The sequence below is a fragment of the Hyaena hyaena genome, unplaced genomic scaffold, assembly GCF_003009895.1.
Source record: "Hyaena hyaena isolate Hyena2069 unplaced genomic scaffold, ASM300989v1 scaffold_348, whole genome shotgun sequence".
NCBI classification, from domain to species: Eukaryota; Metazoa; Chordata; class Mammalia; order Carnivora; family Hyaenidae; genus Hyaena; species Hyaena hyaena.
In genome coordinates this window covers 1,568,237-1,712,415 of record NW_024080981.1, presented here as the reverse complement: position 1 = coordinate 1,712,415, position 144,179 = coordinate 1,568,237, and positions in this window count along the sequence as shown.

The following is a 144,179-nucleotide window of genomic DNA, read 5'->3' as shown; positions in this document are numbered from 1 at the left end:
TCCTTTTTGTCACTATAGATAAGTCTTGCCTTTTGTAGAATTTCATATAAATGGAATATGTACTCTTTTGTTCCAGGCTTCTTTTTTTTTTCTTACTACAATTTTTTGAGCCCATTCATGTTGTTGCATGAATCAGCAGGGTTTTTTGCTGTGTAGTATTCCATATCATGAAACACTTGTTTATCCATTTGCCTATTGATGACATTTGGGTTATTTCCAGTTTTTGACTATTACAAATGAAGCTGCTGTGAACATTTGTGTACAAATATCTGTGTGAACATACATTTTCATTTTCTTGGGTAATATTTAGTAATGGAATTGCTGGGCTCTATGGTTAGAATATGTTAAATTTTAAAAAATTTAAAAATCTTTATTTATTTTTGAGAAAGACAAAGTGTGAGCAGGGGAGGAACAGAAAGAGAGGGAGACACAGAATCTGAAGCAGGCTCCAGGCTCCAAGCTGTCAGCACAGAGTCCAATGCAGGGCTCATACTCACAAACTGTGAGATCATGACCTGAGCTGAAGTTGGATGCTTAACCAACTGAGCCACTCAGGTGTCCCAGATATATGTTAAACTTTTAAGGAAACTGCCAGAGTTTTCCATTTGATCATGCCATTTTGCATTCCCACAATGCAAAGTTTAAGAGATCCAATTATTCCACATCCTTCCTAACATTTTTTATTGTCTAGCTGTTCAATTTTGCCATTCAAGTAGGTGTGAAGTGTTATCTCTTTGTGCTTTAATTTGCATTTCTCTGATGATAAATGATGGTGACTATATTTTTATATGCTTGTTTGGCATTCATGTGTCTTCTTTTGTGCAGTGTCTATTTAAATTGTTTGCCCACTTTCGAATTGGGTTGCTTTTCTTTTATTAACCTGTAAGTCTCATTCATATATTCTGAATATAAGTCCTTTTTCAAATAAATGGTTTGCAAATTTATCATTTAATTCTCTTAGTGGTTCTCTCACAGAGCAAAATTTGATGAAATCCAATGTATCATGTTTTCTTATATGGTTCATCTCTTTTGTGTCCTATAGAGAAAATGTTTGCCTGTTCCAAACTTGCAAATATTTTTCCTGTTTTTCCCTTAAAATTTTTATAGTTTTAGCTTTTATGTTTAGGTTTATGGTCCATTTCAAGTAAATTTTTGTAGATAGTGTATGATGAAGGTTGAGGTTCATTTTTTCCTATATGTATATTCAGTTGCAATCACACCATTTTTAAAAGTCTGTGCCATCATCTATTGAATTACCTTGGCTCCCTTGTTTAAAATCAGTTGGCCAATACGTGCGAGGCTATTTCTGGATTTTCTATTCTTTTCCATTGATCTGTTTATCTATCCTTACAACAATATTACACTTTTCTGGGGCGCCTGGGTGGCTTAGTCGGTTAAGCGTCCGACTTTCGCTTAGGTCATGATCTCGCGGTTTGTGGGTTCAAGCCCTGCGTCGGGCTTTGTGCTGACTGTCAGCTCGGAGCCTGGAGCCTGTTTCAGTCTGTGACTCCCTCTCTCTCTGACCCTCCCCTGCTCACGCTGTCTCTCTCTCTCTCCTAGAAATAAATAAAACATTAAAAAAATTAAAAAAAATATTACACTTTCCTGATTATTCAAACTTCACTATAGTCTTTAAGTCTGTCAGCATAAGTCCTTTACTTTTACTCTTCATTTTTAAACATTTTATTTGTAAATTAACATTTTTGTATCTAGTTCTGTGAATTTTAACACAAGTATAAATTGGTATAACTGCCCCCAGAATCAAAATACAGAATAATCCAGTCCAGGGGCAGCCCAGCAAGACAGAAAACTTTAAGCAATGACTTTTCTACTCTAGCCAAATATCACAGGAAAAAAACATGACCCCACCCATACCCACACCATCATAGATAGATTGAATGGGGAGCCTAGATTTCCACCCTTGACAGGCTCTAATGGGGCTCAGAGAAGGCCGAGTGTGGAGCTAGGACTTACATTCACTTCAGCTAGTAGCGAGCTACTTCCTCCCACTGTAGTGTCAGTGGAGACCACCTGGAGAGCCTGAACTTCCAGCCCCTTGAGGAAGTAATGAGGGCCCCCATAGGCTCCCTGCTGTGGCCTAGGAGGTCTAGTGGAGATTCAGGACATTCATCACCACCCAGAAGTAACAAGGCCACCACTCCACTCTGTGGAGCGAGTGGAAACCACATGGAGAGCAGTAACAAAGAAACTTCCAGCCATGGAGGTATTGGTGGAAGCCTGGTAGGGAGCTGGAACTCCCACCCCTGGTCAGCAATAACACGGAGCCCCCAAACTTGGACACCAATAGAGATTGAACAGGGAGCCTAAACTTTTCCCTTCTGGCAATAAAAAGATGGCATAAATTCCCTCTTCCCCTGCTGAATTGGTGTCAGAATAAGCCAGATAAAACATGAGGTGTAAATCAGACCTAGAGTCTCATAACATAGTACCCAAAATATCTAGGTTTCAGTTCAAAACCACTCATCATACCAAGAACCGGAAGGATCTTAAACTGAATGAAGAAGACAGTCAAATGATGCCAACACCTTTTAAAAGATATCAAGAAGAACCATGAGGCACCTGGATGGCTCAGTCAGTTAAGTGTCCAACTTTGGCTCAGGTCATGATCTTGCAGTTCACGACTTTGAGCCCCACGTTAGGCTCTGTGCTGACAGCTCAGAGCCTGGAGCCTGCTTCAGATTCTGTGTCTCCCTTGGTCTCTGCCTCTCCCCTGTTCACGTTCTCTCTCTCTCTCAAAAATGAACAAACATTAAAAAAAAATTTTAATATAAAGAAGAACCAAATGGAGCAGTGCCTGCATGGCTTAGTCAGTTAAACGTCCAACTTTGGCTCAGGTCATGATGTCATGGTTCATGGTTCTAGCTCCACATTGGGCTCTGTGCTGACAGCTCAGATTCTGCTTCAGATTCTGTGTCTTCCTCTCTCTCTCCGCCTACCCTGCTTATGCTCTGTCTCTCTCTCTCAAAAATAAATAAACATTTTTTAAAAAGAACCAAATAGATATTTTAGAACTGAAAAATACAATAACTAAAATAAAGAACTCAATGGATGGATCCAACAGGAGAATGGAGGGGACAGAGGAAAGAGTCGGTGAACTTGAAGATACAGTAGGTATTCAATCTGAGCAATAGATTTTTAAAAAATAGACTTTAAAAAAGGTAGCAGAGCCTCAAAGACCTGTGGGACTATAACAAAAGATATAATATTTGTGTCTTAGGAATGTTGGAAGGACAGAGAAAGGGGGTGGACTGAAAAAAGTACTCAAAGAAATAATGGCTGAAAACTCACCAAATTTGCCAAAAGGCACAAACCTACCAAGAAGGTACACAAAACCCAAACAGTATAAACTCAAAGAAATACATGCCAACACATATCATAATTAAACTTCTTTGTAGACAAAAAAAAAACACCTTGAAAGCAGCAAGAGAGAAATGACATTTTGACTATAAGGAAAAGACAATTTGAATCAGAACAGATTTCTCACAAGCCATAGAGGCCGAAGGAAGTTACTCAACAGCCAACCCCAAATCCTCTATCTAGCAAAATTATCTTTCAGGAATGAAGGGAAATATCAAGACATTCTCACATGAAGGAAAACTGAGAGATTTTGTCACCAACAGACTTATCCTAAGTGAGTGGCTAAAGGAAGTTTTCCAAACAGAAAGGAAATGATAAAAGAAGGAATTGTAGACATCACCAAGGAAGAAAGAACAATGGAAAGAGCAAAAGTATGGATACATATGTTTTCCTTTTTTTGAGTTTTCTAAATTATATTTGATAGCTAAAGCAACCATTATAACAGTCTGGTAGGGTTCTAAATGTATGTGGAAGAAATATTCAAGACATTATAAATAGGAGAAGGTAAAGGGTTGTAGAGGGAAGTAAGATTTCTACATGTCTACACTCAAACTGGTAAATATTGACACCTGCAGACTCTGATAAATTTTATACATATATGTATATATAATTTTCATATTTAAATTAAATTGCATAATATATAATGACACCTAGAGAGACCACTGAAAAAGCTATATACAAAAGATACACTCAGGTAGTACAGGTGAATCAAAACGGATGTTCAATATCATTAGCCATCAAGGAAACACAAATTAAAACCACAATGAGATATTGCTACAAACCTGTCCAAATAGCTAAAATAAAAAATGAGGACAACACCAATGCCGAGGAGGATGCAGAGAAACTGAATCACTCATACATTGTTGGTGGGAACATAAAATGGTACAAGCATTCTGGAAAATAGTTTGGCAGTTTCCTAAAACATGCAACTACCATACAACCTAGCAATTGGCATCTATCCCAGAGAAATAAAAATGTATGCCCATATAAAACCTGTACATGAATGTTATAGCAGCTTTATTCATAATAGCCCCAAATTGGAAATGATCTAGATGTCCTTCCACAAGTGAATGGTTAAATAAACTGTGATACATCCATACCATGAAATACTAATTAGCAATATAAGGAAAGAATTATCAATGCATGCAACAATAAGAATAAATTATCCCAAGTGAAGCTGCCAATCTCATTTGTGATTGGCTTTTTAAAATGTGTATGATTCAATGTGTATAAAATTCTAGAAATGACAAAATTATAGAAATGGAGAACAGATTGGTGGTTACCAGGGTGAAGGAACAGTAGGGGAAGAAGGGAAGTGGAAGTAACTATAAAAGGGCAACATGAGAGATCCATGTAGTAATTGAGGGGGGGGGGGCTATGGATATCCAATTGCTCCAGCACTATTTGTATCATGGTTCCCATGTATGTAATGTATATCTTTCCTTCTGACTTCTTTTGAGATTTTCTCTTATCTTTGGTTTTCAATGGTTTGACTATAATGTAGTTAGGCATGATTTTCTTTGTATTTATTCTGCTTGAGGTTCACTGAGCTCCTTGATTCTATAAGTCATAATTTTCCTCCAACTTTAGGAAAATTGTGGCCATTATTTCTTAACATATTATTTCCTCTTCATTATTACTCTCTTCTCTGTCTGAGATTACAATTGCAAGCATAGTATTGTATTTGATGTCCCACAGGTCCCTGAGGTTCTGTTCATTTTTTTCAACTTTTTTCCCTCTATATTCTTCACATTGGATAAATTCTGTTAATTTGTCTTCAAAGTTACTGGATCTCTCTTCTGATTTTTTTCAAACTACTATTAAACCCATGCAGTGAATTATTCATTTCAGTTTTTATCCTTTTCAATCCTAGAGTTTCATTTGATTATCTGGACAGTTTCCATTTCTCTGCTTAGATTATCTGTTTACTCATCAGTACCATATTTGCCTTTTATTCTTAGAATATATTTTTTCATAATTGCTTTATTTTTTTATAAAGTTTATTTACTTTGAGAGAGTGTGTGTGTGAGTGGGTGAGGGGCAGAGAGAGAGGGAGAGAGCAAATCCCAAGCAGGCTTTGCACTGTCAGCACGGGTCCTGGTGTGGGACTTGAAGTCATAAACCACAAGATCATGACCTGAGCTGAAGTCAGATCCTTCACCCACTGAGCCACTCAGGTATCCCTCATAGTTGCTTTAAAGTTTTTGCTAATCCAACATCTTGACCATCCTAGGATTGATTTCAACTGCTTGTTTCACAATTGTAAGGATCCTTGTGTGTTTAGTAACTTTTTATTATGTACTTGATATTACAGATGGTATCTTACCTTGCCTATTTATAGCCCATGCTTAGCCAAAGACTTTCAGAGAACCCCACATGGACTCTTACCCATTGAATTGTGTTTCCTATAAGTTCATAGGTTAAATCCCTAACCCCCAGTACCTCAGAGTGTGACCTTATTTACAGATAGGGTCTTTATAGAAGTAATCAAATTGAATTTTTTAAATGTTTTAATTATTTCTGAGAGAGAGAGTGAGAGAGAGAGAGCATGAGCAGGGGAGGGTCAGAGAGAGAGGGAGATACAGAATCTGAAGCAGACTCCAGGCTCTGAGCTAGCTGTCAGCACAGAGCCCGATGCGGGGCTCGAACCCACGAGCTGTGAGATAATGACCTGAGCTGAAGTTGGACACTTAACCGACTGAGCCACCCAGGCGCTTCTAGAAGTAATCAAATTAAAGTGAGGTCATTAAGGTGGGCCCTAATCCAATATGACTGGTATCCTTACGTGAAGAGGAAATTTGGACATAGAGATACTTGTAGATGGAAAATAACTTGAAAATATATAAGAAGAGAGCCATCCACAAACCAAGGAGAGAGGACTGGAATGGATCCTTCTCTTACAGCCCTCAGAAGAGACCTGCCAACACTTCAGCTTTGGACTTCTAGCCTCCATAACTAGGAAACAATAAATTTTTTTAAGCCACCCAATTTTTTGATTGTAAATTTATTATGACAACTCTAGCAAACCAATACATGGACTTTTTGTGCTTCCTCCAACTTGTAGCTGTCTCCTTTCCAGTACCCTATCCCACAGATCACAGCCATTTTATCTTCCGCCAACATTGATCTCTGCCTCCTAACCTCGGTAGGACCACCATTCTCCATTTGGATTCCAGCTTGCTTGCCTGCAGTTAGGAAATTTTCTCCACACAGAGAACCAGAGCAATTGTGGATCTCATTCCTTGCTCTCAGGGATTGAAGTCTTGTACTACCTGTTGCCTAAATGTCTAGTGTCTAATTTCTAATGCCTGAAAACAGTTGCCTCATATCTTTTGTCCAGTATTATGGTTGTTTACTATGGGAGGACTACTCTGGTACCAGTTATTCCATTACTTCTGAAAGTGGAAGCTTCTCATGTTTTTTTTTTCATCTAACCCCACCAACTTATTCCAGTATTATTGCATCATTCCAAAGTAAACCCTAAACATCATATAATTTAATTCTGGCTGTGTTGATATTTTCTCTTTCTCTCTTATTTCAGCAGTCTTACTGTGATGTACCTTAGTGTGGTTTTCTCTGAATTCATCCTTGTTGAGGTTTGTAAGTCTCTTGAATCTTCAGTTTGATGCCTTTTATCAGTTTTGGAATGTCCTTAGCAACTAGCTCTTCAAATATTTCTTCTGTCTTCATTTTTCTCTTTCCTTTTCTATGTTCTCCTAGAACTTCTCATTCTATCCTATGTGTCCCTTTATGTTCAATTGTTTCTCTATGCATATTCTATTTTATTCTAACCTATTTTCCAGTTACCTAATTCTTTCTTCAGAAAATCATCTAGAGCAAGTTTCTGTTGCTTAAAACTAAAAACTCTGAATAACAGAGGACCTATACGTTCTTGTTGAGAACCTGGAATATATTCTTCCTTATTCTCTCTAAAACCCAATCATTGTTTGAGGTCCAACACAAGTCTCCTCTCTTCTAAGAATCACAGCCTAAATACTCCACTCATTCTTTTTTTTTTTTTTTTTTTACAAATAGTTTATTGTCAAATTAGTTTCCACATAACACCCAGTGCTCATCCCCACAAGTGCCCTCCTCCATGCCCATCCCCCCTCCCCCCCACATCCATCAGTCCTCAGTTTTTGTCAGCATTCAAGAGTCTCTCATGGTTTGCCTCTCTCCCTCTCCCCCACCATTTCCCCCCTTCTTCTCCCCCTTGTTCCTCAGTTAAGGTCCTCCTAATCCTCCTATACGTGCAAACATATGATATTTGTCCTTCTCTGCCTGACTTATTTCACTCAGCATAACACCCTCAAGGTCCATCCATGTTGCTACACATGGCCAGATTTCATTGTTTCTCATTGCCATGTAGTATTCCATGGTATAGATAAACCACATCTTTTTGATCCATTAGTCCAATGATGGACATTTAGTCTCTTTCCATGTTTTAGCTATTGTGGAGAGTGCTGCTATGAACATTGGGGTACATGTGCTCCTATGCATCAGCAATACTCCACTCATTCTAACAGTATTTCCTAAGTATTTGTTGTGATCCAGGCACTGTGTTAAGTGCTGAAGATGTAGAGATAAATTAATAAATTAGACCCTATTCATTTACTCAAAAAGTTCCCATTACAATGATAAATGGACAATGAAAAAGAAATTGATAAGAACTGTAGTAGAAGCTAGATGAATCCATGGATCATGGCTGCCCATCCGTGATGGGAAAATTAGAGTCAAAAAGTTGAGGCTTCCACTTTTGATAATGGAGGATTAGCCTTCCCACTAAAGAGAAATAAAACTGCTACTTTAAAACATTAAAGAACAGTTCTTCTAAAATATTAAAGGTCTAATAATATAATTATGGGGCTAAGATCTGAAAGAACACAGAATCAAAAAGATAAATGCAACATTTGGGGCCTTTAGATAAAGGAATTTGTAGCAAGGAAGGATATTGGGCAGCTTACAGAATTGCTGGGAGGATTAGAGAATCAGGCTTGTTGACCATAGGACCAAATCCACAAACAAAATCATGGTCCATAACTAGCCCAGTGAAAACATCTCTATTGGCACCACTGAGTGGTTGACCTTGTAGTTCGTCCACTAACATCATCATTGATGGCCTCTGGCACCACAGATATATTTGCTCCAGGAAATGGAAGGCTGTGGCAGATTCTCTGCTGGCCCTGTTTGTCTTCATTAACACTGACTCAAAATCTAATTGATATACTGTGTCCCAGCTTCAATAGGAAGCTAGCCAAGTAACTGGTGCTTTCAGCTTCCTCAAACTCATAAAGGGAGTTAAGATGCAGGGCAGCCAGAAAGAAATAGATACCCACCACAGGCCCAAATCAGGATTGTGTGGCATTAAGGTTATTGGCTTATCTATGCCAATCTGGCCACTCATTCCCACTCTCTTCGAGGTCATGCACTAAGGATCCTTTCTCTTATGTGTATGGATCAGGTGTATGGACTGGCCTTTCTAGGTTCCCTTTCTCCACCGCATTTTCTACCACATCTGAAGGTATGTGCTTCCCTTGGGATTAGTAAACCAACTTGCCTCAAGATTTAATACAGAGCTCCTTGCCCTGAACATGAATCCTAGCCCACATCCTTGCTTTTGTACCTTTAGCACATGGAATGCTCTTCTAGGGCTTCTCCTCAGTATCACGGGTCAAAGCAAAGAGTTTCTCTTGCTTACAGAGCATCAAGTTCTAATCCTACAAGCAGAGCAATTGTCTGTTTTGAAACTTTGGAGGGGTGCAGAGCAGGGGACAGTCGAAGTCCTATGCCCTTTCCATAGTAAACAATTGCAGCCAACTTTGGGGCTTTGGTGTTTACTGTGATGTTTATGTCGTTATTTGATTTCTTGGCATTCAAAATCCTCATTAATATACATTTGTGCCTCCCTGTGGAAATAAAGGAGCGTGTTCTCTGTGTATGTACTCACATTTCTTTATTTAGCCTGGCACCTGCCTTATCCCTCAGCATGTTAGTTTAGCATCTGTGCTGTTCCCTTGCAAATCTCTAGAGCTTACAATTCTTAGAGAAAATTGTTTCTTTTTCTCTAGGAAGATTTTTCTCTTCACCCTTGGACTTTTCTTTAAGGCTTTATTTAAGCTCTTACATCACAGGTGGTGAGCTATGCCGCCAAATTCAGCAGGTAGGGCTCCTGAGCGCCACCTCCACCCACTCCCACCAACCCTAGTTACCAGCTCCATTAGCCCCTCTCAGCAGAGGGAGGCATCCCAAGCCAGAGTGACTTCTGCTTGTATGGACCGTTTCATGTCAAGCCCAGAAGAGTTCTAAGGATGACTCACTTGTGAGGGCTCCTGTCACCTGCACAGGGCAGTGGTTTATGCCAGCTGGGCCCAGGCCAGCTGTGGGCAAGAGGGTGGGTGTCACTGGAGCAATCCTGGGTATTTGCCATTTACCAGGTTACAAGAGAGCTGGCCCTCCGGTTTCAGGAGTTACAAAAAGAGACTGAGACTGTCTGTAAATAGCCCTCAGGAGGTGGGCCCTGAGCCAGGGGACTTCCTGCATGGATTACTGGCCTACAGGCCGGTAATGGACATTTGGGGCCATTCCTTACAAATATCTATTGCAGGGCTGGGAACAAGTCGTCAGCCTGGCCACTTGTTCAAGTCTTCATCTCTGGAGGTGACCCAGAAAGAATAGCATTGGGTGATTGTGTCCAGCCAGGCTACAGAGTGACCAGACATATAGTTGCATCATGGCTTCACCATATACTTGCCTTCTGAGTTTGGCCAGGTTGCCTCTCTATCTCAGTCTTATCTCCTCATCTGGAAGATGGAAGGGTTCAATTAGAGTGTCCACCAGGCACATTGGGCAGCACCTGGCCCATAGTAGGTGCTCAATAATCAAAATTCATTGTTATAAAAAGAACACTGAACCTGAAGACTGGAATTTTAGCCCCAATTACTTCAGTAATGATGGGAAACTCCTCCCCGCTTTCTTTGCCAAAAGTGTAAGGAGAAACAGCACGTGCCCTGCCTGCATCCTTAGAGCTCAGTGGGTTGAAAATGAGAAAAAGAACATGAAAGGGCTTTGATTCCTGTCAAGTGCTGCCCCAGTGGGAGAGAGGATTGTCCCAGGATGAAGTTAGGAAGACAGTTGGAACCAGTGGAAAGGAAGATGCAATCATAATGAGCCAAGGTGGCAAAAATAATCCAAACTGAAGTAGGCGGAATGCCATCATGCTGGCTGAGAGGACACTAAGGGAGAAGTGCTAATAAAGTCAAGTGGATTTTTCTTAAACAATGAGCCTTGCCTTCTTCCAGCCCTGCCCCCACATCAGAGCACAAAAATACTCACATGCTTGGCTGGCAGAGAGGAGACTGTACTGTGCCCTCACTTCCTGGTCACATAGCCTCCCACCTTTCTGGGTTGTCCTTTCTTCACCTGCAAACTCAAGACAGTAGTACCCACTACCCTGCGTTGACAGGGGCTTAAGCAATATTATGAATGTAAACATGCCTTTGAGTCTATAGTGCATTGTAGAAAGGTAGAGGGCTGTTTTTATTATGCATCTGCATCAATGTAAAATATAAATGGAAAGTTGATTTTTCAAATGGGAAGATGATTTCAACCCAGCTAATATTTTGCGCATGCTCAAATCCTGTTGTCCCTGCTTCTCCAGGAATGTGTCTTTTCTGTGTTTCAGACCTGGAAAAGGGAATTTGTACCTGTAGGGAGGGCATGTGGTATGTGGTGTGTGTGGTGTGTGCATGTGCCGGCACATATGTGTATTAGTCTTCAAAGGCTACCATAATATTTTTTAATATAATTTATTGTCAAATTGGCTAACATACAATGTGTAAAGTGTGCTCTTGGTTTTCAGGGTAGATTCCCATGGTTCATCACTTACATGCAACACCCAGTGCTCATCCCAACAAGTGCCCTCCTCAATGCTCATCACCCATTTTCCCCTCTTCCTACCCTCCCATCAACCCTCAGATTGTTCTCTGTATTTAAGAGTTTCTTGTTGTTTGCCTCCCTCCTTTTCTGTAACTATTTTCCCCCTTTCCTTCCCCCAAGGTCTTCTATTAAGTTTCTCAAGTTCCACATATGAGTGAAAATATATGATATCTGTCTTTCTCGGACTGACTTATTTCATTCAGCATAATACCTTCCAGTTCCATCCACCTTGCTGCAAATGGCATGATTTCACTCTTTCTCGTTGCCAAGTAGTATTCCATTGTATATACAAACCATGTATTCTTTATCCATTCATCAGTTGATGGACACTTAGGTTCTTTCCATAATTTGGCTATTGTTGAGAGTGCTGCTATGAACATTGGGGTCCATGTGCCCCTAAACATCAGCACTCCTGTATCCCTTGGGTAAATTCCTAGCAGTGGTATTGCTGGGTCCTAGGGGAGTTCTAGTGTTAGTTTCCTGAGGAACCTCCATACTGTTTTCCAGAGGGGCTGCACCAGTTTGCATTCCCACCAACAGTGCAAGAGGGTTTAAGGCTGCCATAATAAAGTAACATGAACTGGAGGTCTTCAACAACAGAAATGTACTGTCTCCCATTTCCAGTGGCCAGCGTTGATCAAAGGGTCAGCAGGTTTGGTTTCCTCTGAGGGCTATGAGGAGATTCTATTCCCTGCTTCTCCCCTGGCTTCTGGGTTACTTGCAATCTTTGGTGCTCCTTGACTTTACCTCCATCTCAACCTTTATTTTTAAATGACATTCTCACTGTGTGTGTCTCTCTCCTCTTCTTATAAGGCCGCCAGTCATATTGGATTAGGGCTCTACTCTGTTCCAGTATGACTGCATCTTAACTTAGCTAATTATATCTGCAACAACTGTATTTCCACATTCTGAGGTACTAGAGTTCAGAACTTCACCATCTGAGTTTGGGGAGGGATATGATTCAACTCAGAACAGCATGTGTGTGTTTTGATGAAGCACTGCTTTTAAAGGGCACCTGAGTCTCTGCTTTCCAAGCCATTGGGGTCCCTCTACTCCCCTAGCTCTTCGGTGTCTTCTCATCCCCAGCAATGGCATAGTCAAAATGGTCATCCAGGGGCCAGGTGGCTGAGGAAAGAGGCATGTGGCGGGGCAGAGAACTGCCGAGGCTTGTAGCCCTGCACACCTTCCTGCTCAGATCAGGACAGAGCTCCTGACACTCTCTGAACAAACTCCATTCTGTTCCCTGCTGGTGCCAACTGCCCCCTTCTCTGGGCTGCTCTGGCCTGACCATCTCCTGAAGGAGCACTTCCTAGCTCCTTGACCTCTGCAACCCTGCTGGGCCTGACCTTTCACATGCCTACCTTAAAAAATATTTCTGCTACGGACAGCTGGTGTAACCCAGTTGCCTCTGAGGTCTCTGGCACAGGTGTCCCTAGGGCATGCCTGGGTCTGCATGGCCTTGGCATCCCTAGGGTGGAAACTTTGGCATGTATGTGCTTCCCTTTCCTCTGCCTGTGCAGCTCAGTCATGTGTCAGGCTTTGGAATGACAGCACTGTCTTGCCACCTCTGCCATTCCTGGTCAGTTCTTGATCTAGAAACTTTCCTACTGAGAGTGCTGGTCAGAATCTGGCCCCATTGTTCCTATGCTCTCGCTGCCAGGAAGCTCAGAGCCAAGCATATTTTGGTGCCAGTGGTCTCACTCGGAGCTCAGTTAAATGACCTCTCCCTTATCTACATGTTTCTGACTTGTCACTCAAAAGTTCTACTGCTGTCTTTAATCTGTGTTTGCATTGGAAGCCACCTGAGATCTTTAGAATAGTATATTAATGGTGTTTTTCTTACTGTGAATGGGCTGAGAAAAGAGAGGTGTTTCCTTGACTTTATTTATAATGAAGTGGTAAGCAAGCAAGAGGGGTCTTCACAGGATGTGGCCAGTCTAGCAGAAAGGTCTCTAGGCATAGTGTAAAGATCTGGGGTCAATTCCCAGCTCTACCATTGACAAACTATAAAATCAAGTGAACCACTGTATCTCTGAAAGCTTCAATGTTCTGATCTGTCAAATGGGCTCATGATCTTTTTCTTCCCACTTCAAGAGGCTCTTGTGGGTACTAATAAGATCAAATAAATAATAACCAACACTGTTTTAGTCCATATCTTGTGCCAGATACTGTTCTAAACATGTTATATGTATTATTTCATTGAATGCTCACAACCACCAGAAGAGATAGGTTCTGTTATTGTCCCCATTTTGCAGAAGAGGAAACTGAGGCTCAGAGAGATTAAGAACTTGCCCAAGTTCATCCAATGAGTGACTTTCTAACTCATGGTGTCTGGCTCCTGATTACCTGCTCTTATCTACTGCATATCCTGCCTCTCATAGCACAAATGAAAGTTCAATAAATGGTATGAAGGCTTTGTCAATGATAAGGTACTATCCAAATTCAAAGGAAGCACCTGTATTTTCATTTATTCTAGGAGTTGGCTTCCCCTTCCCAAAAGTGTAGAGGTTGGCCCTAAAGTATCTTAAGTCTCCTCCCTCTCTGACAAGCTCTCAGTATGTGTGTGTATCTTGTGGAATATGCGAAAAACAGGTACACAAATGTGTTATTTATTGTGCTGCTTACATGATCATATTAGTTACCAAGGTAAAGTGATACTCATGTTAGAAGTTGGCACACCATTTGTATTTTTGGCTGCATGATTTGATTATGAGACAAAAATATCACAGAATAGCTTGGCACCAACCTGAACATTCTAGATGTGTGTGAGGCCCATTCCGCATTGACCTATCAAGAGTCTTGGCCCTCCCAGACCATAAAAGCACGTGTTGCTACCAGAGAATAAGAGTGTATGCCATCTCAGCACCATGCCAAGCCTATTGAGGATGCCGGCTTTTTCAGGCTTGCCTGCAAAGCCCCTGCACACAGAGAGGATGTGCACAGAAAGACAATTCCCCAGAAGTGCCTGTCTTTAGCTGCCCAATGGGAGTGTCTGGGAGGAGTGCTAATTTCTAAAATCTTGGCCTTTTTAGGAAAGGGATAAGGCTAAAGTCCCTTTGGTTTTATCCTCAGTATCTTCTAGGGGCTCTAGCACTGCTAGGTTTCCTGGCCCCCAACACTTCCTGCCACATAAACTGAAGTCTTTTCAGCCCCTCCCACAGGCTGCTCCCTTGTCCAGACCCTCAAAGCATCCTAAGTCACTTGCACACAGGATTCGGCATGCTGTCAGGTGGGGCTCCCAGTCATGAGGCCTTGAGGCACACTACCAGCCTGCCACTTGAGCATTTGGAACACAGTAGGCAGAAGTTTGGGTGCTAAGCAATAGCAGAGGGCCTCTAGAGGGAGATGGGGCAGGAAGGGAGGCAGACTCCAAGTCTGGGACCCAATTCTTGAGCTTGCTTGTCGCCTGCCTGACTACCTTATATGGGGCTCCTGCTGCCAGTCCATCTGTATCTCTTCTCAGTGCCAGGGCCCAGTCTTCTGGGATCCCCACCTCTGCCTCCACCTATCCTTGTGCTTCCCAAGAAACGTGGCCCTGCAGTTATCTCCTCCCATGGAGGATCTCACAATCTTGTCCCCATAAGAGATAGGACTACAGAGTGCACTCAGTTTGCCTCCAGAGTAGCTGCCCAACTCCAGTGCGGAAGCCAGATGCCTGTGGTCCCCTTGGCTTGAGGTGCTTGCAAAGACTTTACTAGGCCCTAAATTTCAAAAGAGAAAGCCTGCAGTAGAAGTGGAAGCCGCAGTGCACTTTCCTTCAGTGTTCAGGAGGTACAGGCAGTAGGGGACCAGCAGCTCACTGGTGCCACTTTTCTGCCAATGGCTGCTTGGCTGTGCCAGCATCCTCCTCGGCTGACCACACAGCCACAAAAGCGGGCTTCACTTGGCTCTTCTTCCCTGGGAGTTTTGCAGGGCTATGGATTCCCAGGGCTTCTCCCCAAGTGGCCTGGCAGAATGAGCCATTCAAACCTCTTCCTGATTTCCCACTGTCCATACTGCTTTGGCACAGTTCAGACCATGTTGATCCCTGCTCCAAGCTTTCCATGGCCCCTGTACCCTAGAGGCTCAATCCAAAGCAGATATGACTTTCGAAGGCCTCTGTGGTCTGTGTGCAGCCTGTGTGCCCAGCCTCTTCTCTCATGACCTAATCTACTCCCTCTGGCCTACTTGAGACTCCCTAGTAGCAGCCCCTACTTCTCTCTGCCCTGCCCTGTCTGGATTTCCCTTCTCTTTCCAGGTCTGAGGTAGTCTGCCCTTCTTTTATGGTTATATGAAACTCTGCTTTGTAGTAAGGTCCTCGTATATCTAGGTATGGAGTAGGTGCTTTTTATTTAACTTTTCATTTAGCGGGGTTCCCCATGTCAGCCCTACAACATAAGCACAGTTATTATACTTCTGTTTTACAGATGAGGAAACTGAGGCACATAAAGGTTAATTGCACACCCACTACTAGTACATGGTCAAGCTGGGATTTGTACTTAGATCTGTCTGATTCCTCTTTCTTCCAGTCTATTTCCTTCCCATTCCTTAAGATCTACCTCCAACCCTTTCTCTGAACCACGAATCCACCTCCATACCCATCCTCCCACCCACTGTGCTAGTTCAGAGTCCTTGGACACCAGCGTTTCTGATCTCTCTCCCTCATGCATTCCCCTAGCCTAGGTTTGCATGGTCCAGGCTAGAGCTGGACACTCTGGTAGGAGTTATAGGTCTACCTTGACTGGCCTGGGGTATGGGAAGCCATGGGATGGAAACAGGCAGGCCCTGCCTTGGTCAACCTCCCCTCCCTTCCTGAGTGAAGACAGAGGTATCTGCTTTGATGCCAGTGGTCTGGGCTGCAGACACCAGGGTCCTGTGGGTAGTCATTTCACACCTTCTGTGTGTTACATGCAGACACTCAATGAATCCTGCTAGATAAGGCACCAGCAGGAACTCCTGCAATTTCAGAGATCCAAGGGACTTCTGGGTGACCCTGTTGTCTTATATCTACATTCAGCTTGGCCCAAGGCAATTGGAGTCCTCAGCTTCCTCCTCAGGACCCAAAACTGTGTTACCAGGGGGCCTAAAGCCTCTCTTTCTTCCCACTCCCTCAAGTCTGTACACACTACCCCTTCCCTAGGTCATGAGCAAGACTCCCCCAGCCACACTGAGTGAAGTCACAGGGATTGTACCCAGGGGCCAGACTGAATATGAAAATGAGACCAGCTCCCCCCCAACCATGGGGCTAGGCCTCATTCATCTGCCATAGCCCACCATCAGTTGTGAGGGTGCACCATGCTCAGTGGGCTCCTAGTGCCCTGAAAGAGATGTTTGGCCAAGTTGGGCCTCACCTTTCACTCAGTCTATGAAAAAGAGAGCTGTGTTTAGGATTTGACCAAATTCTTGGCAAGAGAAAGCAACCTAGCAGCCTTTCAGAAAGGAAGCACCCACTACAACAGCTGGGGCAGCATGAAGTAGGGAGAGGGTGGGAAGATTTCAAGGGGTTTGCTCTTGGTTTGCATGGACTTTAGATCTGCACTCTTCTGCTATGTTAGCCACTAGCTACATGTGGCTATTTTGCCTTAAATGAAAAGTAAATATAATTAAACATCCAGTTCCTCCATTGCACCAGCCCTATTTCAAGTGTTCCTTAGTCACATATGGGTAGTACCTACCATATTAGACCACACAGGTCTAGAACATTTCAATCACCATAGAAAGTTCCATTGGACAGCACTGTCCTAGACTTTTCAGGCCAAGAGGAATGAATATGGCTGGAGTTCTCCTCTAAATACCTCTCTGCCTTCTCCCCACCTGTCCCACACAAGGACAGGCTTCTACCTTCCACCTCTCTACAGGTTACTCTTCTCTCTCAGGTACTGTCTGTGTGTGACTGATAGCACCCCATACCCACCCATTCGAGTGGTCTGGTTGCCTTGCCTTACTTATCTTGTTTTGCCCTGAAGCATAATTTCAGCTTTCACTGGAACTGGAAAGGAAAAACCTTTACCTGAGGAGCACTTAACAAAATTAGGTGAGCTAGTTGGAGCCTCTTTTGGGAGTTGGCTTCTGACAGTGATTATACAAAAGTTGGGTGAAGCAAACTGCCCATAGCTCAAGAGGGTAAATGCAGTCAAGAGGCTAGCTCCCCCCATCCACTTGAAGGAAAAGAGGACACAGTTTCTTTTGTTTCTTTGTTTGTCTTAACCAAAAATGTTTCTTTTTTTTTTTTAATGTTTTATTTATTTCTAGGAGAGAGAGAGAGAGAGAGAGAGAGAGAGAGAGCGTGAGCAGGGGAGGGTCAGAGAGAGAGGGAGTCACAGACTCTGAAACAGGCTCCAGGCTCTGAGCTGGCAGTCAGCACAGAGTCCGACGCGGGGCTCGAACCCACGAACCGCGAGATCATGACCTAAGCGAAAGTCGGACGCTTAACCGACTAAGCCACCCAGGCGCCCCACCAAAAATGTTTCTTAATGCTACCAAGATGAACTCAAGTCACTTGCTGGCACATAGGAATCTGAGAGAAAATAAAGACTAAATTTGACCATCGAGGCCTGACAGTTAAGCGCTGGTCTCCTTGATAAACAACAGACAGTAGAAATCACTGGTGTGTGTTGGGACTTGGGAGGTAGGGGGTATAGGAGAGAAGTGATGTTTCTGTGGAAAACTGGTGATTTTCAGCCAAGTGGACCTCTCTGTTTCTGAGGGGTGAACAGCTGCCCGTTTGGGGGCTGCTGGGAGGTTGTCAATGCAGAATGGATGCAGAGCTCTATAGTAGTTTCCATGTGGGGTCCCTCCCATTCTTCACGTGGAAGGAAGTGGGGACAGGAGCAGTTGGGTACATGGGAGATAGGAGAAGGCCTGGGAGGAACCAACAGGGTAAATGGGCAAAACAGCCTACTCAGAATTCCCTTACTCAATAGTCTTGGATGCTGCAAAGAGAAAGAAGGAAGATTCTTGTTGCAGTTTCAGCTTGAGATAAAGCACATTAGATCTGGCTTTGAATGAACGATAGCCTTTTCTATTTTCCCAGCTCCCTCCTGCCCTATACTAGCACCCCTCCCCCATCTCAGACTTGCAAAAATAAGGTGTGTCTTACTGGGGGGGAAGGTACACACATATCTCTGTATTATTTCTTACAACTGCGTATGACTCTACTTCAAATAAAACATGTAACTTAAAAAAGAGAGAAATGAGGGGCGCCTGGGTGGCTTAGTCGGTTAAGCGTCCGACTTTTGCTTAGGTCATGATCTCGCGGTTCGTGGGTTCGAGCCCCGCGTCGGGCTCTGTGCTGACTGCCAGCTCAGAGCCTGGAGCCTGTTTCAGAGTCTGTCTCTCCCTCTCTCTCTGACCCTCCCCTGCTCACGCTGTCTCTCTCTCTCTCTCCTAGAAATAAATAAAACATTAAAAAATTTTTTTTAAATAAAAAAAAAAGAGAAATGAAAGGAAGTAGTTTCCTGGCCAGAGGTACCTCAGGCCAATCCTTTCCTTCTCTGGGCCTCATTTTCCCTCTTTGTAAAATGGGACTGTTGGAGTAGCTGATCTCTGAGGGCCCTTCCAGGTCTGCCATGCCAGAATACTGGCCGGTGAGTACCTAGCAGGGCCCTGGGCAATAGCTCTTTTTGGCGGTGTCTGCAAGGTGGTCTGACCAAGGCCTGCATCTCTGCTCAACAAGGGGAAGAGGAGTCCAGAAGAGGCAGTGTGGCTGCCCAGGGTCACCCAGCCTGCTGGTGAGGGTCTGAGTCTAGAAGTCAGGTCCATAGCTCCGAGTTGGTGCTCTTCACCCCCAGGTGAAGTACCATCCAAACAGCAACCGTAGTTACAATGCACAGATGGGGAGTCACGCTGCAAGTGTTTTCTCCTAGAGCTTGCCCTCTGCTTCATCCGTAGTGACACAAGTCACCTCAGAAAGATGGGAAGTGAGCAGGGCAGACACATGGAAAGGTGGGATAGTGTTATCTAGCAACAAAGCCATCCTTTGGCCACACTGGGGAGAGCCAGGGCTTCACCTCAAGGACACGCCCCCTGGTCCCTCTGTGTGTGCATGCTGCCAGCAGCCCTGGGGCAGCAAGTTCACTTCCTGTCTTTCCTACAATTATTGTTTAGTCTGGTGCCTCCCTTTCATCTTGGGGGATGGCTGCCGGGGATTGATTTATCTGGGAAAATATGTTTAACTGGGCCAAGTCTATTGGAAGTGGCAAAGCATGTCCATTTTAAGCTCTTTGTTGAGGGAGGAAAATCACAACCCCTATCACAACCAAGTTTCATTTAAAGTGGAGACCTCCACAGTGAGACTATCAGTTGTGTGGTGGAGCTGGACTGGCATTTGGCAAGGCTCTCTGAGATGGTCTCCACCTGCTTCACCCTTAAGGTGGTGGATGTGGTGGCTAGGAGATACATTCTGGGAAGTTTCTCTGAGTGCCAGGCTGCTCACAGGGCCCCCAAGGTGAGCATCTTCCTTTCTGCCCTGAGAGAGTAGATGGATGGGGAGCCCCATCAGTATCAGGATGGCCATGGCAGTGGCTCCTAGGAAGCATAAGCCACCCTACTGCTCTCAGAGGCCCCATGACTGGGACAGATAGCATATGACTGTGTGCTCGTTCTTTGCTAGTGGAGCCTGCAGCCTCTGGGACCTGGAAAGGGGGCAAGATGCAAGCTCACCATTCACCAAGGACTCTTTCTTCTGCATAGTCAAAATAGCTAATAACAATGTGACTTCTCCCCAAAACTCAGCAGACTCCACAGAGGCCAGCATGATGTCATCCATCTCTAGGGGGCCTCCACACATTTGGGCTATTTTTGTAATTGGCAATAAAAAACCCCTGCATTAGTCATACCATGCATGGAAATCTGTCTCATTTCATTCCTGAAATCTCACCTATTAATGTAACCAATGAAAAGATAGACCTGGAGAAGGCTCCTTCAGTGGTCAGGGCTTAGCACTCCATTAGTCCTTGGCTCAGGAACTGGGGGGCTCAGGCTTGGGCTCTGTCTTTGAGGAGCCCACCATCTATGGCCTACCATACTGAGTGGCAGAGTGGGACAGGGGGCCCCAAGGAGAGATGGCTCACTCAGCTTGACGAAGGTGACTTAGGAGGGTGGCTGGATGGAGTGGGATTTTGCCAGATAAAGAGGCCCCAGGTACCTATGTTTGGGAAGGATGGGGTGGGGTTCAGTGAGGGCCAAATGTGACTGGGAGGGAGGGGAAGAACAGGGTTAGTGTACCTGGAGCTTTGCTTGGTGGGGTGATAGGGCCCTTTTCTGGGAGCCCCCTTCACATTCTGCAGTATCTCTAGGATGGCATAAATGATAGCACTGAACAGACATGGCAGGAGGACTGCCTTAAGCCTGTGATTTCTGAATTTGGCAGGCCTGGGAGCCCCTGATATTCAGGGGCTGTGCCAGCAAGTCTCAAGCTGTCTGAGAGGCTGATGAATGCAGACCACTTCAGTAAGGTTCCCCCAGAAGAAGATATCCCATGAGCACTCATTTCCCTTCATATAGGCTATGTCTGACACTAATTTATTTCAATACATCCCAAACCTGTTAAGGGTCTTGAAGAGTACTGTATCCTTTCCTCCATGCTCATTCAGTGTTTCTGAGATCACTCATGAAGAAAGTGCATCTTTGGGGCTTTCTCTGGAATGTTTTTGAAGGTAGTATATCATCTAATGGCTATAGCAGGCACTAGTGCCAACTGGCACTGTTTGTCCATTGAGCACCTCCAGCATGCCAAGAACTCACCTATGCTCATGAAAGTGTCCCTAAGAGTAGTGAGGAAATTTTTAAAAATAATTTAAAATTAACTCAAAGAAATAAATATGTTCAAGTTAGACATTGTTGTAGAGAAGGTACCCTAATGTTCACATCTTACATAACCTTGGTATGGTTATCAAAAGCAGATGATCAACACTGGTACAAAGACAATTAAGTAGGCTGCAGACCTCAAGCTTGTGATTTTATTTTGCCATTTGCAGATGAGGAAACTGAGACAGGGAAGTGAAGTGGCTTTACCCAAGGCTCCACTCGCAGGAAGTGGAGATGCTAGGATCAAACTCGAGGTTGCCTGCCCACTCTGTCCACTATAGCACCTCACTTTAAACAGTGACCACTGGTGGTTGTGCATGTGGTGTTTAGACACCATTAGCTACAGTATCAGTTTCCTACTGCTACTGTAACAAATTACCACACATTTAGTGGCTTAAAAGAGCACATATTTATTATCTTACAGTTTTTGGACTCTGAGGTCCAAAATGAGCTGCACTGGGCTAAAGTCAAGGTGTGGGCGGGATTGTGCTCCTGCTGGATGCCATATTGAGCATCATTTCCTTGCCCTTTCCAGCTTCTGGATGCCATCGCACTCATTGGCTTGTGGCCCCTTCCTCCATCTGCAAAGCCTGAAGGGCATCACTATGAGCTCGACTTCCGTTATCACCTCTCCCTCTCTGAGGCTTTTGACTCCACCTTCCATCTCTTGGGGACCCTGTGATTACACCAAGCCCATCCAGGTAGTCCAAGATCATCTCTATCTTTTAAGAACCGTAACTTAATCATATCTGCAGATTTACCTTTGCCATATAGGTAACATTTATGGGTTCTGGGGATTAGGATGACCACATCTCGTGGTGGGGGGCATTACCCAGCCTACCTGAGGTGTACATGAACTCAAGGCTGAGTAGGAGCATGTCAGAAAACAGGGCATCTCATACCTGGTTCTCGTTGGCTACTGAGGCACAGCTACAGCCCCTGGTAGCACAGGCCAGCAAGAGAAGAAGCAATGTGTTTTGTGGCTGCTGATGACAGAAGTTCCTTGTGAAAAAAAAGGACTGAAGTCAAAACATGTTAACTGAAAAGAAGGTGAGAAAGCAAGCAAGAAAGTGGATTTCCACCATGCAGTCAATACCCCTGGTGGGGAGAGTGACAGGAGCTGCAGCTGGAGAGGGAGAACACAGGGAATAGTGGAACACCAAGGGTGCCCACTCCCATAATTTAGCAAATACCTCCAGACCACTCTTACATCTGCAAGGCTGTGGTGTCCAGAGCTTCCCCCATGGCTGGGAACCCCCAGGCTGCCCTGGGCCTGTGAAGTCCTCTGGAGCCTATTCTGGTTCTTATTATATGTCAGAAGGTAAGCTCAGACCACCTTGCCTAGATGCCTGGGCTAGAGTCTGCCACCCTCTGCCACCTCCAGAAATACCTGGACTGGATCAGGTAGAGCTATCACCCACACAGAGAACTCTCAGAGGCCACGGGACAACCCTGGGGCAAGATGACTTGTAGAGATACATGGAAGTCCAGTCTCATACTGGGATCTGTAGAGCCAGAAAATAGCAGTTGGCCACAGGGCTGGTTCTAGTCCTGGGAGCTGAGCAACCCCAGCATCCCAGAGAAAGTGGCCCTGGAGCATCATGCCTTTAGCCTATCCTGGCTCTAACTGGCATTCCTTGACACATGGTGGTCCAATCTTTGCTTGAACCCTCCCCCCATTATGAGAAATTCTCCTCTCTGGATGTGTGATTAGTAACAGATCTTTCTGGTTCCAGTGTCCATCAACCAGCAAGGGGCCCCCAAATCACCCAGGGGAAACTTATTCTCTCTTCTACACAAGAAAGTCCTTTTGCTGTCAGAAGGCAAATTTTGTGCCTGTCCTCTGCCCCTCCTGACCCTGCTAAACATGCACACATTTTCTGAGCTAAGCAGTGAGGCAGACATGGAGAGGGCCAAGCCAGAGGAGGCCTTAGGGACTTGGGGCAGGAGGGTGGCTGGGTAAGTGAGTGGGGGCTTTTTCAGTCATACTTTGAGGTCAGTTACAGGCTCTGCCCTGACCAGCATCTACAGGAATGATGAATTTCTTTCTCTTGCTTCCTCTCTCCACCATATCCCTTTACTTTTCTAGATGTACATACGTGATTAGAATCCACTGACTATAGTAGAGCTGACAATTGAGGAAGAAGAAATCTCCAGCCCTGGCTCAAGAGCCATCTTTTCCAACAGATTGAGGCAAACAGATCACCAGGTCCTACAACGTGATTCGACCTTCATTTAGAGTGAGGACAAACAGAGTCACCAATTCTTTCCTATTCCTGCCATGCTGGTAGTATTGAGATGTACACTCTGACCTCTGCCTGCTAGGCACAGTCTCCCTGATGTGCCCAACAACCTGATGTTTGTTGGAGCCTTTGGGTGTGGCACCCCCCAGTCTTAACTTTGCCAAGTGCCTGCTTTCCCAACTGTGAGGCGGGGCCCTGGATGGTCTTTGAAATGAGTGCATGATCTGGAGACCTGGCTCCCTTCAGTTTCATGGATGCAATTATCAGGAAGGGCAGACCAAATAGAACAACTTGACCCTAGAAACAAGTCCCACATGCTTGGAGTGCTCATCTTGAGTGTACATGCAGTTACAGGGAAGCAGAAAACGCCCAGTAGGGGCCGTTACTTGATTACTCGAGAAGGTACTGAGGACCCAGTATGGTGAAGCCTTCATGTTTCTGTTGGAGAAGGAGCACTCAGTTCAGGTTATCAATCAGCCTGAATAGTCAGAAAACATGTGTCAAACTGAACTGATTCAGCCTTAGTGGGCCAATTGGTAGAATAGGGGTGGAGGGATGGTGAGGTTTGATGGTTTCCAAACCTCTGGTGATCTAGAGTCATGTTTCCAAAGGGCATGCCCTTACCTGGGAGGACCTTTTCACTGGTCAGATAAGTAACACTCCCGTTGTCAGGCCTGAAGTCCTGAGGCCCAGGCCTTGGAGTTACTATTAACAAATGAGCCAGGCCTTCTGTCCCCTTGCATTCTCTTTTCATGACCATGTAGCTAACACTTTTTATAATGACTTCCTCCATTTAGAAGGAGACTTAGAACACTGTATCCAAATATTTGAGTCACAGAGCATCCCTGTGGGTCTCATAACCCGAGCAAGAGGAATGGGCAGGTGGTTGGAAAGATCCAGATTTCTGTTCAGAGTTAGGTATTCTGCTTAAAAGTGTGTGCACAGGCTCTTTGTGCATGCATGCATACACATGCACACGCATGCACACACATGTGTCTCTGTGTGTATATGCATGTGCCCCATCCCCACAGGGCCCAGGCTCACTGAACTCATGGGATGGAGAGGCTAAAACTCTACAGAGCATGAAGTTATATGGAGAATGGATTTTCATGTGGAAATTAGACACTGGCTTGGAGAATGGCCCTCTCAAGCTCTGGAGGAAAGGAGCCCTGTTCAGCGTGGGAAATGCAGTGGCTGCTGTAGGGTCAGGGACACTTGGCAATTTGCTTCTGTTCTCCAAGCCTCAGTTTCCTCAGCCATAAAATAAGGGAGGACAAGTGATGTCTAAGGCCTCACAGCCAAGCCAATCTTGGAGTCCATATTTATGACTTGCTTATTAGTCATCTCTCCCTTGTCCCCTGGGTTGTGTGCCCCCCACGGAAGTGACCAAATGAGGCCACATAAAACTCCACCTCCAGAAATACTTTGTTAGACTCCAGGCCTTCTCTAAGGGAAAGTCTCAGCTTGGGGTCTGAGGAGTAAGAATAAAACAGGAGCCTGAGACAAAGGCATGACTTTTGACCCAGGGTTGAAAACAGGGTCTTCAAAATAGAGGACCTTATAGCCTGGTCCACCTTCCCTGCTCCAGTAAGGAGGGCCTGGTACCACCCTCTGGGATCTTACTGTGTGTCCTGTGCAGAGACCACCGAAGGGGAGGGCAGTCCCCCTGGGGAGCTGGTTGTGGGAAGGGCTCCATTTTCACTAAATACGGCAGAAGTGATGCTCTCTACAGTGACTGCCTGAAGAATGAACCTACAGAAAATAGCTGTCTTTGCTACCAGAAGTTTAAGCTAGACATTTAATGCTGATGACTCACTTTCTCAAGTACAGAATTTCTTTATTCTGTTCTAAGTAAAAGCTTTACTCCTTCTTAATGGCTTTATGACCACCAGCCAGGCTCTAGGAGAAAGAAGTCCCTCAGTAGCCACCACCTAGGGCCCAGCAGGCAGTGTGCAGTCAGCAGGCACACATTTCCGTTTTCAACTCCCCAGGATAGACAGTGACAAAGTGTCACAAACAGAAACCCCCTGCTGGGAGGGAGGGGCTTGCCTATTAGCCAAGCTGACATCCCCTAGGGAACACCTGGGGCTTGGCAAGGCATTTCTGGAAACAGAATTGTATGTGACCTCATGTGGCCCCTTTTCCTGGAGGGCATTTGCCTCTTTCTGAACCCCAGTTGGCAAGTCTATAGCCTTTTGGAATACTCTCCAAGATGCTGCCACAACATTTTGCATCCACATGTGTCTCCTGTGAGCTGGGACCAATAACCTCTGCTCCTACAACATGGCACACCCCTTCCCCTGCATTGCTTTGCTTCATCCTCACAGCACAGTGAAGGATGTAAGATAATCATCCTTGTCCTACAGATGAGAAACTGAGGCAACTATTCAGCGGCAGTGCCAGACTTTGAGTCACACAGTCTGTAGGGATCCCCACATAGGAAGCTTTCTCCCACCACCTCCGGCTAGCCTGAGAGGCTCCAAAAGCCTGATATTCTCAAGCTTGCCAAAGTCTTGGTCTTCACAGACAGCATCCCTCTGGGCTCTGCACACCAAGGGGTGGGGTGGGGCTCAGCATCCTCTGAATAGTGAGGCCCTGAAGCTCTAGTGAACCTCTAGTGCTGAAGGCAGGGTCTGGGAGCTCAGCCAACCTCCAGCAGCAGGGCTTGGGAAGCCGGGTGGATCAGGGGTGTGGTACTGAAGGGCTGGGAGGAGGAGAGTCAGGGTCAGTTTGGAGGAGGGAGCCAGGCCTGAGGAGTAGCAACAGAGAGGGAGAAGATCGAACCCGGATGAAATACTTTAAGGAAGCAGAACCAGCAGAGTTCAGAAATAATTGACTGTGGAAGCAAAGTAAATGAGAGATATCTGAGATGATTCACAGGTTTCTGACTCAGGCTGTTGGGTGGCTGGGGTTGCCATTTTGTAAGAGGGAGCCCAGAGGGAGCCATACTGGGAGGTGGGGGTGGAGATGCTGAGCTCAACTGTGGAAAGTTCATAGAGTTTGAAGAAATGCTTGTAGGACACCCAGGCGAAGGTGCCCGTTAGGCAGTTGGGTATCCAGGAATGAAGCTCAAGGCAGAGGGCAGGTCTAGGCTGGGGATTGTCACTTTGATGGTCATTGGTTTTTAGACTTGTTTTGTCCAATGTGGTGGTTGCTAGCCACATATGACCATTTAAATGTAAGCTAATTTTAAATTTTTTAATGTTTATTTGTTTTTGAGAGAGAGAGAGAGCACATACAAGTAGGGGAGGGACAGAGAGAGAGGGAGACACAGAATCCAAAGCAGGCTCCAGGCTCCGAACTGTCAGCTCAGAGCCCGACGCAAGACTTCAACCCATGAATGATGAGATCATGACTTGAGCCAAAGTCAGAGGCTTAACCCACTGGGCCACCCAGTTGCCTGTAAATGTAAACTAATTTTAATTTTCAAAGGCTGAGTCCAGAGTTTCTGTTTGTGATGATGAAAAAGTTTTGGGCATAGATAGGATGATGAATGTACAACACTGTGAATGTAATAATGTCATTGAATTGTGCACCAAAAATGGCTAAAGTGGTACATTTTATATTACATATGTTTTACCACAACTTTAAAATAGAACAAAGATTGATTACAATTAAAAATTCATGTCCTCATACTAGCCATATCGCCAGTAGCTCAACAGCTGCATATGATTCATAGCTACTGTATTGGACAGTAAAGACATGGGGCATTTTCCATGGCAGAAGTTTCTATTGGATAGTGCCACTGTAGAGAGTAACTGGACCCCTGGGGGTTGTTGGGATTAGAGGGAGAGGAAAACAGAGAAGCGCTGGGACACTTGTGAGGAGCTCCATCTTTGAAGAGGACTTTGCAGTGGGGATCAGGAGACAAATGTGGTGAAAATGCAAAGTGCCAGGGAGCCTGGGAGCAGCAACAAAGCATGTATATTCCAGAAAATGTACATGGCTTGCTGTTGCTTCAAAGTAGTCCATGCTTTCCTACCTTTGTGCCTTTCTTCATGGGGTGCTATCTTCTGGGAACACTCCTATTGCCATGCCCACTCCTGTCCAAATTTTGCCCAGGACCTATGGACCCACAGAGCCTCTCTTCACCTGGCTATGAATCCAGAATATTCCAACCAGAGAGAAACAGAATCAGGCACTGGTGGCATTTCAGATTAGGAAGTCTTTTTACAGATTAAGACCTGCAGAAGGGTTTGCACAAGGGAATCAGCTCTCTACCCTAGTGTATATGTGGTACTCTGTCCAAATCTGGGAATGCTGGCTTCTGAAACCCAGCGGAGGGGGACTGCATAGTGGCCTTGGAGACAGTCATGAAGCTCAGAGAGACAGGGCGGGGATGAAATGGGATAGGAGGGAAGAGTCCTGCAGGCAACGGTAGAGAAGAATGGAGCACAGCAAACCCCGTTACTGGGAGGTCTGCGTCTGGCCCTGGTCAGGTCTGTACACATGGGCAGTGCCCTTCAGGATGCCTATGGCTGGGGGTGGAAGGGGCTGGGATTGGAGGATAACCCAGCTGTGCTGTGTTGTTGTAGGTGCATCCCGCACTTGCACTTGGAGCTCCACCCTAGTGAGATGCAGCCAGTGGCGCCACATAGAAGCTTGTTCGGCCGCACTTATCCTGCTTGTGTTTCTTAGCAGCACCCCACACATGGACCTGTGTCCCTGGAAGAGGCCTCAATGAGCCCGCATTCATCCCTTGCTAATCAGGGCTCAGTGTGGACATGGGCTGAGCCTCCAGCTGGAACCCTGGTACAGGCAGAATCAGCTGGCAACACCTAGTGGCACTTCCTTCTGCTCTGCCAACCTGGGCTGTACTTTCTGAAGTGCTGCACTCTTTGGGTCAGGTGGATGCAGCCAGCTCTTTCTGCTTCCTCCACCTGGGATACAGGTCCTTGAGGAGCTCTATGTGCTGCGGACATAGGGCAAGTCTCCACGAAGACCCGTGGCCGAGCTCAGTGCAGCCAGTGCTCCCTTGCAGTGACAAGTTCTGAGCCCATCCAGGTGCTGGCTGGAAAGGCAGGCAATGCTGGCAGGTGGAGCCTGGGTTGGTCAGTGAACGGGTGGAGTGCACATGCGAAGTGTTGCTCCGTGGTGACCCAGTTAGAGCCACACTCCATGCAGACACAGGCTGCCTACCCACCGGCGGCCCTGGCTCACTCATATATTGGCTATCATTTGGTGCAGAGGGGCTTTCTGTGCTGATCCAGGTGGTGGTCCCTAGGGAGCTGCAAACACTGTAAATGTAGGCTGCATCTCTGCAGGACAGTTTGGTGTGTTTATACAGGCGGAGGCTTGGCCTGTCCCAGTACAGGTTTCCAGTTCCGTGAGAAGCCTCGTTGTTTTGTGGAAGCTATGTGGGTCTGCAGAGGCACTGCCTGGTTCTCTCAAGACAAAACCTCATTCTCTGCAGACACAGCTGTATTCGAGACAGATGCAACTTCATCCCAGGCAGACATGGTCTCCTCTTGAAGATACAGCCTCATCTGGGGAATGCACCACCTGGTCCTGGGCAGCCATCGTCTGATTCTGTGCAGACCCAGCCCATGTCTCCACACAGAGCTTTGGCTTCTGTAGACACAGCTCTGTCCATTTGCAGAGCACCTGTCCACACAGCCAACATCCTCTTGTGGATTCTTGCCCCGTACAGATGTAGCTTGAGTTCCTTGTAGACACAGTTTGTGCCTGGGCAGAGAGCCACCTTTATTGTGGCCATGACCTACCTCCACCTGCCAAAGCTCATCTTGTACCCGTATTGTCTGAGGGTCTCTGTTGGGCCTCTTTGCATGCTCACACCTGCATCTCCTTAGGAAGTTTCACTCAGTGCTGACCCAGCCAAGGGCCACTATGCAAAGCTATGTGCCACAGGGATCCCTGGGAGGTCCTGAGAGCCACATTTGCAGGTGATGCAGCCTCTGCCTCGTTCCCAGGTGGACCAGCCATCAGTACAGGGCCATGGTGTCTGCAATAGTAGTCTGCATCACCCAGAAGGGACGTGGTCCCTAGTGTTGGCACTGCCTGTATCTCCAGGGTGGGTGCTGTTCTGTTCGTCTTGCCTGCCTCTTCTGGCAGATCTCAGCCTGCCTTCTGGGCTGAGCTCCATGTACGCATCACCTACATCTCTTTGCAGAGTCTTGTCCTTTGGGGACATAGGCCTCTTTTCTTCGAGGAGTCTGCTCCAGTGTGGACACCACCTGCATCTCCTTAGAGGGCCCAGCTCCACATGGATGCAGCCTGCATCTCCTGTCAGAACCTCATGTTATGTTGATGCAGCCATCATCTCAGCACAGAGGCTCCATCTGTGTAGACATGGTCTTCCGGGGTGGGACCACCTGTGAATCTGAGCTGCTTTTTATCTACTGTCTGCCTACTGCCCCAGGTCTCTCACGTAACCTGGTCCCTGCAGCTCAGGCCCCCACCCTGCCAGGCTGCTCTCTTTGTTGTAACATCTTCTCAGGCAGCTGTGGGCCCAGCTCAGTGCTGGGGCCCAAGTCCCTGCTCAGGGCCTCCACCCCCTTGGGGTCTGGACTGCTGCCAGCACAGCCTGCCTGCATCACTGCTCTCTCTGTTGAGACTGGAAATGCTGGGATCTGTGGGAACTCAAAGGCTTGCCAAGAATGAGACAAAGTGCCAGGGTGGGCAGCTGAGAAGGGCTGGAGGCAGGTGAGGAGGAGCCACTGAAGGGAGAGGGAGAACTGAGAGGAGGAGCCAGCCAGCCAGGAAGGTGGTGAGTAGGTGCCTTGGCTGAAGAGTATTGTTACCAAGAGAAAACAGCTGAGAAAATTCTTCCATGACTCCCTGATTGGCTCTAGCTCTGCTCAGGATGAAGTCTGGAGAGTTCCCTGTGAGGGACTCCAATTTCCCAGCCTGCCCTGGAGGCAGCCCTGGAAAATTGTTCCTAAGGAGTAGCCTCTATCTAAGCAGAGGTCTTGTCCAAGCCAGCTGGAGGTCACTGACTCCAAAGAAATGACACCCACAGAGAGCATAACGGGCAGTAGCTGCACATGTGGAGCGCTCAGGGTTTCCAGCTGGAAGAGACCTCAGAGGAAGTGCAGCCTAGAATAAGAGTCAAGGCAGAGCCTGGAGCCCAGGTCCCACTCAACCACCTATGCCCTGAGTCACCTTGGTTGGTCTCTGAGCCTCAGTTTCCTCATCTGTCAGTGACAGGTTCCATGACCACTAAGATCCCTCTCTGCTCTCACTTTCTAGGATGGTTAAAGCTCTTTCATTTCCCCTCTTGCTTTGTAGATGGGCAGCTGAGCCCTGGGAAGGGGCAGGCTCAGACTCACCCAGGGTCCACAGTGAGTTGGTGGTACCAGGACTGGAACCCCAATGCCATGGCTCTAAGAGTGGGCCCTTTTATTCTCCTGGTCCTTTCCTAGAGCAAGCAAGGCTCTGGGAAGGTGGAGTATAGTCTTCAAGAGAAAGACCCGGGAAGCCTAACCTCTATGGACTTGTGATTCTTTCACTGCTGAATCCTCACCCTGTGATGCAAAGAAGATGCTGGTCTTCTGGCAGATCAAGTGGGTGGTGAGCTCAGAGCATCCCTGTTACAGTGACCATCCCCATCCTATGTTCAGGATCCAAAAACATGCCCTGGTGGCTCCCTGGTGCCCAGCCACATACCTTGAGAAGGAGGCAGGACCCAGGACATTGGTGGTCCCAGGTCAAAGCTGAGGAACTAAAGCCCAAATAGGGAAAGGAGTGAAGGGGTGTGGGCCTGTGGGCACCTTATATGTTGCTGCAGAATTCCTGGATGAGAGCAACCAAAACACAGCTTCCCACTGAGCTTCCCTGGCTCAGACTTCTTCAGAAGCAGTGGCACTCCCCGCCCCAAGCTCTTTTGGGAAGTAGGTCCTAGAACAGAGTCTTTCCACTACTCAGGCACAAGCACCACTGAGTAGTGGTGCTTCACACTACCTGGACCCCAGCAATCCATGGTACATCTCTGCAATTGCAATAGTGATAGAGTACCTAACTCATCCATGAACATGTACAAAAAGGGATTTATTGCCCCCTCTTTGTTCCATCAGCTAGATATTTAGTATCTCACTCTTTGTCTGAAAACATTCTCAGGAGTGCCATGCAGAGGTTTTCCTGTCAGCAGATTACCAAAGAATCAAGACAAACATCACATGCCTCTCTTATAAAAATGTCTTGACAACCTTAACCAACTCTTAGGAGAACGTGTTCATTGTAGTCCCACAATCCTCAAGTCTTTCGGAGTCCTACACCTGGTCACTGGCTTTTAAGTGAGCCTGAATGAATGGAGACCTGATTTCCAGTCTGAGCTTTGTCATACATTTGATGTGTCCCATTATACGGGTTCTTTGCACTACCTGGGCCCCACGTTCCATAGAGGTAGCATAAAGGCAGTCTACCCTAGGTAAAAGTAACTAGCCTGTACTGTGAGGACAAAGCCATTTTTGACGGCCTGAGAAGTTGTCATAAAACATGTAAATATCCAAAATGAACCCCAATATTATGCAGCTGCTAAGTGGAGAGCAAACACAGAAGTCCCATCAGAAAGGTGATATTAATTATCATCAACTTAACATTTTTGATTGATGTTTCACAAATGATTAAATTATTTTGTCATGAGTTATTGATCATAGCGAACCCTCAGTGCTGGACACTGTTCTCTGTGTCTTATATGTATTGACTCATTTCAATACATACCTTATAATACCAACCAAGGTGGGTACTGTTATTTTCATCCCCTTTTATAAATGAGACAGCTGACTCCAAGCCAAGTGCTTTGTGAGTGGTGGAGCTGAGATTCAGACAAGCCATGCTCTTTATCACTGCTCTATTCTGCCTCCTGTTCAAATACTTGCCAATTTCTCTTTTCCCCATTACTCTGAGGCATGAAAGATTAAATCATTTAACCTCTTTGAGTCTTAATTTCTTTAACCATTACACGGGAAACACAAAGGACCTACCTAATAGAGTTGTTGCAGGGATTAAATGAGAAAATGTGGGAAGACCCTGTTCCACAACACATGTTCCACACATTCTGACTGTTGTAAATGGAGTGCATGGCAGTATTTAAATCCTATCCTGGCATCTGTGATATGTGCAGGCAGATGAATGGTTTATACACATTAAAATTTGCTATTTGGGGACATTCTAGTAATGACTACAAGAGTTTCCAATACAAATACAATCAAACAAGTATTGTCAAGCACTTTCACATACATCTTCTGTGGCAATCCATAGACAGCCTTGTAAATGTTATAATTATTATTTTGCAGAAGAGAAAACTGAGGCTTGGAGAGGCTGTGTGAATTTCCCAAGGTCACCCAGCTAGAAAGTGGCAGAGCTGGGACTCTAACCCAAGTCCAGTACCTACTCTGGGCCACCCCTGCCCCTAACAACTTTTCAGGTTTTCTGATAGACTCAGATATTTTAATTGGATGATAGTCAGGCTGAGCAAAGGCAGAGGGAAAATGGCTGAAAACCCCATCCTGTTCCCCTTGTTTCTTCTACAGCCAATGGCCAAAGCTGCCTTCATCTGGACATATAGTTCACACTGTCCAATCAGTGTGAGTGTAGTGAGAGCTAGACCCATGTATTGCCAATGCATTTGCATCTCCCCTAGTGCTCAGACACTTTACCCTCACTTTTCTGAACTCATGCCAGTGAGGTCTGCCACAGGCTCCTTGTTTTTTTGTTGTTGTTTGTTTGTTTTTTTTTTACAAATAGTTTATTGTCAAGTTGGTTTCCATATAACACCCAGTGCTCATCCCCACAAGTGCCCTCCTCCATGCCCATCTCCCCCCTCCCCCCCCTATACCCATCAGTCCTCATTTTGTTCTCAGCATTCAAGAGTCTCTCATGGTTTGCCTCTCTCCCTTTCCCCCACCATTTCCCCCCTTCTTCTCCCCCATGGTCCTCCGTTAAGGTCCTCCTAATCCTTCTATACGTGCAAACATATGATATTTGTCCTTCTCTGCCTGACTTATTTCGCTCAGCATAACACCCTCAAGGTCCATCCTGGTTGCTATACATGGCCAGATTTCATTCTTTCTCATTGTCATGGAGTATTCCATGGTATAGATAAACCACATCTTGATCCATTCGTCCGTTGATGGACACTTAGGCTCTTTCCATGTTTTAGCTATTGTGGAGAGTGCTGCTATGAACATTGGGGTACATGTGCTCCTATGCATGAGCATTTCTGTATCCCTTGGGGAAATTCCTAGCAGTGCTATTGCTGGCTCATAGGGGAGTTCTATTGGTAATTTCCTGAGGAACCTCCACACTGTTTTCCAGAGGGGCTGTACCAGTTGACATTCCCACCAACAGTGTAGGAGGGTGCCCGTTTCTCCACATCCTCGCCAGCATCTAGAGTTCTTGGATTTGCTCATTTTAGCCACTCTGACCGGCGTGAGGTGGTATCTCAGTGTGGTTTTGATTTGTATTTCCCTGATGAGGAGGGACGGTGAGCATGGTTTCATGTGTCTGTTGGCCATCTGGATGTCCTCTTTGGAGAAGTGTCTGTTCATATCTTCTGCCCATTTCTCTACCGGGTTGTTTGTTTTTCGGGTGTGGAGTTTGGTGAGTACCTTATAGATTCTGGATATCAACCCTTTGTCTGATATGTCGTTTGCAACTATCTTTTCCCATTCCGTTGGTTGCCTATTAGTTTTGTGGATTGTTTCCTTTGCCGTGCAGAAGCTTTTAATCTTGATGAGGTCCCAATAGTTTATTTTTGCTCTTGGGGATGTGTCAAGTAAGAAGTTGCTGCAGTGGAGGTCAAGGAGGTTGTTTTCTGCTTTCTCCTCTAGGGTTTTGATGGTTTCCTGTCTCATGTTCAGGTCCTTTATCCATTTTGAGTTTATTGTGGTGTATGGTGTGAGAATTGATCTAGTTTCAATCTTCTGCATGTTGCTGTCCAGTTCTCCCAACACTATCTGTTAAAGAGGCATTTTTCCATTGGATATTCTTTCCTGCTTTGTCAATGATTAGTTGGCTGTATACCTTTGGGTCCAGCTCTGAGTTTTCAATTCTAGTCCATTGGTCTATGTGTCTATTGTTGTGCCAATACCATACTGTCTTGATGATGACAGCTTTGTAGTAGAGGCTAAAGTCTGGGATGGTGATACCTCCCGTTTTGGTTTTATTCTTCAATATTACTTTGGCTATTCGGGGTCTTTTGTGGTTCCATACAAATTTTAGGATAGTTTGTTTCTAGTTTTGAGAAGTATGCTGGTGCAATTTTGATTGGAATTGCATTGAATGTGTAGATTGCTTTGGGTAGTAATGACATCTTAACTATATTTATTCTTCTTATCCATGAGCATGGAATGTTTTTCCATTTCTTTGTTCTTCAATTTCTTTCATAAGTTTTCTATAGTTTTCATCATACAGATCTCTTGTTTCCTTGGTTAGGTTTATTCCTAGGTATTTTATGGTTTTTTGTGCAATTGTGAATGGGATCAGCTTCTTGATTTCTCTTTCTGTTGCTTCATTGTTGGTGTATAAGAATGCAACCAATTTATGTACGTTGATTTTGTACCCTGTAACTTTGCTGAATTCTTGGATCAGTTCTAATAGGCTTCTGGTGGAGTCTGTTGGGTTTTCGATGTAGAGTATCATGTCGTCTGCTAAAAGTGAAAGTTTGACTTCCTCTTTGCCAATTCTGATGCCTTTGATTTCCTTTTGTTGTCTGATGGCTGATGCTAGGACTTCCAGCACTATGTTAAACAGCAGTGCTGAGAGTGGACATCCCTGTCGTGTTCCTGATCTCAGGGGGAAAGCTCTCAGTTTTTCCCTGTTGAGGATGATGTTAGCTGAAGGCTTCTCGTAGATGGCTTTTATGATGTTTAAGTAGATTCCTTCTATCCTAACTTTCTCTAGAGTCTTTATTAAGAAGCGATGCTGTATTTTGTCAAATGCTTTTTCTGCATCTATCGACAGGATCATATGGTTTTTATCTTTTCTTTTGTTGATGTGATGTATCACATTGATTGATTTGCGAATGTTGAACCAGCCCTGTAACCCAGGAATGCTCAGCCTCCTTGTTTTAACAAAAGGTCTCTTTTAGAGATTAAAAATAAATAAATAAATAAATAAAATGCTGCATTTCAGTTCCATATGGTTACTGCATACAGTAAGATTGGGGTTGCACTATCCCTCTTGCCTCCCACTCCTATAGTCCAAAGAGTCTATGTGATACAAAAAAAAAAAAAAAAAGATACAAAAGGCTAAACAAAAATGGAAATAACCCATATTCCTTTCTTCATTTTTAAATAATGGCTTTAATGAGATATAATTCATATTCCCAAAATTCACCCTTTAAAAGTATACAGTAATTTTAGCACATTCACAAAGTTGTACAACCATAACCACTATCTAATTCCACAATATTTTCATTAAGCAGTCACTTTCTATTCCCTATACCTCTACTCTCTGACGACCACTAATCTACTTTCTGTCTCTATGGATATGCCTATTCTGGACATTTTATCTAAGTTGAATCATACAATATATGGTCTTCTGTGACTAGCTTCTTTCACATTGCATAATGTTTTCAGAGTTTATCTATGTTGTAGAATGTACCAGTATTTCATTCATTTTGATGGCTGAATTATATTGGAATGTATGGATATACCACATTTTGTTTATTCATTAATCACTTACTGGAAGCTTGGGATGTTTCCATCTTTTGACTAATATTTTTTAACATTTATTCATTTTTGAGAGAGTGTGAGTGGGGGAGGAGAAGAGAGAGAGTGAGACACAGAATCTGAAGCAGGTTCCAGGCTCTGAGCCGTCAGCACAGAGCCCAAAGTGAGGCTCAAACTCGCTAACAGCAAAATCATGACCTGAGCCGAAGTCGGATGCTTAACCAACTGAGCCACCTAGGCGCCCCTCCATCTTTTGACTATTATGAATAATACTGCTGTGAACATTCGTTCACAAGTTTTGTGTGAACGTGTTTTCATTTTTCTTGGGTCTACACCTAAGAGTGTAAGTGCTGGGTCATATGAGAACTCTATATTTAACCTCTTGAGGAACTGCCTGACTTTTTTCCAAAGTGGCTGCACCATTTTACATTCCCACCAGGAATGCATGAGGGTTCCAATTCCTTCACATTTTTACCATTTTGATTTTAGCCATTGTAAGGTGTATAGAGTGGTGTCTTAGTGGGGCTTTATTTGCATTTCCTTGATAGCTAATAATGTTGAGGATCTTTTCATGTGCTTATTGGCCATTTGTATATCTCCTGAAGAGATGTCTATTCAAATCTGTTGCCCTTTTAAAATTTGTGTTGTTGGCCAACATGGCAGAGAAGTATGGGGATCCATACTTCCCGTGTTTTTCAAACAAAGAAGGGCTGAAGCCAAAATATTTTGAACCCCAAGAGTCTGAGAGGAAAAGAGATGGAGTCTACCAAGGAGAAAACAGGAAAACCGGATGGCCCCATAGGGCTGCTTCAAGGAACAAATCAAAGCACACTTGGTGGAGGCTCTAAAACATGACTACGGGTAGAGAAATAAAATAGCCAAAGTCACAACAGAGAGCAAGTAACACTCTCCAAAAAATACCTCCTGAACGGCCAGGCTCTGGACAGTGTATGACTCCTCTTTAATATAGCAGTGCTTGCAGTTGCAGAGCACTTAACAATCTTTTAAAACTTATAAGGACAGAAAACTAGCCAAAATGACAAAACAGAAGAATTCTCCTCAAGAGAAATTCCAGGAAGAAGTGACAGCTAAAGAATTAATTAAAACAGATACAACCAACATAACTGACCAAGACTTAGGATAATAATCATAAAATTAATCGCTGGTCTTGGATAAAGCATAGAATACAGCAGAGATTCCATTGCTGCAGAGATGAAGGATCTTAAAAATAGTCATGATGAATTTAAAAATGCTATAAATCAGGTGCAAAATAAAGTGGAGGTGGCCACAGCACGGATTGAAGAGGCAGAGGGGAGACTAGGTGAATTAGAAGATAAAATAATGGAAAAAGAGGAATCCAAGGAAAAGAGAGATAAAATGATCCAGGATCAAGAAAAGAGAATTAGAGAACCAAGTGATGCAATCAAACAGAACAATATCTGTATCATAGAAATTCCAGAAGAGGAAGAAGAGAGTGAAAGGGGCTGAAGGGGTACTTGAACAAATCATAGCTGAGAACTTCCCCAATCTGAGGAAGGAAACAGACATTGAAATCCAAGAGGCACAGAGAACACCCCTCAGACGTAACTAGAATTGATCTTCTGCACGACATATCATAGTGAAACTGGCAAAATATAAGGATAATTGGTCCTTAACATATAAAGGTAGACAAAGAAGAGTAGTAGCAGACCTATCTACTGAAACATGGCAGGCCAGAAAGGAATGACAGGAAATCTTCAATATGATGAACAGGAAAAAGATGCAGTCAAGAATCGTTTATCCAGCAAGCTTGTCATTCAGAATAGAAGGAGAGATAAAGGTTTTCCCAAACAACCAAAAACTGAAGGAATTCATCACCATTAAACCAGCCCTACAAGAGATCCTAAGGGGGACTCTGTGAATGAAATGTTGCAAGGAACATAACCAGAGACATCACTGTAAGCATAAAACCTACAGATAACACAATGACTCTAAACCCATATTTTTCAATAATAACATTGAATGTAAATGGACTAAATGCTCCAATCAAAAGACATAAGGTATCAGAATGGATTAAACAACAACAACAACAACAACAACAACAACAACAAGACCCATCTATTTGCTGTCTACAAGAGACTCATTTTAGACCTGAGGACACCTTCAGGATAGAGAACTATCTATCATGCTACTAGAAGTCAAAACAAAGCTGGAGTAGCCATTCTTATATCAGACAAACTAGACTTTAAATTAAAGGCTGTAGCCCCTCTGGAAAACAGTGTGGAGGTTCCTCAGGAAATTACCAATAGAACTCCCCTATGACCCAACAATAGCACTGCTAGGAATTTACCCAAGGGACACAGAAATGCTCATGCATAGGAGCACATGTACCCCAATGTTCATAGCAGCACTCTCCACAATAGCCAAAACATGGAAAGAGCCCAAGTGTCCATCAACAGATGAATGAATCAAGAAGATGTGGTTTATCTATACCATGGAATACTACATGGCAATGAGAAAGAATGAAATCTGGCCATGTGTAGCAACCTGGATGGACCTTGAGGGTGTTATGCTGAGCGAAATAAGTCAGGCAGAGAAGGACAAATATCATATGTTTGCACGTATAGGAGGATTAGGAGGAACTTGACGGAGGAACAAGGGGGAGAAGAAGGGGGGAAATGGTGGGGGAAAGGGAGAGAGGCAAACCATGAGAGACTCTTGAATGCTGACAAAAACCGAGGACTGATGGATGTGGGGGGAGGGGGAGATGGGCATGGAGGAGGACACTTGTGGGGATGAGCACTGAGTGTTATGTGGAAACTAACTTGACAATAAACTATTTGTAAAAAAAAAATAAATTAAAGGCTGTAGCAAGAGGTGAAGAAGGGCATTATATAATAATTACAGGGTCTATCCACCAGGAAGAGCTAACAATTATAAATGTCTATGCACCAAATTTGGGAGCACCCAAATATATAAAACAACTAATCACAAACACAGGCAATCTTATTGATAAGAATGTGTTAATTGCAGGAGACTTTATTTTTTTGAATTTTAAAAATGTTTTTATTATTGAGAGACAGAGAGAGACAGAGCATGAGCATGGGAGGGGCAGAGACAGGGGGAGACACAGAATCTGAAGGAGGCTCCAGGCTCTGAGCTGTCAGTACAGAGTCCAACACAGGGCTCAAACTCACAAACTGTGAGATCATGACCTGAGCCAAAGTCAGACACTTAACTGACTGAGCCACTCAGGTGCCCCAACTGCAGGGGACTTTAATATTCCACTTACAGCATTTGATAGATCATCTAGTCAGAGAGTCAGTAAAGAAACAATGGCCCTGATCGATACATTGGACCAGATAGGACTTGACAGCTATATTTAGAACTCTACATCCTAAAGCAGTGGAATACACTTCCTGCTCAAGTGCACATGGTACTTTCTCCAAGATATGTCACATACTGGGTCACAAAGCAGCCCTCAATAAATAGAAAAGAACTGGGATCATACCATACACACTTTCAGATCACAATGCTATGAAACTTGAAATCAACCACAGGAAAAAGTCTGGAAAACCTCCAAAAGCATGGAGGTTAAATAACATCCTACTAAAGAATGAATGGATCAGCCAGCCAATTAGAGAAGAAATTTAAGAATATATGGAAACAAAAGAAAATACAACAATCCAAACCCTTTGGAATGCAACAAAGGCAGTCCTAAGAGGAAAATACATTGTAATCCAGGCCTATCTCAAGAAACAAGAAAAATCCCAAATACAAAATCTAACAGCACACCTAAAAGAACTAGAAGCAAAACAGCAAAGACACCCCAAACCCAGCAGAAGGAGAGAATTAATAAATATCAGAGCAGAAATAAACAATATAGAATCCTCCTCCCCCCCCCACACACACACACAAACAGTAGAACAGATCAATGGAACCCAGAGGTGGTTATTTGAAAAAATAAATAAAATTGATAAACCTCTAGCCAGGCTTCTCAAAAAGAAAAAGAGAGAGGACCCAAATAGATAAAATCATGAATGAAAATGGATTTATTATTACAGTATGGTATTGGCACAAAAACAGACACATAGACCAATGGAATAGAATAAAGAACCCAGAATTGGACCCACAAGTGTATGGCCAACTAATCTTTGACAAAGCAGGAAGGAGTATCTAAGGGAAAAAAGACAGTTTCTTTAGCAAATGGTTCTGGGAGAACTGGACAGCAACATGCAGAAGAATGAAGCTAGAACACTTTCTTACACCATATGCAAAAATAAACTCAAAAATGGATGAAGGACCTAAATATGAGACAGGAAACCATCAAAACCCTAGAGGAGAAAGCAGGAAACAACCTCCTTGACCTCAACCGCAGCAATTTCTTACTTAACACATCTCCAAAGGCAAGGGAATCAAGAGCAAAAATGAACTACTGGGACCTCATCAAGATAAAAAGCTTCTGCACTGCAAAGAAAACAATCAACAGAACTGAAAGGCAATGGACGGAATGGGAAAAGATAGTTGTAAATGACATATCAGATAAAGGGTTAGTATCCAAAATCTATAAGGAACTCACCAAACTCCACACCCGAAAAACAAATAACCCAGTGAAGAAATGGGCAGAAGACATGAATAGACACTTTTTTTTTCTTTCATAGTTTATTGTCAAGTTGGTTTCCATATAACACCCAGTGCTCATCCCCACAAGTGCCCTCCTCCATGCCCATTACCCCCCCTTCCCCTCTCCCCCATCCCTATCAGCCCTCAGTTTGTTCTCAGTATTCAAGAGTCTCTTATGGTTCACCTCCCTCCCTCTCTCCAACTATTTTTCCCTTTCTCCTCTCCCATGGTCTTCTGTTGAGTTTCTCCTGATGCACTTATAAGTGAAAACATATGGTATCTGTCTTTCTCTGCCTGACCTACTTCGCTCAGCATAACACCCTCCAGTTCATCCATGTTGCTACAAATGGCCAGATTTCATTCTTATTGCCATGTAGTATTCCATTGTATAGATAAACCACATCTTCTTGATCCATTCATCAATTGATGGATATTTAGGCTCTTTCCGTGATTTGACTATTGTTGAAAGTACTGCTATGAACATTGGGGGTACATGTGTCCTTATGCATCAGCACTCCTGTATCTCTTGGGTAAATTCCTAGCAGTGCTATTGCTGGGTCATAGGGGAGTTCTATTGTTAATTTTTTGAGGAATCTCCATACTGATTTCCAGAGGGGTTGCATTTTGGGGCATTTAGTCCATTAGTTTGGTGAGTTCTTTATAGATTTTGGATACTAGCCCTTTATCTGATATGTCATTTGCAACTATCTTTTCCCATTCCATCGGTTGCCTATTAGTTTTATTGTTTCCTTTGCTGTGCAGAAGTTTTTTTATCTTGATGAGGTCCCAGTAGTTCATTTTTGCTCTTGATTCCCTTGCCTTTGGAGATGTGTCGAGTAAGAAATTGCTGTGGTTGAGGTCAAGGAGGTTGTTTCCTGCTTTCTCCTCTAGGGTTTTGATGGTTTCCTGTCTCACATTGAGGTCCTTCATCCATTTTGAGTCTATTTTTGTGTATGGTGGAATAGACACTTTTCCAAAGAAGACATCCAGATGGCCCACAGACACGATGCTCAATGTCACTCATCATCAGGGAAATACAAATCAAAACCGCCCTGAGATACCACCTCATGCCGGTCAGAGTGGCTAAAATGAACAAATCAGGAGACTATAGATGCTGGTGAGGATGTGGAGAAACAGGCACCCTCCTACACTGTTGGTGAAAATGTAAACTGGTGCAGCCACTCTGGAAACTGTGTGGAGGTTCCTCAAAAAATTAACAATAGAACTCCCCTATGAGCCAGCAATAGCACTGCTAGGAATTTACCCAAGAGATATAGGAGTGCTGATGCATAGGGACACATGTACCCCAATGTTTATAGCAGCACTTTCAACAATAGCCAAATTATGGAAAGAACCTAAATGTCCATCAACTGACAAATGGATCAAGAAGATGTGGTTTATCTATACCATGGAATACTACATGGCAATGAGAAAGAATGAAATCTGGCCATGTGTAGCAACATGGATGGAACTGGAGGACATTATGCTAAGTGAAATAAGTCAGTCAGAGAAAACAGATACCATATGTTCTTACTCATAATGTGGAACTTGAGAAACTTAACAGAAGACCATGGAGGGGAGGGAAGATGAAAAAGTTATAGAGAGAGAGGGAGGCAAACCATAAGAGACTCTTAAATATTGAGAACAATCTGGTGGTTGATGGGGGGGAGGGAGAGAAGGGAAAGTGAAGGATGGGAATTTGAAGAGGGCACTTGTTGGGATGAACAATGGGTGTTGTATGGAAACCAATTTGACAATAAATTATATTTAAAATAATAATAATAAAGTTCCAAAGTCCCAAAAATAACACACACACACACACACTAATTAATTAAATTTTAAAAATAAAATGTGTGTTGTCTGTTTATTTGGTGAGTTATGTGAGTTCTTTATACATGCTAGTTACAAGTCTTTTTTTAAGTTTATTCATTCATTTTGAGAGAAGGAGAGAGACAGAGACAGAGAGACAGGGAGAGAGAGAATTCCAAGCAGGCTTTGCACTGACAGTACAAGGCTCAGTCTCACAACTGTAAAATCATGACCTGAACTGAAATCAAGAGTCAGATGTTTAACCGACGGAGCCACCCAAGTGCCCCTTGTTACCTATCTTTTATAGAAGGTATGATTTGCAGATGATTTATTATGGTTTTGTTTTTCCATTCTCTTAATAGTATCTTTTAAAAAACAGACATTTTAAAATTTGATGAAGTCTTATTTATCAGCTTTTCTCCTTATATATTATGTTTTTGATATCTAAGAAATCTTTACCTATTCAAGGTTGCAAAGACCTTCTCCAATGTTTTCTTCTAGTTTTATAGTTCTAGGTTTTACATTTAGGTTCATGATACAACTTAAATTAAGTTTTGTATAGATAATGTGGTCTGGATCAAAATTTATTTTTTTACACATAAATATTCTCAGTAATACACCTGGGAGCTCACAGTGTGTATGAAGTGATCAGTATGCTGTTTTACTATACACATGCCATCTTAATAAAATGAAAGAATCGAAGCCCCCTGGTTTTAAAATATATTCAATTATATATTTAATAACACTGAATTGCCTTTAATACCTTCGTAAAAAAATCAGTTTTCCATATATGTGTGGGCCTATTTCTAGATTCTCTATTCTGTTCCATTGATATATTTGTCTATCTTGACACCAACGCCACACTGTCTAAAATACAATTTTATAGTAAGTCTTGAAATCAAATAGTGTGAGTTCTCCAACTCTGTTCTTTTTCCAAGTTGTTTCGTCTACACTAGGTCCTTTGCATTTCCATATGAATTTTAGAATCACTTTGTTAATTTCTACACAAACACCTCTTAGAATTTTGATTAGTATTGTATTGAACCCATAGATCAATTTGGGGAGAATTGACATTTTAACAATATGAAATCTCTGTCCTATGAACATGGGATATCTCTCTGTTTATTTAGGTCTTTTTTGTTTTCTTTTGTTTTGTTTTCTTAGCAGTGTTTCATAGTTTACTGTAGAGAACTGTCATACCTTTTCACAGGGTCATCCCTAAGTATTTCATATTTTTGATGTCATTTGTTCATCAGTAGTAAAATAAGAAAACAACCAATTTTTTAAATGTTTATTTATTTTTGAGAAAGAGAAGCAGAGTGCAAGCTGGGGAAGGACAGAGAGAGGGAGACACAGAATCTGAAGCAGGCTCCAGGCTCTGAGCTGTCAGCACAGAGCCAGATGCGGGCTCCAACTTAGGAACTGTGAGATCATGACCTGAGCTGAAGTCAGACGCTTAACCGATTGAACCACCCAGGTGCCCCACAACCAATTTTTGTATATAGATCTTGTATCCTGATACCTTGCTAAACTCACTTACTAGCTGCTTTTGTACATTTCATCAGCCTTTCCACATAGACAATTATATTGGTTGTGAATAGGCAATCATTGGTTGTGAATAAAGCTAGTTTTACTTCTTCCTTTTGACTCTCAACTGCTTTTCCTCCCTCCCTCCTTTCCTTCCTTCCTTCCTTCCTTCCTTCCTTCCTTCCTTCCTTCCTTCCTTCCTTCCTTCCATCTTCCCTTCCCTTTTTTTTTCTTAATTTTTCTTAATGTTTATTTTTGAGAGAGAGACAGAGCATGAGCGGGGGAGGGGCAGAGAGAGACACAGAATCCGAAGCAGGCTCCAGGCCCTGAGCTGTCAGCCTAGAGCCCCACGTGAGACCTGAGCCAAAGTCGGACACTTAACCAACTGAGCCACCCAGGTGCCCCTCCTTCTTTTTTTTCTTGATTGCCCTAGCTATAACCTTCAGTACAATGTTTTATAGAAGTGGTGAGAGTGGACATTCCTACAGTGTTCCCAATTCTAGGAAGAAAATTTTTATTTTTTACCATTAAGTTTTATGTTAGTTGTAGATTTTTCATAGTTGCCCTTCTTCAGGTTGAGGAAGTTCCATTCTATTCCAAATTTGCTGAGAATTATTACCAATAGGTGTTGGATAGTGTCAAATGTTTTTTTGACCATTTTCATTGCAATAATATGATTTTCTCTATTAATTTGTTAATATGGCAAATTAAATTGATTGATTTTCAAACATTAGACCAACCTTGAATTCCTGAGATAAATTCTACTTGGTCACAATGTATTATCTATTTTATGTAATGTTGAATATGATTTGCTAAAATTTTATTCAGAATTTTTACATTTACATTCATGATGAATATTGATCTGTAGTTTACTTTCCTTATAATATTATTTGTCTGGCTTTGGAATCAGGATAATGCTGGCCTCATAAAATGAATTGGAAAGTGTTCCCTTCTTTTCCATTTTCTAGGAGAGGTTTTTATGTTTTCTTTTATTTCATCCTAAAGTGTTTGATAGAATTCACTGATGAAGCCATCTATTTCTGGAGTTTTCTGTATGGGCAAGTTTCTAACTACAGATTCAACTTCTTTAATTGATATAGAGATATTCAGATGGTCTATTTCTTCAAGAGTCAGTTTTGGTAATTTGTGTCTTTCAAAGAATGAAAATTTTCCATTTTATTTAAGTCACCAAACATATTGTTATAAAGCTGTTTATAATATTATCTTATCCTTTTAATATTTGTAGAATGTGTAGTGACATCACTTCTTAATTCCCAATATTAGTAATTTGTGTCTTATCTCTTTTTCCCTTGATCATCATGGCTAGAGGTTTATCAATTTTTTGATCTTTTGAAAGGATCAGTGTTGGTTACAGTGATTTTTCTCTATTGTTCTTGCTTTCTATTTCATTGATTTCTGCTCTAATCTTTATTTTTCCCCTGTATTCCACTTACTTTGGGTTGAATTTGCTTTCTTTTTCTTGTTTCTTTGGGTTGAATTTGCTTTCTTTTTCTTGTTTCTTTCTTTCTTTCTTTCTTTCTTTCTTTCTTTCTTTCTTTCTTTCTTTTTTAATTTCTAGGAGAGAGAGAGAGACAGCGTGAGCAGGGGAGGGTCAGAGAGAGAGGGAGTCACAGACTGAAACAGGCTCCAGGCTCTGAGCTGGCATTCAGCACAGAGCCCAACGCAGGGCTCGAACCCACGAACCGTGAGATCATGACCTAAGCGAAAGTCGGATGCTTAAGCGACTAAGCCACCCAGGCGCCCCTCTTTTTCTTGTTTCTTGAAGTAGAAGTTGAGATCGTTGATTTGAGATTTTTTCTTTTCTAGCATAGGCATTTAGTGCTATAAATTTTTCCATAAGTACTATTTTAGCAGCTTCCACAAAATTTTTAGATGTTGTGTTTTCATTTTCATCCAATTTAAAATATTTCCTAATTTTTTAAAATTTCCTCCTTTATGTGTGGATAATGGACTGTGTTTATTTTCCAAATAATTGGGGAATTTTTCAGAGATACTTCTGTTATGGGTTTTTAATTTAATTTCATTCTGGTCAGAGAACAGATTTTGTATGGCTCGATGTGTTTGCATTTTACTGACACTTGTTTTATGACCCAAAATATTGTCTATATTGGTAAATGTTCCATGTATATTTAATAAGAATGTACATTCTAATTAGGTTGGGTGGACTATTCCATAAATGTCAAATAGATCAAATTAGTTTATGATGTTGTTTAAATCTTCTATATCTTTAATGAATTTCTGTATACTTGTTCTAGCAATTATTGAGAGAAGGGTATAGAAATTTCCAGATTTATGTCCATTAATCTTTGTGTTATATAAGTTCTTTGGTATTAAGCAAAGGTATTAGGTTCAAAAATTCATATATCCTTGGTGAACCAACCCTTTTATCATTATGGAATGACATTCTTTATTCCTGTTAACATTCTTTTTTTTTTTAGTTTATTTATTTATTTATTTTGAGAGAGAGAGACAGAGAAAGAGAGAGAGAATCCCAAGCAGGCTCTGCACTGTCAGCATATAGCCCAACATGGGGCTTGAACTAACGAACCATGAGATCATGACTGAAATCAAGAGTCAGATACTTAACTGACTGAGCCACCCAGGCACCTCCCTGTTAGCATTATTTATTCTGAAACTTACTTTATTCTGAAATTTAAATTATCTGATACTAATATAGCCATTCCAGATTTCTTTTGATTAGTGTTGGCCCTGTATTTTTCATCCTTTTACTTTGAATCTGTTTATGTCTTTATATTTAAAGTGCATTTTCTGTAGGAAGTATACAGTCAGGTTTTGTATTTAAATCCAATCTGACAATTTCTGCCTTTTTATTGTGGTGTTTAGATGATTTATATTTAATATGGTTATTGATATTATTAGATTTAAGTCTATTATCTGGTCACTTTTTATTTGTGCCATATAGTCTGTATTCTCCCTTCCCTCTGTTTAAAAAAAAAAACACTTCTTTGGGATTACTGGAATATTTCCTAGATTCCATTATAACCCCTTTGTTCATTTTTAAGCTGTCATTCTTTGTTTCATTATTTTTTAGTGGTTGATTGAGGATTTATAGTGTACATCTTTAACTTCTGATCTGCCTTTAAATGATATTATTAATTAATAATATTAAGTAATACCATATATACCACTTCACATATTATAAGAATGTCATAACAGTATACCTCCATTTCTCTTCTCTCGTCTTTTGTGCTATTATCATATGATTTATTTTTACTTATGTTATAAACCCCACACTCAATTGTTATTATTTTTATTTAAACAGTCAATTATCTTTTAAAGAAATTTAAATAATAAGACAAATCTTATATATTTACCCATGTAGTTTCCATTTCTAGTGCTCTTTATTCCTATGTGTAGATCCATATTTCCATCTGGTATCATTTTCTTCTGTCTGAAGGACTTCCTTTAAAAGTTCTTATATTGCAGATATGCTGCTGATGAATTCTTTTAGTTTTTGTGTATCTGACAAAGTCTTTACTTCACCTACATTTTTGAAATATAATTTACTGGGTATAGAATATGAGATCAACAAGTTGTTATTTGTTTTTTTATCCAATGCTTTAAAGATATTGATTCACCACCTTCTTATTTGTGTTGTTTCTCACAAGAAATCTACTATAATCCTTATTTTTGTTCCTCTACATAACATAAATTTTTCCTCTCATTGCTTTTATGATTTCTTATCTTTATCACTAGTTTGGAGCAATTTGAGTATAACATGGTTTGGTATAGTTTCTTTATGTCTCTTGTGCTTAGAGTTTACTGAAATTTTTGAATCTGTGGGTTTATAGTATTCATTATATCTAGAATATTTTTAGCCTTTATTTCTTCAAATATGTTTTCTGCTCCTTATAATTTTCAAGGACTCTTATTACACATATATTAAGCCTTTGAAGTTGTCCTGAAGCTCAGTAATGCTCTATTCTTTTTTTATAGGCTGTTTTCTCTTTGTGTTTTATTTGGACAGTTTCTATTACTATGTCTTCAAGTTCACCAATCTTTTTTCTTACAACGTCTGATTTTCTATTATTATTTTCATGTAGTATATTTTTCATTTCAGACATTGTATTTTTTACCTCTAGAAGTTCAGTGTGGGTCTTTTTTAGATCTCCCATGCTCCACTTAACTTTTTGAACGTATGGAATACAGTTATAATAATTGTTTTAACATTCTAGAATGTCTACTCATTCTAACATCTGTTTCAGCTCTGGGTTGGTTTTAATTGATTGATTTATGTCCTCAATATGAGTCATATTTTCCTGCTTTTTTTTTTTTTTTTTTGCATGCTTGGGATTTTTCTATTGGATGCCAAACATTATGAATTCTACCTTATTAGGTGCTGGATATTTTTTGTATTATTATAATATTCTTGAACTTTGCTATAGGACACAGTTCAGTTACTTAGAAATAGTTTGAACTTTTCTGATTTGCTTTTATGATTTGTAGGCAGGACTGGAGCAGTTATCAGTCCATGGCTAAGTATTTCCCAGTACTGATAAATGAACCACATGTATGCTTTACCCAATGCCCTATGAATGAGGTTTTCCAGATTGACAGGTGGGAGCAAGCATAATCCCCAGAATTGTGTAAGTGCCAGACACTGTTTTTTCTAATTGTTTTTGGATGGTTCTTTCCTAGGGCTCAGGTAGCCCCTCACATGCATGCACTGATCAATACTCTACTGGGTACCCAAGGGAAAACTTTGGCAGATCTCTGAAGCACCCTGTCTGTTCAGTTCTCCAATATTCTGCCCTGTGAAACTTAGCCTCATTCATCTTCCTGAATTCCTAGTTCTGTTTCCCCATCTCAAGAAAAACATCTCTTGAGAGAACAGGCTGTGTTTGGCTCATCTTATATTCCCCAGAGCCCAGCACAGTACCTGGTCCTGAGAAAAACTTTCCAGTCCATTATTTTTCTATGCTGGAGCCAATGACCCATATCAGCTTTTACCAGGACTGTTCAGACAGCCTCTGTATGGGCCTCCTAGCCTAACTGCCTCCATTTCAGCACCATTATCTACATAGTCCTCAATGAGACCTAACACACCAAGTCTGCCATGTCACCCCTCTGCTCTGAAATATCAGTGACTCTATATCACCTATAGGGTGAAATCCAGAGCCACAACCAATTCCAACCCCACCTCCTTCTGCCTGTTCTCTTGCCATTCACTGCCTCCTATTTTTATCACAGCAGCCATCCCAAACCTCTTGCTCTTCCCTTTAACACTTCCATATCACACACAAGCTGTTCTTCTGCTTGGCAAATTCTCTGCATCCTTTATTCCTGGCCATTGTCAGCTATCCTTCATATGTTATATCCCTTGCAAAAGCCTTCCCCAACCCCTTACAGTAGAAACTGGGGGCCCCACAACCCTCATTAAAGTGTATTTCCTGACTGTACCACAAGCACTGGCTCTCTGTCTGCCCCCATATAACCATGAGCTACTGGTAGAAAAGAACCATGGCTAATTCATTTCTGCATCCCCAGAGCAGAAGCTCAGCAGATGCCCTCTGAATTGGCCAATTGCTGAATCAGTATTTGTCAAGAGGAATTACTTAGCACATATGGATCTCTGACACATTTCACCTTCACTTAGCATCAGCAAATGTATCACATTCTCTGTTTTTTCCATTGCCTCTCCAACTCCAGGCTTGAGGGGCCGGTGGATTTATCTGAGAGGATGCCCAGTCCCTGCCTGACTCTGTTTATTGATCTTAGTTAGGCTACAATCTGTTACCCAGCTCTGGATAAGTGCCTTTACTAGTTCTTCTCTTTCCTCTCTTACTTCAGACCTGTCAGCCACAGAAATGTTGTTCTTTCTTTCTCTTTGCTTAGTCAATGCCATGCTGATCATTTGTTCACCATTCTGGAAGCCCCTGAATCTCCTACCTGACTCCATGGAGGGCTTTAGAAAAAGAGCTATAATAGCAAAGGAGAGAGCATGCCCAGCAACTAGCACAGTGCCTGCCACACTGTAGGTACTTGTTACACAAATGTCTATAGCAGCAGTTCTCAAATGTAAGCATACACATCAGAATCATCCAAGAGCTTGTTAAAACACAAACCTCTGGGTGCCACCCCCAGAGATTCTGATTCAGTAAGCCTAGTGTGGGGGACAAGAATTTGCATTTCTAAAAAGTTTCCAGGTGATGGTGATACTGTTGATCTAGGTACCACATTTCAAGAACCACTTTGGGAAGTATATAAATAAATAAATGAAAGGGAACTTGTGATATTACTCAAAGGGAATTTGTGAAATTACTCACTGTACATTGGAGACTGTAGAACTATTAGCTGGCAAGGAATGCACATGGTTGCTGGAGATGGGAGGTAGTTTACATGTTAGAGAATGGAATCTTGATGAGTGCACATGGGACAGGGAGGTTGGGGGGGATACATAGAGAAATAAAGGCAGGCTAAGGAAGAATATAAAGACATGAGGTGACTGTATGTGAGTAAATTGGCATCCTATATCCAATTTCTCCAGTGATGTTTAGCCAACTCTTAGAGATTAGCTGCTTGTTTACCTGCTTCTTAATCCATATCTAGCCACAAATTAAGGAGACTACAGAGCAGAAGAGGGTCTAGGCAAGATAAAAGATACATGCTAGTAAGAAAGTGACATGCAGGGCTGCTGGATAAGGTGAGCTAGGTCTAGCATCCTAGAGATTTGTTAATTCAGACAGGAGCAAATACAAGCAGAAATTTTCATAAATTCTAATTTTTTTTTTCATATCTACTCATTCTTATTTATTTTATGCCTGGTTTGGTATATGGGGGTGGGTTTTTCGTTTCTTTAAATGGATGTTATTTCTCCATCTCTTTGAGCATCCTAAACATATCTTTTATTGAGTCATTCTCATTTTGTCATGAGCAAATTCATCTCCTTAGTGTTGACTTTTTTTTTTTTTAGTTGACACTCCGAGTATAGTTTTCCTGTGTGTTTTGAAATTTTGGCTTATCTCATGTAGTTGCACATTTTCATCTTTTCTCTGCCCATATCCTTTCCTGTTTAGCAGTCTTGCTAATGCCTCCACCTAGCACCCTAGGGCCCCCAGTCAAGAACCAAGTGTTAAGTTTGTGGCTCAAGGCCTCCATCTTTATCTCGGGAGTGCCACTAGGTTTACCGGCAGCTTGAGCCAAGTCTTGTGCTTATTTCATCCTACATCCTTAGGTTTGTAGCTTGATGTAAATCATCGCTTCAGACAGAGGATGATTGTAATATTTATAAACCCTTTTATGATGGGGAAGTCCCACACTAGGATCTGATTTCAAGCAGTAAAATCCAGTCCCTTCTCATTACCCCACAGGAGCAGAATACCTGATTGTCTCTGTCTGCTTCTAGATCCACACCTCAGCTGGCTGTGGCTTCATTCCTGCTTAGCCCATATTTTTATGTTCCATTTTTTATCCACTGAGATATTTATTTATTTTTTTAGTGCCACTGTGCCTTTTAAATAGTCTCTTTATAGTATATACTTGCCATGTTTTGGTGGGGGTATCTCAAAATGTAAACTTAAAAGTGATCTTAATTAGTAGTCCAAATTGGTTTAGCTCTCAGGAGTCCTTTACTAGTGCTGTTTAGACTCTTCACTGATTTATAAAAGACTGTATTAGTTTTCTAAGGCTACCATAACACAGTGCCACAAGCTGGGCAGCTTAAAACAACAGAACTTTCATTCTTTCATATTTCTGAAAACCAGAAGTCTAAAACCAAGGCATCAGCAGGGCCATGTTCTCTTTGAAGGCTATAGAAGAGGATCTTTCCTTGCCTATTCCTGACTTTTGGTGGTTACTGGCAATCCTTAATGTTATAATCACTGTCTCTGTCTTCACATGGCATTCTCCCTAAATCTCTGTCTCTGTTTCTCTTCTTCTAAGGGCACCATTTATTGAAGTGGGACCCACTCTAATCCAGTATGATCCCATCTTAACTAATTACATTTGCAAAGACTGTATTAGGCCACATTCACACGTTTAGAGCAGCATGAATTTTGGGAGGACACTATTCAACTCAGTACACTAGGCTATTGGCCTAGTGGTCAGCCCTGCTCCTGATTGAGGCAAGGAGGTACTTAGTTTACCTCCCTATTTCCAGCTCTAGCTGAGACCATTTGGCTTCCCCATTAAATGCTGTATTCCAATGTTGGAATGAATTAAGGAATGAGAAGCCATCACTTAACCTTGCTTCAGTCAGAACATGTCCTTCTAACAGTGGATCAGTAGCAAATCCCCATATATGAAAGATGGCAGATGGTTTCTTCCCTTTGTACCCTAATACTCCTGAGCAAAATGCTCAGGTCCAGAAGGACAGGCTCAGTTCTTTCAAGGGGTAACCTGGTAATTCACAGTTGGCAAAGGAAGTCCAGGAACACTTCATTTACCTAGCATCATTGTACCTTTTGTTCCAACAATAAACAGTCCCAAGTGGCTAAACTTTTTGCATTTGAACCTGCTTTGTACTATATTGTTGGTTCTGTCCTCACTGTCAGTGGCCATTTCTGATATCTTTCAGCCTCATTTCTAGTAGCTCTGGTCCTCTCTTTCTAATGTGCTGCTTCTATGTGCTACAGGCAGAGAGACTTGGCAGCAGAACTTGTTAGACATGTGAGTGTAAGAGAGACAGTGTGCAAATCCTGCAGGGCTCTCTGGCAAAGAAAGGACAGAAGAAACAGGATTATTTCAGCTCTTCAAAGACCCTTTCTGAGGTTTAAAACTTTATGATTCTATTAGTTAACCTTGGAATAACTGAAGCGTCACTGCAATCTGCAGGATTCACAGATTTTAAATTTGGACCCAGGCTCCCATTTGTGTCATTGGAAGCCTAGGAAGGTCAAAGTGGTGAAGCTGAGACCAGCCCACAGCTTAGGCTTTTCCTGCTATTCCATCTTCCTCCATTTTGCCTTACTCAGTGGTTTCCTCTCAGATGTCTAGAGCAGAGCAAGGCTCCAGGTACTGGATCTTGGCTATCACAGCAGGTAAGTTCTAGGGGATACTACAGGCAGTATAGCATGGTAGAAAGAAGGGCCTTCGAACCAGCCAGACCTAGGTTTGAATCTTTGCTCTGACCACTTACTAAGTTTATGACTTGGGAGAAATAACTTAAACTCTCTGGTCTTGGTTTAAATATCTAGGGGTGCCTGGGTGGCTCAGTCAGTTAAGCGTCTGACTTCGGCTCAGGTCATGATCTCACGGTTCATGGGTTCGAGCCCCAGGTCAGGCTCTGCACTGACAGCTGGCTCAGAGTCTGAAGCCTTCTTCAGATTCTGTGTCTCCCTCACTCTCTGACCCTCCCCTGATCATGCTGTCTCTATCTCTCTCTCAAAAATAAAGTAAAACATTAAAAAAAAATCTATAAAATGAGAATGATAATAATGTATACCTTGCATGGATGCTTTTTGGGCATAATTAAGACAAAGTGATAAAAGCATTTAGCATATTGAAGACACTTAATGGTAGCCTGCATTCATATTATTAAAGTTAGTCTTTTTTTTAAAGTTTATGTGTTTGTTTGTTTGTTTTAAGAGACAGAGAGAGTGAGCATGCATGCAATCAGGGGAAGGGCAGAAAGAGGGAAGGAGAGAGAATCCCAAGCAGTCTCCTCACCATCAGCGCAGAGCCCAACACAAGGCTCAAACCCATGAACCATGAAATCATGGCCTGAGCCGAAATCAAGAGTTGAATGCTTTACTAACTGAGCCACCCAGGTGCTCCAGATATTAGTCTTTTAAATAAAAAAATATTTTATTCTGATAAGAATGCTTTTATAGTGATATCTGTCTTCTCAACAAACTTTTAAGTGGACAATATATTGTTGTTGACTATGGATTCAATGTTGTACAGTAGATCTCTAGAGCTTACTCATCTTGCTTCACTGAAACTTTATGCCCCTTGATCAGTAACTCCCCATTTGTTCCTCTCCTCAGTCCTGGCAACCACTGTTCCATCCTTTGATTCCATGAATTTAACTATTTTAGATACTTCATATAAATAGAATTGTGCAGTATTTGTTTTTTTCTGTTACTGCTTTATTTCACTTAGCATAATGTTCTCAAGGTTCATCCATGTCATTGCATGTTATGGGATTTCCTTCTTTTTAAAGGCTGAATAGTAGTATTCTGTTGTATGTATATACATTTGCTTTATCCATTCATTTGTCAGTGGACATTTAGGTTGTTTCCACCTCTTGTAAACTGAATATTGTTGCAACGAACCCAACAGTGCTAATATCCCTTTGAGATCTTCATTTCAAATTTTTTGGATAAAGGCCCAGAAGTGGGATTGCTAAATCATATGATAGTTTTATTTTAAATTTCTTGAGAAACCTCCATATTGTTTTCCATAGCAGCTGTACCATTTTGTATTCCCACCAACAGCGTGCAAAGCTTCCAATTTCTCCACTTTCTCACTAACATTCACTATCATTAGCTTTGTTAATAAAAGCCATCCTAACAGGTGTGAGGTGGTATCTGTTGTGGTTTTGATTTGCTTTTTCCTGATGATTAGTGATGTTGAGCATTTTTCATATACTTGTTGGCCATTTGTAAGTATTCTTTGGAAAAATGTCCTTTCCAGTCCTAAGCCCATTTTTAAATAGAGTTATTAAGGTTTTTGTTATTGTCTCTACTGGTTTTTTTTGTTTTGTTTTGTTTTTGTTTTTGCTATTGAGTTGTGGGAGTTCCTTATACATTTTGAAGATTAGCCCCGTATTAGAGACAATTTGCAAATGCTCTCTTCCATTCTGTTGGTTGTCTTTTCACTCTGTTGATTGTTTCATTTGATGCACAGTTTATTTTTTTGTTCGATGTAGATTCATTTAATTATTTTTGGCATTGTAGCCTGTGCTTCTGGTGACATATCCATGAAATCACTGTCAAGATCAATGAAGCTTTTGCCCTATGTTATCTTCTAGTTTTACAGCTTCAAGTTAAGTTTTTAATCCATTTTGAACTGATTTTTGTGTATGTGTAAGATGGGGGTCAGTTTCATTCTTTTTAATGTGAATATCCAGTTTTTCCAACACCATTGGTTGAAACGACCATCCTTTCCCGATTGTGTATTTTTGGTAGCTACATCAAAGATCAGTTGACTGTATATATGTGGATTTGTTTCTGGGCTCTCTATTCTATTCCATTTATCTCTATATATGTCTCTATGCCAGTACAATTACCATTTTGATTACTGTATGTTTGTAATATATTTTGAAATCAGGAAATGTGATGCCTCCAGCTTTGTTCTTTCTCAGAATTGTTTTGGCTACTTGTGGTCTTTTGTGGTTCCATATGAACTGTAGAATTGTTTTTCCCATTTCTGTAAAAAATGCCACTGGGATTTTGATACAGATTACATTGAATCTGTAGACTGCTTTAGACATATGGACATGTTAACAATACTAATTTTTCTGATCCATAAATACAAGCTGTCTTTTCATTTATTTGTCTTCTTTTTTTTTTTTTTAAATATTTTTTATTTATTTCTAGGAGAGAGAGAGAGAGAGACAGCGTGAGCAGGGGAGGGTCAGAGAGAGAGGGGGAGTCACAGACTGAAACAGGCTCCAGGCTCTGAGCTGGCAGTCAGCACAGAGCCCGACGCGGGGCTCGAACCCAAGAACCGCGAGATCATGACCCAAGCGAAAGTCGGACGCTTAACCGACTACGCCACCCAGGCGCCCCTATTTGTCTTCTTTAATTTTTCTTTTTTCTTTATTAAGTTTATTTATTTATGTTGAGAGAGAGAGAATGCTCACATGCAAGCGAGAGGGGGGAGGGGCAGAGAGAGGGAGAGAGAGACCCAAGCAGGCTCCATGCTGTCAGTGCAGAGCCCTACATGGGGTTCAAACTCATGAACCATAAGATCATGACCTGAGCGGAAACCAAGAACCAGACACTTACAGAGACACCCAGGAGCCCCTAATTTATTTCTTTTTTAAAAAGTGATCTCCCTAATATACGGCTTGAACTCACAACCCCAGTATCAACAGTTGCATGCTCTACCGATTGAGCCAGCTAGGGACCACTAATTTCTTTCAGTGTTTTTTAGTTTTCAATATACAAGTCTTTTACCTCCTTAGTTAAGTTTATTCCTAAGTATTTTATTATTTGTGGTGGAAATTGAATTGTTTTTCTAATTTTCTTTTCAGATAGTTCAGAGTTAGAATATATAAATTAAACTCATTTTTGTATGTTGATTTTGTTTCCTGAAACTTTATTGAATGTGCTTATTAGTTATAACAGTTTTTTTTTTAATAGTCTTCAGGGTTTTCTATATGTAAATATGATCATGTCACCTGAGAACAAGGACACTTTTACTTCTTTCTTTCCTATTTGGATATGCCTTTTATTTCTTTTTATTGCTTAATTATTTTGGGTAAGACTTCCAGTACTATACTGAATAGAAGTGGCAAGAGTAGGCACTATTGTCCTGTTTCTGGTCTTAAAGGAAAAGCTTTACATTTTTCACCATTGAGTATGATGTTTTAGCTGTGGGCTGTTCATATATGGTCGTTATCATGTTGAGGTACTTTTCTTCTAAGTTTATTGAGAACTTTTCTCAAGAGAAAGTGTTGAATTCTGTCAAATGCTTTCTCTGCATCCATTGAAATGATCATGTGATTTTTATCCTTCTGTTACTCTGTTGTATTACATTATTTGATTTGGATATTAAAATTTTTTAAATGTTTATTTATTTTTAATTCTAACAATATAATTTATTTAATCTAGTGTAATCATAATACTGTCATTTTAACCTGTAATCAATATAAAAAAATTACTGAGATATTTCCTTCTTTTTTTTTCTGTAAAGTTCTTGAAATCAAGTGTGTATTTTACATTTCTAGCACATCTCAATGTGGATACTAAATTTTTGTTGTAGTTTTTGTTTTTCTTTTTGTTTTTTTTACAAATAGTTTATTGTCAAGTTGGTTTCCATATAACACCCAGTGCTCATCCCCACAAGTGTCCCTCTCCGTGCCCATCCTCCCCCACCCCCCACATCCATCAGTCCTCGGTTTTTGTCAGCATTCAAGAGATTCTCATGGTTTGCCTCTCCCCCTTTCCCCCACCATTTCCCCCCTTCTTCTCCCCCATTGTCCTCCGTTAAGTTCCTCCTAATCCTCCTATACGTGCAAACATATGATATTTGTCCTTCTCTGCCTGACTTATTTCGATCATCAGGGAAATACAAATCAAAACCACACTGAGATACCACCTCACGCTGGTCAGAGTGGCTAAAATGAGCAAATCCGAGAACGTGAGATGCTGGCGAGGATGTGGAGAAACGGGCACCCTCCTACACGGTTGGTGGGAATGCAAACTGGTGCAGCTCCTCTGGAAAACAGTGTGGAGGTTCCTCAGGAAATTAACAATAGTATTCCTCTATGACCTAGCAATAGCACTGCTAGGATTTTACCCATGGGATACAGAAATGCTGATGCATAGGAGCACATGGACCCCAATGTTCATAGCAGCACTCTCCACAATAGCTAAAACATGGAAAGAGCCTAAGTGTCCATCAACAGATGAATGGATCAAGAAGATGTGGTTTATCCATACAATGGAATAGTACAAGGCAATGAGAAAGAATGGAATCTGGCCTTGTGTAGGAATGTTTATTTATTTTTGAGAGAGAGAGAGAGAGTGCAAGCGGGAGAGGGGCAGAGAGGAAGGGAGACACAGAATCTGAAGTAGGCTCCACGCCTGAGCTGTCAGCACAGAGCCTGATGCCAGGCTCGAACTCACGGACCGTGAGATCATGACCTGAGCTGAAGTCGGATGCTTAGCTGACTGAGCCACCCAGCCACCCCTGGCCTGCTGTTTTCTTATGTTGTCTTTCTTTGTCTGGTTTTGGTATCAGGATAATTCTGCCCTCCAGAATTACGGGTTTGGAAATGTTCCTTCCTCTTCCATTTCCTGGAAGAGTTCAGGAAGGATTGGATTAATTCTTTATATATTTGGTATAATTCACCAGTAAAGCGCTCTGCTCCTGAGCTTGTGTTTGTTGAAAACTTTTAAATTATTTTTAAAAAATTTTTAGTGTTTATTTTTGAGAGACAGAGCATGAGTGGGGGAGGGGCAGAGAGAGAAGGAGACACAGAATCCAAAGAAGACTCCAGGCTTTGAGCTGTCAGCACAGAGCCCAACACTGGGTTCAAACTCACAAACTGAGAGATCATGACCTGAGCCAAAGTTGGACACTTAACCAACTGAGCTATCCAGACACACCATGAGAGATTTTAAATTATTGGTTCAATCTCCATACTACTTATAATCTGTTCAGACTTTTGTTTCTTCATAACTGAGTCTTGATAGGTTGTGTGTTTCTAGGAATTTATTCATTTCTTCCAGGTTTTCCAGTTTGTTGGCATTTAGTTTTTCACAGTAGTTTGTTTTTGTTTTTTTTTTCTGAGAGAGAGAGCGAGAGAGCGAGCGATCGAGCGACAGCATGAGCAGGGGAGGGTCAGAGAGAGAGGGAGACACAGAATCCGAAACAGGCTCCAGGCTCTGAGCTAACTGTCAGAGCTCGACACGGGTCTTGAACTCACCAACCGTGAGATCATGACCTGAGCTGAAGTCGGACGCTTAACCGACTGAGCCACCCAGGCGCTCCTGTTTATAGTAGTTTTTTATGATCCTTTTTATTTCTGTGACATCAGTTGTAATATCTCTTCTTACATTTCTAATTGTATTTACTTACTTTTCTCCTTTTTTCTTAGTCTATCTAAGAGTTTGCCAGTTTCATTTATCTTTTTAAAAAAAAACAGATCTTAATTTTGTTGATTTTTGCTTTTTTATATTTTCTGTTTCATTTATTTCTGCTCTAATCCTTATTATTTCATTCCTTCTGCTAATCTTAGGCTTAGTTTGTCCTTCTTTTTCTAGCTCCTTAAGGTGTAAAGTCTTTTATTTCAGATCTTTTGCTTTTTTAAATGTAGGCACTTATTGCTATGAATTCCTAATTACTGCTTTTTTTTGCATCTCATAAGTTTTGGTATATTATGTTTTTGTTCTCACTTATCTTGAGGTATTTTTTTATTTCTTCTTTGACCCAATGCTTTTTCAAGAATGTACTGTTTAACTTCCACATATTTGTGAATTTTCCAGTTTTCTTTTGCTGTTGATTTCTAGTTTCATTCCGTTGTGGTCAGAAGAGATATTTAGTATGACTTCACCTTTCTTAAATTTAATATGACTTGCTCTGTGATCTCACATATGATGTATCCTAGAGAAAGAATTGTATGTGTTTGAGAAAAATGTTTATTCTGCTGCTGTTGGGTGAAATGTTCTGTGTATACCTTTTAGGTCCATTTGGTGTATAGTGCTGCTCAAAGTCTCAATTTCCTTATTTATCTTCTGTCTGGATAGTCTGGCCGTTATTGAAGGTGGAGTACTGAAGCCTCTTACTATTATTGTATTGCTATTTACTTCTTCCTTCAGTTATATCAATGTTTGCTTTCCACATTTAGGCACTCTGATGTGGGTACATATATATTATAATTATATCTTCTTGGCAGTTCTTATCCTTCTTGATCTATTGTAACAGTTTTGACTTTAAAGTCTATTTTGTCTGATATAAGCATAGACACTCCTGCTCTCTTTTGGTTACCATTCACATGGAATATCTTTTTCCATCCTATCACTTTCAGCCTATTGTGTCTTTAAATACAAATTGAGTTTCTTGTTGACTGCATATAGTGGGTTCTTCTTTTTCTTATCCATTTTAGCCACTATGTGTCTTTTGATTCCAGAGTTTAATCCTTTTACATTTAATGAAATTATTGGTAAGGAAGATTCACTATTGCCATTTTGCTAATTGTTTTCTGTTAATTTTGTAGTTCATTTGTCTGTCTCTTCCTCTTTTGCTGCTTTCCTTTGTGCTTTATTGACTTTTTACAGTGATATGCTTTGATTCTTTTTTCTTTTGTTTAACATCTTTAGGTATTTTTGTGTGTGTGGTTACCTTGGAACTTACATAAAATATCTTATAGTTATAACAGTCTATTTTAAGTGATAACAAGTTAACTTCAGACATATACAGACACTCTATACTTTAATTTCTCCCAATATGCTTTGTTATTGCCACAATTTACATCTATTCATATTGTGTATCTTTAAACATATTCTTACCTATAGATCTTTTAAAAATACTTTTGCCTTTTAACTTTTATAGTATATAATTAAAAGTGATTTACCTACCAGTATTACAGTAATACAGTATTCTGTATTTGTCTCTACATTTAACTTTACCAATGGGTTTTGTACATTCTTATGTTATTATGTTGCTATTTAGCATCCTTTCATTTCAACTTGAGAAACTCTCTTTAGCATTTCTTGTAAGGCAGGTCCAGTGGTGATGAATTTCCTCAGCTTTTGTTTCTTTGAGAAAATCTTTATTTCTTTTTCATTTTGGAAGGACAGTTTTGCCTGGGATAGTATTTTTTGTTGGCAGTTTTTTGCTTCAGAATTTTTACTATATCATCCCACTCCTTTTTGGCCTTCAAGATTTCTTCTGAAAAATAAGTTCATAGCCTAACAGGAGTTTCCTTGTATGAGACAAGTCACTTTTCTTTTGCTGCTTTCAAAATTCTATCTTTGATTTCTGACAATTTGATTATAATGTGCCTCAGTATGGATTTCTTTGGGTTCATCTTAATTGTTGTCTTTTGGGCTCTTTGGATCTGGATATCCATTTCCTTCTGCAGAATTGGGATGTTTTCAGCCACTTTTTAAAAATGAGCTTTCTGGTCTTCTCTCTCTCTCTTCTCTTTCTGGAACTCCCATAAGATAGATAGATAGATAGATAGATAGATAGATAGATAGATATAGGTCTCCTTAATTGTTTCTCATAAGTACTTTAAGCTTTCATCATTATTTTTCATTCTTTTATCTTATTGCTCCACTGACTAAATTATTTTCAATAACTTTTTTTTCAAGTTTTTTATTTCTCTCTTCTGCTTGGTCTAGTCTGCTGTTGAACCACTCTAGCAAAATTTTCAGTGCAGTTATTTTGTTTTTAGGCCCCATTATTTCTGTTTAGTACTTTTTAAATATATATTTTCTATTTTTTTTTGAAATTCTCACTCTGTGCATTAATTTCTTGACCTCAGTGCACATCTTTATGACAATTATTTCTAATTCTGTCAGGCAAATCACATAACTCCATTTCATTAGGGTCAGCTTTATCATGTTCCTTTGTTTAGAACATCTTTGCCTAATTCTTCATTTTATTTAACTCTCTGTGTTGGTGTCTGCACATTAGATAAAGCAAGTACTTCTATAGGTCTTCACAGAGTGGCCTCTGACAGGAGAAGACTCCCACCAATTATCCTGGACAGAAAGTCTGGGGTCCTCTAAAACTTTTTCCTTCCCCAGGGAGAGAAAAGCAGCTGTGATTTTTTTTTTTTTTTTTTTTACACTCACTCTGTGCTGAGCAAGGAACTTTGGAGCTATGGCATCTACCAGTCTAAACCACTATCTCCATTTCCCCTAGATGGCTAAACTGCACTGGACCCATCAGAACTCCACAACTGGCAAGAAAGAAGCAAATCCTCTGGGTATCTACTTTAGAAAAGTTGGGATACTTGATGCAGAAACCTACCTCCTCCTTCCCCTGAGAGAATCTGGGTGCCAAGGGGTCTCTTCTTGATCATATAGCACTTTATTGGATACAGGGACTCTGGCAAGAGAGCGTCCCAAGCCTTCTTACTGGCCTCAGTGAGTGTGCTTTTATGTTCACCTGGGATACAGGAGCCTTTCAGTTCATTTCTGGATTTCTAATAGAAGGGAATTTCTTCATAAATGTTGTTGAATTGGTGCATTTGTGAGGGGAAAACAGGGCACAGGGCTTCCTACTCCATCATCTTATTTACATTTACTCTGGATGTTAATCTTCTGTTCATCCATTTACTCAGCATCAGAAAATTCTTATAGTTTCCTGTCTTTTCCTCTCTTTTCAGACACAGTAGCACAAGAGACAAACCGTCTTCTGTTCCTGCTGAGAGATTGCTAATAAGCACTAGTCCTCAGCTCCACAAGATGCAGAATGAGTCACTAATACAGCTGCAGGCTTTAGGACAGTAGGCAGATGTGACCAGCTCTCACTCTGCCTCTGGCCCCTTTTCTCCTAACACTATGACTCTCAGGGCTATAGGTAAGTAAGTCCAAATTGGCAGCTCACCCCTCCAGAGGTCCCAGGAGTCAAGAAGCCACCAAACTCAGCATGTCACAAGTACTGAAAAGAGATAGGCACAACTCTGTTCTCTACCCTTTGAAGAACTTCTTAAAGACCTTCAGAAGCAAACGGAAGGTCTTATTGCCTTCTCTTCCTCCTTTCCACATCTTCCACCTCGCCCTTTACCACCTCAGTCAGCGTCTGAGGAAACAGATGGATAAGCAGTTACTGCTACAGAATGGTCAAGATGAGGATTCCAGTACTGACTGGGGCCATGTTGCTAGTCAGAATCCATCAGCCATTTGCAATAACATTTTTTATGTTTTCAAAGTCATTTCTGGACTCTTTTTTAAACCAATACCTATTTTAGAGATGAAGAAACTAAGGCAAAGAAAGAAGAGGATCCCTGAGTGAGTCAACAGCTGCAGTGGAGCAGAGCCCTGGTTTCTTGCCTCTTTGGGCTCCTTCCATTCTATATGAGCCCCATTAGTTTGGAATGAAAGACTCAGAAGATGGTGACCAGTATGTCTACTACCCCTTAATTAATCAGCCTGAACTTTTGTGGAGGCCCTAGAAACTCAGGACTTCACTCTAAGCAAAGGACTGGCCAAGATGCTGAAGGGGAAGGCCAATCCTGGTTTTGTCACTTAAGCTCTAGACTCCTGGATAGCACACACTGGCTATGTATGAAGAGTGAGCCTGGAGAGGAGGGCACCCAGTGGGGTTAGGAGCAGAGCCTTTGTGAGAAACCAAACCCTCTCCTTTTCTGGGTCACTCACAGGGCACTTACACATTCTGCCCTGCTGTGGTTACCTTTCTGAGCTTCACTTTCTCATCTGTAAAGTAGATTTAACATTCTCATCAACTGTCTTATAGAGACTGTTAGAAAGCACAGAGGTGATAGGGATAAGTGAGTCGTTTGTAATCTCTGAAGTAGTATCTGCACCTGACTTTGTCATTTGATCCCATTCATGGAGCAGCTCCTGGGAGACAGGTGCCAAGTTAGTCATTGCATGTGAATCAGGCCTCAGAGGACAAGTGACTTATCCAATGACACTCAGCTGTTCACTGACAGAAATGAGATGAGAGCCTTTTCTGATCAGTCCCAGAGGTCTGACACTGAACTGGAGATCATATTGCTGTATGCATAAGGTTGCTAGAGTCAGCAAATTAAAAAAACACCCCAGTTAAATTTGAATTTCAGATAAATAATAAATTTTAGTGTAAGTATATACATTTGGAACATAATTATACCAAAAATTATTTATCCAAAATGCAAATTTCACTGGGCATCCTGTATTTTTCAGCAACCTTATGTGTATATGGGGTTAGTATTGCAGGAGCAACAGGTAGGCAGACTGTATATTCATTCTGAAGCAAGGGAGTCAGCAGGCAATATGCCAGGGAAAGAAATGATCTCCCCACCAAAGCAAGTCACTGCTGCTGTTCTTAGCTTGGGGGCTACCATAAACATACATAAACCTGATATATTGTCCTGATGAAAAACCCTCACCTAGGCTTAGGATCCTTCTTTTTCCTTTCCTAACTGTTCCCAAGATCCTATTTTTCCAAAAATTTGGAAAACAAATGAAGTGCTACAACTGTCCCAACTTATTGCTTAGAGAGAGATGCCAGGCTGTGGGGCAGGAAGAGAAAATCCAGAAAAGGTCTTGGTGCTTAGCATGTGGAAGGAACTTTAAGACAAGAACATGATGCAATGGCAAGTGACTTCTTTCATTTTATGTGTTGTACTAGTTTCCTATAGCTGCTGAAACAAATTACCACAAGCTTAGTGGCTTAAAATAACACAAATTTATTATCTTACAGCTCTGGAGGTCAGAAGGCAGGAATGGTTTGGCAGGGCTGCATTCCTTCTGGAGGCTCTAAGGGAGAATGTATTTCTTTGCCTTTTTGAGCTTCTAGAGGCACCCACATTCCTTTGCTCATGGCCCCACATCACTCCACTCCTGCTTCTTTCATCACATCTCCTTCCCTGACACCAACTCCTGCATCCTTCTTATAAAGACCCTGTGATTACATTTAAAGCCAATCCAAAAAACTCAGGATTATCCCTTCATCTCAAGATCCTTAAGTCAATCCCATTTACAAAATCCCTTTTGGCATACCAGGTAACATACTCCCAGGTTCTGAGGATTAGAACATGGACATCATCAAGGGGCCACTATTCAACCACAGTGAGAAGGGTTCTTATGTTTTCATGAATAAATGATGATAAGGCCATTTTCTTTTGAGTATTTACTATCTGCCATAGAGTTTATTAACTTGTGGCAGGGACTCTAAAAAGGTATATTCCATCCCTATCCTTTCAGTTGCCAAAATCAACCCAGCTAGGAAGTGGGGGACCTGGGAGAAAGCTTCTATTCTGAGGAGTATACCTTCTCCCTCCATGTCTGTTCCTAAACAGCTGACCACTTCTGTTACAAAGTTCTATGTTAATGTTTCATCTTGTGCATTTCTTTTTTTGAAAACAGTTTTAATGTTTTTGCAGGAAAAAAATGATACATGCCCCTTTAAAAACTGCAAACAGGGGCGCCTGGGTGGCTCAGTCCGTTAAGCGTCTGACTTCCGTTCAGGTCATAATCTTGCAGTTCGTGGGTTCGAGCCCCGTGTCAGGCTCTGTGCTGACAGCTAGCTCAGAGCCTGGAGTCTGTTTCGGATTCTGTGTCTTCCTCTCTCTCTGACCCTCCCCTGCTCACGCTCGCTCTCTCTCTCTCTCTCTCTCTCTCAGAAATAAATAAAACATTAAAAAAAAATTTTTAACTGCAAACAATACTGAAAGTACAAAGAAAAATTAGAATCACACCCAAATCTCATTTTCCAAGGATAACTATTGTTAATGTTTGGTTAACATTCTCCAGACTGCTGTCTATGCATCATAGATATGCTGTTCTATAAAGCACTTAATCTCCACCCTACATCGTGACTATCTTCCCATGTCAGTACTTGTCAGCTCCTCAAAACGGGCCAGCTACATATTAATACACATTGCCAAACAGCCCTCAAAATATATTAATTTGCACTCTACCAAAAGCGCAAAAGCTTTGCCGGTTTAGTCGATCTTTTCTTTTATTGTTTTTAATATAATTTATTGTCAAGTTGGCTTACATACAACACTCAGTGCTCATCCCAACAAGTGCCCTCCTCCATGCCCATCACCCATTTTCCCCTCTCCCCCACCTCCCCATCAACTCTCAGTTCATTCTCTGTATTTAAGAGTCTCTTGTGGTTTGCCTCCCTCCCTCTCTGTTTATAACTATCTTTGGCAATTTGGTGAAATATAACATCTTTTCTTGGCATTGCTTTGATTATTATTGATAGCATCTTTCCACGCATTTAGTGGCCATCTACATTTATTCTCTTGGGGAACGGTCTATTCAGGGCCTTTGCCTATTTTTCTATCAGGATGGTTGCTCTTTTCCTTACGGATTTGCAAGAAGTCATTGTTGAGGGAGCTATAAAGCCTGTGTCATATCTGTGGCAAATGTCCTTCTCACATCGAGTTATTTTATATATTTTTATATATCATGTATGATACATATAATCTGGTTTATGGCATTTTCCACCTAGAAGGTTTTCATGTATATGCAATCAAATTAATAACCTTTCTCTCTATGGCTTCAGGGTTTTCTGTCATGTTTAGAAAAACCTTCCTGCAAGGGGGGTGATGGGCATGGAGGAGGGCACTTGTGGGGATGAGCACTGGGTGTTATATGGAAACCAACTTGACAATAAACTATTAAAAAAAATAAAAAATAAAAATTCAATTAAAAAAAAGAGAAAAACCTCTCCTAAGCCCAAGTGATAATTTCTATAATGAGAAGAACTCCACGTGTTCTTTTTGTACTTTTATGGCTTCATATTTAACATTGAAGTCTTTGGCACATCTGCAGTTTATTTTAGTGTAAGGAGTGAGGTAGAGATGTGACTGTGTACTTTTCTAACTAGCTATCACCATTTATAGAGTAATCCATCCTCTTAACACTGATTTGAAATAGCACCTTTATCGTACACTAAACTTGCATATATACTTGGGTATATTTTTGGACTTTCTGCTCTAATCAATTGACCTTCCCCGCCCCCTTTTGCAGGAACTTTTATCATATGCTTCTTTAGCTGATAGGGAGAGTTTGTCCTCCTTGCTCTTTTTTCTGAATATCCTTGGCATGTGCTTATTCTTCTAGAAGATCTTTAGAATAGTTTTATGCAGTTCTGAAAATCCTTTTAGAATTTTTATTGAGATCTTATTGAATTTACAGATCAATTTATGGATAATTGGTGTATTTTCAATATTGACTTTTCATACCTACAGACAAGGCACATTTCTCCATTTTCCCCAGGTCTTCCTTAATGCCCCTTCATAGAGCTTTATAGTTGTATTTCCTATGGTTTCTATAACAAACTATCACAACCTGGGTGGTTTAAAACAACCAGAATTTATTCTATCACAGTTCTGGAGACCAGAAGTCCAAAATTCATATCAGCAGGCCACAATCAACGTGTCAGCAGGGCTGCAGTCCTTCCAGAGGCTGCAGGGCAGAATCTGTTCTTTATCTCTCCCAGCTTCTAAGGCTTCCAGCAGTCCTTGGCTTATGGCTACATCATGCCAATCTCTGCTTCAACAGCTACATTGTCTTCTCCTCTGTGTGTCAGTGTTGCATCTCTTCCTGCCTCCTTCTTAAAAGATACATGTGATTGCATTTGGTCCCCCAGATAATCTAGGATAATTTCCTTATCTCAAGATCCTTAATTTTTTTTTTAACAAATAGTTTATTGTCAAGTTGGTTTCCATATAACACCCAGTGCTCATCCCCACAAGTGCCCCTCTCCGTGCCCATCCCTCCCCCCACCCACATCCATCACTCCTCAGTTTTTGTCAGCATTCAAGAGTCTCTCATGGTTTGCCTCTCCCCCTTTCCCCCACTATGTCCCCCCTTCTTCTCCCCCATGGTCCTCCGTTAAGTTCCTCCTAATCCTCCTATACGTGCAAACATATGATATTTGTCCTTCTCTGCCTGACTTTTTTCGCTCAGCATAACACCCTCAAGGTCCATCCATGTTGCTACACATGGCCAGATTTCATTGTTTCTCATTGCCATGTAGTATTCTATGGTATAGATAAACCACATCTTCTTGATCCATTCATCTGTTGATGGACACTTGGGCTCTTTCCATGTTTTAGCTATTGTTGAGAGTGCTGCTATGAACTTTGGGGTACATGTGCTCCTTTGTTTCAGCATTTCTTTATCCCTTGGGTAAATTCCTAGCAGTGCTATTGCTGGGTCATAGGGGAGTTCTATTGTTAATTTTTTGAGGAACCTCCACACTGTTTTCCAGAGAGGCTGTAGCACTTTACATTCCCATCAAGAGTGTAGGAGGGTGCCCATTTCTCCACATCAAGATCCTTAAATTAATCATATTTACAAAGATGCTCTTTCCATATAAGAGTTCCAGGTTGGTGGACATTATTCAGCCTACAACACTACTTTTTATTACCACTTAGGTTTTGAAGCAATGTATTCCCATGGCTGTAACTCTTACTTAAATACTTACTAATTTCTCTTTTATTAAGGAAATCATAAATAATAAATAAAATTAATTGACTGATCTCTGCTTGGGCTAAAGACAGGAGTAAGGAGAGGTTCCTAGAGGGGTACTGTGGAGCAGAGGACAGTTAAAACTATGTTAGAACTCACCATAAAGATCTGACTCTTTGACTCCTGAATTCACAAACCTAGAGGTCTCGTCCTCTGCCCTAGTTTTGAGACCTAATTTCTCAATTGCCTCTGAAAGTGATATATTAACTGGTATGCATTGAACACAAATTCATGTTTGCATATGCTGAGTTAACAGGGAATTGTGGACACAGATTCCTCAACTTGTGCCCTTACCCTAAGACAACCTCTTAAAACAGTATTCTTTGCCAGCTTGGGAGGCAGCAGGCAGAATGGCAAGGTGACTGAGTTGGAGTCAAGAAAGCTGAGTTCTGAGCCAGCTATATTCCTGCTAGCTGGATGTGACCGATCAGTTAGCCTCTCTGGGCCTCACTTTCTTAGTCTTTGAATGGGGATGTCGATATCTGTGTTGCCTACCTCACAGGGCAGAGGCCAAGTATGCACAACCTTTACCCACCCACAAGAGTACGGCTTCTGCAGAGTGAACACTGATGGCCACCTGAGCATGTACTCCCAGGTGGCAGGTGGTGGTCTGGCCCAAAGCGTGGGCAGGCCCTGGGAGACATCAAGGCAGGCCTGTGGTGAGGTATATATGCTCACATAGCACCCCTGTCTCTTAGCAGCCCAGACTTGGGGCCTGGTAGCTGAGAGATTTGCTGCTTGTGTTGAGCCTTGTAAATGAATAAAGTAGGTAATTTCTTATGGATATGACAACTATAGGAGAGATTTTGCCCATATTTGCTTTGTTGCCTAGAGTTTCCTTGTAGCCAACTTTTTTTTTTCTAATAGTTTATTGTCAGTTAGTTTCCACATAACACTCAGTGCTCATCCCCACAAGTGCCCTCCTCCATGCCCATCCCCCCTCCCCCCCATCCTTGTAGCCAGCTTTAAGGCCGCAGACAATTTCTATGTTCTTTCCCATCTCTCTCTACCTTCCCAGAGAGGTAGGAGTGGTAGGTAGAAGTTAAGAAAAGTCTACATTCCTTGGGAAGATTAGTGAGCTTGGCTTTTGGAATAAATCTAAGTCCTGATTGAACATATTATTAATGTGGTAGCTAGGGGAGAGTAGAAAGAAAAATGACATACTGTGCACTATCTTGGATTCCAAAAAGAGAAAGCCAGTTTGGGAGTGCTGAGGCCTCCAGTCAGCTGGCCTTCTGCTCTAAGGCATCCCTGTGGCCCCTCCTCTGCCCTACTGGGATAGGCCACCTATCTCAATCTTGTATTTCTCTAGCATCATGCCCTGGTCCTCCAACAGCCACGTAAAAGGACTGTCTCCCCCACCCAAAACCCAGTGCCCCTAATGTTCTTCTTCATACCCTGACTCACTACTGCATCCTTCCCTGCTTCTGTGCTGGCCTCTGCACTCACTGAGAAGCCACCACAGTGCCCTTAATAGCACATGGCTTCAGCATCTGTGGAGCACAGCAGTGAGGACCGTCTGAGTGCTAGGGTGCTGAAAAGCACAGGCATTCAGAACCCATTGCCCACGAAGCACGAGGTACTCCAAGGATGAGGCAATCCATATCATCCCCAGGCTAAGTTTCTAGAGGTCCCTAAGACCACCCAATAAGCTGACCCAGGGCCTTCTTAGTTGCCTACCTCACCCTCCATTAACAGATATACCAATCTGCCTTTGGCCCACTATCCCTGTGGGCGCCCTTTCTATACAGGCCAGAAGTTACTGCCTTCCCACTTGAGTGAACCTTGGGGCCGGCCAGCTTTCTCTGTGTTATGTGATGATTTATGTCACCCACTCAGGAAAAAATTGTCGCTAGCTTGTTTCATTCAGGTTCCAAGCTCAGAACAAGCCTCTTTAGAGCAAATTGAATTGAGTAGAATCTCCTCCATGGCCCAGGAAAGTGAACATTCAGTGGTTGTTGTTCCCTGACTAATGCTGACTGAAATCCAAGAATCCATAGTTAGTCCAACTTCTTCATTCCTTAATTGGGGAAACCGAGGCACAAAGAGATCACATCTTTAGTCCTCATCAGGGTTGAAGCCAAGTTTCATGATTTTCAGTTCTGTCCTCTCTCTACCCCCACCACCCTGCTTACCCTTTGGGCACGTGGCTGACAGGGCCAGCCTTCTTCAGCTTACCACTCTCAAAATAACTTTGACAAGAACTCAGATTTCACAGCCATTACAGTGGAGTGTTAAATGTGGGCGTGAAGGGTGGCTGAACAGTGGCATCTTTAACTTCTTGGGAGTCAGCCTATAACTGCGAGGCTCAGCGCCAATAGCTGCAAGTCTGACAGACCTGGATCCACATGCCCATGGCAGTGGAGACAGATTTACCTTATGTAGTCCGGTAACATCAGAATGGATCCAGTAAAAGAACATCTTTCTTTGCTTTGATAAACAAAGGGGTTGTGGGGGATAGCCATGGGGAACTACCAGGCAAGTATAAGAGCACCTCTCAAGTTTGAGCCCCTAGGGCCTTTCCAAGGTATCTCGGAAACTTCCACCAGCCAGTGTCAACGTGGCCATTGATCCAGCTGAGTGCAGAGTTGAGGAACTGGAGTGTTCTTTGGGGCTGCCAACTGCAGTGATGGCTCTTGAGCTACATACAGTGTGAGAGTCAAGAGGTACAGTGTTGACATTCTTGTCCATGTCCTTGTTATCATTGTGACCCTCCAAATGACTGCCTGCCATTGAATGCCTCCTATGTGCCAAACGTGGTAAGCATTCACTTCTACCCTTATTCTCTCAACCACCCTGTGAAATGGGTCTTGGAGTTAGCTCTTTTTTATAGATAAGGAAACAAGGCTGAGAGAGATGAAGTTACTCACCAGCCTCCAGCTGGGAAGCAAGTGGCAATGAAATAAATGGGACCTGGTTCTTGTTCTCAAGATATCTGGAGACAGAGTAAAAGCATAAGAACTCCCATTTTTTGGGTACTCACTATGCTCCAGGAATGGTAACATGCATTTTTCCATTTAATCCTCACAATAGTTTCACGAAGATGTTACGATTAATATCTCCCAGTTTAGAGGTCAGGAAAATGCAATTCTGCTAAGTTAAGCAACTTGAACAAGGTATCATGGCCCAATAAGAGGAGAGCTGAGATTCGAACCACTGAGCCAGTGGTTCTTAAACTATTTAGTCTCTTTTTGTACTCTTAAAACTTACTGAGGGCAAATCCACAGAGACAGAAAGCAGATCAGGGGTTGCCAGGGGCTAGAAGGGTAATAGAAAGGGGAGTGACTGCTCAGTGGGTAAAAAAAAAAATGTTCTGGAACCAGATAGAGATGATGGTTGCATAACATTGTGAATGTAATAAATGCCAATGAATTGTAAAATTTAAAAAGCTTACAAAAATAAAATGGTTAATTTTATGTCATATGGATTTCACTTCAATTGAAAATGAGCAGAATACATTGAGGTAAATCAGCAACAACAAAAAATTTGTTGCATTTTTTGCCCAAATTGTTTCTGTGGGTTATAGAAACACAACTGTTAAAATATCTATCTATATATCTATTTATTTTGAAATTAAAATAGTAACCTAATTTCCTATGAATATAAATAATATCTTAGGGCTGCCTGGGTGGCTCAGTCAGTTAAGTGTCTGACTCTTGATTTTGGCTCAGGTCATGATCTCACAGTTCATGAGTTTGAGCCCTGTTTCAGGTTCTGCACTGTCAGATTGGGATTCTCTCTCTCCCTCTCTCTCTGCCCCTTCCCTGCACATACACGTGCATGGCACTCTCTCTCAAAATAAGTAAATAAATAACATTTTAATGAAAATAACTGTATTTTCCAAAACAAAAACTCATACTGAAAGGAGTTGTATTATTTTACATTTTTTTCAAATCTCTCTAATATCTGGCTTGATAGAGGACAGCTAGATATCACATCTACTCAATTCAGTAATGATATATTTTTATGATTGAAGTATGTGAAGGAAATCCAGCCTCACACAGATAGCAACTGGAGAAGGGAAGAATATTTTCATTAACTTTTCATATCATTGTGGATATTCTTCTTTGATATGACACCATAATTCAGCCAGTAGTCGTTTATTACAGGTTAAGTGCAATGTGGAATGTGAAATTATATTAATGAACTTCCCAAACCAGAGCCCCCACAAGACTCTGTTATCCTTTGAATGGATTTTTTACACAGCTGTGGGTTGGTAACATCCTACTTCAGTCACTTGGGAAGTATCGGTGCCCTTGACTTATGCAGAACTTCCCATATGTTGACACTCTACAACACTCCACAACATCAAAAAAATCACATTTGTTACCATAACCATCCATCTCATTGGAAAAAATCTTTAAGTATTGGGAAGCTGTCAAACTCACAGTGGTGGATACAAGTTTTTCAAGTTTTTAATTTTGGCTTTAAAGCTGAAATTTTATCATTGGCAAAAAAATACTATCAGTTGTTTTCCTTGAAGTGATGGGCTCACTTCGTTAATTTACGAGAAAATGTCTGCCAAATACCCAAATCTGAATAACATTAGTTAGTCATTCTTTCAAGTAAATATGATGTTCTATGAAAAATCAGCCAATTCAGTTCACAATTCAAAACAATCACACGGCTGCTTTGCCTTGAGTCAACTGTTGCTCTTTGATATCCAGCAGAAGTGCTCTAAGCCTATTTCCCATTTTGTCACACATAATTTTTAAAATATGGGTAGTCAAGGGTCAATATTTAATAAAGTTAATTATTACTGCTTTGCTGACAACATTCTTAAGTGAAGCTGGTTTGTTGTTTTTTTAACTGCAAGCACTTGGCAGTGAAGAATCCAATGACAGCTAGTACAATTTGGTGCCACGGCCCTGATTCACACTCAGGCATCTGCTGTTTTACTCACCACTGCTTTTTTTTTTTTTTTAAGTATAATTAACATGCAATGTTATGTTAGTTTCAGGTGTATAACATATTGATTCAACAATTCTATACATTACTCAGTGCTCACCACAATAATTATAGTCCACAGATGACACCATACAAGACTATTTCAATATTATTTAGTTTATTTTTTTATAATTTTTATTTATTTTTGAAACAGAGAGAGACAGAGCATGAATGGGGGAGGGGCAGAGAGAGGGAGACACAGAATCTGAAACAGGCTCCAGGCTCTGAGCTGCCTGCACAGAACCCGATGGGAAGCTCAAACCCACGAACTGTGAGATCATGACCTGAGCCCAAGTCGGACACTTAACCAACTGAGCCACCGAGGCGCCCCTAAATATTGACTACATTCCCTATGCTGTACTTTTCATCCCCATGACTTACTCATTTTATAACTGGAAATTTATACCTCTTCATCTGCTTCACCTATTTTACCCATCTCCCCACCCATCCATCCTCTGGCAGCCCTCAGTTTGTTCTATGTATTTAAGAATCTGTTTTTTGGTTTGTTTGTTTGTTTTGTTTTTTAGATTCGACATGGAAATGAAATTATTTGTGTTTCTTTCTTTTTTATTTTTTAATGTTTATTTTTGAGAAACAGAGAGAGACAGAGAGAGAGCAGAGGAAAGACAGAGAGTGGGAGACACAGAATCCGAAGCAGGCTCCAGGCTCTGAGCTGTTAGCACAGAGCCCAATGCAGGGGTCAGACTCACAGACTGCGAGATCAAGACCTGAGCCAAAGTCAGACTGAGCCACCCAGATGCCCCTGTGTTTTCTTTATCTGACTTATTTCACTTAGCGTAATACTCTCTAGGTCCATCCATTTTGTCACAAATGGCAAGATGTCAGTAATCCCACTGCTTAGTATTTATCCAATGAAAGCAAAAACACTAATTCAAAAAGATATATGCACCCTTATGTTTATTGCAACATTATTTACAATAGCCAAGATATGGAAGAATCCCAAGTGTCCATCAATAGATGAATAGATAAAGAAGGTGTACTGTATATATACACAATGCAATATAACTCACCACTGCTTTTGCACTATCTGCACCAATGTCAGTCCTGTGGAAAAGTCAACAAACATTTGAGTGTTATTGTGAAGACAGTTTTGACTTTGCAGATCCCCTAAAAGGGTCTTAGGGACCTCCAGCACTCCATGGATCTCACTCTGAGAACAGTTGTATGAGGCTATGCATACATCTGCTAAAGACACTTCCCTTAATCAGGACCTTTGAGGACTTCCTATCACCTGCAGAATCAGGCATGACCTTGGCCCACGCTGTAGGCCCAGGACACAGGGTTCTAGCCAAATGAGTCCCCCACCATTTTCCAAGTATGTCCTTCCATTCTCTTGCCCATGCTTTCCCCTCCACCGGAATGCCCTCATCACCATCTCTGGCTATTGAAATACTACTTACCTTCCAAGTTCCAGGTCAACTCTTGCCTCTTCCAGGAAACCTTAAAAACTTAAAAACTCAGGTTTTTAAGTGGAAACAATCATGTTTTCCTCTGAACTTCCTGATCCCACTCTCAGGACATCTTCTCCAACCTTTAGCAGCCTGGGTGTTATATTAGAAAGAGGTGTGTCCTCATCTGTGAGCTCCCCAAAGGAAGGCACTGAGTCTTTCCTTTGTTTCTCCACAGGACAGCTTGTTTATCACCAGGGTGGGGGATGTTTGGTGACTTGGACTCCATTGCAGGGATTCACCTCTAGTGCCCAGAATGTAAAACCTGAAAATGCCATGTGGCTATAGCTGTGAATGCTCAAATCTCATGGAGCATATTCTGACTTGTGTCCCCAAGGAATATCACCATCAGTATTGACACTTGTCCATGCTTCTTAAAAATGATCTTATTGCACGAGTAGGTACTACTTCTGGACTATTCCAACCCCAGGATTCTTGGCTCTTAGGGCAGGAGGAATCCTCGAAAGGGAGAAAGCCCCTTGGGACCAGCCTCTCCTGAAGGTGCTATGCCTCTTATCTCTCTTATATCCTGTTTCTCACATTACACAGTTCATGCCCCTGTCCTGTGCCATAGGTCAGACTGGAAGCCCAGATGCTCCTCTCCCAGTTTTCCTCAATGGTTTGCAATTCAAACAGGATCATGCTGATGGCTCCCAAAGATCACCTAACATTCAGCTCTCTTCTGTCCAGCCCTACCTGGGCTATAAGACTTTATCTCATTTAGAGCTCATCTTAGAACCTTGTAGAATCACAGTTGATGCCCGCAGAGATGCACTTGTTTGTTTCAAAGGCCAATTTAATTTTGATGCCTTTGGCCTCAATAGTTGTTTCCTGATTTCCAGGAATTGCTCTCAATTTAGCAGTTGCCAGCTCACAGCTCTATGCACCAGCCCTTTGCCTGCCTATTGTGCTATAACTTCTCTCTCCTCACTGATCACGTAGGCTTGCAGCGGGTGGAGGGGAAAAAGAGAGACCTGCACAGGCTGTAGCACGACTCAGTTGAAGGAAGCAACCTGGGCAGTGGAGATCGAGGGACTCTGAACAAGGGCGCAGAGAACCCAGAGGGCAAGACATGGAGACTGGCGAAGAATATAGTCAACTGCTGAGTATGAATTGGTGCCACAATGGCGGGCTCAGATAAGCAATCAGGGCCTTGGGCTGCATCAACAGAGGCAAAGTATTCAGAACAAAGGAGGTGAGTGTGCTGCTCTCTTCTGCAGTTTAGTGTATAAGGCATGGACTCTGTAACCAGAATGTCTGATTTGACTTTTTTTTTTTTTTTAATTTATTTCTAGGAGAGAGAGAGACAGCATGAGCAGGGGAGGGTCAGAGAGAGAGGGAGTCACAGACTCTGAAACAGGCTCCAGGCTCCGAGCTGGCAGTCGGCACAGAGCCCGACGTGGGGCTCGAACCCACAAACCGAGAGATCATGACCTAAGCGAAAGTCGGACGCTTAACCAACTAAGCCACCCAGGTGCCCCTGATTTAACTTTTGACTATCACTTATCTTCATGCCTTTGGGCAAGTTACTTAACACCACTGAGACTTAGATGATTTGTTTCATCTTTTCAGTGAGTACAGTAATAGAAACTACTTCAAAGTGCTGTCAGAAGGATTCATTGAGACACTAAATGCTAAGTGTTTGGCAGTGTCTGGTCTTTACAGCTTCCCTCTGCTGTGCTCTGGCCAGTAACCAATCAGACATTCTGGCTAGTTCTGGGCCCTTCACTCAGAAGGACCCTGTCAAACTAGAACATATCTGAAGGAGGAAAGGCTGCCGGCAGAAAAACTATCATTTGTCCAGTGGGAGAGAGGGCATTTACTGATGTGGCTAGCACATTCCTTGAGGACTGGGATGGGTGGTAGAAGTGATAAGGACACACTTTCTGGTGCAATAGAGGGAAGAAGATCCGTCAAGGAGTAAGAGTCATGCTAGTATTGGATGCTTTAGTGGGGGAGGGAAGTTGAGACTGACGTTCCTTTTGGTGGAGGCATACCAGGAGAGACTAGATGGCCAGAAAGCAGAAATGTTGCAGGAGTGGGAGAGTATCGCAACCAGGCCTCCAGGGTGTCTGGAGTGCAACTTTGTTCTGTCCCTACCCCAGGCTGCAAACTGCAATGGCATTCTGCTCTGGCTTAGCTTACTGTGAGAGGTGCAGGCCATTCCTAGGGACCCACAAGTTGCACAGCAGCCAAGGGCACCCCTGTTGGAAGTGCATAAGAACACCGCCAGTGTGTTTGCTCTTGGTGCCATAGCAGCTGGAGTCTGGTATATGCCGCCACTGCCTCTCTCAGGCCCCTCAGCAGCCATGCAAAAAGCAGTGGGCCACCATGGCTTCCTGGGCAGCTGTGGGCACCCAAGCCAGGAGAACCCCCTGCGTTCCTTGCTCCAGGCCTCTCCTTTTCCAGTCGAGGAGCCTGAGGCCTGTGGGGTGCATAGTTTCCCAATGTCACACTGAGATGTAGGAATGGAGTCATGAACCCCAAAGTTTTGTCCTGCCTTGTGCCCAGGGACCCTGAAGGCTCATTCACATTGCAAATGTAAATGAGATGGGCTGGGCCCTCACCAGGCTCTGAGTGCACCAGGCTTATCTAGGCAATGAGAGCCTAGGAGCTGTGTGCCAAGTCCTTGCTCTGTCTTTCCCTTGCCAGGGGACCTTGAGGCAGGGCAGCTTCCTCCCATGAGGCCTCTTCGCCTGAAAACAGCTGCCTAGCATGTGGCAGGAAGTAGTATCCAGGGGGTGGGGCCAGAAGTTGGCTATGAGAGCCAAACATAAGCATAGTGTCCACAGGCCACTGATGTCCTGAGTATCCCCTGCAGAGGGGAAGAAAACCTGTAGGAGTCAAGCCACTGGTAGCAGGTGGCAAGTCAGATCTCTCAAAGAGTCGGGGCTCCTGGGCTGTCTTTGTACCAGCTTGGTTTTGAAAACACCTCTGATCCCCATTGATTCAGTCACACTGGTGCCTAGGATTCCACTTTGATGCCTACCCATAACAAATACCACTGGCATTTGGTGGTATGTCCAGGGTGGTCAGGGAAGAGAAAACCACAAAAGATTTTCTTGACCTTCAGAATGGGCTCTTGCCACCTCTTCTCATACTCTTTTAAAATCCTGATTACATTATTTGCAGTTCTTCAATTGCTCTTTATTCGTGAGCCTTCGGGGGCTCCTGCAGAGGCAGAGATAGCGGAAGGGTAAATGGAAGGAAGTTATTCCTTGTGCTACAGGAACAATATCCAGCACAGTGTCACCTTGAGTGAGGCCCCAGTAAAAATCATGTTTTGCCTAAGTTTATCAGTTTCTTTTTTGTTGTCCAGACACATTCTGGTAGGTGCCTTCATTTACCCAGAGATGGAGGGAGAAGGAGGCCAAAGCCATCCTTCTAAACTCTCAGATCAGCTGCCCTTGACTTTTTGGGATGCTCAAGACTCATACATGCCAGTCTGCAGGAGAGCTGACAGGCCACCTAGTAAAGGAACAGTGTCAATCTTCCAGGCCACACCAGTCCCGGGGGCAGGAAGTCATCTCATAAAGCTGCTGGGCTTCTCACCTTCGATTGTACCTGTCCTTGGAGTGGGGCTGCCTTAGTGCAGGGCCACCCTTCTCAGACAACTCCATATGGAGTGGGGCCTGAGTGTGAGAACTCCAGGATTCTAGCTGCCACTTCTCCTAGAGGACAAGGCCACATTTTTCTGCCTTATATGTGATTGCTCTTGTCTCATTCCTCCAAAAATCTTTGTCCTATAACAAGACCCTGGTGTTCAGAGGGAACTCTGAAAGGAGCTGTTGTCTGCTGCTTTTAGACTTTTCTGAGTCATGAGCAGTAACAAGATTCCCTACACCAGCCCAGAGGCACATCAAGCTAGGCAGGACAACAAGGAAATGGATTCCACCCAAAAGTGTAGGGAGTACAGTCTACATATGTTGGAGCAGGCCAGAGCATGAAGACTTTGGGTCAAGGTCCAAGGCTCAGGCAGGAGTGAGGGGCGAGTGAAGGGAGCTCTCTGATGCTCCTTAGCCTCCACAGAAGCCAGAGAAGCCCTACTTGGACAGCTTTAAAAGTTGATCTACTGTATAAGATTCCCTTTGACACATAGCAATATGCTACTGTAAAACATTTACAAACCATGCTGTTTAGACTAGGGACACTTTGGCCCAGGGAGGGGAAGGACCTTACCTAGCTGCTGAGCGAGCTGGGGTAGAACCCAGCCCTCCTCCTCACTGGGCAGTGGCCTCTGTAGAACATGCACATGTGGCCTGCACTAGCCATGTCGGAAACAAGCTTGAGTCCATGTGGGGTAGGGAGGGCCTGGGTGTAGACTGGGATCATTATATGCGCAGGTTCCCCAAGAGTGTTCACATTTCACATGCGGGGTGGTGGCTGCCACATGCCTGCTCAGCCAACACACTTCACTCACTTGTCTGCTGTGTGATTCAGGGGCAAGAGAAAGAGACAGAGACAGAGAGACAGAGGGAGATTTATTTTAAGGAGTTGGCTTACATGATGATAGGGACTGGCAAGTCTGAAATCAGCAGGGCAGACCCATGCTCTGAAGTTGAAGGCTGGAATCTCAGGCAGGATTTCTATGCTGCAGTCTAGGCTCAAAATCCTTTCTTCCAGGAAACTCCATCTTTGCTCTCAAGGCCACCAACTGATTGCATGAGGCCCATTCACATATGGAGGGTCATTTGCTTTATTTAAAGTCTACTGATTTAAATGTTAATCACATCTGAAAAATAACTTCACAGCAGCATCTAGACTGGTGTTGACCAAACAACTGGGCACCATGGCCTAGCCAACTGAACTCATAACATTAACCATCACATCCACAGCCCCTCTGCAGCAGCACAGAGAAGCAGCTGTTGGCTTTGGGCCAAGCAGGTTGAAGGCCATACCCAGAAGAGGAGACAAGAGGGTGGCAGAGCAGGGAAGGGTAAGGAGTGGAAGATCATCTGGTGGAGGGCACAGCCGGGGGTACTGTGAGGCTCAGCAAGAGGGTGGCCCCCCTGCAGGGATAAGAGGAGGAGCAGGTGTCCTGGAGATAGGGCCTATCGGAAGTTACTTCTGCAGAAGTACTTAGTAGTACTTGGGGGAAGAGCCCCAAGCCTGGATTTTGGAGCTGGAACCAAAATTTTTCCCGGGGCCAGAACAACCATGGAGGATCCTGACAGATGGCTTGGTTCACACATACTTTGGAGGCATTCACAGAGGAGTGGGTGTTCAAGGAGCCTTGCAGGCAAGGGCCTAGAACTGCTGGTGGCCCTGAGCCTGGGTCATAAATCAGAGACCAAGAAACACAGAATATGCTGCTGAGTGGTGATCTATCTGTGAAGGGAGGGGAGGTAGCCTTGACTGCATTCTGGCAGCTGTTCCCCCACCTCTCCACCTCCCACAGCTGCCCTTGGCCTAACATTCTGGCCTCTTCCCAGAGATCAGTGCTCCATGAGGTGAGCTAGGTGGGAGCAATGTGTCTGTTGGACACCCAGAGTTTGGCCCAACTCTGCCTTCCAATGTCAACCCAAGGGCTGACAATGTCAAGGGCTGCTTCTCCTCCTCCCACTGCTCTGGCAGCCTTGCCTGTGTATTCTCTCAAGCCCTTCCTTGAGGTCCATCTTGGTGGAGTTCTTTGCCCCAGGGGCATGGTTGGAGCTCAGCACTTCAGCTTTGGCCACCAAGTCAGCAGGACTAGTGGAGTTTCTCTTCTACCATGAAGAATGAGAGAGTGCCCAGGTTTTCTGTACAGCCTCTTGTGTAAGGTCATTAAAATCCTAAGGCAGATACTAATTGTGCCCTCATTTCATGGAGGAGAAGATGAGCCTTAGAGCAGGTGGCTGGGTTGCCCAAGGCAATGAAAGGGGTAGAGATGGTCTGGGAATCCAGAGCCCTGCCACTCCTAACCACCTTGGGGTTGTGCTAGCTCCTCCTCTGGGCACACAGCCTAACAAAAGCCCTTTCCCTGCTCTAAACAGAGAGACAACAGGTCAGGGAGGAGGCTGGCTGCAAGCCCCAGCTCAGGCCTGAAGTCATTAGGACTATCTCATATGGGGAGGGGATGTCTTTCAGTGCATACTGCTTGATGAGGGATGACCTAGGGAGAGATTCAGAGTTCAGAACAGGGAGGGCTTCTATCCCCAGATCCTTCCCAGTGCTGCAGTCCCGAGCTCCCAAAGCTCTGGGTTTTTTAATAGATGCTTATTTTTTATTTTAATTTTTAATGTTAGAGTGTATTTAACATACATGTTATTTTAGTTTCAGGTGTACAGCATAGTGATTGCACAATTCTGTACATTGCTGATGGCTCCCTGTGTTAAGTGTAGTCCCCATCCATCACCATGCAAGGTTATTATTACTCTAACATTGACTATATTCCCTATGCTGTACTTTTCATCTCCCTTTTTTATAACTGGAAATTTGTACCTTGTAATCCCCTTCACCTATTTTGCCCATTCCCACATTTGACTCCCATCTGGCAAACACCAGTTTGTTCTTTATATTTATGAGTCAATTTCTGGGTTTTTTGTTTGTTGATTTGTTTTGTCCACATGTAAGTGAAATCATATGATTTTTATCTTTCTCTGACTTATTTCACTTAACATTACACCCTCTGGCTCTGTCCATGTTGTCGCCAATGCCAAGATCTCATTTTTTTCTTTATTGCTAAGTAATATTATATGTAAATACTACATCTTCTGTATCCATTCGTCTATGAATGGACACTTGGGTTGCCACCATGTCTCGGCCATTGTAAATAATGCTACAATAAACATAGGGGTGTATAAATCATTTTGAATTGGCATTTTTGTTTTCCTTGTGTAAATACACAGTAGTGCAATTGCTGGGTTGTAGGGCAGCTCTATTTTTAATTTTTTGAGGAACCTCCGTACTGTTTTCCACAGTGGCTACACCAGTTTGCATTCCCACCAGCAGTGCACGAGGGTTCCCCTTGCTCCACAGCCTCACCAACACTTGTTATTTTTTGTCTTTTTGATACTAGCCATCCTTGACTAATGTGAAGTGATATTTTGTGGTTTTGACTTGCATTTCCCTGATGATTAGTGATATTGAGCATCTTTTCATGTGTCTCTTGGCCATCATGCCTTCTTTGGAAAAAATGTCTGTTCCAGTTCTCTGCTCATTTTTAATCAGATTATTGGTTTGGTTTGGTGCTGAGTTGTATAAGTTCTTTTTTTTATATATATTTTGGATATTAACCCCTTACTGGATATATCTTCTCCCATTCAGTAAGTTGCCTTTTCATTTTCTTGATGGTTTCCTTCACTGTGCAAAAGCTTTTTCTTTTGATGTAGTCCCAATAGTTCATTTTTGCTTTTGTTTCTCTTGCCTTAGGAGACATATCCAGAAAAATGTTCCTAGGGCCAGTGTCCAAGAAATTACTACTTATGCATTCTTTGAGGATCTTTATGGTTTTAGGTCTCACATTTAGGTCTTTAATCCATTTTGAACTTATTTTTGTGTGTGGTGTTAGTAAGTGTTCCAGTTTCATTCTTTTGCCTACAGCTGTCTCGTTTTCCCAGCATCATTTATTGAAGAGACTCTTTATCAGTAGCCCATGCTCCTGGGCCTGTCATGGCTCCCCAGGGACAATAGGATCTATATATCAGGCTCATTAGCTGCCCTGCCACTATCCCCCACTACAACCCCTATCAGCCTGTCTCGCTGATACTCTAGGTCCTCCAGGATATGGCCATGACCACTCCTCTCACGTCATAATCTAGAACCTTACTTTTCCCTCTACAGTGCTTCTCCTGCACCTCTTGACCTTGTCTCGTACAACACAGGGCTATAAGCTGCCACCTCCTCTCCAGTATACTTCCCAGCAGTACCTACTCCCACATCTAGCTTTCCTGAGGTGCCCATCAGGAGGGGTTTTCCTGTATTCCCCTCCCTGCCCAACACCCTTGGTTTGCACCTCAGTATTCTAGCCCTTGTCACAGAGTGTTTGTGGCTTAGCATTGCAGGTGGCAGAATCTGTTCACCCTAGAAGACTAGAATCTACTCTAAGCCAACAATCAATTAGCCTGGGACTTGGTCCAGAGTTGGTGCTCAGGGAACAGAAAGGGAGCTGGCCTTTCCTTCAAGGAGCTTCTTGGAACTCCTCGAGCAAAGACTATGATGGAAAGACATTCTAGAATCCTAGAACCAAAGTCTGGGGCAGTAGACAGAGCCCTCAAGCAGCTTGTGCAAGGTATCCAAGCCAGGTTGAACATCAGGGACACTGGGGCTGCTGATTAAAATGCAGATTTCCTGGGCCTTATGCCAGAGCCACTAAATCAGAATCTCTGGGTGGAGGGAGAGGGGAAGAGCCAGCTGCATTTTGAAAAGAGCTCTACAGGTGGTTCTGATGTATGCTGCAGACTGGGGAGGCCAGGGCCGCAGGTCCCACAGCAAGTCATTGCAGACTGGGACTGGAACTCTGGCTTTTGCCTCCCACTGTGGGGCCCTCTCTCCTATGTCATCAGACCTAGCTGGCTGCCAAGGCTGAGGAGCTGCGTCCATGAGTCACTTGCTGACAACAGACATGTGCCTCAAGGGAATGAGTCGTAACAGACCACAGCTGATGATGGACAACTCCAAAGATGCCAATGGGAGATGTTTGGGGATGCCTCATCTGTGCTGCTGGCCTAATACTGGGTGCTCAGGGCAAGAACAGTCTAAGATAGAAGTGTCTGTGCTCCTGCGGCAGGAGTGCCCGTCATTGGCAGGAAATCTGCACATCCTTCAATCCTTCAGTCCAGTCTTCTGTCCATTGCTCTGGACCCAAATGTAGTGTTTGTCCAGCACTCAGGTAGGAGCAGGAAGCCCATCCCTTGGATGAGGTGTGCTGAGGGGCATTGCATGGTGACACTGTGCATGCAGACAGGAGTCACCCTAGTCTGGTGGGTGGGACAGACAGATGGAGGATAAGGACAGGGAACCAGGAAAAGAGGGCAGCTGCAGGCAGAGGGGACTGGGTGTATAGTATGTATAGGCTCTGAGGCACATGAGGAAGAGGGAGGCCTAAGCAGCTGGAGCCCACACTGGAAATGGATGACCAGAGGGGCATGCAGTGGAGCATGGGGAGTCTGTAAGAGGGCAGGGGCAGGGCTTTTGAGGCTCTGGTTTGAGTGTTTTATTCTCTCTTAAGAACAATGGGAAGGGCAACAAACATGAAAAGATGCTCAACGTCACTTGTAATTGGACAACTACAAATCAAAACCACAATGAGATATCATCACCTCACACCACTAAGATTTTAAAAAACAAAGCAAACAAAACCCCAGAAAGTAACAAGTGTTGGTGAGAATGTGGAGAAATTGGAACCCCTGTGGATTCCTAGTGAGAACATAAAGTGGCATAGCCTCTGGAACACGTTTTGGTGGTTCTTCCACTCCTGGGTACATACTCAAGGGAACTGGTGTTCAGAGAATGAATGTCTATAGCAGCATTATTCATAATGGCCAAAAAGTACAAAAAGTGGAAACAACCCAAATGTTCATCAACTGGTGAGTGGATGAATAAAATGTAAAAAACAGTCCATCCATAACAGAATATTATTCACCCATAAGAGAATGAAGTGCAGATCTATGCTACAACATGGATGAACTCTGAAAACATTGTGCTAAGTGGATGAAGCCGGTCACAAAAGACCACATACTGTGTGATTCCATTCATGTGTAGTGTCTAGAGTAGGCCAATCCATAGAGACAGAAAGCTGACCAGTGGGTGCCAGTGGCTGGGGGAAGGGGAAGAATGGAATGACTGGTTAATAATATAGGCTTTTGGGGGGGTAGGGTGATAAAAATATTCTGGAATTGTTGTGTAACTTCATTAATATAATTCATGCCACTGAATTGTGTACACTTTAAAAGGTAATTGACAGATTTCACCACACACACCGATATTAAGTACGATTTTTAAAAGCAGGGGCAGAATGATGGGAGGGCCAATTGAGGGTCCAAAGCAGCAGATGGGCTAGACTGTAGGACTGGCAGGCTTCCTGCTAGTCCTGAGCACTTGGGTATCTATGCCTCTCTGCCTTCTGGCACTTCTGAAGGCTCTCAGAGCCTGCTTCCTCATCTGTGCTGTGGATCTTGCTGCTGGGCTTCAATGAGACAGTATGCAGAGGCCCTGGTACACAATAGGTGTGCAGCCAGTGTCATGCAGCGAAAGGGAGCTCTGAGGGACAAAGTAACCTGCTCATGGCCACCCAATTAAGTGACCAAGTCAGGACTGTCTGGAGTCACACTGCCCGGCTCCTTATCTCAACTTTGCCCCTTGGAACTGCCGTGTCCTTGTACATAACACGCAGCTGATAGCAGCAGTCTTGCCTTGCTTCTAGTCCCTCTGCACCACTGGGCCCACCAGGCTGAGCAGCCAGCCCCTGGGGTCTCTCCACACTGGAGCCAGGAAGGAGTTTTCTCTCAGAGCACCAAGCCCTGCCCTGGCTCACTCCCTTTGGGAAGACTTCCCCACATGGGTCATCTTCATTCAGTTCAAGATCAGGAAACCTATAAAATATGTTCTTATTTAATGGCCTCTGTTGTTGGTCTGGGAAGTCACTGAAAGAGGAAAATCAGAGGCAAGTGTAGGCTCTTTTTCTGAAAGCGTTAATGAAAATGTTAACTTTTGCACTGGGTTCTGTGCTATTGTTCCAAGTTTGTTAAACTGTGGCCATAAAAAGTGGCTCCAGAAAGGCACATCATGACAACATGGGGAAACTCTGAGGGTCTCTTTCCTAGTCTCTTTCCCCAACTGGTCCCTTTCAGTTTATGCCCTTCACTCTCTGAGCCCCCACCCCCCACCAGCCTGGTGCCCCATACTTCCAGTCCTTAAAATGGGAGTCATGTGATGCTTAGCCTCATGTGTGGCTTATAATAAGTGCTTGAGGGGTGCCTTGGTGGTTCAGTCTGTCCAGCTCTTGATTTCAACTCAGGTCATGATCTCACGATCGTGAGATCAGGTTCTGTGTCAGGCTCTGCACAGAGCATGGAGCCTGTTTGGGATTCTCTCTTTTCCTCTCTCTCTGTGTGTCCCTCCCCCGCTTGTGCACGCACACTTTCTCCCTCTCTCTTTCAAAATAATTATATAAAGTTAAAAACAATAAGTGCTTGGAGCACCTGAGTGGCTCAGTCGGTTAAGCGTCCAACTTCAGCTCAGGTCACGATCTCATGGTTGGTGAGTTCGAGCCCCACAGCAAGTCTCTGCATTGTGGTGCAGAACCTGCTTGGGATTCTTTCTCCTCTCCTGCCCCTTCCCCTCTTGTGCTCTCTCTCAAAGTAAATAAATAAACTTAAAAAAAATAAGTGCTTGATAGAGTCAGTGACAATTACAATGACTTTAAATAGTAGAAAAAGCACTGCTGATTTTCCTCAGGGACCTTGCTTTTTCCCATGTAATTGGTCATCTAAATTGTAAGACTATCTTTTTCCACAGGACTCAATAGACTTATTTTTAATGACAAATAAGAAAAGCAACTGTCCACTCTATTCTTTGTGCTAATTAAGCTCTTCTCGGGGAGAAGGCTACTCCTCCATGGCCTGGACATTCTCCAAGCCCCTCTCAGGACTGTCAGGGGTCTCAGGGACTACGTCTCCATTAGGAGCAATAGGTACTAGGGCCATGATACTTTTTGGGGCTTATGAAAATATTTTAGTTTCTTTTCAAATCAGAAGGGAAACAATGAACTTTTAGGAGGATGAAAATATTTTAATATATACTATTAATGTGAATTAATATACATTAATATGAAATAACATACTCATCTTTTAAATATTTATTTATCTATTTATGTTTATTTATTAGTGGTTTTTTTTTTATTTTTGAGAGAGAGAGAGCATGAGTGAGGGAACGATGGACAGAGAGATAGGGAGACAGAAGATCCAAAGCAGGCTCTGCACTGAGAGCACAGAGCCGAATGTGGGGCTTGAAGTCATGAACCGTGAGATCATGACCTGAGCCAAAGTCAGATGCTTCACCAACTGAGCCACCCAAGCACCCCTGCTTATTCATTTATTTTGAGGGGTAGAGGGCAGTGAGAGAGGGAGAAAGAGAATCCCAAGCAGGCTCTGTACTGTCAGCTCAGAGCCAAACATGGGACTCGAACTCATGAGCCATGAGACTGTGACCTGAGCCAAAATCAAGAGTTGGACATTCTACCTAATGAGCCACCCAGGTGCCCCCAATATATTCATCTTTATACCAACACAAATATAAACTATAATTCATATTTATTTTGTTACTGAGGAAGAGGCCCACAAAGGTGGAAGTGTCCATGGCCACAGAGGTCAATGCAGCCCTGAGCCCCCTCAGGAAGGCACTTTCCCTCTGGTCATCTCATTTCTGATTCTGTTCACTACCACCAATCCTGCAGGTAGACAGGATGGCAGGTATATCCCTGCTCTCTACACAAAGAGGCTGAGGTTTGGAAATAAGAGGTGACTTGTTTGATGTCACCCTGTCCTGAACTTTCTGATGCTCCTTATTGCCATTTCAGAGCCCTTTTCTGACAAGGAGACATCAGGTAGAGGAGCCCCTACTGCTGAGAGGAGAGCCCCTCAGCCTGCCCCCAAGCCTCATCTGCCATCTTCTTCAGCTGCCTCTGGGCCTCCAGGAAGAGAGCTACATTGTTGGAATAGTGCAGGTAAATGTTAACCATTAATTCTGGTCAGAAACATCAATGCCAAAACCTCCATAAAGCTGTGAGGCTATAGGTGATCAGTGTCCTGGAAGTGAGAACAGAATAATCACTCGGTTCATTCAGGTTCTCCAGAGAAGCAGAACCAAGAGATGAGATAGACAGATGTAGATAGATGGATAGGTGACTGGGTAGTGAGTGGTTACACGCATGCATGGATTTTAAGGAACTGGTTCACAAAATTGTGGAGACTGGCATTTCCCAAATCTAGAGGGAAGAAGGCTAGAGACTCAATCAAGGGTTGATAATATAGTCTGGAGGCAGCATTCGTCTTTGGGAAGCCTCGGAAGGCCTTCTACTGATTGGATGAATCCCTCCCCCCACCACACACACACATTATCAGGGGTTAATAGTCTTCTTTACTTAAGTTAAACCAGTTGTAGATATTCTCCACAACTACAAAATACCTTCATAGCAACACTCAGATTAGTGTTTGACTGAATAACTGGGGACCATGGTCTGGCCAAGGTCACACATAAACTGACCATCACGGACAACACCCATGCCACGTTAGTAGAGGTAAAACCTTGCTGGCTTATTTAAGCACTTGAATTTTCTGTAGTTGTCCTCCTGCCTCCCCAGTCAGGGAGGCCCAAGTCAGGTTCTCAGCTAGAAGGACCTTTAACTCTTCAGTCCAGTATCTGGCCTTTTAGTTAGGTCAGAGTGATGTTGTGCCCCAAGGGTTCCTTGGCCCAGCTCATGGCTCCTTGCTGCCAGTGCCTGCTTTGTCACAGCAGTTGTAAGCAATGGCCAAAAGTGAGTATTGTCAATGCCTTCCCTGGGGAGTCCTGGTTTCCTGGGCTATGTAGTCCCAGGCACAATGGCAGATAGGACCAGTCACTGGGTCCTATCCTCAGGGTCTTGGGCTCTTCCCTCTTGCAGGGGTGGTGGGGAGAGAGTGAATGTCTTTGCCTTTCCAGCAGAAGGGAAAACACAGCTACCTCTAGGCATCTACACGCAGAGGAAGCCACGTGGGGGCAGGCTACCAGCACAGGCATCTAAAATCTCCATGGTGTTCTGGAGCTTGGGAGCTGGCTGAATGCACTAGAAGCATCTAGAGTTAGATGTTTAAACTGCAACTTGTGACCCACAGGTGGTTGTCCTAAAATCAAGTTTGCAAGTCTTGAGCAGCATATTTGGAAACATGAAACAAAATAAAAAGAAAATAATAGATAATATTCAAGTGCATTGTCTTAGTCCACTTGAGCTGTTATAAAAAAAAAAAAATACTATACACTGAGGGGCTTAAACAACAAACATTTATGTCACAGTTCTGGAGGCTGAGAAGTCTAGGATCAAGGCACCAAGAGATCTGCTGCCTGCTAATGTTCACAGATGACCATTTTCTCACTGTGTCCTCACAAGACAGAAAGATCAAGAGCGCTCTCTGGGTCTCTTTTATGAGGGCACAAATTCTATTCATGAGGGCTTCACCTTATGACCTTATTACCTCCCAACGGCTAAGTTAGGATTTCAACATATGAATTCTGGTGGAGCACATTCAGTCTATAGCATTCTGCCCCTGGCTCCCCAAATTCATGTCCTTCTTATACACAACATACATTCTTTCCACCCAACAGCCTCAAAGGTTTTAACTGGTTCTGGCATCAGCTCTAAAGTCTAAGGCCAATGACTCATCTACGTCTCTTCTAGATCACCTATGAGCAAGACCCAAGGTCTGGTTCATCCTAAAGCCGATTGCTCTCCAGTTGCTAACCTGAAAAAACAAATAAGTTACAGTAGTGGGACAGGCATAGAATAGACAGTCCCCTTCCAAAAGGGAGAAATGGGAAAGAAGGAAGGGGTAAATGGGTCCCACATAAATCTCACCCCAAGAGGGCAAACATTAAACCTTAAGGCTCCAGAATAATCCCCTTTGGCTTGATGCACTTTAGGCCCACTAAGCTGGCAACAGTACTTCCAGCTCCTTGGGATAGCCCACAGCAGCTCTCTGCCTGGACCCTGACCCAGAGGTGGCTCTCTGCAGGTGCTCTCAGGATCTTCAGGTCTGGATCCCCGAGCCATGGCTCTGCATGGCCCTCTGTCCTTTGAAATGCAGGTGGAGGCAGCCATTGCCTGGCATGTGTACCCTGAGCCTGCAGGAAGAACATTGCATGTTTGCAGATGAACAGCATTATGGTCCAGTCTTGGAGGGTCAAAGAAGTTCAACCTTCTTACTTCACTTTGATGTCCCTTTCTCTGTCTTCTTTAGCCACAGCTGGCAGTGTTCTGCTGGTGACACCCCATCTCTATGCCTAGCCTTTGTTGATTATGGTCTGTAGTTTACATCCCTGCTAATCTATATATCAAAGGGTTGCTTTGCCACACTCTTAGGGTTCTCATTTTTTCCAATTTGGGTGGGCTGAGAATTTGCCCAGTGTTTGAGTTCTGCTTCTTTGCTGAACAATTCCATCTTTACGTCCCTTCTCCCTTTTCACATTCTACTATAAGCCATGAGAAGGAGACAAGCCTCACTTTCAACACTTTGCTAGAAATCTGATTAGTAAATATCCTATTTCATTACTTGCAAGTTTGACCTTCCACAAAACACTAGAACCTGAACACAATTCAACCAAGTTCTTTGCCACTTTATAACAAGGATCAGCTCCCATTACATTTAAGGTGCATATATACACTATAAAATGATCACCAATACTGTATTGTAACACTTGAATGCAATTGCTAATAACATGTCCTCATTTTCATGTGAGTTCTCATCAGAATGGACTTTTCCATCCAGAAATCTGAGGCCTTCTCTCCAGAGCCCCTCTTTCCCACTCACGACAATTGAAGCTCCAGCACCCTCTATCCATTACCTGTTCCCAAGCTGCTCCCACATGTTTAGAGCTTTGTTACAGTAGCGCCCCACTTCTCACTACCAATTTTGTAGTCCATTCAGGCTTCTGTGACAGAATACCAAAGACTGAGAGGCTTAAACAACAAACATTTCCTCCGCTTAGTTCTAGAGGCTGGGAAGTCTAAAATCAAAGCACCAACAGATTTGATGTCTGGTGAGAGCCCACTTCCTGATTCATATACAGCTATATTTTTGCTGTGTCTTCACAGGAAGGAATAGGCAAGGAAAGTTTCAGGGGTCTCTATTATAAAAGACACCAGTCCCATTCCTGAGAGCTCCACCCTCACGAGTTCATCACTTCTCAAAAGCGCCACCTCTTAATACCATCATTTTGGTAGTTAGGTTTCAACATATGAATTTTAGAGGGACACATTTAGTCTATAGCAGCATCTTAAGCAGTAATGCTAAGTACTGGTTCATGAAACTTTTGTTACACTTTATACTGATTTGTATGTGTACTTATATTGGGTCTTGATGCAAAACATATTTCTCTCAGAATGTTTGAGGGGTGCCTGGCTGGCTCAGGTAGTAGAGCATGTGACTCTTGATCTCAAGGTCATGAGCTTACTTACCAACATAAAAATAAAAAATAAACAAATAAAGTAAATATTGTTTGGGGGCGCCTAGGTGGTTAAGCCTTCAACTTCAGCTCAGGTCATTATCTCACAATTTGTGGGTTCGAGCCCCATGTTGGGATCTGTTCTGACAGATCAGAGCCTGGAGTCTCCTTCAGCTTCTGTGTCTTCACCTCTATCTGCCCCTCTCATGCTCATGCTCTGTCTCTCTCTGTCTCTCAATAATAAATAAAAAACATTAAAAAATTTTTTTTAATATTTGAAAGTCACCAATGTATCCAAACAAACCATTGTGCACAGGGGGAAATTGAGGCCTAAAATTAGGGATAGGATATATGTAAGGTCTTACAATGAAGAAGAACAGAGAAAGATTAGAATTCAACATGTGATCTTCTGACCTGAACCCATGCACTCCAAGCTGGCTGCTTGGCTGTGGCAATAGCCACCCAGGACTCCGTTGACATGACCGTATATGCTCAAGATCCCCTAAACAATCCCAAGCACACCTTAGAGGAACAAAAGCTGTTTTTACTGTGGGGTTGTAAAGTACATTCAAGTATACAGTATAGTATTGGTGATCACTATTTATGGTATATACATGTAGCAAAGCATCAAGTTAGGCACCTTAAACATAACAAGTATTTGTCAATTAAACCTCCATAAAGCTGAAGAAAAATGTCACAAAAAAACAAACAAAAAAACCCCCGCATGCACCTTTGAGTTGTGATCACAAATACAAAGTAATTTTATTCATTAAGAGATGCTGTGTTTTTGTATATTTTTGCCCACCTACCATCCACTCTTGTGGCTTTTAAACACTTTTTCTTGTGGGGTTTCTCTGCACCAGTCAGGGTTCAGTTGAAGCAGCATGGTCAAGATGCTATAGAATGAAAGGGTTATCATAAGACAGGACCCACTGCCCTGGGGTTGCTGATGGAGGGCTCTATGCATCAAGTGTTGAGCTTTAAGTCACAACAGTCAGGAGGGAAAATGGGTGTGGGCGAGAACAAAGACAAACTGATATCCCCATCTGTCTCTGACCACCTCCAATCTGGATACCATGGATGACGTGCAAGAGAAGCTGGCACCCCTCACCAAGAGCTGCACACACACTTGGCCCCGCTGAAGGAGGAAAGCTGGCAGGAGCTGAGGCAGCTGCGGGGCTAGTACCCACCTCATGTCAACAAGAGGAGCCACCAGATCAAGGACACTGTGTGCGAGCTGCCCTAGCACTGGCTTCTGCTTCACTTACATTTTCTAAAAGTCACTCAATTCTCATGTGGCCCCCACTGACCAAGAGTTGTACCAGGAAGGGGTTCTAGGCACTGAGGTGCTGGTTTCTCTTGACTGGCACAAAGCAAGGCTACTGTTTTTAACTGGTTAGTGCAAGAAACAGCAAGAGCAAAAAATCTAGAAAACTCCATCATCCTGAGACTGGCTGTGTATTCACTTCCTCCTCACAGGCTTCACATAACCTTGTAATCTGTGGGTTCAGGCCCTCACCTGCCTTTAGATACAGGTTCCCAAGAACGTTACGAAGCCAGAGGCTGTGTTCTTGCCCCTACGTGCTCACTTAGGCTCCTGCCTCATCCCCTGTTAGGGACTGAATGTTGTGTCCTTCAAAATGATGTGTTTAAGCCCTAGCTTCCAATGTGAAAATATTTAGAGGTGGGGCTTTGGGGATGTAATTAGGTTTAGATGAGGGGGGGGGTGTCGAACCCTGTGATGAAATTAGTGCCCTTATAGGAAGAGAAAGGAACCAGAACACTCTTTCTTCCTCTGTCTGTTTCTCCACCGTGTAAGAACATAGGAAGATGGTGGCTATCTGCAAACCAGGAAAAGGGCCCTCAACAGGAACCAAATCTCCCAACATCTTGATCTTGGATTTCCCAGCTCTAAAACTTGTGAGAAAGGAAAAGAGGAAAAGAGGGAACAACCTTGACTCTCTATCTTGGGATCATTTTGTTCTCTCAGCTCTGAGAAGCAAGACACATTGGTCCCAGAGGCCACAGGTCTCTCAACAGAGCTGTAATTCACGCTGCTTTGGACAAAGTGGTTGCTCCTGGGATTCACAGCCCCAGTCACCTAACTCCTCCACCCTTCTTCTACCACCTGGTGACCACAACAGGCCTCAGGCCTATGGAATGCCTCCATGCTCTGCCCCTGTGTGTCTGGGAGGTTCCGTGGACTGTTTGCAAATCCTTAAACTAACCCCCTCGGTAACTGACTTCGAGTCTCTGAGTTAACCTGCCCACTTATCCCCCTTATCTGAACTCAGCCTCCAGCAGGAAGAATGTCTCTCTGACCCACACTCAAAAGGAAAGTGGTCCTGATTTCCTCCCAGCATCGTTCTCTCAGCTGGGATGGAAGTTCAGCCCAGGCTGTCAGAAGGGACACCCCTTTCCCAATACTGTTCATTCTTTTCCAGATGGGAACATAAAAGTTCCAGGTCTTTATGCCCCAACCATGACCCTATCCATTCTTATAACCTTCGGACAACTTCCATTTCTAAAGGGAAAAACCTGCCGGAATAATGCAAATTAGGTTGAGTGGCTTCCACGATTTGGGCCAAATATGAGCATTCCATATATTGTGCTATTGAAGATAGAGGTTGTCAAAACAGGTGGAGTGTCTTGCAGCTTGGTATGGGACCCTGGTAGCAGGGCTTCACAAGAGATCATCAACAGGGGAGTGGGATACTTCACAAAATGGCAACCCTTTCTGGAATAGTGTCTCCTTGGAGTTTAGAGGAAGGATAGTGTTTTTCTTTCCATGGCAAACATAACTGAGACTAGTACTTATTAACATAGCCCATCTCTTGTGCCTTCTCCATCCCATTCCATATTACCATCAGCTGTCATGATCATCTCTTTTAAACTTGACCTCAGTTCAGATGAGAAAAATGTCTATTCCAGAACATAGCATCTGTAGGTGCACAGGCCAGCAGCACTCAGTTTCACAAAAGGTAAGGATCTGAGTTCAAGTCCTCTGTCTCTACTTTTGGTGATGATGTGTGGTCATGTGAGATGCTAGGAGAGAAAGTCAGCCTTCCAGGTTGCAATTAGACATATGGAGTGAGGAGCTTTCTGCTGAGAATGTGTGTCATGAAGGGCTTGCAGGGACTGCAGGAGGTGGTCCTTTCCTCAACCTGCCATAAGGAGGGGGGAGGCACTTACAATGACTCACAAGGTGCTTATTAGTGCTACCTGAAGAATGCTAGTAGAAGGCAGCATGGCCTGAGAAGAGGTGGGAGTTCTTGGGGGAATCCTTGCCTGAATGGGTCCTGACTGCACAGTTAAGGGTATCCCTGGGGCCTGGTTTCTGTCCAGGGGATTCCTATAATCCTATCAGGGATCACCTTCCCAGGGGCAACCCTAGGAAGCCCCTTTGGGGTTTGCCTCCCAAATCACTGCCTTCCCCACATTACTGTAGTCAATCATCATTAATGGGTCCCTAGTGAAACCCTTGTTGGGTGGCCATAATCAGTAGGTGTTAGCACTATCTAGCAATTTCCTTGGGCTTCCAACAGACAATTGTCCAAGGCAGGCAGCTTGAAATAGGCAGCTTGAAATAACTTAGTGATTAAGGGATGCCCTAGGGCCCAATAAGGGTTCCACCAAGGGCCTCCTGCCTCCCTTATCTAGACAAGAAATTCTCAAAGTTGCTTCCCTCATGCTTACATTGCCCATCCTTTGTCAAAACAAGTTAAAAATAAAAAAGTACAGAGATGCCTGGCTGGCTCTGTTGGTAGACCGTGTGACTCTTAATCTGGGGGCTGTGAGTTCAAGCCCTGCATAGAGCTTTAAAAAAATTAATGAAAGAGAGGGGAAAAAATTAAAAAGTAGAAAACATTTTCTAAATAGTAAAATAAGCTAGAAGACAACACCCCAAAGGGAAAGTAGTTTGAGGGGCAAAAAGTAAACAATGCTAATGATGAAATGAAGGCCAGCCAAAAACTGCTCACAGGGAACCCAGAGAGGTAGGTGAGCACAGTTGTGGGCAGCAACTGCCCTGTGGCCATCCAGCACCAAGCTACATTCCCAGCAGTGTCCCCAGAGTTAGTGTCCTAGAACTACATACACCCCAGCACAAGCCTCAAATGGAAGCCCCTTACAGCACAACATTATGCTTTGGATGACACAGTGGCTCTGGAATTAAAAGACATCTCTTCTAAAGCAGGTCAAGGGCAGTACTTCTTGAGAGAGGCCTCCTAATTCCATCAACCAGAGCTTCCCTGAGAGGCTGCCCTGAAATGTGGCCTGTGCTAGCACCTGGGATTCCATTTGACCCCACTGCCCATGAGATTCCCAGTCTAATTGGAATACCTTTTCCTCCCAGTTTTATTGAGGTCTAATTAACAAATAAAAACTGCAATATATTTGAAATGTACAGTGTGGTGATTTGATATATGTTGTCATTGTAAGGGGATTGCCACAACTGAGTTAAAAACACATCCATCACCTCACTTATTTACCTTCTTTTTTGTTTAATGAGAACACTGAATTTATATACTCCCCTAGCAAATGTCAGTTATACAATCCAGTGTTATCAACCACAGTCACCATGTTTTACATGAGATCCTTAGACGCTACTCATCTTATAACTGAAAGTTTGTACCCTTTTACCAACTTCTTCTCATTTTCCCCCACCCCTCAAGCCCCCCTGGCAACTACTTTTCTACTCTCTGTTTCTGTCTGTATGGGTTTGACTTTCCTCCCCTCATTTTAGTGTAGTCCAGCTTGTCCACCTTTTCCTTATGCTTCATGTTTCTCATGCCATGTTTAAGAAATCTTTCCCAGGGCGCCTGGGTGGCTTGGTCGGTTAAGCGTCCGACTTTCGCTTAGGTCATGATCTCGCGGTTCGTGGGTTCGAGCCCCGCGTCGGGCTCTGTGCTGACTGCCAGCTCAGAGCCTGGAGCCTATTTCAGAGTCTGTGTCTCCCTCTCTCTCTGACCTTCCCCTGCTCACACTGTCTCTCTCTCCTAGAAATAAATAAAAATATTTAAAAAAAAAAGAAATCTTTCCCTGCCCTTAGGTCATGAAGATATTCTCCTTTATGATCTCCTGAAAGCTTTATAGTTTTACCTTTCACATTTAAGTCCTTAATTCACCTGGTCTTGAGTTTTGTGTGTGATGTGAAGGAGTCACCCTATTTCATTTTTTATCCTTTGGATACCCAATTGTCCCTGCACAATTGATTGAGAAGACTATTCCCTCTCCATGCCTGTGCACTGTCTCCTCTATCATAAATCAGACTTTATCTGTACATGGGTCTATCTCCAGACTCACTATTCTATTCCATCAGTCTGTCTGTCCAGCTTTATACTAAGACCACAGCAGAAAGATATCTGCCAACAGCTACTGACCCAGGCTGTGCTCATTAGGAATTAGAAGGCTAAAGTTTGGGTATAGCTACATTAGTTAAGGAACCATAGTTAAGGATCTTGAAAATCAATTGGAAAGGCCTGGAGTTGGCATAGGGGGCAACGGGGTTCCCTAGCATGCCAGGGAGTGGAAGAGATTGATTCTTAGGAGGGTAAATGGGGAGTCGTCAATTCTCAATAGGGGAGCATGAGGCTGAAAAAAGAACGCATGGGGTTATTGGAGTGTTCAAGGCTAAGATCACAGGATCACAGTGGCCTGGATGAAGGAGGTGGCAGTGGAAACAGAAAGGGAGGGATGTGTCTAGGAGACATTTAGAAGAGGAAGTTAAAATGATGGCACTTTATTATGAGTCAGCAGAAAAGGAAGGGAGTTGGAGACTGAAAGATGATGCTAATCTTTCTAGCCCAGAAACTGAGAGATGATTGTGGTCTGATGAAAGAGCTCCATAAAGTAGTTAGAGTAGTGTGTTTTCTCATATGCAGTCCTAGAAGTTCATTTGGTGTTCCAGACAGAGCCAGAGTGGTCCTGACTGCGCACAGACCCCTCCCCCCCCACAAGCTGTTCAACACACTAACACATGACCCATGGCTTTGGGCTTTGGGGGTTGATGGGGGACCTTGAGCCATATTCAGACCCCCTAGGCAGTGTTGAATGAATTCACTTTGCAGTCTGAACCCAGTTGGATTATTAGAACATCCTAAAACACACAATTTGATAAGTAAGCAATTACCTTTCCAATGGCAAAGGTCACCCAGATTAAAACAACAGCAGCAACATGGGGCACCTGGGTGGCTCAGTTGGTTAAACGTCCGACTTCGGCTCAGGTCATGATCTCATGGTTCGTGAGTTTAAGCCCCACATCGGGCTCTGTGCTGATAGCTCAGAGCCTGGAGCCTGCTTCAGAATCTGTGTCTCCCTCTCTCTACCCCTCCCCTACTCACTCACACACACACTCTCTCTCTTTCTCTCTCTCAAAAATAAGTAAATATTTTTAAAAAACCCAGCAGCAACAAAAATAGTGACCAAAACTAAAGGAAAATCTAACTTTAAAAAAATCAGCAAGCCCTAAGCTAATTCATGGAACACTATGAAACGTATCTAATATTGAGGGGCACCTGGCTGGCTCAGTTGGCAAGGCATGTGACTCTTGATCTCAAGGTTGTGAGTTCGAGCCCCAGGTTGGGGGTAGAGCTTACTTAAAAATAAAATCTTTTAAAAAAATAAATAAAAGGTATATTGAATACTTTGTAAGTTCTTGAAATGTTATTTTTTCTATTGGCCTAGTCTGTTTAAATGCATAGCAACCTTCTTCTCCATCTCCTACTCCTGCTGATGTGCGCCAAAGCATTCAGGTCTAATAGTGTTACTGAAGAGCCAAAAGCATATTTACAGAGACTGGATGTGTATAAAGAGCAGATAAATCAAGTCTCTTGAGAAAATAAAGTCCCACAGCAGACTATCAATTGTGAGAAGACTACAATAGTGTTCACAACTCAATTACACCACTAGTTGGATTTTTAGAAAGAGACCATTCACATTTTATGTCATAAAATCATTCCCTTAATCCCTTAAACATCAAATAAAATGAAGATTTAAGATAAGATTCACTTGGTTAGCAATAATATGAAAATCTTTGGCGAATAATTACGAGGGATTTGGCAACATAATAACCAGCTAATTCTGGCACATACTTAACAAAGAATGCATTATGGGTGTTTTCTTTTTCTTTTTCTTTTCTTTTTTTAAATGTTTTATTTATTTCTGAGTGAGAGAGAGAGAGAGAGAGAGACAGCGTGAGCAGGGGAGGGTCAGAGAGAGAGGGAGATACAGAATCTGAAGCAGGCTCCAGGCTCTGAACTAGCTGTCAGCACAGAGCCCGATGCAGGGCTCAAACCCACAAACCTTGAGATCACGACCTAAGCCGAAATTGGAAGCCCAACCGAATGAGCCACCCAGGTGCCCCTACTTCTTATTTTTCTATATGAAAATATGAAAGGTTTTCATTCTTTTTTTTTATGTGTATTTATTTATTTTGAGAGAGAGCACACACGAGCAGGGGAAGGGCAGAGCGAGAGGAAGAGAGAGGATCTCAAGCAGGCTCTTCCCTATCAGCATGGGACCCAACACGGGGCTCAATCCCATGAACTGTGAGATCACAACCTGAGCTGAGGTTGGATGCTTAACCAAGTGAGCCACCCAGGCACCCCTAAGAGCCTCTCATTCTGAATACTATAGATGCTTGCCAGGAAATCAAAAGTTCTGTGAGAGCATGTCCTGGGCGTAAGGGGCCGAGTCAGTAAGACTAGGCCCCTGGAAATGTCTTCTCCTGAAAGACAGTCAGAATCCACAGTCCAATGAAACTAAAATGTGGCACAGGCCATAAAGTGTCATCTTGAGTTTCAACTCTCTTTCGTTCCCTGGTGTGAGAGCCAGTGCTGACTTCTGGGCCTGAGAAATCCTACGCCCAAGCTACCCAGCCTTCAAGTGTAGAAGCCTTGTTTCAGAAAAGCCGAAACATACAAGTTTCCTAAGCCTAGATACTCATACCTATTATTCATTCACTCCTCTGCTTGCTTATCCATTTGTCCACTCAGACAATCACTCATTCACTCATCCACTCACCTATTCACTCATTTATTTACTAATTTATTCATCCACTCATTGAATCACTCATTCACTCACTCACCGATTCACTTATCCATTCACTCACTCATTTCACAAGCATTTCTTGAGTGTTTGCTGTATGTCTGATGCCTACATGGGCTGCAGAGCATACCAGGCCATGGTCCCTAGTGTCAAGGAGCTCACTCCTAGTGAGAGACAGAAAAATAAACAAGGGGACCACACCACAGAGCAGAAGAAAATAAGGGTAATGTGGAGGTAGAAAGAGCCAGGGAGTGCAGAAGGCAAAGTTAATTCCACCTCTAAAATTCTACATCATTTACTTCTTTTGTTTATTGCCTCTGTTCTCCAGTAGAATGTCAGCTCCGTGAGAGCAAGGCTTTTATTGGTCTTGTTCACTGCTGTATCCCCTGTGCCTAGAACAGTGCCTGCTGCATAGCGTGTGCCTATTAGAATATTGAATAAATGAGTAAGTTGTGGGGTGAGGATGGAGAAATGTGGTAGAACTCACTTTGGAAATGCTTCATAGTAAAGGGAATCCTGGACATGGACCTTGCTAAGAGAGAAGGGTCTTGGTGGATAGTTAGAATTTAATAACATCTTGGCATGAGGGAATAGTGGAAGCAGTGGCCCTGGGGGTGGGAGATCACCTGGTATATTGAGGGAACAGAGTTGTCCTGCATAGAGGAATGCAGGACATCAGGAAAATGGTGCCAAATAAGGTTGAGACTGGATCACCAGAAGCATTCAAAGCCAAGTGGAGGTGCTGCTTGTTCTCCTGGCCATGTTTGGGTCTAGAGAAAGAAATCTGACATCCAGTTACTGAAAAGGCTGAACACCTAGTGGATCCAAGTGCACCCTGGGAAACTGCAGAGGAACTCTGATTCCCTTTAACAAGTACCTATTGAGCACCTGCTGTGTCTGCAAGAAAAGGCTAACACAAGAAAAAACCAGTAACAGAAGGTGGAACAGGAAGGGCCCTGCCAGGGGAGGAGGCAGGGGTGGGCCCCAGGCTGGGCCTCCTAGTCTGGCTGTCAGTCTGGTGATGGGGACAGGCCAGCTGATCCCAAGGGCCCCTGCAGGCTTGACATTCTAGGACTCTAATTAAAGCAGTGGAAACTTCATTCCAGATAGCTGGGGAAATCCTTGGGTTCAATTTCACCTTGCACAGGGCTGGCAGTTCAGCTGGCACTGAGGCAGTTAAAAAGGAATGGAATGGAAATCTGGAGAGCCTTGCATCAGCCTAATTGTCTCTTAGAGACTTGTTTGCTTCTAGATGTCAGCGACTCTTGTAGGAATGCAGAATAGCGGCCTTTTCACAGGCAAGGGATTGGAAGTTGGTTTCCCAAACTTTTCTCTTTAAAAATTTTTTAAATGTTTGTTTGTTTATATTTCTGAGAGAGAAAGAGAGACAGCGTGAGCAGGGGAGGGTCAGAGAGAGAGAAGGAGACACAGAAACTGAAGGAGGCTCCAGTATATGAGCTAGCTGTCAGCAGAGAGCTGATGTGGGGCTTGAACTCACAGACCGCGAGATCATGACCTGGGTTGACGTCGGGTGCTTAACCAACTGAGCCATCCAGGGGCCCCTCAAACTTTTTACATTGTGAAGGGGATAGGCTGCAAAGGCCAAGAGGAAATCAGAGACCAGAATCCTTCCAAACTCAGCTTACAAGAAACCAAACAAGAAAGGTGAGGCTGTGGTCCAAAGGACTACAGGGCCACCCTTGTCATAAACAAGTCTCCGTTTTCATGGAAGTTGATCCCACAGGCAGCTGAAAGGGAAGCCCCTATTCCAAAAGGCTTGGCTGGGCTGTCCTTTCTGGGTCCATTCCACTCAGGTCCATGAGAGGCCAGCGGCACTGTGCGCCCTTCCTGACACACAAACTGTGCCTACACAGAGAAAGGAGCCGAAGGGAAAGGGCTTTGACCAGTGAAACAGCTGGTTACTAGAAAATCACCAGAACCAGTCATGAAAAACAAAGTAAATACACACCCTAGACAAGTTCTAATAGCTGATTTCTGCACTATGACTGAATTTCACTCTCTAAAAGGTGTAAGTGTAGCATGGTCCAAACCAAACACCAATCCTAGGGAGGCCCGGCAAAGCCACTCAATGTATTTAAGGTTGAATGTAAGTGGCTTCCCACTAGTGCAGGGGGCTATGAGGAGAGTAGGTAGGCAAGGGAGGGAGGAGGCCAAGTCCCAAGAGGGGTTCAGGCTTGGCACCTGGTAGCTGTGGCACAGTTGCTAGGTGGGAAGTAGAGGTGAGATCCAAGGGGAGAGGTGAAAGATCCAGCTGTGGAGCCTAAGACTGAGGACCCCGTGGGTGAGCCTGGGGGAGGGGCCAGGGAAGGAATTAGGAACACAGGTCTGTGCTCCAGACAGAGACTGGGGAACTCTTTTCAGTCATCTATGTGGGGGGAGCTGGTGATGAAGTTCAGGTTTGGTCATAGTCCACTGGAGGAGCTTAAGGAATATCCAGGTGGACGTGTCTAGCAGACTATTGGACATACATCTCTGGTGCTGAGGGGAGAGGGAGGGCCTGGGAGCCCGGGTTGGGAGCCCCAAGGATGATGATCACTCACATACCCAGTTCCCTTTGCAGCAGCACAGATACCATTTTCACAGCAGTTCGCACTGCTGTCCACTGTCCACCAGGAGCCAGAAGCCCTGCCTACGTCCCTGTGACTACACCCATCAGCTTTCTTCCCTCCTCAGGGTGGGGCTGACAGGCAGTTCCCAGACTCTCCACAGCACAGGCCTACCTTCCCGCAATAAACCTGATGGTCTGGGCCCATTGTCATTACACAGAAAATCTAAGCAGCTCCATTGGGAGGTGTCCAGGCCATTCCAGGGCTAAATGTGGAAGAGGAGGAATCTCAGGAATTCTTTAGGTTCTCAGATGCCACCTTTCTCTTTTGGAGTGGAGGAAAGAAGGAGCAGTAATTATAAAACTATATCCTTAGCCTCAACTCTGGTGCTGAAGGGAGGAGAGGGCCCGGGAGCCCGGGCTGGGAGCCCCAAGGATGATGATCACTCACACACCCTCAACCTCCTTTGTCACCTTGGCCACTAAGTCCTCCATGTTGTTTCTGGTTCAGCCAAACCCCTCTGCAGCCCTGGAGCCCCGAGTCTGGGGCTTCAGGCCCCTGCACTGCCCCGGGGGTGGGGTCCTCTGGGGCCCAGATGCCTGCCCCAATGCTGCCCCAGATGCTTGCCAGGCCAGCCTCTTCCTGCCTGCGTGCCTCCATCCCCAGCTCACCCCCCCCCGCCCCCATGGAGGTCCCACTCTCCAGAGCCTGTCCTCTGCTCCGTGGCACCCGCCCCTGTTGGCTCTCTGAAGAAGACCAGGTCAGGGCTCGGTGGGGAGGGGGACCCCAGAGTGCAGCCTGCATCTGTCTCCTCCGTGCATTCCTGCCACACCGGGCACATGGAACATCTCTGTGCTGGCGGGCAGGGTTCTTCCTCTAGAGCCACTGGTTACCCCAGCAGCCCTGTGTGCACCTCCTCCAGGCCAGGACCTGCCTGCGGCTCAAAGGAGTGGCCGGCGGTCCTTTGTTGGGGAAGCCACCGGCCTGCAAATGGCAGTGCCTTCCCGCTTGTGAGGAGCAGCCCACTATTCAAGGGCTATGGGAGACAGACAGACATTCAGGTATGAGGTGAAGGGAACCCGGAACTGAGGCTCTGTGCCTGCGTCCCTCTGACCACCTGGGGACGAGTGGTGAGGTGAGGGAGCAAAGGAGGGGCCACGGAAAGAGGGGAGGAAGGAGGGCACCCATGGTTTTCCTGGACACCCATTGGAAAAGCCCCATCAGTCAGCACCAGGGCCAACTTGGGACCAGGGTGGCTGCTTCTGAGACGTACTGCGTGTTCTCGGGGGCTGTGTGCTGGACAGACGCCACCTTCAGCAAGTGAGAGGGGTCACCACAGCAGGTCAGCCGAGTCCCCAAGGAAGAAATCTCCCAGTGGCCCCAGCCTCGGACCCATTGCTCCTGGTGATCTTGGATGGGACTTCCAGGTCCTGCCTCTGTAGACCGTGGGAGCCCAGAGAGAGCCTGCAGAGAGCTCTGGCCAAGGACACAGAGACCCCGGGCTGGCCCTGACCTGCCTGTCACCTTGGCTACTTGCCTGCCCCCTGTGGGCCTGGTCTCTCCACCTGTCGGCAGCTTGGGCTGAGGACCTGGCTGACCTGACGGACCCTGCCTTTCCCTCCCACAGGCTCTCAGAGACTGGCAGGCTCAGGGCTCCAGGTTCCAGGCATGGGAGGCACCCCTTGTGCCACCCTGGGTCAGCCCTGTCTGCCTGATTGATGCACACGGATGGGAGGCCATGCCAGCCTCGGGCCTGTCTGTCTCTACCCCTCCAGTTCTGGTACTATCCAGGGCCAGGGTGCTCCCTCCCACTGTGGGGCTGATAAAGAGTTTCATCCCCAGCTTGTCCTTCCCCCAACCCGGGGCAATGTCAGTCCAAGTCCCCTCTAGCCTATCCAGTGTGGGCTCCTGGGGCTAAGGGTTGGTCCCTGAGCATCCTTTGCTTGTTTCCTGCCTCTTGTTCATTTTATTTTTACTCTGCTTCACCAGGCTCTGTCTGGCCTCGGCAGTATGAGAGTGTGTCCAGAGAAACTGGTGGGCACATTAGTGAGGCAGGCGGGCAGACGGTCCACTGAGGGGCTGTGAGGCCAGCTGAGAAATTGTTTGCCTAGGTTCATCTCTTTATTAGTGCACTTGGAAACTGCTATTTATATTTTAACCCTCCAGGGACAGCCATGCATCTGTGGATAAAAAGAGTTGGTGTATTTCCAGCCTTGAAAGTAAGAAATACTCAGTGGTCACAGAACTCACTGAGACTGCCCGGGTGGGAGGCTGTGGGAAGTGTGGCCCTGAGATGCCCTGACAGCAGCTGCCAGGGTTGGTGGGTGTCCCCATGCCCACATCCCCTCAGTTTGTAGGGGCTTTGCATGCTGGGGATCAATATAAGCAAACGACAGTACAAGCCTGTGAAAAATGTCATGGCCATAGTGTAAAGGTTTCACATCTGGAAAAATGGGGACACCAACCCCCTTGCAGAAGGTGCTAGAGGCCCCTGGGAGAGTCCAGTGGCCAAGGCCAGGGCCAGGGTTCCTTCTCTCTATGCAAGAAGGTGGCGTTCACAGGCCTAGAAGCCCCCTCTCCCTCTGCCCCATCCCTGCAAGTGTCTGTGGTCGACACTGCACCCCGCCTCTGCACAGCTGCCTGGCCAAGGGCTGAATGGAATCGGTGTGAGAGCAGAGCTAAATAAGCTTCTCCTTGAGGGAGGGTCATTCTAGCTGAATCCACCCTGATCCTGCCACTTCGTCCCAGAGGGGCTGACAGGTGTGAGTAAGGCCACCAAGGGGTCAGACCGGGGGCAGTCAGCAAGGGTTGGCTGGTTGGATACCGGACTCCTGCGCTCCTGCCTGAGTGTAAGCTCAGGGCCCTGGGCATGGGTCTGACCCTAGCTTTTTGAAGCCAACTGAAACTTCCTAATATTACGGTTTTTCCACCGAGAGCTGTTTGTGTCTCAGATGCCCTTGTGTTTGGTCTGCTTTAATGGTGATGTTTTGGGATGCTTATCAATAAGCATTTTAACAATTTGCCAGGGCCTGCTTGTTATTTTGGGGAGCACTGGCTGCTGTCTCTGCAGCTTACTCACAGGAGACAGTTTAAGGACATGTGTAGACATAACTGAGTTCTTCCTGGAGCAAGACTAGCTTGCAGGCATCTCAGAATTTAAGAGGAGAAAAGCAACCCAAATCCGGCACCCCCTCCCACGAGATCTCTTTGCCTTGCTAATGGCACCCAGCAATGTGCATTTCAATTCCTGGCAGGGGGTTTTCTGTGGAGTCTGGCAGCTCTAATGGTCTCCTTTGCCGCGCATTGTGCATTCCGGGCCCCAGGCTTTCCGCCTGCTCGGTCTTGGCCTTCAGAGCTACTGGAGGGAAGGAAGCCACCCACTACCACCCCAGTCTGGCCTGCCCTGCACCTTGGCCTTGGCCCATCCAAAGACGCCTGAGTAGAGCTCATGTTTGCGCTCAATTAACATGTCAAGCCCATAGTTTACAGCTAAATCTACATACATCATAATCTAAAAGCAAACATTTGCCTTTGATAGCTCTAATTTATGCATAGAATCAGTTTACTGTTCCTGTCTTAATTATTATTTTTTTAATAGCTTGGTGGCAGAAAATCAAAGCCTGCTGAGTTTTATATTATACTCTGCAACTTCTTTTCTTGTGTGTGTGTTTTTTAACGTAAAACATCTCCTTAATACAGGTAATCTGGAGGCTTTATGTTTAAACCTTTCATGCTCATAAAACAAACTGAATGAAAATGTAGCTAATCTGTAGAGAAACTTTCTCTCCTTTTTTTTCTTATCAGATACATCAGCAAACACACGGGTGAGAGAAGAAGGCTGTGAAACAGCAAAATGAATAAAATTCCAATCAGAGGTATGTTAAAGGAGGTTTACAGTCCCTAAGATGTTCCACGAAAGAAGTTCACTTAATACAGTGCACAGGAGGGGCACGTTTCTTCCTTCAGCCTTCATTTTAGAAAGTGTTCACCTGGAGAGTTCTATTGTTAATTTTTTGAGGAACCTCCACACTGTTTTCCAGAGCGGCTGCACCACTTTACATTCCCACCAACAGTGTAGGAGGGTGCCCATTTTCCACATCCTCACCAGCATCTGGAGTCCTCTGATTTGCTCATTTTAGCCACTCTGACCGGCGTGAGGTGGTATCTCAGTGTGGTTTTGATTTGTATTTCCCTGATGAGGAGGGATGCTGAGCATCGTTTCATGTGTCTGTTGGCCACCATATGTTTGCACGTATAGGAAGATTAGGAGGAACTTAACGGAGGACCGTAGGGGAGAAGAAGGGGAAAAATAGTGGGGGAGAGGGAGGGAGGCAAACCATGAGAGACTCTTGAATATTGAGAACAAACTGAGGACTGATGAGTGTGGGGGGAGAGGAAGGGGGGGTGATGGGCATGGGGGAGGGCACTTGTGGGGATGAGCACTGGGTGTTATATGGAAACCAACTTGACAGTAAACTATTTAAAAAGAAAAAAAAGAAAGTGTTCGCCTGAGAGAGGCATCTCGGGCCCCAGCACAGTTGCGTGAGGGCCCAGGGGCCAGACAGGCCAGCCACAGGCCACAGGCAAGCCACAGGCACAGCAAAACCAGCACCCGCCTGCCGCAAGCCCACCTTCTCCCCAGTAGAGCCTGGCTGCCTTTCTTCTTAGCGTCTGGGCCTCTGCAGATGGCTGAGACAGGACAGGGCTTTTCCGTGGCCCCTCTGCTGGCCAGTCAAGAAGCCAGGAGGTGATCCGATATGGAGCTACTCGACTCCATATCCTTGGCTTTTGCCCTCAGTGGCCAGAGGAAACCCTCAGACCTCAGCCTAGAGCTTAAAACTCTTGGAGGCGACTTTGAGGTTAGTTAGAGAGGGTGCTGAAGGCAGAGGAAGGCTCTCGGGTCCAGGCGCATCTCTGGGCTTTGCAGAAGCGCCTCCCCTCTCTCCTGAGCCCTGGCCCAGTCAGTCCCATTGCCGGCTTTGGCTGGGGACCCAAATCTCAGGACACAAAGAGGCTATTTAGGTGCAAATATTCTTAATGAATAAAGAAAGGAGATTCACTTGCCAGATTATTTAAAGCAAGTTGTCTAAACCATTTCTCTTTAGCCAGCATGTTGGGGGGGGGGGGGTTATAAGACAGAGCTGCCCTCAAAAACCTGTCTTCAGAATCCCTCCTGGAACCAATATCTGCAAGGAGGAATTGATGAGCAAATTATAAATTATTGCCACGGACAGAGGGCAAAGGTGCCTACAGCAGGCCATGGGAAAGCTCCTGCAAACAGGTTGATTTGATCTTCCCAGCCAACAGACTCTAAACCAGCCTCCTCACCAGGGAACTGATGGTGAGGAAGTAGCCAGATGGGACTGGAGACTCCTTGGACATTTCCTGGCTGCCTGCGCTCCTCTCTGGCCCCTGCTGGCAGGGCTGCCAGTGCCACCACTGTCTGCCCACAGCCACCACTGTCTGCCCAGTCTGCCGCCTTTGGCTGAGAATGGCTGGTCAGGAGCCAGGTTGATTAGAAGCTGTGCTGGGCTTGAAGGCCACGTCCTGGTACCCCTCCAGTTTGGTTTAGGAGAAGGCTGTGATGGGAAGGAAGAATCACAGGGCAGGGCCTCAAATCCCCGTCTGCCATCCCTACCTCTACTCCAATATTAAAACATTTTGCAGACTTCACATAACAGCTAGCGATGCTTTTATTATCTGCTGATCAAGGAACACAAAAGGACAAATAGCCATATAAATAGGCAAGGCAAATCCATCTATAGACAGACAGTGCTTGGTATACACATGGGTCTGTGAACTTTCGGCAATAATGCCTCCATTCATTTACTCAGCCAGCATTTACTGAATACCCACCACGTGCCAGGCCTGTGTTTGATGCAGGGCCCAAAACAACGAGAAAGACATGGCCCCCTCCTGTGTGTGTGCACACTCTACTAGGTGAGGCAGACAGAAACCACATACACATGGGCTTCGAGAAAGTCAATATCACTGGGCTGAAATCCAGGAGTCAGCAGGTTCATGCTCCTTCTGAAGGCTCTAGGAGAGGGTCCTTCCGTGCCTCCTCTAGCTTCTGGTGGCACCTTGGGTCATGGCCACATCCCTAGTCTCTGCCTCCATCTTCACATGGCCTTCTTCTCTGTATTGCTCCTCTTCTTAGTACTCTTGTCATTGGATTTAGGACCCTCCCAGATAATGTAAGATGAGCTCATCTCATTTAACTTGATTATATCTACAAAGACCCTTTTCCCAAATAAAGTCCCATTCACAGGCTCCCGGTGGACATATCTTTCAGGGGCCACCATTCAACCATCAACAGTATGAACATAGGGGTCTTGGGAGGCATGCGCCATCTTGGGGGCCATTTCCAGTGCTCCCCACAGCTTGCTACTAGTGCTGCAGTGCATGACCAGACATTTCTGCTACATGAGTCACCTGACTTCTAGTGTGTTTCATCCTGGAATCTGCATTTCCTCTGAGTTGGTTATTTCTCTCTCCCAAACACAAAGCCTTCCTGGTCATATAAGCAAATAAATAAAAGTAAAAGAGAGAGAAAGGAAAACAAAGAAAACAAAAATGTCCCATGAGGGATAGAGAGATAGATATAGATATATTATATATTTTATATACTTATTCATCCTTTCAGCCACCAGAGGTGTTTTTCCAAAGGCTGGTTTGGCTCCTGTCCTTACTCACAAGCCTCTGATGCCTCTCTAGTGCCTGCAGGATGCTCTCTGAGCCACTCAGTCTTGCCCTCAACATCACATGGATGCAGCCTACTAGCCACCCTCTCCCCACTCCCCTACCCACCCTCACGAACATCCATATCCCATACCTGTCCTCTTTCTCCCCAGCATATCCTGGGCTCCTCTGTCCCAGGGCCTCTGCTCATGTATTCCTCGCCTAGGATATTTTCCACACCTGCTCACGTTCTTTCCACCTTTCCAGGTTCAGTTCAAAGCCCACCACTTCCTAGAAGCCTTCCCAGCCCCACAGCGCTGAGAATAACTCTCTACTCTAGTCCCTTCCCAAGGGTCAAAGAGTCCATATCAGGGTGGCCAATTCTCCTAACTAGGAGTCTCTTTCTCCCCCTGGGGATAGAGCTGAATTTGCCTTCCAGTCCCTGACACCTGGCACATAGTAAGAAATGCAATGGATTTTTGCAAAAAGAAATTGAAGGGGATGTGTGCAGCTTATTCCTTCTTCCATTGGTGAGTTGGCAAGGAAGTTAACCAACTCCCAGAGGGGTAGAAAGGTAGGAAAATCAGCTGAGATGGAAGGGGTGCAGAGTCATCCAGTATAGCAGATGGCATCCAAAGAGACTGACTCCTGCCCTGGCCTCTCTTGCTGCCCCTTTTCTGCCAGATGCGCCCGGTCCACAATCTCCCAGGCACACCCACCCTTGTCTCCGCCGGGCCGGTTGTCTTGGCACCGGGATTTGACACCTGATATGAGTGCTGATATTGCTCAGACTGCCCCAGGCTGTGCTGCTGCCCTCCAAGCCCCCTTCCTGGTTCCTCCTCCTTTCAACCAAAGCCAGGCCTCTCACCTCCTCTGGCTGCTGAAATGTAAGGCCCTCCAAGTCCATGGCTAGACATCATACCCACATCCCAACTCAGCAGTACCCCTGGAGTCCGTGCCCAGAACCTCTTTGACTTGGCCTTCTTCAGGAAACACAGCACCCGGTAGCCATCCTCAGCCGCCCCCTCAGGTCCGACCCACTCAGGGACTTGATGGTTTTGTCCGCAGCTTCTTCTTGGCCCTCAGCCTCCTCACACCTGCTTTATGGCAGCATCAGCCCAAGGACTCCACTCTGCCATAACTATGGTGTGCGGAGGGTACAGAGCATAAACCCTGACATCAGCCCTGGGGTCACATCCCAGCGCTGCCTTGTACTTGCCTGTGACCTGCTTTGAGCCTCAGTTCCCAATGAGCTCCTTCATTCAGTTAGTAAGAAAATCTTTATGGGTGCCAGACACACTAAGTGCTAGTGATTGAAGATGCAGCCATGAAAAGCACAGAAACTCTGCCCTCAAAGAGCTCAGGGCTTGGGCTTGTGAGGCGCTAGCCATGCAAATGATAATGATGGAAGGAGATCAAGGCTATAATGTTGGAGCCCCATGCTGTGCTCTGATGTGCCTGCAGAGCTCTAAACAATTTCCCACTCTCGAGCATTATATTACAAAAACACAGTGAAGAGCTAGAGGCTAGAGAATTCTGCACTTGCAATAAAAAGTCACTTTTCCTGCAAGGATTTCAATAAGAAAGACTTTACAAAAAAAGTGGCTGTGGCTGTATTGGGGGTTTGCCAGGTAAGATAATCAGCTGTTGCAAATGGACAGAACAGACATGAACACCACCGAAAACATCCAGAACAGCACACAAAGCCAAAGACAAGTTTCCGAACCGCCGAAACACGGTGTGTCCTCAATTTTAAGATGGTGTGATTGATAAGATGCAAATAATTTGATAATTATTTTTTCTTTTTTCAGGAGGAAATAAAACAGCAAAACCACGTCTAAGGTGTCCCTGAATAATGCCACGTGTGACAGCAGTAACTAGTGAGAAAGCACGGGCTCTCAAAATTCACTCTGCAGCCCACTTTCCACCCACCAGAGGCCTGAGGTGCACCAGTCCCTCTGCACAGGCGACACTTCCACCCCCTCCCATGCCCGTGGCCCTACTTCCCAGCTGCTTTCGTAACCAAGAGGAAGCCACGTAGTGCTCCTCTGGCTGACTAGCGATGCTTTTCTGTCCCATGGGAGTCACACAGGAGAAATGCTTGTGCGCAAAGGGGTGACGGGGAAAGGAGCAGCCACATCCCTTCCTGGGAGGGGTCCAAGGCCTGGACCGCAGTAGCAGCTGACACAGGGCTGGGAAGCGAACAGAGCAAGAGAAACGCTTAGCAAGTGGTTGACAAGATTGGTTGTTGAGTGGCTGTGGAGAGAAGGGATCTGGGGGAGCCCAGGTTTCCGGGCAGTTACTGAAACGTGCTCCCCAGGAGAGAGAAAAAATGGTGCCCGGTAGGATAACAACAGGGCTGGATGCACCAGCGCACTGAATGTGCCCAGAGGCTCCTGCTTTCCTGTGGGGGCAGCTCTGCGGTGTTGGGGGAGGAACCGGGAGGCTCCGAGGTGGTGGGTTAGGCTGCCCAGGAGGCATCCCTGAAGGGCCAGCTCCAGGGCCATCTCCTCCAGCTCAGAAATTAGTCTTCTCTGCCCTGAACCCATGGGCAGCCCAGCAAGTGATCACCCACAAACACACCTGTGATTGCCAAGTAAGGCAGGCCTGCGGAGCCACTGCCCGGGCTCCCAGCCAGGCTCCCCCCCCCCCCCCCGCCCCCGCCGCCGCTCCCCCGCCCCTGTGGCACGAGGGCTAAGGGAAGGGCCTGCTCTGCCCTGGGCAGGTGCTCGAAACTGTTAGCTTTGGGACTGGTGGTGGTTTCTCCTCAGTTCTTCCATCTCCACCCTCCTCCTGCCTCCTGCCTCTCTGCGGTATTGTTGCTATAGTGTGTGCACTGGTTTCCTATGGCTGCCATAACGAGTGGCCACAAAGTGAGTGACTTGAAAGGATAGAAATGTATTCATTTATGCAGAAATTTATGGATGTACCGTTGCATGTATTCTCTTCCAGTTCTGGAAGTCAGAGGAGAAATGAGGTGTCCACAGCACTGTGCTCCGTGTGAGGGCTCCAAGGGAGAATCTTTTGTCACCTCTTCGTTTCTGGTGGCCCCTGACATTCTTTGGCTTGGGGCTGCATCACTCCAATCTCTGCGTCTAGCTTTACCGTCACCTCCTTCCCCATGTGTTTCAAATCTCCCTCCTCCCCTCTCTTATAAGTCCTGTCATTTGATTTAGGGCCCACCTGGATCATCCAGACTATCTCATCTGTAGATCCTTAACTTCATTGCATCTACGCAGACCCTTTTCCAAATAAGATCACATTCGCAAGTTCCAGGTAGACATATCTTTTGGAGGCCACCGTTCAACTGTCTATAGTATGAATATTGGGATTCCCCACCGACCGCAAGATCGCAGGCCATGCATCCCACAGGACACTCAGAGCAAAGTGCCCGCAGCCAGGACAGGAGGCAAGACCACAGCTCGTATCAACTCTCCAGAACTTGTGGGGAAGGGGGCCCTGGAGGTTAGGTGACCCAACCCTATCGCTAGCCTGGCAGGGGAAAGGGAGGCTCTTCCTTGAGGTCTCCATCCTGCCCTTTTTCAGCAGGTGTGGGGGGACATCTCCCCTGCACTGTGCTTGCTTCTGAGACAGTTAGAGAAAGCCCCTAGGGCCCCTCCTGGCAGCCAGCAGCCTCCAGGCTGCCCAGACTCCTATTAGGGACTCTCGCACTGCCCTGTGTGCCAGCGCCGAGTCACACACGAACAGGAGGCAGCAGGCCCTGAAGCAGGGAGGGTCCCCGTTCTAGCCCTGGAGCTAAAGACCCTGACAACCACGGCTGTGGCTTCAGGCCACTTTGAGGGGAAGTGGCAGCGGTGCGCCAGATCCGGTGGTGCAGTGCCCGAGGAGAGGGAAGTGGAGGCGTTTGGCAACCTGCAAAGGGCACTGCAGGAGGCATTCTTAGAGATCCTGAGCCATTCTGCCCCCCTGCGTGGCCTTAGGGCCTGGACGGATCTGTCTCCTGCTTCAGACACCATACTGGACAAACTGATGCCCCTCCTGCTGAGAGAGGCAAGGACTGGGGACACAGGGAGGGCTCTGAGGGGGAGCCCCGTGCGAAGCTCAGCACCCCCTCACACATTTCTGAGAATGTAGTGATGGAACAGAACAAGAGAAAGACCATGTCTTTCACCAGAGGGAGGAGGGGACAACCCAGTGACCAATTTCAGTGATTAGCTGCAAGAAGAGGGCCCTTTATTCCAGGCGTGTGCATGCTTTTTAATTTCCTCTTGTGGGCTCCTGAGGGGGCCCAGTAACCAAGCGATTGGTATTCCTCACAAGCCTCAGAGGATGCGGGCACTCTTCTCCGAGCTGGCTCCAGGTGGTACGGACTGCCACCTGCACTCCCTGCCTCCCCATTAAGTGTTCCGCACAAACCTGCCCTGGGCAGGGGAGAGGAGGTGGCGGACTGGGACTGGGTCTGCCCTAGGGATGCAAGTGGGTTTTCTCCCTGTTTAGAGGAGGCAGCAGTGAGGTCCGCCGAGTTGAAGTTGGTACCGTTGGTACCTTCTAGCTTTGTGTGAAACAAAATAGAAATGTACTATTGGTGATAAAGGGACTTGGTCCCCTTAAGCAATTGAAGGCACAGAAGTTACAAAGCAGTCCAATTAGGGTGTGGTGATTTGCATGACAAGAAGACCCTTTGCTTCATAAAAGGAGTTCTCCTGAGGCTGCATTAGATGGTGCGGGGGCGGGGGGGGGGGGTGTTGAAGATTCCATTTACCAAACAGTGTCTCACCCACAGCTCTGCCGCAGCAGGCTCTGGTGTGAAACCTGTACATCTGTACTGACTTTCGGGCAGCCTCCCAGCCCTGAGATGTGCCGGACGCGGGAGCACACGGTCCTTGCACTCGCTCACGCGCAGACGCCCCTTCTTCTGCCCTGGCAGTTTCTCAAAAACAGATGTGGCTTCTCCCCAGGCTGGGACCTGGCTTTGAAGGCTAAGTAGTGGCCAAGTGCCCAGGCCCAGGCAGGGAGGAGGAGAGCAGCAGGCGGGGTGGGGGAGTAGGGCAGGCAAGACCGGAATTTCTGTCCTGCTGAGCTGCCTGCAAGTTTCAGGGCCTGTTCCCTTTTTGGAGCCTTAGTGTCCACATTTATACAACAAGGGCATTTGCAGTTTCACCATTTCAGAGACTCTACTCCTGAGCCAGTTGGGTGGCCCTGGGGATGCCCTTTACCTATGAAGTGGGATATGCCTGGAATAATGGCAAGGGCAAAGAAAAGGAAATACATTTCTTAAAGTACTTTAGAAACTGTCATATTTAGGGGCATCTGGATGGCTTGGTCGGTTGAGCGTCAGATTCTTGATTTCAGCTCAGGTCATGATCCCAGGGTTGTGGCATCAAGCCCCATGTTGTGCTTCTTCATACTGAGTGTGAAGCCTGCTTAAGATTCTTTCTCTCCCTCCTGCTCCTCTCCCCCACCCTGGCTCCTTGCACACACTCTCTCTCTCTCTCAACAGAACGAAAGAGAAAAAAAGGAAGGAAGGAAGGAAAGAAGGAAGGAAGGAAGGAAGGAAGAAAATAAGAAAGAAAGAAAAAGAAGGAAAGAAAGAAAGAAAGAAAGAAAGAAAGAAAGAAAGAAAGAAAGAAAGAAAGAAAGAAAGAAAGAAAGAAAAAGAAAATGTAGTATTTACAGATGCTGGAGACATGGAGGTAGGATGGCAGCCCATGTCCCCATGTCCCCATGTCCCCATAAAAAAGGCATCTTAAAAGTTACCCACACACCATCTAAACACTCAAGGTGGTCCAAAACCTGCTCATTGGATGTATGTGTACTAAGTGCTAAGGTGTTTCAGGGATCACCTTGGCTGGCTCCAGGGCATTTCCATTCCAATCACAGCTCAGGGGAAGAAAGCCCTTTCCCCCAACCTCTGTGGTAAAATTTAGAGTAAAGTAGACCCCCAACATGCAAATCTTGAAATTGACAGAAATTAACTGCACTGAAGTTTGGAATATAGTAGGAGCTTAAGAAAATGACTTGGAAGTGCTCATTAGAAATAAAAAAATTAATTTTTCAAGCTTGTCCAGGCTCTGGGACTCACAAAGTAGAGATGCTAGGGTTACTGTGGGGAGATGGGTAGCAGTCTATTCTTTGTCCCTCCCACTCTGACCATTGCTCAAATTGAGCCGTTTGCAGACACCTTAAAGATTCAAAGTCGTTTTTAAAAATTCTGAAATCCAAGTGTCAACCAAAGAGTTGTTAGAGCAAGGAATTTGAAGGCTATAAAGTGAACCAGGAAAAAAGGCAACAGAGGAAGAACAAGAATAGAGAGAGAAACTCAGAGGAGGGGAGTTCGGGAGGGGAGAGAAGAGAAGGAATGCCCATGTTTCCTGGTGATTTTAATTTTCACATCACAAAGTGCCACCCAACTGTCAACTATGATACTTCCCTGCGCCATCTACTGTGGCCACTGGGAGGGAAGGACTAGGACTCGATCCTTCCCTCCCAGCCCAATCTGCCTACTACTGTTAGGCCACAAAGGAAGGAAGAGCCAAGGGTCTCTCTCTCTCTCTCTCTCTTTCCCTTTCTCTTTCTCTCTCTCTGAGGTGAATGGCTGATTTCCACAGCCACCGGAGTGAGAAATCTGGCCCCAACTCCCCTCCTGGACTTACCTCAGTGCCACAGGAGCCTGGAGTCAGACTGAAGCCGCCTTGGGTTGGCAGGGACACCCAGGGTTCAGTGAAGGAGGCAGTGCCAGAATCCAGAAGTCACCAGTCCAGCCTCAGTCAGCAATGAGCTGACTCTCCGAACCCTTTGAGCCAAGGACAGGCCACGGCCTCCATGCTTCTAGTCCCTTCCTTGAAGCGATCGGGTAAATCACATGATGAGCCTCAAGCAAGGGACTTTAAGCTGGTGGCTTTCAGCAGCTTCCTGCTCCTGAACCACCACCACAACTTCCCCCTGAAGCCCTTCCATCGTCATTCACCCCCAACCCACGCAGGCCCTAGGGAGACTCTGACTCTGTACGCGTGGTGAGCACCAGCCTCTGTGCCAGCTTCGCCACTAGCCAACCATTTTGGTTTCCTGTGGCTGCTGTAACCAATTACCACCAACTCGGTGGTTTCATACAACAGAAGTTTACTCTCATATAGTTCTGGAGGGTGGAAATCCACACTTGGTTTCACTGGGCCACAGTCCAGCTGTCATCTGGGCTGGCTGCTCCTGGAATCTGTGAGGAGGAAATCCGTTTCCTTGCCCTTTCCAGCTTCTGCTGGCTACCTGCATTCCTTGGCTCGTGGCCTTTCCTCCATCTTCAAGGTGTGTCCCTCGGGTCTCAGCTTCCAGCATCATGTGGTCTTTCCCTCTTCTGTTGTGTCAAACCTCCTCTGCCTCCCTCTGATCAGGGATGCTTGTGATGGCATTTAGGACCCACCCAGATGGTCTGGGATGATCGCTCCTTCTTGAGATCCTTAATCACATCAGCAAGGTCCCCTTCACTGTGTATTATTTACAGGTTCCAGAGATAAGGACGCAGACATTTTGAGAGGCCAGAATTCAACCTACCACACCAAGTATAGGTCTCTGGGCAAATGAGTCATCTCATCTCTCTGAACTTTGTTTGTTTGCTGATCTCTTGCTTCCAGGAAGACGGTGGACATCATGGCACTTTATACACTGTTGAGTGAAGACCAGCACACTTGCTGAGGCTGGTCCTTGTCCCTTCCAATGAAGCTGAGGGCCCTCGGTCCAGTAATGTGTGGGCTTCCCCAGGTGTGTCTTCATGTGTGCCCTCCATGTTGAACTTGTTCCTAAGCCAACTGGTTCCTCCCACCCTGTCCCAATGAGTGACAGTGGATAGTAGAAGTTCCTTGCATAGGTGGCAGACATTCTGGCTTTGATCCCAGGTGCTGTCAAGTGATCATCTCGGTTGTCCAAAATTTCCCTTCCCATTGTGCTGTGTGGTGATTCCACCGAGATCCACGTCTATATAAATAGGATCATGAGTGTAAAGCCCTCTTTGTTCTCTGAGTAGCAGTTAAAGCAGTCTGTGCTTGTCACCCCTCTGCTGCCTCTGGAACCAGCCACAGCAGCAAGGCACAAGTGCCCCTTGGCATTGGTGCCATCCTGGCCCTCTGCCAGCTGCTGTCCATAGTCACTCTGGGCAGATCAGGCCCTACTGTCAGCCTCAGCTGGCCAGACTGCCTAAGGGCAGGTCACAGTTTGTCCAGTAGCTGATAGGAGGTAGGCGAAGGACAGCAAGAGCTCCACATGGAGAGATTGGTAAAAACCCCTGGGTGTATGACCACAGTTGCCTCCCAGAGCTTAGCAGAGAACATGGAGAGTACCAGCAAGCCTTTAAAGGCAAACTGTTATCTCTCGACCCAAACCCAGGGAAGTCACATCTGTTACCACCAGCAGATGGGGGGGGGGGGTGGGAGGAGGAGCTGTGCTTCAGCCAAGCTTGTGAGAAACAGAACAGAAAGACATTTTTTAAACTTGGCCTTCCCACCCCCTCACTGTGCCAGCACCAACACAGGATCCTTGGAGAGTGGGTGGGGAGGATGATTGGTGGGGAGAATTTGGACATTACTCCCCAAGACAGCCAGGCTGGGGGCTTCCACAATGGGTGCTGCCCTGCCCAGTTCTGGTCTTTGGCCTCTTTCCGAGGGTCTCTGACATCGTCCAGGCACGCCACAATCTCCCAGGGCCTTCTCCAGCCCTCTTCATGGCTGAGGTGCCCTAAAGCCCTGAGAAGGGACAGGGCGGTAACACTGTCCATTTTACAGATGAGGGGTATGCAGCCAGGGGGAGCTCACTTGACCAGATCACACACACATGGATCTGGCAACAGAACTGGCCAAACCTGAGTCTTTGGATTGTAGTCTAGGAGGCTGCACGGCAGTGTTGGCTGCAGCATTAGTGGCATATTCTCCTTGGGTCCTTCTGAACACAATGCCACGGCATACTGCTTTCCACTCCAGAGCAGCCCCGCTGTCTAGAAAGCCCACTCCATGCACCATGCCAAATGATCTTGACATATGAATCAGTCATTCCATTACTCTGACAGGAAACTGAACATACCTTTTGCATACCTGTTTGCTCATGTCTATTGGTTTTTATTCTGTTTTTCTTTCCTTTGTGAACAGTGTAAGGCAATTTGGCACCAGTTACAGACCTCGAGTTGGTAGGAGGTAGACACAGTCATGTCTGTGGCCTGCCCCCAGTGCAGGTAAGGATTCTGGAAATAAAATGACTCACTTCTCTCAGAATTTGGGGGTGAGAAAGTGGCTCCCTCCCAAAGCAAGCTTAAACATCAATGTGTGGATACCTTGTTGGGGGGCCAGGACACTTGGTCCGGGACCTGATCTGGAATGGAGGGATATGTATGGCCTTCAGTGGCGCAAACACAGAGTGGCACTTCACACAATGTGGGCAGGAACCTCCAAAAGCCCACGAGACCAAAACTCTTTTCACGGTAAAACCAAGATGCATTTGCCTTTTCCACTTGCCTTCTCTCTCAACCACACAGTGAATTTTTCTAGAGATGACAGCTGTGATATCACAGCACGTTGGATGCAGAAGCAAATACAAGAATGTGGCTATCTTCTATTAAGCCTGACTTTAAAGAGACCTGTAAAAATGTATAACAATGCCATTCTTCTCATTAGTCATTTTTGTTTTGAGAAATATAGTGATTTACATTAACATGCAATGGTTATATTGTTATTTTAAAATGATTTAATAAATATTTTAAAGTTTTCTCAATCTAAATTCCTAAAGCTGCAAATATCAATAGATAGAGAGAGCCTTCATAACCAAGAGTTCTGTGAAGTCCTTGATAATTGTTGGAGCATAAAGGGACCCTGAGACTCAAAGTCTTGAGAACTGTTATCCTCAAAATCGGGGACACTCCCATGGGACATTTGGGGACACTCTGTGGAGCCGGAAATTGTCCAAGGTCACCCACTGATTTACTGGCAGAAATAGGACTTCAATCCGGGCCTTTTGAGTGCCCACACTTAGATCTCCAGGGCATTTTTTTGTCAAAAGCTTTAGTGAGTTGGCGCTAGGGCAAAGGCCTAAATGAACCACAGTGCCATGCTCTCCCCAGCTACCAAATACATGCACTTCCAGTGAGTCTCAGCTCTTTAGCCACAAGGTAAAAGCTTTTACCTGGCCACCACCTTGAAGAATTAAGGTAAAGGTAAAGGAGAGAAACTCACTTACTCCGTGTGATGAGCCGGTGGCCACGCAGAACCAGGATCTAGGCTTCCAAACCCCCTGTCAATTACTCTTGTACTGGCAACTGGCCAGCAGAAAAGACCCTCCCCGGACCAGTAAAAAGTATTACAATTGGCCAGAGCTCATCATTAAATTCTGCCGACCTTTGAAGAGGCTGAGTGCCTATACATCAGTCCTCTCCCCAGCCCTGTCCATGAGACATTTCTGTTCCAGCTTCCTTCCCTACTTTGAATTGCTCCTGCATCTACATCTCATGGTGCTCAGAGTGTCTGAAACCCAGGTAGTTCCCACAACCGCCTCTGTTCTTTCATCAATTCTCAGGCCCCCCACCATGCAACGTGTGTACACAAATTGTTGAAAAGTGTTGTCTCCATGCTCCTGAGCCCTTTAGTCAAACCCCATTTGATCTTAATAGCACTGGGGCCCCTGTGTTATTCCAGACATCAGACTGTCTGAGCTGTGGAATTGACATGCATTCTCTACAAACTGTTACAGGAAGGTGAGAGGGGCGGGGCCATGACTTGGGTGCTGCTGACAGTCTGTGTTAGTAATGCAATAAGCCCTGCATTCACTTGTTAAACACCGTAGCTTTTAAGCAATCTTGACATTTGAGCATTCTTGCTGGTGCTCTTCCAGCCCATTTGCAAACTGAGAAGGGAGCTGCTGAATCTTGCCTTGCGATAGACTTCCGTGGCATTCTGGCCTGGAGTCTTCAATTCCCAGTACTGGCAGTGGTTCAGGTAGAGCTCAGCACTGCAGGGAGGACTGGCTGAGGGAGAAAGGAGAACACACTCTGGAGGTGGAGGGCCCGTAGCTCTACTCCCCCTGACACGTATCATTAACTATTAACCAAGAATCATTATTTTTGTAGATTTGTCACAATTGCCTTCTACAACTGGCTTCCTCAGTGCTGTGCTAATTATCCATATGTGCTCCGAGGCACATTTGTGAATGCCAATCATTTATTTCCAATTTACATAATCACAGAGGGCTGTTGATAACATGGAAATGCTTCAAAGTCAATGCATTAGCATTTGCCTCCGGATCATTTTATGCTCTGACTCAACAAGTTCATTCCTATCATAAATGAATTTAACCTTTTGCATCCCCGGAGAAGCCAGGGAAACCACCTGTATGTCTGCAAGGGTCATTTACTTCACATGATGTCTCAAGTTAGTTGCTCTCTTGTGCTTAAAAGTTTTTAAAAACAAAAACAAAAACAAAAAAGATACAACTTCCAAAGCTGACAGAAGAAGAAACAGAAAATTTGAGTAGTCCAGTATCTATTAGTGATGTTGAAAATTAGTTAAAACCATCCCTCAAAGAAACCCCAGGTCCAGATGGATTCACTTGTGAATCCTCCTAAACATTTAAGAAATAACACTAACCTGAAGCACCTGGGTGACTCGATCAGTTGAGCATCCAACTTCGGCTCAGGTCATTATCTCATGATTCGTGGGTTCAAGCCCTACATTGGACTCTGCTGTCAACATGGAGCCTACTTTGGATCCTCTGTCTCCCTCTCTCTCTCTTCCCCTTCCCCCCTCAAGTAAATAAACATTAAAAAACACTACTCTTACATAAAAAAAATAAAAAACACTAACCTTACATAAGCTATTGCATAGAATACAAAAGGGCGAGCACTTCCTTTTTTTTTTTTTTTTTTTTTGATGAGATCACTATAACCTTGACTCCAAAACCTGAGGAGGATATTATAAGAAAGGAACATTATAGACCAACTTCTCTCACGAACATAATCTCACAAATCCTTAATGAAATACTAGCCAGTCAGGAGTGCCCAGGTGGATCAGTCTCTAGAGCATGCAACTCTTACTCTCAAGGTCATTAGTTCAAGCCCCAAGTTGGGCATGGAGCCTACTTAAAAAAAAAGGAAAGAAAAAACAAGAAATATTAGCCAATCAAATCCAATATATATACACCTATAATATATATCAATATATTCATTTATATACATATACATATATACACATATATCTAGTCCCAAATTACATTCTTATATATGTCCATGCATATATATTCATATATGTTTATTGCCCCATTCACATGTGTGTGTGTATGTGTGTTTGGAGAGAAAGAGAGAGAGAAAAAAAAAGAGGGAGCACTTATGGTGTTTTCAGGAAATCACCTCCTTGTACCCCAGTACTTGACCCTGCTTCTAGGGAAATAATCTAATTCAACAACCAATGGAGTTTAATTCCAGGTATGCAAGGGCAGCTTAATATTAGAAAATCAATCCATCTGATTAATCATATTAACAGAGGAGAAAAATATACAATTATTTACATAGATGCAGAAAAGGGGCACCTGGGTGGCTCAGTCAGTTAAGCATCCAGCTTTGGCTCACATCATTATCTCATGGTTTGTGAGTTTGAGCCCCTGCTTCGGATTCTATGTCTCCCTCTCTCTCTATCCCTCCCCTGCTCATGCTCTATCTCTCAAAAATAAATAAAACCAAAAAAAGTTTTTTTTTAATAAAGAAATAAATTGATGTAGGAAAGCATTTGACAACATTCACAGGCATCCATGATCAAGCAAATGAAAAACAAAGATCTCTTAGCAAATTAGGAATCGAAGGGAACTATCGAATCAGATAAAGAGAAGCTACAAAAACCATAGCAACCATTCATAATCAGTAGTGAAATATTAAAATCTTTACCCATAGACTGAGAATGAGAAAAAGTTGCCCACTATTCCAAGTTCCATTCCACATTGTACCAAGGGTCCAATCTAGTTAGACAGAAAATAAATAAATCTATTATTCACAAGCTATGTGATTGCATACATAATAAATCCAATAGAATCTATAAACTATTAGAATTAATAAAGTAGCAGGATACAAAGTCAGTATGTAGGAATCAGTTACATTTTTATATATCAGCAGCAGATAAATAGAAGATAGAATAGGAAAGATGCCCCTTACAATATCAAAAAACACCAAATCCCTAAAAATAAACTCTAAGAAATAAATGAAAGGTGTGCAAGCCTTCTACACAGAAAATAAGAAAACACTTTCGAGAGTAATTAAGAAAATCAAAATGAAAGGAGGGATGTGTCATTAGTAAGGTGCCGGAAGACCAAATACCATAAATACATAAACTTTCCTCACATTACCCCATAGATTTGATTCAATTCTAGTGAAAATCCAAGCCAGCTTAAAAACTCTTTTATACATCATCAGATATCAAAAATTTTATAATAAATAACCCAAAGTGACATTGGTGCAAGGACAGTTAAAGGTCAATTTCAAAATGGAACAGAATAGGGTCCAGACATAGACCCACACATATATCATTAGCTGAGTATGAAGAGGATCATCTCGTCACTAAATGATTATGGGTCAGTTGAATGTCATATGAGAAACATACAGTGTGACTTCTCCCTCATGTTACATACCCAAACCAACTGTAGGTGAAGTGTAAAAGGTAAAAAACCCCCTGCATTTTAGAAGAACAAAGGAGAACATCTTCATGACTTTAAAGTAGGCAAAGATAGCTTAAATGAGACACTAAATGAACTAATCATATAAAAAATATATTAGGCTACATTAAAATTATCAACTTTTGTTTATCAAACAAACATTAAGAGTGGAAAAAGGCCATCCTCAGAGATGGAAGAAGAGATTTGTAATATATATATACAGGTCCTCCGCAAATTTTTCTACTGAAGTGTCTTTTTCATACTGATTTGTAGGAATTCCTTATATACTGTACATTCTGGACAGTTATTTGAGAGATATGTCCAGTAATCCTCAAACAAGAAAACACAGATATCCCAATAGAAAATTTGGCAAAGGACCTGAATGAACACTTCACAAAAGAGGCTATCCAAAATGGCCAAAGGACATGCAACCTCAGGGGTCACCAGAAAAAATGCAAACTCCAACTCCTAATAGACTCTGTAGTGTGCTACCCAGATTCCCCTTCATGACTGAAGCACCCAAGCAGAGAGTGTTGACAACTGACAGCCCTAGATGAGCTCCCCCTCCTGGTGATTGCCCTCGGCTATAAAGAGCCACCTCCCCTGAAGCCACCTCCTCTTCCCAGGAGTAGGGTGCCTCCAATGACTGGTTGCTATGAGGTGCAAGACTCAGTTCCCTGACCCCAGTGTGGGACAATTCTGAAGGGCTGTCCTGGCTACAGATGTAGACTAATCATACCGCTCATATTCTACTGGTGGGAATGTAAATTGTACAACCGCTTTGGAAAACAGTATGGCGATATGGCAATATCTACTACAGCTGAACATGCATGCATGATCCAACTATTCCACTGCTAAGCATTATAGCTGAGATGCAAATATATGCTCACCAGTGACATGTACACAAATGGTGATAGCAGCAACGTTCATACTGCCCAAACTGGAAACCCAAATATTCATCAGGTGCAGAACGGATACATATCTCACAAACATAATGTTGAGGAAAACAATCAGACAAAAAAAAAGCAAGTTCTTTGTGATTCTGTTTAAGTGAAGTCAAATATAAAAATAAGCAAACACTGGTAGAATTCTGCATAGCAGCTACCATTGGGGGGATGGGATTAGTGATCATGAGGGACATCATGGGAGTTTGGGGGTAGTACTACTGTTCTGTCTCTTGATCTGGTTTTCATGCCACAAGTGCGTTCACATTGTGAAATTTCTCTAGTACACACATGATCTGGACACTTTTCTGTATATAATACTTCAGTAAAATAATCTTGGAAAACATAAAAAACACATGCACATATATACACATGTAGAAATTAGCAGAGACACAGTCCCTGAAGTGGCCTTTCCGTTGCTAACATTCAGTCTTCATTCATTCATGGATTCCCATTGGCTATGGCCAGACCAACGTTTGAAGCAGACCATGGTTCAACGCAGACCAGCCTTAACATTTGAGAAAGCTCAGGCTCCCCCCACCCCCCACCATGTATCCTGACTCCTGAGGCCTGGGCTGAGCTTTGGCAGTTGGGGCACTTGGCTGGGGGTTGGGAGAGATGCTTGAGCCAATCAGAACTTTTATACTCACCTGCCTTTGCCTAGTGATGGGAAATGTGGGGGGCAGGCAAGGTTTTGTCAGTACTGAGTGGGTGGTAACTTGGGAGGGGAGACAATTCTCCCTGATGAGTCAGTGGAGATAGAAGCAGGGTACTTGGTGTTGATGAAAATAAAAAGCCTTCTTTCCTGCTTATTAGAAAGGTTCAGCAGGTACGCTCTTTGATAAATGGTCACAGTAATGAAATTCACACTCTTTAATCACAAGGGCTATAACTTAATTAAAAACATATCGAGGATTGATTTGGGTTGGAGAGCTCTCCCAGTTCCTGGGCTTTATTAAATTTGGTGTTTCTTTGCTCAGCCTCATCTGACACGTGTAAGTACGGAAGTCAATGGCTGAGGAGCTGTCACTGTCCTGATGGGATGAGCCCAGCTCTAGGTCCTGGGCAGACCAGGCTGAAGGGAGACAGAGACCAGGGTACCCAGCAAAGGTGGCCCAGGCTTGCAGCCTCTCCTTGCCTTTCCCTGCAGCATGTTCCAGGCAGACTATAAGAAACTAGAGTCTTGGGGGTGCCTGGGTGGCTCAGTCAGTTGAGCGTCCGACTTCAGCTCAGGTCATGATCTCAAAGTTCGTGGGTTTGAGCCCCGTGTTGGGCTTTGTGCTGACAGCTAGCTCAGAACCTGGAGCCTGCTTCAGATTCTGTATCTCCCTCTCTCTCTGACTCTCCCCTGCTCATGCTGTCTTTCTCTCTCAGAAATAAATAAAAAACATTAAAAAAAAGAAAGAAAGAAAGAAACTGGAGTCTTTACTAATCTGAGCCCAAGGCAAGGCTTTCCTTGAGCTCACTTACTTGGGTCCCCCAGGAGAGACCTTATGTTGGGGAAGCCAATCGAAAGCTCAGAGCCAATATGTGAAATAAGGGCTGTTGCTGTTTCCATTTGACACCTGTGGAAACCTGGGAAGAAAGAGGGGTAATGACTTGTCCAGGGGTTGTTGGGTCCAAGGGCACACAAACATACATTACAGTGCCTACACCTTCACACACACACACCTGTGCACTTACACCTGGATACAGGCACATGTCCACACTCCCCTCCCACACCCACACCTTCCCTACATCCACACTGGTGAAGATACAGTCACAGACATATATCTACACATTCACCCCCTGACACATGCATGTTTAAACATCAACACCTGTGCAGAGGCTCAGATGTATGAACACACATGTAATGTGCACCCCATAGCCACCCCCACGAAGATATATTTGATACAGACACACATTCAACTACCCATCACATCCACACGCATCGTCTCCTCTACACACACACACACACACACACACACCCATGTAGATATAACCCAGATACAAATACAAGCACACATCTGCACATCCACACACATGCACACAGCACCAATGCACTCATTTACATATACTTACACACACACACTCACACATTGCCCCGAAATACAGACAACATACTCATACAACCATATAGATCTGTACCCTTCACACACATACACTCATTTACTACACACACACACACGCACACACACACACACACACACTCACCCTATGCAGATGAAGTCAGACACATCCACATATCCATAGACATCCACACTATACACACACACTACCACACATCCATATACATCCATATGCACATATCTACACACCCCATGCATGTACAGCATGTGTACATGCCCAGACACAAACACACATAAACACACATGCACACATATACACGCACATGTGACATATATACACATTCACACACACACATTGATATATACATATACACATATATATACCCACATACCCACACATACACATGCACAAAAACACACAACAAATACATGTACGTGTGGGAAGGTGTAGGTACATATTTGCACACTCACTCGCATTCCCAGACACATATGTATAATGAACACATACAAACTCACAAACACGTACACACTCACGCTCATTTACTTCCAGGGGCCATCGTTAAAGACAAGCACTCATTGTGCTTGTGTTTTCTAGAAATGTGTAGCTGAAGGACAGTCCTGAGAAGCCAGGTCTAATTAGCATAATACATGCCCCCACCCACCCAAGCCCTGGAAACCTCGGTCATGCCCTGGCACAGCCAATTGGTGAAGTAGGCCCCTCTCCCTGCTGTCCTGAGAAAGCAGTGGGACCAGTGGCCAGTTTGCACTAGCAGCCCACCTGTCACACCAGCGGTGCTTCCTCCAGCAGGACCCATGCAACCATTCCACGGGGCCTGGGAGCTTTCCTGGATCAATGACAGCAAGTGACAGGAGCCCGGAAAACAATGGTGTAGAGAATGATGTGGCTGCAGTCACACAGGGCCTTGTGGCCTTTGTGTTCAGAGCCACCAGATGCCACCCAAAAGTTGGAAGTAGGAGAAAGCTATAGTCAGATTCACGTGTGTGAAGGACCCCTCTGGTGCCCTGTGGAGAATGGCGAGAGGTTTGTGGTCTGGATAGGAAGAGTCCAGGGCGGAAGCTGGAGCAGCCGTTCAGGTGGCAGTGAAGAGGTTAGGCCACCATGGAGGTGGCACAACAGGTGGTGAGCTGACTGGAAGAGCATCTGGCCGGGCTTGGTCACCAGTGAGATGAGGCCTGAGGACGAGGGAAGGGGACTGAGGGGTGACATTCAGATTCCCGGGGTGGGGACTTGGGGGGGTCGCTGTAGAGGTGGGTGGGCATCTCTGGCCATGGAGATGGCAGGCATCGGGCTTTATCTGGGAGCCGTGAGGAGCCACCAAAGCTGAGGAAGGCCTTGTGTTGCATTGGTGGACATCAGAAGGTGACTGCGAGGGGCCAGATGGGTGATCCCAAAAGGCAGGCAGGAGCCTCAGAAGTTTGGAGCAGCCTGAGCGAGAGCTAGGGCTATCAGACCAGAGCCAGCAGACCTAGTCCTTGCCTAGCACCTCAAGGCAGCTGAGCAGGGGCAGAACCGCACTCATGGTTCTGGAACGGGCACAAGTATGGAGCAGCGGCAGTGGAGGGTAAGCAACCTACTCCAACCAGGCTAGACCTGGGAAAGAGGGGACCCGGGTCCTAGAAGCAATGGTCTGGGTGTGCCCTTCACCTGAGGACCAGCACCTGAGCAAGCAGGGCAAGAGGGGTACAGGGAGAGCTGGGTCTCTGGGCAGAATGGGGTACAAGCTAGGGATTTCTGGGCCAGTGGGTCAAGGCCTGCAACAGAGGGAAGCCTGGGTTGTCAGGGGCCAGTGCAAGTGAACGTGTGCACGGGTCTGTGCATGCACCACCGAGTGTGCATCACTGTGTATGGGGCTGCGTGTGTGTGTGTGTGTGTGTGTGTGTGTAAGCGAGTGTATGAGTGCAGGTGGAAGGGCGCGTAGGTGGTCAGGGAAGGTTTGCTGGGAAGCTGCTACCTGAGCTGCAGCTAAGCTTGCCTTTAAAACACGTCATAGAAGTATCAGATGGCCTCCTGTGTCACCCCTCAGCCACCCCAATCCCTCTCCACCTGTCCTGGGCCCCCAGCACTTCATCTCCGCCAGATGTGTCTCTCCATAGGCTGCTGCGGGTGGCAGGAGGCCTGCTGGGTCCCCGATGGCTGAGTGTGTGGTCGGTAAGCCTTCGAAGGACAAATTTCAGCCAGGCAGGGCCCATGCTAGCAGCTTATTTGTTATTGTTTTCTCACTCATAATCCAGAAAGAGTCTGGCTGCTAAACTGCACGTGCTCATTGGGAATAGAAGTTACCTGGGGTTTGGGCAAGATGCAGCCTGTGACAGCCAAAACTTGCTTTCTCAGTGAGGAGGGAAGATCCGGGCTGGGTGCCCATCAACCCAGGTCTGGGCGCAGACAGACAGTTCGGAGACACACAAACACAGATAAGAGACAGACAGAGGCAAGAAGAACAGTGAGTTGGCATCTGAGTTTTGGTATTAGGCCTGAAGCCTGACTTTGGAGGAATTGCTGCAAGTTCCTTCTATGCTTTCTCCTTTCAGGAAGGGTTGAAGAAGGGCAGGGGGACTTAAGCTTCCTGGATCCTCTGTCCCAGCCTCGCAGTGCAGTCTTGGGAGTCTCCTGGAGTAGGTCTTCGGAAAAGCCCAAGGCCTTCAGGTAGGACTCCCTGTCTTTTGGGCATTCCCATCTTGGCTCTAGCCCCAGGACTCCTGCATTGCCCTACATAAAATACTGGCTTTTGAGGCCCCAGAAAAGGTCTTCTTCCTCTTTTCCTCCACATGGCTCCCCCACCACATGGTGTAGTTCCCAGGTCTGTCTCCTTTGCTGACCCCTGGAAAAGCAGAGGTAAGCGCAGCTCATGCCTGTTGATTACATTTCAGTGTGAACAGGGGCCGGGTGCTTAGAGGCACCATTCTTCTCCTCCCTGATGGACAGACAATGGGCTTTACGTCTGGGTAAAAGCCACCTAAGGGTTAAAGCTAGGGGACAAGTAGAGAGAGCAGCCCTGGGTGCAAGTCCCTTCTCAGCAGGCCCGTTTCCCATCCACAGACAGGGCCAGCCAACTCTCATGGTTGTTAGGAGGGTGTGGGAAACAAGGGCTGGAGAAGCACTCTTCAAAACACTGAGCTCTGTGCACATATAAGGCCTTTTTAGTGTTTGTAAAGGAAATTTCAATGCTGGAGAAGTAAGCATGAAGCCCAAAGAAGCAAATATTTGTAAGTTTACAGCAAGGCTCACATGTGCCCAGGAGCACATCTTCTGAGTAAATGAAGCCCCAGGTGCCATGTGCCTCAGTCTTACTGTGTAACTTGGGGTGTCCTAAAGAGGGACTCCATTGAAAATTCCCATTTCTGGAGTCTTTACAACCTCACCACATTTCCCTTTTTCCAATGACATTTTGAAGGCCCCCTACATTGGCCATAAGGCCAGAGAGAGACTGCCATTTTGAATGCTTACTGTTTCAACAACCAGGCGTGTGGTACAATTATTTACCAGGTTGCTAGCAAGCTTGTGGCCCCACTGCAACCTTCAAATTGTGTATATGCCTGATTGAAATGCTCTATGTGGTTCTGGGTTCTGCCTGTATGTTGGTGGGGTGGGGGAGGGGAGAGAGAGAGGGAGACACAGAGAGAGAATCCATCAGAGAATCCATTAGCAAGGAGAGCTGTCTTGAGTTGGGGTGCCCTGGCAGTGTCTTTTAGGGTTCCATGCTTTTTCCCCCATGTTTCTCATGCTTGCTGTCAGAAGTGCAGTCCAGAGCCACATGCTCACAGGGAATCAGGCTTGCTTTAGAGACAAGATTGATGGGGAAGAAGCCGAAAGTCAGAGTTGAGGAGTGGCCTCCACCATCTGCAGTAGTAGTTACCCTAGAGAGGAGAGTCTCAAATATCCTGTTCTCTGGATCCCCTTTACATCGTATCTATTGATATTTAATATCGAAGAAGTTGAAAGTAAGATGATTTAAAAATATTTACCAATTTATTTAAAATTTTAAAAAATAAGGGCACTTGTGGGGATGAGCACTGGGTGTTATATGGAAACCAACCTGACAATGAACTATTTAAAACTAAACTAAAATAAAATTTTAAAAAATAATAAATCCATTTGTGATGTTTGATTTTATGTGTCAACTTGACTGGGCCATTAAGTACCCAGATATCTGGTCAAACATGATTCTGAGTATTTCTGTGAGAGTGATTTTGGATGAGATGAACATTTACATCAGTAGACTGAGTCAAGCAGATTGCCCACTCAATGTGAGTGGGGCTCATCCAATCAGCTGAAGACCTGACTAGAACAAAAGTCTGACCCACCCCTAAGTAAGAGAATTCCTCCTGCCTGATTGCCTTCCAACCACAGAGTAGGCTTTTTCCTGCCTTCAAACTTGAACTGAATCATCAGTAACCACTAGTAATAATATATAGATATAACACCAATTAACGAGGATGGAGGAGAGAGAGAACAGAGTGATAAAAAAATTCTATGAGAAAGAAGAAAGAAAAAAAAGGAATTGTAAGACATCTTTATATATTTTAGCTATAACCTCCCTATCAGATAAATGGTTTGCAAATACTTTCTCCCAGTTCGTAATTTGTCTTTACTTCTCTTAGCAGTGTCTCTTGAAAAGTAGAACTTTTCATTTTGAGCTAGTTAGCTTTTGGACTAGAACTGCCATTATTTCTCCTGGTTTTCAAGCCTTCAGGCTCAGACTGGGAGTACACCTGGACTTCCGGCTTGCTGACTCATCCTGCAGATCTTGGGATTGATCAGCCTTCATAATCATGTGAGCCGATTCCTTGTAATAAGTCTGTCTCCCTCCATATATACCTGTGTGTGTGTGTGTGTGTGTGTGTGTGTGTGTGTGTGTGTGCGTGTCTTGTTGGCTCTTGGTTCTGTTTCTCTGGAGAGCCCCAATACATGGTTACATGTCAACACAACATTTATTTTATGGAAAATGACTATATTCTTCTAAACAAACAAACAAAAAACATAACTAGAAGAGTAGTGCCATTTTACAATTTTGCAAAACTGTTTAATGTCTGGCTTAAGAGAGGACAGCTGGGTTCCCCTATTTGCTCCTGAGTTCCATATGTTGTGACATCACATGTCATGTAGCCTCTGGAAACCTCCATCGTACCCGTGTGAGAGGAGAGTGGCAAAGGCAACTCTCACCTTAGTGTTATTATGAAAACAGGTTGACTCTTTCAGACCCACTGGAAGGTTCATGGAGGCTCCCGGGGTCCCCAGACTACATTTTCAGAACCACTTCCCTAGAGATTATAACCTGCATCCTTGGCTTAGCAAAGTCTGATGTTAATTTCTGCCTCTACTCTCTTCCCAGGCAATGCAAGGTCTTAAAAATGCTTTAATTCTACTTCCCTTCTTCCAGTATAAATGCTATTGTACTAGTGTATTTTAATTCTACATATACTCTAAAGTCTCCATAAGATAGCATTCTTATTGTTTTCTGCAGCCTGTGTTCACTCAGATTTGCCCATACATTTACCATTTTAGGTAGCTTTTTTAGTTTTCCTTGAGAAGATATTCCAGATGACCTAGTTTATTATTAGAAACAGAAATCTGTAGTTTCTGGAAGCTGTTTACCCCCTTTACTATTTATCAAAGTCCTAGTTATCAAAGGCCTTCAAAGCCTTTTTCTTCATTCCACATTCAGAAGAGATGTACTGAGTGCCCACTGTGTCACAGGCATGATTCTAGAGCTGTGCTGTCCAGTAGAACCTTCTGTGATGGTGGGTATGTCCTATGTCTGCACTGTCCAGAAGAGTGGCCTCATGTGGCTCTTGAGCACTTGAAATATGGCTGGTACAGCTGAGGAGCTACGTTCGTAACTTTGTTCAATTTTAATTAATTTAGGTTTAGATGGCCACCTGTGAAGCATACCTTCAGATACTACAGTGAAAATGACCTAAACTGGCAAAACTCCCTGTTGTCATGGGGCAGACGACAGGGAACAAATTCTAGCGGCCCGTGCAACACAGGGCTCAGTAAATGCAGCTTGAACTAAACAGGGGAGGTTGGATGTCAGAGTCTGAGCTGTCCACCAGGGATACTGGAAGGAACGTGGGCTTTTAAGGTTAAGCAGTCTGGGTTGAACCCAGCCTCTGGCCAGTTACCAGCTCCATGACTTGGGCAAGTTGCTGAACTTGTTTGTGTGAGTTTCAGAAATCCCATTTAGAAAGTGGCTGAGTGACCCTGAGAGCTGAACACAGTGCTGGCATTCTGAAGTGGCTCAAGTGTCCCTTCCCCTTCCCCTCCCCCACGCCCACATGGCTGATGCCCCAGGCTGTAAACCTGCAGGCCATTAACACAACCAGGGAAATTCACACTAGCTGCTTCAAAGGCACAGGACCAAGTCACAGAGGAGAAGGGGCCCAGTGGGGACAAAGGGGTGCAAATGACAATGAGAGGAATGTGGCTTTTTTTCTGGACCGAGCTCTTGCCTGAGAGTGTGAAGGGCCCGGGCACTTGCCCCCTTGACCCAGTCTCGTGACACAAAGCAAGCCAGGCGGGAGGCAAGCTAGGGCCCAGCTCTTCCTTGCTGGACACTCGTTTCCTTCCGTCTGAGCAGATGGATTTCTAGGGAAAGACAGGTTTCAGCCTTTCTGGTGGGCACAGCTTGGGGCCCTTGTGATCTGGGGGTGCAGCCTCAGGATAGTCTCCTGGGCTGCAGGGGCTACCCCTGCTTTTGCCTCTGACTGGGGGCTTGCTGTTCCAGGGGAACCCCCCCTCCCCGGGGTAAGTCAGGTGAAGTTCCCAGAGAAAGCGGGAGCTAGGTAGTGAGGAGCCCCTGTTATACAAGTTTGCATTCCCAAGCTGCTGGAGGGAGAGTAGCCCAAAGCATTCTGGGAAGGGGAGAAGTCAGGCTGTGCCGGAAATACCCCTGCAGAAAACAGGAAAGCTGGCTTCAAAATCTGAGTCTATAAAACAAAAATAGCTTGCATTTTATGAGGGCTTAGGGCAGTAATCTCTTCCCACCTCTGTGATCCCCCTCCTACCCTGCCCCCCTCAGAATGCCTCGATTCCCCCACCTACTCCAACCCCCAGGGTCCCCCCGCCCCACCCGCACCATGCCATCGGTGCTGCTGCTGGTGGGCTCTCTGTTGTGCCTAGACTTCTGACTACCCTCCCCACCTGCCCCATGAGTTTGCCACCAAGAGTAGGTGTTCGTTCAGTGGCTGATGGCAAACTTCCCTGAGACATCTGCCTTCGAAGGAGGGCCGTGTGCTTTAGCTCCTATGGAGACCTGGGCAAAGCACATGCTAGATACAAGGTGTTGAGCTCCCAGTGAAGGGAGGGCATACCACCAACTTTAGCGGCTTTCAAGCTGGGAGGGAGCCCCCAAATCCCAGCACAGTGCGGCAGCCACAGCCCAGGAACCCCTAGCCTGGAAGTGCCATGAAGGAAGAGTCTAGGTCTGCTTTACCTCCCACCGGATCTCCGGTACAAAGTTGGAACTTGGTAAACACTTGGCAAAAGCAGGCAAAATCCCAAACAGGGGAGGTCCTCCAAGATGAAGCAAGGCTCCAACAAAGTCACGGTCATGGGAGGCCATTCACAGCCTTACCTGCTCTCCAGCCTACTCCTTGCCCCCGGCAGTTCTTGCTTCCAGCACACCCTTGTTCCACAGCCAGCTGAAGGGACTTGCCCTGGGAGCCACAGACACCCACAGCTCAGGACACATCTAATAGATGTCATGAGCCCTCCTGCCAGGCATAGGGTATTAAGCAAACTTGCCACTGTGAGGGAACTGAGGCTCAGAGGGGTTAAATCCCTCACCCCTGGTCACACAGCAGGGAAGTGAGGGACTGCTGAGATTTGAGCTCACATTAGCCTAAGTCCAGAGCAGTGCCTCAGTCACAGAGGGTAAACAAAGGACCAGAAAGAAATAGCACAGCGAGCCAAACAGACTCCAAACGAGTCTCAAACACATGCCCACGGGCCTTGCAAATGGGCAAAGAGCTTGGCAATGCTGCAAGAGGGGAGTGCAGGGGGATGGGTCATCAGAATTAACCTTTCAGTCACTTCCTGAGAGGAGAAGCCAAGTAACACAGGGAAGGCCATGTCCTTGGGAGGCAGAAAGCTGGGGTCTAAATCGGGCTCTTTCTCCTCCTCCCAGGGGGGTGGCCTTGGGTGAGCTGCTCTGACTTTCAGAATATTCCTAGTTCCAGCTTTTTCCAAGTCTGCTCCCTTGGGAATGTTGAATTCATTTCAGATGAGTTCTTGGGTGCTTCACGAGGAAAAGAAGTTAGATTCTGCCTACAACTATGCCAGAGAGAGGGCAAAGTAGCTCTGGGTGCCCTCTGACAGCTGACACTCTTGCCTGACACAAACTTGCCCACCCACCGTGCCCAAACCCATGGTCACCAAGCAGGTCTTCAGTGAAGGGCAAGTTGGGTTTGGGTCTCTGAGGTGGGGTCCTAGAGCAGGGGCAGGTCAGGCTGCAGGGTCCCGCGTGACTGCCTTGTTCAAGACGAGGATGCTGCAGAGAGCAGACCTTCCTGTGGGAGGAGTCTTTCCCTCACCACGGATGCCCAGGCCCCAAATCCTAGGAGTGTGCAGGCTGTTGAAGGGAGGCAGAATTCACCACCCCAAAATACGCCTTTTTACCTTGAGCTCTTATTTTTAAGAACCGGCAGACTCAGAAGCATAGAAAACAGCACAAGTCACCCTTTTGGAAGAGACATTTACATTTATAAGGGAAATCTCCATTTGTAAGGATGTCTCCCTCCCTGTACCGGGAAGAGGGGGCGAAGACTCTAATCTCTAGAAACTCTTATCAATGGAGAGGGCCTCCGGCCTTAAACTTACATAACAACCTTACCCTTGTTTACTGTGCTTTTCCTGATAACTTCCCCTGACTGGCTCCCCACCCCCCACATCTTCTTTTGTTTTTAGCTGGAGATGGTATTGTAGGTGGTGGCGTGGGCCATTTCAGAGAGTTGCTCAGTCTTCCTAGGTCTCTCCCTTGGATACAGGAGGTATCCAGGTTATTAAGCTTCTGTTTGTTTTTCTCCTGTTAATCTGCCTTTTTATTATAGGAGGGTCTCAGCCAGAAACCTGGAAGCCTAGAGGGAAAATGATGTTTCCACTGCTACGGTGTGCCGGAGGGGTGCATCCTGTCAGCTGTTGGGGCAGTCCAGCTTTCCCACCACTCCTGTGATTTCTGTTGTAAATGTGTCTTTTACTCGACCTGAAGTGCAGGTGTGACTGATGAGGATGCAAGTTGGCATGTGAGTTCTAGGCAGGGAGCAAGACACCCCAGATAAATGACTGACCCAGGCCTGAGCTGGCTGTGGGGCAGCGGGCAGCAGAGCGGTGGCTTGTGGTTCAACGTCACTAAGCAAGGGACTGTTAATTGAAAAGTATCTTACACATGCCGCAGCCTTCTTCCTTCCAACTGTGGTGTGTTGAGTGTTCGCGCAGGAATTCTGCCGGCCCTGGGTAGCTTCCATTGCCTCCAGACCCATGGGATTTCTCCAAGCAGGGCAAAGAGCTTCTTTGCCACCCTTGACTTTAATCAGTCTTGGGATGGGAAATGATTGGAAAGTGAAGAACGATAATTTACAGATGTTCTGTTGATTTCTGAGATCGGATCCCCCGCGTCCTCATTCGGAGTTGCTGCAAGTAAGTGGTTCACTCTATAAGGCTTGGTTTGTGGTTCAGTGGTACCTGGTGGCATTTCCGAGTGTGCTTTTCCCATCTTCGATTTGTGCACATCACCCCTGCTGTCCCTGGTGTGGACACTGAGCTGACCAGGCCAGGAACCTCATGAACTAGATGAGATGTCAAATACTTTTCACTTTTTTTTTTAATGTTTTTTTTTTAATTTATTTATTTCTAGGAAAGAGAGAGAGAGAGACAGAGTGAGCAGGGGAGGGTCAGAGAGAGAGGGAGTCACAGACTGAAACAGGCTCCAGGCTCTGAGCTGGCAGTCAGCACAGAACCCGACGCGGGGCTCGAACCCACGAACCGCGAGATCATGACCTAAGCGAAAGTCGGACGCTTAACCGACTAAGCCACCCAGGCACCCCCAAATACTTTTCACTTTTTGAAGGCAGTGAAATCACAACTGCAACTGTTGCCTCTTTTGCTTGACCTCAAGTTGCTTCATACATCAAATCAGTGGTCTTTATTTGCCTTGGATAAATAATGACCATGGGTATTTTGGGGATCCCCTCTCATCCCAGGCTGGGAGGGGAGGTGATGTAGAGTGATGGCTTATGGGCCTTACTGACTTTTAACCCCAAAATGGACCTCAGCCAAGCCTTTCCTGGGGCGGGGGGCGGTCCACCAGTGTCCAGGCAAAGTTAGAAGCTGAAGGGGTGCTCTCTGCTGTGGGATTCCTAGGAAAGCATAGGTATAGACATCAGGGTTGGACCAAACCAGTGCAACCTGGGGCAGGCAGTAGACATTCAGAACCCATCGCATGTGCCCAGACACCAGGGCCAACTAGGAGAACCACAGATGGGCCTTCAACTCAATGGGGAATGCCAAGAGGAACAAACCAGTGTCCTTGGGTGCCAGGACTCTGGGGGCATCAGAAGGGACAGAGAATTGGCTGCTGCAGAAGTCCAAGATGAAGCAGAATGGCCCAGCCTATTTTGGTCTTAAATGTGCCAAAAGGACACATGGACACTGGAATTTTCTTTTGCTTTTTCCTTCTAGCTTAGATTGCCAAAGGGATTTATAAACATGGGAGAAACTAGTAAACATAGTCAAGAGCTAGAGTGCTTTATTCTGTCTAGGGAATCCATGTCCTCTTTTGGCTATTTGTCCCCAAGGTGCCCCAGATTTCTCATGTGACTGTAGTTGAGGTTGTGGACCTGATTTACATGAGAACCTCACAGCTGGGAGCCAGAGCACTACCACCTCTGGAGCCACTCATACTTCTAGGCATCCAAATGTTGTGTTCTGTTGGGGGACATGTTTGGAGGATGATGGGCAATATGTATGTGAGTAGTGCTAGAATTTTCCAAAGGAAATAAGAATACCTTTCCAAGTATTAAGTGTGTTTAATTCTACAATCCATTTTCCCCACTTTCAGTATGGACTTTGACAAGAAAGATTCGTTTATGTTGTCATGACTCAATGTCAGTATAAAATAGACTTGTCAAAGTGACTTTTTCAGCACAATAGAGTTTGCTGTATTTTTGACATCAGTTTTGTTGGGGACTGTTGTATGTAAATAGTTGGAAAAGCCAGTAACAAAGCAATATGATCATTTGCTGTCTTTGAGGTGGCATTTGACTTTGTAGGCGGAGGGTTTCTCATGGGGGCTGGAGCTGGGATTTTCCCTATACTCTCTGGGGTCAGTCCCACCACTCCAGCTTCCTCTCTGGTCTCCCTGGGTCCTGACTGGCACTCCTTGAGCCCACACCTGCCTGTGTGGCTTCCCTGCCTACAACCCTTCCATTGCTTCCCGCTGTTTATGGGATAAAGGCTTAACCTGCCCCAGAGGGCCCTCCCTGAGCCAGTTCCAAGTGGCCAGTCTGGCCAACTCACCCTGCTTCTTCTGTGTTAATGACAGCAGAGTTGGCTCTTCCAGGTGCCTTGATCACACCACTCATAAGGCTGTCTCAGCTGAACACCACTTGTCACCATGCATACCACAGGAGCACTGGGACCATGGCCATTCTCCATCCGGCCCTCAGGAAGTGGACCTGATCAGATCACAGCAAGCCAAGGGCAGAGCTGGATGGCCTCTCTCAGCCCTTTCAGTCTCTCTATTTCCCGTTGTCATTTTGGTCAGAAGTGTGTGATTGTCCCGAAGCAGTGGGTATCCAACAAAGATCCCTGGTGTAGAAGTCAGAAGTCTTGGGTTCTAATCCCCCACCCTCTGCAAGTAACTCGCAGGAAGGTGGGATTGGGTGTTATTAGGATACTGGTCAAGTTAATTTCCTTGTCTATTGTTGCCCTGTCCTCCTCCTAGACCCGTTGGGTGAATAATCACTGAGCCTCAGGGATATTTTTTCTTTCACTTTATATTATGTTTTTGGAAAGGGGGACCCAGGGAACCTCAGGGAAGCCTTCATCGGTGGAATAAGTAACACATACACACAAATGTGTACAAACATGCACATGCACATGCTTCCACACACAAGCATCCATGCGCTCATACATAAACATGCTCATATGTGTAGGCACTTGCACACATGCGTGTGTATACATGTGTACACCCACACATGCTCTCAAACACAGCCATCCTTATCTCTGCACTTCTGGCAGACCTCTCTGCCCACCTTCCTATCTGCCAGGCCCCATGGCAGCTCTCCAATCTGCAAGGGAGATTGGTGAGAGGGCCTCCTCTGCCTCTTTGCAAGCCCATCCCCAAAAAAGTTTGGCGTTGGGTTTGACTCTTCCCTACTTTTCCTTTGATCATTTATATTATTTTACTTCTGCCATCAGGGTGGAGGTGCCCATTGGGCAGAATCAGGGAACTGCTTGGATGGTCCCGTGTCATCATACAGCCTCATGGGCCACTGGGCCTGTCGTTGCATCATTTACTGCTACCTTGTGACCTAGGCACCTAGGGCTGTCACTGGGAAGGCTCAGGGCTGCACACTCAGCCTTGTTGCTAGCCACTCAGGTGAATGGCTGGCAATCGCGGCTGCTTCCCCCTCACTGGTCCCTACCAAGGGAAGTCAAGAAGAGCAACAGTCCAGCCATTCCTAATCCATTGTGTCACTCTTGGAAATGTAGTCAATATGCCCATTTGAACCTCTGACTCTTGGTATTTTCCTTTTTGTATCTTGGGAAAACATCTGGGATTCTAAGCCAAACACTTCTCCCACAGCTGTCTTTGTGAAGCACACACGGGGTTGGGCTTTTTGGTTCTGTTTGATTCTTTCATTCTGGCTTTTCCCCCAACCTCACAGCAACATCCCTACTTTTGGGGGGCTTTGGGGAAAGTGTCACTAGCAGCCTGAGCATCATGAAGAGCACTGTGTTTGAGCTCTGATTCTGCCACAGGTCATAGGATCTGAGGCAAGCCAGTGAACAGACGCCCAAGGCTCTTGCAGGATTGAGTGACAGACTTCAGGTGCACGAACGCTATACACTGCCCGTCACCACCTAGCTTTGGTTGTTGCTATTGCTCATCACAGTGCTCACTGTGTTTGGGGTCTGGTCTTCTGGGATCCATGAGGATAAGCCTTCCACCATTCCCGTGCAGAGGGGGCATGTTTGTGGTTGAGGAGAGGGCTCATCCCTGGCTATTGTCTCCTTTGAGTGACCTGCCTGGGCACCCTGATTTGGCTCAGATAAACCTCCTGACTTCCTGAACTTGAGATGTTTCTTTCTTTTTTTTTTTTTTTTTTAACATTTATTTATTATTTTTGAGCGACAGAAAGAGACAGAGTGCAAGCAGGGGAGAGGGAGCAAGAGAGGGAGACAGAATCTGAAGCGGGCTCTAGGCTCTGAGCTGTCACCACAGAGTCTGATGCAGGGCTTGAACCCACAAACTGAGATCATGACCTGAGTTGAAGTTGGACACTTTAACCGACTGGACCACCCAGGCAGCCCAAGACATTTCTGCACAGTGCTAGGAGATACCGACTCCTCTGGTGGGTGCCTAAGTGGCTCCTGTCCACATACCCAGGACTCAAGTGGGGCTTTAAGGGGGAACCTGGGAAGCCTACTAAGACCACAAGGCCTCAGGCCAGCCCTGGCATCCATCTGAGAAGACTGGCTTTGCCCAATGTGGTTCTGACTCTCAGAACTGAGCTGCCACCATGAGCTTTGGTTCCATTCTCTCGGTTGTTATGTTAGTTTCCCTTAATCCTCAGTCCCATCCGCTCAGCGCCAGTGGGGCTCTCACCAGGAGCACTAGTATCAGGCTCAGCACCCACAAAGGGGCTGTATTCCTTTTCCTTGCTTGCCTTTACCTTCAGTCCAGCTTGACATATCCTTGATGGGTACATATCTCTCATTTCCCCTTATTTTTCTTTTGAAAAAAAGCAACAAATAGTTTCAAATACTTTTAAAAGAGAATATAGGATGATAACTGGGTTGTACTGTATTATGTATTTGAGAGGTCTTTTGACATTTATTCCAGAAAATTCCTTTGGAATGTTTAATATCCATCATCTGGCTGTCATTGCAGGGTGGCTGAGTGATTTGCTAGGGCAGCCATAACAAAATCCCACAAGCTAGGAGGCTTAGAACAACAGAAATGTATTAACTCACCATTCTTAGTCAGAAGTCCAAGATCAAGGTGTCAACTAGGTCATTTCCTCATTTCTTTCTACAGGTTGTGAGGAAAGGGTCTGTTACATACCTCTCTCTATGGCTTATAGAGGGCCCTCTGTCCTCACATGGTCTCCCCTCTGTGCTATCTTTGTCCAAATCTCCTCTTCTCACAAGGATATCAGGGGTCATCTGGGTGGCTCAGTTGGTTAACAGTCTGACTTTAGCTCAGGTCATGATCTTGCAGTTTGTGGGTTTGAGCCCCACATCGGGCTCTGTGCTGACAGCTCACAGCCTGGAGCCTGCTTCAGATTCTGTGTCTCCCTCTGTCTGTCCCCTGCTCGTGCTCTGTCTCTCTCTGTCTTTGTTTCAAAAAATGAATAAAACATAAAACAAAAATTTTTTAAAGGTATCAGTCAGATTGGAGTAGGGTCCACCCTACTTTAATTTGATTACCTCTATAACACCATGTCTCCAAATAAAGTCACATGTTCTGAGGTACTGGGGGTTAGGAGTCCAACAAGTCTTTTTTTACAAGGGAATGGAGGACACAATTGAACCCATAACAGTGACTCTCAGAGCCTGGGCATCCTTAGCCCAGATGGAGTCTTCCAAACGCTGGACAGGAGGCTCACTCCCTGTTCAGACTTGCTGTGGTATCAATTTGAGTGGCCACTCCAGAAAAGTGGAGGCTATTACTATCCTCTAGGCCCAAGAAGAGGCTTGGGAGGCATCTCCAAGGAAAGCACAGAAGTTGGACAAGGGACTGATGGCTCAGATGGTGGGGGCCTCAGTCTCTTCTTGGGGACCCAGCAGTGGTTCTGAGCAAGGACAAAGGGCAAGAATTCAGTCTGTGGCCAGCACAATAAGGGGCCTGGGACCAGGGGAAGGGAGGGTGGATGTCGGATCAAACATGGAAGTTGTTGGAAAATCAAAATTGGGGGCTCTACCGTTTTTTTTGTGACGCTAAGTTTCCCAAGGTGATGCTCCAAAGAGAGTATAAGTGTAATCCCTTCAGATCGAAATGATTTGCATACATATGAAGGAAAGCTATGAACAGCTTGTTGCTCGTTCTGTGCTCTATGGTCAAGGTGGATGGATTTGGCTGAGTGAGATGCTCTGTGCAATGTCTGCCTGCTGGGAAACAGCCCCATGAGGCACACCCGCCGGTCAGCCTGCTTTCCCAGGAGAGAAGTAGTTATCCGTAGCCCACTAGTATCAAGAGAAACCACGAAACTGAAGCTTTCCAAGAGGGGCCCAGGCGCGCCTGGCCCTACTTCCTTGGAGAAAATGGCTTTTGTCTGGGACTTAAGCTGTTTCTGAGTTAAGTTTACAGTGTTGCTAGATCATTATGCCCATATGATAGGTCCCAGCCACAGAGATAGCAAGGATGAAATGTGCCCTTTGTTTACAGCAAACACACTTGAAGAGAAGTTGAAAATGGTTCTTCCAAACCATTCTACAGTGGCTGAAATTGCAGTGCTGTGTTTTTCTCCCTCACGAGGAATAGAGCCGAGATGGTCTGACTGGCAAGAATTTTTTTTTAAAATATTTTTATTTATTTCTAGGAGAGAGAGAGAGACAGCGCGAGCAGGGGAGGGTCAGAGAGAGAGGGAGACACAGACTCCGAAATAGGCTCCAGGCTCTGAGCTGGCAGTCAGCACAGAGCCCGACGCGGGGCTCGAACCCACGAACCGCGAGATCATGACCTAAGCGAAAGTCGGACGCTTAACCGACTAAGCCACCCAGGCGCCCCCTGACTGGCAAGAATTTGATCTGAGCTCAGAAGACAGCCAGTCCTGGCTTGGCTCTCACTCTAATATTGCTGGAGGTGATGTTGCTCCTCGTTTTGGGAGAGACTCCAGAGGAAGCTCTTCTTGTCCTTTCAGGGGTGAGGCTGAATTTTCTTGGTTGCTTTCACTCCTGAGCCATTCGGGTCATTTGGCATAGCGCAGGATGAACAAGGCCCCTACACAACACCTCAGAGCCAAACCAGCAAGTGTAGTCTCTCTGTGGCAAAGGTATGGCTCTCGATGGAGGCTCTAGGGGGCATCTTTAGCAAGACACCAGCTTCAGTGTGGCCTCGCATCTGGCTGAGATGAGGTGGCTCTACACCCTTCAAAGCACAAACACGCACTGTGCACACTCTAAGGGGCTGGTCCAGGCCACAGCAGGGTCTGCGGTGGTAAAAGGCCCAAGGCCCTCACTGATGTGAACACTGGCTTCCAATCTTTTCATTGGCCGAGGAGATCTGGCTAGAGGCAAGTGTGGGCCAAGAAGCAGAGGTGACTGGGGTGGGCAGGTATTCCCAGGTGCTTTGTAGATTGCAGTACAAGTCTGAGAACAATGTGCTCATTCTCACAATATCTAGTACCATTTACTAGTTAAGTTTGATACTGACCAGTGTCTGGGCTTTGGGCACAGCCGGTGGGATCTTTTTATTATTGTCAGTGTACTGCTGTGATTTCTCAAACTCAGAGGCTTGTTTGGAGACTCGTTTTCAATTCAAGTGCTTCTATTGTCAAGCAGGCTCCCTTACAGCCTGACCATTCTTATAATGAGCTACCAAGTGGCCCTGCCAGGGGCCACCTGCACTCCTGAGGCAGTTCACTAAACTCAGCCTGCAGGAACAAACTCCCAACTCTGGGGGACTCCTGCCCAGCTGCAGCCAACCCACTGCTGACATGGACTAAGGCGATTTGCTGGGGCTTTGCTCTGATCAAACACATGTGTTGTGAATGCGATTCTCTTTTTGAGAGAGAGAGAGAGAGAGAGAGAGAGAGAGAGAGAGAATCTTAAGCAGGCTCCATGCTCAGTGCAAAGCCCGATGAGAGGCTTGATCTCATGACCCAGGGATCATGACGTGAGCTGAAGTCAAGAGTTGCTTTTTTAATCTAAATCTCATTTGTCGGGTACCTGAGTGGCTCAGTCAGTTAAGCGTCCAACTTCTGCTCAGGTCATAATCAATAGTTCATGGGTTCGAGCCCTGTGCCTGGAGCCTGCTTCAGATTCTGTGTCTCCCTCTCTCCCTGTCCCTCCCCAACTCACACGCTGTGTGTGTGTGTGTGTGTGTGTGTGTGTGTCTCAAAGTAAACATAAATAAACAAATACATTTAAATCTCATTTGTAATGTCTTGGGGAGTAAGATCTTTCCAAACTATGGAGATAAATGAGGTGGCCATACCCTGTGTGATAAATGGAATTACTGAGTTGAGTGTTGCAGACTTGGTTTGGTGGGCTGTTTGTTTATTGAAGTTGGCCGTCTCTGGATGGTTGCTTTGCTTTGTTTTAATCTAGTTTCCGTAGCAGACTGGGGGGAGGTTACTTTTGACTAAAAATGTTTTCTTAATATTTATTTATTTATTTTTTACAGAGAAAGAGAGAGAGAGAGCATAAGCAAGCTAGGGAGGAGCAGAGAGAGAGAAAGAAAAAGAGGGAGGGAGAGAGAGAATCCCAACCAGAGCCTAACTCAGGACTCAGTCTCACAAACCATGAGATCATGACCTGACCCAAAATCAAGAGTGAGATGCTCTTAACTTGAGCTACCCAAGCACCCCTGGACTAAAAATTATTTTTAAGAGCAAATTGTTTTTGCCATCAGTCTACAGCCTGGCTACCTGGTTACCATGACAGCAGCTGATATTCTTGAAGGGAGATTCAAGTACAGGGGATCCAGAGATCAAGTGATCCCAGAAGATCCTCTCAGCTCTGATGTTTCCAAACTGTATGATCCAAATGTCAATTTATGAAAGAAAATATTTGCAAACCATATATTTGTTTTTTTAAGGTGCTTATTTATTTATTTTGAGAGAGAGAAAATAAGCAGGGGAGAGGTGGAGAGAGAGGGAGAGAAAAATCTCAAACAGGCTACATGGTGTCAGCACATAGCCTGATATGCCGCTTGATTCTACAAACAGTGAGATCATGACCTGAGCTGAAATCAAGAATCAGGTGCTTAACCGGCTGAGCCACGAAAGTGCCCAGCAAATCATTTATTTGATAGGGACTTGTATCCAGATATATAAAGAATTCAACAATAAAAAGACAAATAATCCAATTAAAATGAGCAAAAGATCTGAATAGACATTTCTCCAAAGAAGATATACACATGTCCAACGAGCATATGAAGAGGAGATGCTCAAGGCTCCTAATCATCAGGGAAATCAAATCAAAAGCACATGAATGACCACTTCACACCCACTAGGATGGCTGTAAGTTTTTCAAAAAGAAAATAAATGGTGTGAAGATATGGAGAAACTGGAACCCTCCTATGTTGCTGGTGGGACTGTAAAATGGTGTAGTCAGTTTGGAAAACAGTTTGGCAGTTCCTCAAAATTTACACATGGAATGACCACATGACCTGGCAATTCTACTCCAAGGTATAGACCCAAAAGAACTGAGAACCTATGTCCATGCAAAAAAAGTTGTACGCAAGTGTTCACTGCAGCATGACCCAGAACAGTAAAAAGCAGAAGCAACTAAAATGTCTATCAACTGATGAATGTATAAACAAAATGTGGTTTATCTGTATTACAGAATATTAGCCACAAAAAGATGGCTGCACCTTAAGCACACTGACAGACGCTGCATGAGTCCTTTGATGCAAAATGTCAGCAACAAGGAAATGCACAGAGACAGAAAGCAGACAAGTGGTTGCCAAGGGCTGGGGGAGGGAAAATGGGGAATCCCTAAGAGTGGGTATAGTTTCTATTTGGGGTGATGGAAATATACTGGAATTAGATAGTGATGACAGCTCCACAACCCTGTGAATTTACTAAAAATTGTACACTTTCAGAGGGTGGATTTTATGGTATATGTATTACATCTCAATTTTTAAAAATACAATAAACAAAGTTTAAAAAAAGAAAGGCCAGTTAGGGACTCCTCACTGTCTATGAAAGAAATGCATGTTTGGTATTAACCTTGGTGACATCTGGGAATCTGTGCCCTTTGGCCTCTGTTCTTTTCCAGCTTCTAAAACTTACTTCCTTTTTTCTTTTTTTCTAAATTTTTTAAATGTTTATTTATTTTCAAGAGAGAGAGAGAGACAGACAGATAGAGCTTGAGCATGGGAGGGGCAGAGAGAGAGGGCAAAACAGAATGTGAAGCAGGCTCCAGGCTCTGAGCTTTTCAGCACAGAGCCCGATGCAGGGCTCAAACCCACAAACTGAGAGATCATGACCTTAGCCGAAGTTGGACGTTTAACTAACTGAGCCACCCAAGGACCCCCTTAAACTTGCTTTCCAAGGCCTCTTTGACCTTTATCTTGGTGTTAATCTAGGAGTGGGGTAAAGAGTAACAACATGATTGGGTCTCAGTTCTCCACTGGTAAGGATGCAGTGTACTGAAAAAAAAAAAACAAAAAAACAAAAACACGTCTTAAAGAATTCTGGAGGGGCCACCTAACTTCATGATTAAGAATATGTGTATCAAGGTTTAACCATCTGGGGTTGGGGTTCTAGGCTGCCACTCTCATGGCTGTGTGAGTTGGGCAAGTTACTTAACCTCTCTGAGCTACCACACCCTCTTGGGTAAAATCAGGAAAATGCTAGTACCCACCTCCCCAGTATTGTGAGGATTAAATACAAATAGAGTCCTTCACACAGTGCCTGATGTATAATACTTAATAAAGGGTTGCCTCCAGTTGACTGTGCTGGAGGCCACAGGGCTCAGTAAACCAGAGTGCTTGAATTTGGGGATTCCAGTGTTTTCTCTGTTATTCACTAGGTGTGGTGTGACCCTGGGCAATCATCCGCCCTCACTGATCCTCAGCTCCTCCTCTGTAATACTGG